Source organism: Aedes albopictus, chromosome 1, assembly GCF_035046485.1.
Source record: "Aedes albopictus strain Foshan chromosome 1, AalbF5, whole genome shotgun sequence".
NCBI classification, from domain to species: domain Eukaryota; kingdom Metazoa; phylum Arthropoda; class Insecta; order Diptera; family Culicidae; genus Aedes; species Aedes albopictus.
In genome coordinates, this window is record NC_085136.1 from 241,135,270 (window position 1) to 241,279,448 (window position 144,179).

The window sequence follows — 144,179 nt, forward strand, 5'->3', positions numbered from 1 at the left end:
CGTGGCATTTCGTATCCAGCCGCAAGACGTGAAAATGAGCAAGCCAACAACCAGAACACCTACTCTAGCATCGTAGTAGCAGGCAAAGATCAAGAAATCGCTAACCTTTCCTCTAAGGTGGACCAACTCCAACAGGAGATGGAGAGAAAAAACAAGCGAATTGAAATTCTTGAATCCAATCTTGAAAGCGGCACTCACTCCGAAAATAATCGCGGTATTGCCGAACTCCTAGAGAAAGTGGATCTTCTCACCAAAGAAATGCACAAAAAGGATGAACGAATCCAAGCACTAGAGGCGACCCTGAAAAACAGCTCCCGCATGGAAATGGTACGAAAGCACGGCACAATTGAAGACCTCGTAGCGAAAGTCACCAACCTCGAAGATCAGCTCAAACAGAAGGAAAAGGAAGTTAACGCTTTCAAAGCCCTCCTCCAAAATCCCTCACAATCGACCCTGAAAACCACTCAGAAGCCGTCTACAAGCGCTCAGACCAAAACCCAGAAGGAAACACGTTCGACAAAATCTAAAAATAAGAAAGATAATCAAGCAGTAAAGGAATGGCAGCCGACACCTATGTATGAAAGTGACTCAAGCCCTATCTCAGTATCCCCTGCCGAAAGAACTCCTAAGAGAGACCACTCCGTGACAGACTCCGACGACTCATCCGGACAACCTAAAACCAAGATAACAAACGCCAACGCCTCTACAGCTAGTGGAGACGACGGTATGTCGGAGTAAATCAAAAGCGCCATCCAGTACTCCCCTACATATCAGGTTCCAACTGATACTATCCAATCCACTACAAATCAATGGCCACGAAATCCACTTACAGCAGTCCTATCGTAGAAGAAAATACTGGACGCCTCACCTTTGCTACCGACCACACCACAGATCAAGACAACTACCGACCTGGAAACGCACGACAACCAACACCTTACCAAAGGCACCCCCGGATCCTCCGTGAGACAGTCAAGGCCCCGTCGGTGCGGAAGTTACACAACCACCGGAACTGGCGGACAACCCTTGGCATCCCACGGACCCGGGAAGAGGGACGCACAAGGGCAGAAATGCTCGTACCCCTAAGGACAACGTGGGATTCAAGCAAGGATTCAAGAAACCTGACACCGATGAGATCAAGACGTTCGAACCGAGACGCTCGGCACGGATACAACATGGTCCCACAGCGGTTCCTGTAGCAAGCAGCTCAGATACTCCTCGTTCTAGTACTTCGACGATCCCAGCAGTTGGCATCGACTTTGGGGAACGCTCCATCTTCGCTCTACAGTGGAACATGAACGGGTTCCACAATAACCTCAACGACCTTGAATATCTAATCAAAGACAACACACCAGTCGTCCTTGCCATTCAAGAGATGCATCGCAGCAACGTGAACAGCATGAACCGAACCCTAGGTGGACGATACTCTTGGGTCTACAAAAGCAACGCGAACATCTATCACTCTGTAGCTATCGGAATTCTGGAACCAATCGCCTTTTCAGTGATACAACTGGACACTGATCTACCCATCATTGCCGTCAGGATCGAATATCCGTTTCCAGTCTCAATTATAAGCATCTACCTCCCATGTCAAAAGATTCCAGACCTTAAAAACCGCCTGCTTTTGCATTGGAGCCCATACAGGGTGCCAAACTGATCCTTGGGGACATCAACGGTCATCACACTTCATGGGGAAACTCCAAAGTAGATTCCCGTGGAGCCACTATTATGGAAGTTGCAGAGATGATTGACCTAGTCCTGCTTAATGACGGATCCATTACATTTACCAAAGGAGAACGTAGGTCATCAGTTGATATCTCTTTGGCAAGCTCCTGCATCGTCAACAGGCTGCTCTGGAACATAAGCGAGGACCCACTAGGAAGCGACCATCATCCAATATCGATATGTCTTCACGAACAACCACCAGAAACATCACGGCGTCCCCGATGGATTTACAATGAAGCTGATTGGACAGCTTTTCAAACAACGATAAACGAATCTCTAACAACGTCCGAACAAGAAAACCTCTCTGAGTTTTTAAGCATAGTTCATCAAGCAGCCACAACGTCGATTCCAAAGACTAGCTCAAAGCCAGGTCGAAAAGCTCTACCCTGGTGGTCACCGGAGACAAAAAGAGCAACTAAGGCTAGAAGGAAAGCCCTAAGGGCGATGTTACGTCTCCCCGATGGGCATCCAGAGAAGCTAACCGCCAAGGATCTTTACAAATCGAAGCGAAACGAATGCCGTCAAATCATACGTGATGCCAAACGACTAAGCTTTGAAAACTTTCTGGACGGCATAAATTCCAACCAATCCTCGAGCGAGCTTTGGGGAAGAGTGAATGCTCTCAGTGAGAAGCGAAAAGCCAGGGGCATGGCAATCCATCACAACGGTGCCCTTACCAGAGATCCGCAGGTCATAGCTGATGTACTTGGCGAATATTTTGCCTCTCTTTCTGCCTTTGACAAATATGATGAAGCCTTCAAACGACGAAATGATGCATCCACACTTGGCAAAATGGTCATCTCGGAGGTCACACCACCGCATCCCATCAACGTACCTTTCCGTCCCATTGAATTGGAACATGCCTTAGCCAGCTGCAAAGGTAACTCCGCAGGAAACGATGAGATAGGTTATCCGATGTTGAAACATCTAACTCCCGCCGGCAAGGCATCCCTACTACGATTGCTGAACAAAGAATGGTCGAGAAATACGCTTCCTCAGGGGTGGAATCACAGTTTGGTCATTCCTATACCGAAACATGGTTCTGCGGTCTCCAAGCCTTCAGACTTTCGTCCAATATCGTTGACATGTTGTGTCAGCAAAGTGTTGGAGAAAATGGTTAACCGTCGTCTAATTCACTTTCTTGAGTCGAACGGCCATCTCGACCACCGGCAACACGCTTTTCGTCCCGGACACGGAACAGGCACATATTTTGCTACGCTAGGGCAAGTACTACACGACGCAAAAACACAGGAGCAGCACGTGGAAGTTGCCACGTTAGACTTGGCAAAAGCGTACAACAGAGCCTGGACACCAGGCGTCATCTACCAACTGTGTAAATGGGGTCTATCAGGACACGTTCTGCACTTCATCCGGAATTTCCTTCACAACCGGACATTCCAAGTTTGCATTGGAAACCACCGTTCTAGAAGCTTCAAAGAAGAAACAGGCATACCGCAAGGTTCGGTTATTGCCGTTACCATTTTCTTAATCGCCATGAACGGAGTTTTCATCAGCCTTCCGAAGGAGATTTACATATTTGTATATGCAGACGATATAGTACTAGTGGTAATCGGATCCACGGAAAAAGCTCTTAGACGGAAACTCCAAGCATCAGTGAACGCCGTCTCTAAATGGGCAAAGGAAGCCGGATTTGAGATATCAGCCGAAAAAAGCTCTATAACACATATATGTCCCCTCCGCCATCGTCCCATCCGTACTACAATAGTAGCTAACGGACAGCCTATACCATTGAAACAACGTACTCGAATACTCGGTGTCCATCTGGATCGCCGCCTATCCTTCCAAGAGCATTTCAAAGAGGTCAAACGGAACTGCCAAACTCATCTAAACCTTCTGCGCACCCTTTCCAAGAGACACCAGGGTAGTAATCGCGATGTTCATCTACGTGTAGCGAGTGCAATAATTGATAGTAGATTACTCTATGGCATTGAACTAACCTGTACATCAACCGATGCAATGACCGCTTCACTCGCTCCTGTGTACCATCAGTCGATCCGAATAAGCTCCGGTCTACTACCCTCTACACCCTCCTACTCCGCTTGTGCTGAAAGTGGTAAACTACCTTTTGGGCATCTCGTTACAGAGGCTGTCTGCAAAAGAGCCATCAGTTTCTTGGAAATGACAACAGCTAGCAACGACAGAGTCCTTCTTCTCGATGAGGCGAATCGACTCTTACAGAGACACACCAACGAAGTGCTCCCCCCGGTGGCCGAGGTTCATTGGAACGGAGCCAGAAGTTGGGATTCACAGCGTATCAATCTCGAGACATCTATAAAAAGCAGATTTCGGGCGGGAGATAACTCTCCTACTCTTAGCAGAACCGTAACAGAATTACTTCGCACCAAATACCACAACTCCGTTGCGTACTCCGCAGCGTTCAAATTTTTCGCGTATTGCGCGGAACATGGCGAACAGGTGGCCCCGAATGTTGCCACATCCATTATGTACACATCTGGGGTGGATTCGGGATTCGCTCGCCACAAGAACCTTTGTGCATCGAATTCAACGAGACCCCTCCAACACGTGCCGCAGCGTCCCATACTAAGCGCACCTTATTGGGCTTTCGTGGATTCCGAACGATACCAAGCGGTAAGTACCACACGCGTCGTGGATCCGACTTTCGCAGCTCTTCCTCTGTTGCCCTGTGAGCATATCCTTGCGTCTCATACTCCACAATCTGCGCTTCAACGTTCTTTGGAAGTTCTGGATCTGCTAGTAACCGACGTTCGAGACATTTGAGCCTCCGCTCCGCCATCGCGTAGCTATCAGGGAAATGGATATCGTCACTTTTCCATAATAGCCCGGTCTCGAATCGACCGGATTCCGTTCGCCGAGTAGTTTCCTGTAGTATACTGCCCCCACTCGCAAAACTGTCCCATATGAATAGGAAACCCAGCAAACATGGGACTGTTATGCGAGTGGCGGCAGTATACGCCTTGCTCGTTCGTCTTCGGGTGATTCTGGTGTCGATGCTACCGTTATGCCCAACTGTTCCAGTTCGAAATAGTTTTTTACTGCGTCGTGAAGGCGTTGATCAGCGGAACACTCACATACGTGCACCATTGCGCGATTATCGCCATGATTTCCTCTTTGTCCACCGTAGATTGTCCAGCCTAATTTCGTCTTTATCGCCACCGGCTCCTCATTGCGTCTCTCTCGTTTGTTCAACGGCAACTTCAACCGAGCGTTATCTGCGCCAACCAGAATCTGAGGATCTGCTTCCGTGTAACTTCCGATTGGTAGCCCAGATAGATGCGGAAATTGCTCTCTTAATTCCGTGTAGTTCAAACTTTGTCGAGGCAAACCTAGATTGTCAACAGTTTGCACTTGTGACAATACATGCTGAGTTTTCCCGCCCCTCCAGATATGCAGACCTGTACTCGTTTCGAAGCAGACTCTTTTCGTGTGACATTGCTAGTCCATTGTAGACAGAGTGAGCTTTCCTCTTTATCCAGGTCGAGCTCGTCCGCGATGCTGTTTTCCAGAAGCGTAACGTTTGAGCCGTCGTCGAGAAAGGCGAACGTCGCCACTGATTTTCCTCTATGCGACAGCGTCACGGGTAAAATCTTGAAAAAGGTTCCAGGCTGCTTGCTGCGATGAGCGGTGACGATCCCTGATGAGCTTGGTCCTTTATGCCCGGGGGTGGCCAATTTCGGTTTGCCGGGATGCAACACACGGTGTGTCTGGTAGAACAAATTTATTACAAAAAAAATGGGCATCGCTAATTTTTACGCCATGTGAAAGTTGACGCTACCAGCTTTCATTCAAGCCCAACATCGAAATATTTTATCGGGGGAACTTTTTCATACAAAAATTGGGTATGTTTGTTAAGTAGAAATAGGGATTAATTTGGAACCGTGCATTTTGTATGGGGAAAAACAGTATTCTGAAAAAGTTGTTCGGGATCCCTCGGTGGATTTTTTTGAGGGACCCTGCAAATGAAAGCTGAAAGCCTCTATTTTTGAATAGCGAAAAATTTGACGATGCCTATTTTTTTGTTATAAACTTTTCCCATACACACGCCGTGAACAGCTTATGGTGCATATCGTCACATCCGTCCATACCACACGGCTGCGTGGTTCTGCACGGCCATTTCCCATGGCACGTTCGGCACCGCTGACACATTTTTCGTTGCTCCACCAGGCTCCATCGTTCAGCAACCGACAAGGAACTGAACTTATTACAGTGCTTAATCCTGTGGTCGTCTCGTTGGCACATCAGGCATAACTTTGGCTGTTTCTGCGACGGTGTTGCTGATACACGATCTCTGATGTTTACTTCAGCGGAGTGTGAGTTGATATATCCACCTACGTCATCTTGAGAACCGGAATCGAATGGCATGGTGACTTGACAAGCAGCTGCCTTTATAGACGACACGAAATCACTGAATGCCTTCAACGTAATGTCCGGAATGCGTTGAGTATGCAATCCCCAACCCAGTCGAATGCTTGGAGGAAGCTTGCCGACTAGCTCCGACAGAAGCATGGGATAGGATAGGTGTGCTTGTAAGTTGGCGGCCTCTATGTAGGTCACGAGGTTTCGGACCTCGCGTCCAAACGTTACTAAAGTCACTCAAATTAATTTACTGATAGAATCTAAGTGCAGAAAGCACATAGATTACGAACGAGAGAGAAAAAAATCGTTCTAAGTGCAACTAATACAAATTAAAAGTTACGTTATTATATTTTATTCTTCCTATAATATATTTAGAGTGGGGCAACATAAAAAGCAACCCAGTCAACATAAAATCCAAACACAAACATAACAAACCGAATCGAACATGGCGCGCTCAGAAGACACACATTTGGTTGCGGAATATTGAAAAAAATAAACTCTTCCATACGTGGTGCTCCGTCGCCCGAGTCGCTTGTTGTTTTTGAAGGTAAATAGTGCACTTGTTATTCAATCTTTAAGAACCTTTTCAAACTACGTACATTCCTTTCGTATTTCCATAGAATTGCACTTCATTGTCGCCGCTCCTTCACCGTCACCAAGGACGAACGCGTGGACGATTTTGGGAGCTGCCAGATCCTAGACCGAATGCAGCTGCGAGAAGGATGTACTTTTTGATCGGCTAACAGTTTGGTATGGTCTAAATTGATCAATTTAGTGTTAAGTTTAACGAATAAAATCAGTTTGATCGTAGACTATGCGAAATTTGGATTTATTTACATTTTGAAGCTAATCCCACGTGTAAATTGTGTTATTATTCGTCATAATGAAAACTATGCACTGAACGATTGGAAATCAACAGCGATGCACATATATTCTATCATGATTGAATCGACAAAGACTCAATAGCGCTGCACTTATTTTCCAAGTGTAAAAGCTACTGGTCCCAATCTAAGTGCAGAATTTTTAAATTTAATGTGTTCTTTATTCTGAGTGATCTAGCTTGTTAGCGTTTGGAACTGTCAATTACATCTAAAGCAAAGTATTAATAAGGCAATCCATGACGACTTTTCGCGATGGGGGTGACAGCCAAAAATGTAAACACAGTGTTGTCGGATCTCAGAATAAAACCTAAACGCAAGAAACGCACTTTTATACAAATCACTTTTATTTCCCGTTCTCTAACAGCGAGTCTAACAGTACTCCATCTTCTAATCCTCTACCGTTCTCACTGTCCTCCGACGGCGACGCTGGCGGCGTTCACGTTGGATTCTCTCTGATAGGGGTGATCAGTGTTGCTGCTCTTTCGCAAAGGGCGAATCCGATCCTGACATCCCCCCTCTACTTTAAACGTCGAAAACTGCGTCAGTATGGTAATCCTTGAGGTATGCTGGTTTGCGCGACATCCGCATTGATCGGCTTGTGCTCTGGTCCGCTTGTGTTTCCTGCGGTCCCGCTTCCTCTGATTCATTCGTGATGTCCATGTCCCGGAGTGGCAGCATGGCTGATTGATCCTTGAATGGAGGGTTTTCTGTCGTATTCATCGATGCTGGTAGGATTTTCAGATGTGCAACATTTCTGTTTAATACTCGACCCGAAGAATTCGATTGAACCGTTGCATCTGACCCCACAAGCTTGATCACTGTGTATTCCTCAGGCGCGAAAGTTGTCGACAGTTTATTGTCTTTAACTGTTCGTTTAACTACCCAAGTAACCACTAAGCCGTAAAAATTGGCACCAAGTTGGTTCTAAATCCACATGAAGAGCAATATTAACAGAGCTTACCAGAACTACATCCCATAATAGATCTGCTTAAAAGCCAATTTTGGCGAAATATTCGGCTGATATACGGCCAGCTTCAATCTGCGTACCGAGTCTCTGGTGAAAGAGTTGTCAAAATTGGGTCAAGAAAAAAGAAAAAAAAAAGTTATTTACTTTATTTTTTTCTCCGGCTGTTTTCCATCGAAGTCTACTTTTCTTCGATTTTTACGGCCTGATCCAGATTCGATCGGATGTCCTCGGGGTTGTTAGTCTTAGTGGATGTCGTCACGTTTCCCATCTGCTCCATCGATGCACCAAGAGATCGGTTTGCTAAGCACCGTATTTAAGGAAAAGAAGGCAGCAAGTTGGGACAGCATTGATGTTCCGATCCGAATGTTCCGGATGATCCGATGTTCGGATCTGAAATCGGGCACTATGTGGCCGCATTGGAAATGTATAAAATGGTTTTATGGAGGGTGGAGAGATCTGCAGGAGATGCAGCTATAGGGAAGTTTGGGAGGTTGACGAGGTTCCGTAACAAGAGGAATAAAAATGGGTCCCATCGATTAGTTTTGGTGTTCGTCTGTAGGAAAAACGATTGAAACTCCACAGGTAAACATCCGACGAGACATCCGATGCATTTATATCATAATCGAGGAAGCAGCTATACATTTTCTGTTTCCATTTAATGCTTGAAGTGTCCGACGACAAGCTTCCACCGCCCTATCGATCGTACGAAATTTCCGAGGAGATTTTATTGTTTTGCTTCGGTTCAGTTTTGTTTTGCTTGAAATCAGCTTTGATTGATGTAAACGTCATGCACGCCAAGCCTTTTAACAGCACTGTCAGGCTTCTTATTCGGCTGATAGACACTGGGTTTACAAGCACTATAGCATAGCGTCATATACTAATATACGGCTCATTTCAGTGCTTACTTTTTATAATGCCTGAGAGTATTTGAAAATTTCCTACTGAGCCTATTGACACGAAAAAGCTGCTGTATAACCTTTAGACCGCTTACGCTAGTGCTTAGTGGTTACTTGGGTACAACAGTATCTCCTTCTCTTATTTCTGTTACCTTAGCGTGTCGCCTGCAGTTGGCATAATCCGCATACTTATCCTTTCTCGCTCTATCTCTATCCATTACTTCCTCCTCTTCCTTTGATGAAGCCTGCTCGCCAAAACATGGCAGCTTGTCTCTCAACAGACGCTTGAACATCAAAATAGAAGGAGCCACCCCAGTTGTGGCATGTGGAGTGGAATTGTACATAAGCAGAAACGACCTAAGATCCCACATCCAGTCTGCGCTCGACGATTGCTGGCTTATTTTCAGATGTTTCAAAATCGTCTTGTTCGCTCGCTCGACTTCGCCGTTTGCTTGCGGCCAATACGGTGTTGTTTTCCGTAGAATAATACCGTATTCATCACAATATGCTCGCATTTCCTCACTTACAAACTGAGGTCCATTATCAGACCTGATAGATTCAGGAATCCCAAACCTACTAAACGTTTCGTGAAGTGCCTGAACTGTACGCCTTGCCGTTATTTGCTTCATGACAATAGCCTCAGTAAATCTACTGAAGTAGTCCACCATCACAAAAAGCGTGTGTCCCGTGGGTAGCGGACCCATGAAGTCAACCGCTATGTCGGTCCATGGCTTATCAGGCATCGTTGTACTTCTCACTGGCTCCGGTGGACCCAAGGAAGATACTAGGATGCAGTCCTTACATTTCTTCACATTCATCTCAACCTGTTTGTCCATCGCTGGCCACCAGACCTTCGTGCGAAGACGACGCTTCATTGCGGCCATTCCCGGATGCGCTTCGTGTGCCACCGCCAGCACTCGTTCACGTAACTTCGTAGGAACTACCAGTCGATTGCCTCTTAACAGAACCCCTTCTGCACTGCAAAGCTCGTCCACATAAGGTTTGTACTCCTTGAACATGCAATCCATTATACCGGACCGAAGACATTCCATTATCTGCGTAAGTTCTTCATCTTTTGTCGTTTCTTCCTTGATTTCCTGCAACGTGATCGCTTTTGGAATAGACTGTGCTACAATGCTTTGAATGCACTTTTCTCCCTTTTCATCAAAAGGTTCTGGTGGTAATTCGCAAAGCCGCGAGAAGACGTCTGCTAGATTAGCAGATCCTGGAATATACTCAACATCGTATGTGTAGTTCTGCAGCTTGAGAACCCACCTCTCGATCCGAGCGCAAGGGCGAGACTTGGGGTTGAACAGGAATTTCAGCGCTTTGCAGTCGGTCAACAACGTGAATTTTATTCCAAGCAGATATAAGCGAAACTTTTCTACGCCCCAAACAAGCGACAAAGCTTCCCGCTCTGTTTGGAAGTACTTCTTTTCCAGCTCCGTGAGTGCTTTGCTGGCGTAAGCAATCACACGACTTCTTCCCTGTGAATCTTCCTGTAGGAGTACAGCACCCAACCCCGTTGGACTTGCATCTGTCATTAACTTGGTTCGATCCTTGGGGTTGAAGAATCCGAGATGATGTATTTTGAAAATATCCGACTTGATGGACTGGAATACGGAGCTTTCTGTCGTAGTCCATCTGAATTGTACCCCTGATCGAAGTAAATGTCTGAGTGGTTCAGTTTTAGACGCGAGGTTTGGAATGAACTTGCCAACATAACAAATCAATCCGAGGAAACTTCGAAGTTCTGAAACATTTTGCGGCTCCCGAAATTTCTGGATGACGGACAGTCTGCTCTCAGTTGGGCGAACTCCTGCGGATGAAAGCTGGTGACCCAGGAATTCCAGGCTTTCAACTCCATAGATGCACTTTTTTTCGTTAAGAAGAATATCGTATTCCGAAAAACGCTTCAGCAACGCTGCGAGTCTTCTATCATGCTCGGTCTTATTTGAGCCAAACACAATAGCGTCATCGAGGTATACAATAACTCCATCGAGACCAGCTGTTATAGTTTCCATTGTTTTCTGAAATAGCTCAGGTGCACAGCTGACCCCGAACATTAGACGTTTGTACCTACACATTTTAAGAGAAACAATTCAATAAGGTCTTATCTTTGGAAATTCAAGTTTATTCAACAAAACAAAAGAAAATCAATATGTTCTCATCTACCTGTAGAGACCATACTTGGTGATGAAAGTCGTTATGGGTCTTGATCTTTCGGACAACTCGACCTGATGGTACGCTTCCTTAATGTCCAGTTTCGAAAAGAGCACTGCGCCGGAGACCGATGACAAGAGCTCATCCACTAACGGTAAGGGATGAGTTTCACGGAGCACCGCTTGATTGGCCCGACGCATGTCAATGCACAGTCGGACTTCTCCAGAATCCTTGAGGACGGGTACTACTGGCGACACCCACGGTGACGGACCTGGAGCCCGCTCGATAATATCTAGCTCAAGAAGTGATCGCAACTTCTCTTCGATCTTTTCTTCCATCGCAATCGGTGGTCGTCTATACGCTTGTTGTACTGGTTGCACTTCTTGGTTGATAGGTATTTCAACCTTCACTCCCCGAATCTTCGGAAAGGGAATACGGCGCTTGGTTTCGATCGCTTCAATGTCGTATCCAACCTTGAGAACCTGCAGATCCTTGGCGGTGCGATCACCCAACAAGCAGCGTTGACCGTTTTCGACGACATAAAACTTTGCTTCGACTTTGTTGTTTACTGCCTTAATCTCTGCTTGGAACATTCCCGCCATCTTCAATGGTTCTCCGGCTCCATACGCGATCAGCGACCTGTCAATTTTAGTTGTGGCATTCATCACCTTTACTCCAGCCTCCTTCATTTGGTCCCAGACATTCCTTGTTATAATGTTGGCATCCGCGCCAGAATCAATCGTCATCGGTATGTCAACTCCTCCAACCTTGAACGTGAAAACGTTCCGACCCATCGCGTAGAATACGAAATCTGTGCTTTGACCTTCCTCGGTTTCTTCCTGAATCGCCCGGATACGTTTGACCTTTGGTTCTGAAATACTGTCGATGGGCCGGCGTTTGAATCCCTGCCTTGTACCATAACATCTCTTCGCCCAGTGTCCTTGTTTCCCACAAGCCGCGCATTTTGTTTCTTTCGCCGGGCAATCGTTGCTTCCCTGCACGTGTCCACGGCGTCCACATCCGTAGCAAGTGAAGCGATTATTCGGCTGTTGACCAAGCTGTGTACGATTCTGGTTTCCTGGAGAAATGTATGCCCTACGTTTCTGGAAAGGACGAAACGGTGGTTTTGCAACAGCGTTCACTTCGAATTCCGGCCTGCTTTGGATGTTGGGTTTCGACAATTTTTTCGATTGGTCCTGCGATTCGGCCAAACTTGTACCCAACGCGATAATCTCTTCAAGTGACCGGTCTTTCTGCAGAAGTCTTGTTCTTAACTCCTGTGACTTGCAGCCTTGTGTGATGCGGTCGGCAATCAACTCATCTGTTACACATGCGTCGTAATTGCATCTAGCAATCTGCTTCCGCAACCGCAAAACAAAATCCGCAAATCTTTCTTCCGGTTGTTGAACAATCTGATGGAAGATATGCCGCTCATACGTCTTACGGCGAAATGGCTCAAAATAGTCATCCAGGCATTTGATGGCCACATCATAGTACGGTGGGTCGACAGCCACATGAGGTACTTGATTTGTCCCAGGCAAATGCCGTAGCAGTTCTTGAAGGGCCGGACCACCAAGGTAGGCCAACTGGGCCCGTTTGTCCCGCTGTGCCTCGATATTATGTGCCAGGAAAAAACACTCCAAGTCACTTTTCCACGTTTCCCACAAAGCTGGAAGACTGCTAGCTTCCGCTGTAACGTCAAATGGTTTAATACGACTATATGACGACATCCTGTGAAACAAATTTGATTTATCCAAAAGAATGTTTGCTTAATAACTTTTTTCTATACCTTGTGAGTTTATTTTATCCCAATGTTTTCTTTTCGCTCTGTTTCTCTTTTTCTTTTCTCTTCGTACTTACATTTCTTTCACGGCTGACCTAACCTCTCGTACTGCTGCGGGTCTCCGCCCTGCCAATCGGCACGCGTCTTTTTTTCCACTTGCCGCCGATTTCCCAACCCGATTTTACTGCCCGCAAATTCACTTTCACAATCGTCACTGCACTTGTTATTTGATCCTCGTCGCCAAGTTTGTCGGATCTCAGAATAAAACCTAAACGCAAGAAACGCACTTTTATACAAATCACTTTTATTTCCCGTTCTCTAACAGCGAGTCTAACAGTACTCCATCTTCTAATCCTCTACCGTTCTCACTGTCCTCCGACGGCGACGCTGGCGGCGTTCACGTTGGATTCTCTCTGATAGGGGTGATCAGTGTTGCTGCTCTTTCGCAAAGGGCGAATCCGATCCTGACAAGTGTGAGTACAACTTAACAAAGTTTCGTCAAGTGTCGTCAGTGCTTAACAAATTCCTTTGTGCTCAACTGTCACCCCGATCATCGAGTGTCAAAAATACATGGTAAACAAAAAAAATCAGCTGATCGCATCTGTCTCATGGATTGCCTTATGACGAATTATTCTAATAGGATAATTCTAGACCAACATTTGAAAATAGCGGAAGAACCAAAATGTAAACAAATCACTTTTCAGCATAATTTGATAGAACAACTCAAAAACATATGATATTTTCTGACATTCAGCTCAAAAACAAGTTTCCACTTCTAGAGAACAATAATTTAAACAAAGGCGGATTTTCACCAATGATCTTGTGCCTTTGAAAAAAAATGGACAAAAATACTCAAAATTGTTAACACTGCTGTATAAACAGTCGAAAACAGCATCTCGTCATTCATATTCGATTCATCAAATTTACAAATAGAATATTTATATAATAATATATAATTATATAATAAATTTAATCATTAGAATCTAGTAATAAGCGGGGGAGTTAGCTTACCTACAGTGTCGGATGAAGCAGTAGTTTTGTTCGACACTTCTCATCTTGTAATTTTTATACTCCTGTATACACGTATGTGGCAACCTTAATCCCACCTAATGCATCTGACAGGAGCCAACATCTACAGTAGACGTTCGCTCGGTGCAAACGGTTTAACTGCAATGCTTTTTAACTGCAAGTCCGGTAAGTGCAACAAATTTGCAGTTATCGCACCGCTATCCGTCAAAATGGTGCACCAAGTTAGCCCAAACGAACAGTCGAATGAATTTTGCATTCATTTTACGTAAATTGATGGGTTGTTGATGGATGTCTGACGTTGCAGTTATCGAATTTTGTTCGCTAAGTGAAACGTAAACATGTTGCAGTTATCGAACGTCTACTGTATCGTGTATCCACAATGAAATTCTTTGTGGATACACAAATGTTTACATACAAGATGTTGGATTCTTAAAAATGGCGGCCTCGCACCCTGGTGCCTGTATATTAATGATCGTGATGTGACACCTGGTGCTGAAAGGGCACTGATTACACAGCGTAACAAAAATTAGCTTTTGGTCTGTCTCAAGAGCAAACTTATGTGTCTCTGACAGATTTTGGGCCGCTGAATCCGAATCCGGGCTCAGATTTGCTCCAACACGTCACAATTTCGAGCTATACCTCAATTTATAGAACAAAATATGCGATTTTGGGCTTTTCTGACTGCAAGTTATTAAGCATGGAAATATTTTTTAAAGCAAACAAAAGGTTAGTTAACATCTAAATTAACGACTCATGAAAAATATTTCGTTTTACCAAATTGAATTTGATAAAACTATTTATGTTAGGTACGATATTTCCCATACAAGTCACCCTGCAAAAGTTGCATGCAAGTTTTCATACTAACATAAAATGCTTAAATCTATCAAATTTGATTAGGTAAAACGAAATATATCGCATGAGTCGTTAATTTAAATGTTAATTGACCAATTAACCTTTTGATTGCTTAAAAAAAATATTTCCATGCTTAATGGCTTGCAGTTAAAAACCCCCAAAATCACATATTTTGCCCTATAAATTGAAGTATAGCTCTTAATTGTGACGTGTTGGAGCAAATCTGAGCCCGGATTTGGATTCAGCGGCCCAAAATCCTTCGGAGACACATAAGTTTGCTCTTGAGACAACCCAATTTGTCCGCATTGTGTGTCTCAGAAGATTACTCCAAACTTGACTCCAAATAATATTCCGTTAAAGTATCACAAAAGAGTATAGTTGATAATTTTAATTATTGACGGTATGGAGCTAATCTCTGAGCTGTGGATACTCGGTCAAGTTCCTTGTCAAGCGTTGTAGTAAACTACCCAAGTAACCACTAAGCACTGGCGTAAGCGGTCTAAAGGTCATACAGCAGCTTTTTCGTGTCAATAGGCTCAGTAGGAAATTTTCAAATGCTCTCAGGCATTATAAATAGTAAGCACTGGAATAAGCCGTATATTAGTATATGACGCTATGCTATAGTGCTTGTAAACCCAGTGTCTATCAGCCGAAAAAGAAGCCTGACACTGCTGTTAATAGGCTTGGCGTGCATGACGTTTATATCAATCAAAGCTGATTTCAAGCAAAACGAAACTGAACCGAAGCAAGACAATAAAATCTCCTCGGAAATTTCGTACGATCGATAGGGCGGTGGAAGCTTGTCGTCGGACACTTCAAGCATCAAATTGAAACAGAATATGTATAGCTGCTTCCTCGATTATGATATAAATGCATCGGATGTTTACCTGTGGAGTTTCAATCGTTTTTCCTACAGACGAACACCAAAACTAATCGATGGGCCCCATTTTGATTCCTCTTGTTACGGAACCTCGTCAACCTCCCAAACTTCCCTAGCTGAATCTCCTGCAGATCTCTCTCCACCCTCTATAAAATCATTTATTACATTTCCATTGCGGCCACATTGTGCCCGATTTCAGATCCGAACATCGGATCATCCGGAACATGCGGATCGGAACATCAATGCTGTACCAACTTGTTGCCTTCTTTTCCTTAAATACGGTGCTGAGCAAACCGATCTCTTGGTGCATCGATGGAGCAGATGTGAAACGTGACAACATCCACTTAAGGACTAACAATCCCGATGACGTCAGATCGAATCTGGATTAGGCCGTAAAAATCGAAGAAAAGTAGACTTCGGTGGAAAAAAATAAAAAAAGTAAATAACTTTTTTTTTTCTTTTTTCTTGACCCATTTTTGACAATTCTTTCACCAGAGACTCGATACGCAGATTGAAGCTGGCCGTATATCAGCCGAATATTTCGCCAAAATTGGCTTTTAAGCAGATCTATTATAGGATGTAGTTCTAATGAGCTCTGTTAACATTGCTCTTCATGTGGATATAGAACCAACTTGGTGCCAATTTTTACGGCTTAGTGGTTACTTGGGAGAAAAAATAGACACTTTTCAAGTATTTTTCACTTGAGTTACAAAAATAACACCCCTCTAATTTTTTGATATGTTTTATAACAACATTTCTTCTTTTGAATGCGGGCAAAAGATATTTTATATTTTCCCCAGCCCGTCATATGTAACACCTTTTTGAAAAACTATGATTTTTTAAGAAAAACGCCTGTAACTTTTGAACCAAAAGATATAACGACCATCTCAGCGCACGAAACGACGCGTCTTCAAATGCTCTACAAGTGTTTCTTGGGCGACTTTGATGAAAAATCGAAACTGAAAAAGTTAACGCCAGAAAACCGGTTTTTCTGGCCGGTTTCTTCCCCCCCCCCCTGAGCTTATTCAGAAAAATACCTCTAGATCGGTCAATTTTAAAGCTACATAAAAAATGTCTTCAGCAAACTTGCTCAAAATTGAAAGATCTACAACTTCCCCGAAAAATGTATACAGTTATTCTTGTAAATAAAAAAGTATCGTTACCAATCTCTTTGATAACACTAGTTTACAGCATTTTTGAACTCGGTAAGCTGATGATCGTTTTTGGCGTAGAATCATGCCCTGAGTTCGAAAACGCGAAGGAAAAAAATTACAGTAGAGCCCCGAGCAGAAGAGAATAACAACAGCATAACAAAATGCGTTATTTTGGCAAAATAACTGCATAATGGAATTAGTAATTTTCATGTTATTAACATAACATATTGAATTATAAACTTGTCTGTCATAAGCGGCAAAATAACAAGTCACATAACAAAAATTTGTTCCTGAAAAATCAATTTAATAACATGTTTTGTTAGTGGCAATAACAACTTAATAACAGTGAATTTGAGAAATATTTCATTAACAAATTTTGATATTAAAGAGTTATTGATAACATCCCGAAAGCAAAATTAGGGTAAAAACTAACTTTTTTTACTCATTTTTGGGTAATTATTTTAAGTGTGTTATTCTATTTTTAGAAAATAATAGGTCACATAAAAAAAATTTCGAATTCATTATAAAACTTACAAACATGGACGGGAATTGAACCTCCAATCCTGCTATCATAAATTTTCAGTCGCCTTTACCAATGAGGCTAACACAGCACTTGCAGTGAGGGACGATAGAAGCTTTACTGGTTCTACGTATTGCCAGTTTCCCCATTCCCCCATTTCATGTTTGCCAGTCGCAGGACAAAAATAGACAGAGATTTGAATGCAAGATCAAACAATGAACCTCTCTCTCTTACCAACAGCGCTATCGCGGTGCGCAGACATGTGCACTGTAACACTAATAACAGTGGTGGCGTTCGCATGGCCCGTCATCGGCATCGGCTGATAGAACTTATGTGCGACGCTTTTGGTTTTCAATCGTTTAGAATATGAGTTACAATGGAATGAATAATAAACGCATTTCCACGTGGAATTGGCTTTAAAATGTAAATAAATGCAAAATTTGAAAATTTGTCAATGAAGTTTATTGTATTTCATGAAAAAAAGTACCAGATACTAAACACTAGAGCTATTGTAAACGGAAAGGCTGAGGTGATCCCGTCGTGGACTCCACCGTTCCCGAGACCGTTCCTTCAGCACTTGGGAGAACCACCGGATGCTGGTGTCGGCACAACGACTGTTTCGGCTGTGGAAGTTCGTCATTTTTGTCGCTAGAAACTCTATCGATTCCGATGCTGCAATAGGATTTAACTGAATGTTAACACTTAACATGTTATAAAGAAAGAATTATGTACTTACCTTCGAAAATATTCATTGTGCCGACTGACTGATTTATTCCAAACATTCGTCTCCTGTGCGCGCCATTGGGGTTTCTTGTTGTTTGGCTTGCTTTTAAGTTTTATGTACGACCGGTTACTTATTATGCTGTTACACTTGGATCATATTCTAGTAATAATATAAATCATATGTCTTACTTATAGATTTTATTACTGGCACATAAACGGATGATTCTCTCTCTCGCCAGCGATCTATGTGGTTAGCGCACATAGAATTTATCATTCGATTAATTTGAGTGTAGGTACCATATTTGCTATCTCCACTCTCACTAACATTCATTACTTCGTAATACATAGTCTGTTCGGTACTTTTTGACGTTATAATTAGAGGTTAGAATAGCAGTACTGTTAAAATGACATATAAATTCAACTAAGTTTACTCAATTTTGAGATAAAAAAACTCATTTGCAGATGTATCACTTTTTGAAGCTAAAATTTTACTTAACCTATAAGAATTGGGAATCGTAGAAAAGTGATAGGAATTTGGCACCGTATCGGGACTGGGATATTGAAAGAAGGAAACTAATACAAAGATAAACATATCAATAGCTATGATTTACCCAAAACTCAAATTATAGCAATGAATAAAATAAAAAATACGGAAGAGTCTGATGAAATTTCTAGAAGTTGCAATGCTTTTAATTTTTACTTCATAATATGAAACAGCAGACAATAAAATAAAGAAGGTAAACTATGTAATGGTTATATCTGCGATAAATTTTCTCCGATTTTGACAATATTGATCTCATTTAATCCAGATTTATTTTTTCCATCAAAAACAAATCCGACTGAACCGATCTGGTCATCGTGAGTTAAGAAAAAACCCGAATTGCCATACACGTGGAATTTTTCATAGACCAGCTGCAATTGGCTTCTTTAGTGGTGTTGAGATAATTCCATGTTCACAATCTACATGCCATACTGAGCCGAAATCCAAATTTTCATGAACTTTGGTGCCCGGGAACCTATTTAAAAATCGATTGGAGCGATTTGTCGAATCAACCCTCGTCGCATTTCGTACTGGGCGGAGCTGTCAAGCAGTTGCCCAGCTGTCAAAAGGTGATTTCAAAAAATCTTTTTGTAATCAAATTTAGGTATCAAAATAAAGTTTTAAATATCTGAAAAAAATCATACTGGCTTAAAAAAAGGTGCTCTTTCGAATAAAATAAAAAAATCAATATATTAATTTAAAAACCCAATTGGTGATTGGTACAAATTAAGTACCTTACCAAGAAAAAAAATGTTAAATTTAAATTTATACGTTCAATATGTAGTCCGTCCAAAGTCTTACACCGTACATCAAACCGTTTTTAATTAGATTTTGTTTTAGATTTTATAGAGGCATTTCAAAATCTTCTCCTGTGTGGTAGGGATAGGATTTTTCAAAACACCATCGTTCTTCTTCTTCTTAATGCACCATCAAATCACCAATAGCATATCTGCCCAGCCTAGGCCCAAAGTATTGACTTCAAAGTAATCATTACGAAGCATAAATGTCAATTTCTTGATTTTGCTTTGGCTGACCAAGCCAAGGTTGACCGTAGCATTTTCATAATTCAAATCTCAATTTGTTCATCGAGCACATGTTCTGTTGTGCTGCACGTGGATGTCAAAGCGTTTTCAACAGTGTAATTACGAAGCATGTTTCACGAGAGACCATATCTTTTCAATACGCTAACTCCAACAACGCCGATATTAGAATAGAGGAGCTTAGAAGCAAAGGGGTGTAAGTTACAAAAACCCACTTTCGAGTAAATGAGCTTTGAAGTTTTTCACCAGTTTTTCATCCCATTCAAAATGTATGGAGTTTCAATATCAACCCAATTTTCTCTGATTTACTGTAATTTTTCTAATCATCATAAAAATAATCTTTATAAAGTTCCTGTGAACTTGAAATCTGAAGATTTTTTGATATGTTCAGCTCAAACTCGACAAAATGGTCTCTTACACCTCTTTGCATCTGGGCCCCTCAATAGCATAAGGATATGTTCCAGAAAATTTGGACTTTTGGGAAGACCGCGTAACCCAATCGTTCTATTCGCATAACCAATCAATAAAAAAAAAATTCTTATTCAAACGAGTCGAAGTTCACTTAAATCGGTTCAAAGTTGAAAATATATGAGTACTTTTCAGTTTTGAGGGTAGCCGGATACGCTTCCGGCATTCTACGCAATGAAAAACAAGCAAAACTGCAGCACCTCAACAGCAATTGAATTTTTTTTTCAATTACATAGAATAAAGCTGTTTCCTTATAAGCATTTTCTGATCTTTTACCTGCTATTCATCGACCTTTTGCTCTACAAGCAATGAAAAAAACGAATACTTAATCAAATTTCTCATTTTTTGTAATATATGAAAAAAATATATTTTTTTCATATTCTGATATAATTATGTTATTTTTGCAACTGATTATTTTGTTCAGTTGCAAAAATAACAAAGTTACAACAGAGTTTGTTCTGATTTATTTGTATCAAAACTAGTTACATAACATTAAAATATATTTTGTTATAATTTAGTTTGAAAAAGTTTGAAACAGTCCATGTCATAACAAAATTATAACATAATTTGTTTGTTATATCACATTAAGATATAATTATGATATATTCTTGTTATGTTCATCTAGTCGGGTATGGCCTCCACTTTAGCATCCTATTCTACATCATATATGACTTCGTGATGGCTGAGAATTTTATATATTTAGACCAACATGTGAGAATGAGAACTTCAGTTTCTCTCTTCTCTAATAGGTGTATTTTCAACTATTCATGTACCTATCTTTCAAATAGGTAGATCTGACTTCATCCTCTGGAACGACAGGGAAAACATGTGAAATACAAAATATTTCTGAAAAATCCCATTCAAAACCATCTACAATTTTGGATTCAGCTGTCTGTATTAGCTTTGTTCAAACAAGTTTACTCCATAAGTTTGACATTTTTACATGTGAATTTCAAACATGTCAAAGGCGGAATCTGGAACGTCCTTCAATATCGTCTGCTATGTTCTCGTTTAGATGTATGCAGGGTACTGCGCCACTTGGGCAGTGGCTGGTATTTTGGGTACTTTTCAGCTACAACTCAGTCAATTTCAGAAATTTAGCAAAACCTCGCGCCGCCCAGCAGGGACTTTGTTTTGTACACATTACAGCACCTCCATGTCACGTAATATACCACACCTCTTCAAATGTGATACCGTAAGCGTACCATACTTTGCGCACCTAGGGCCTAACTTTGCGCACTTTTCAAAAAATCGTTAAACAGTTTTTCTGGTGCATTATGCAAACTTTTTCCCACGGAATACTAGCTAGTGATATGGGGCATGCACTTTGTCTCAGTTTGGATGTAATGATAAATGGAAGAGGAAGACAAATTGATGAGTGAATATGCAGTTGCTTTCCCTCAAATGCTGTAAATAACGTTGTAGAATGACGTAGGTTTTGTTTCAAAATTTGTTTTAGTTTAGATAGCAATACCATAAAGTATTTGTGCACTCTCAATAATACAATAATAACCAAACTTGTTCCACAACAGAATGTAATATTGAAATGTTATTTAAGGGCTGCATACCAATTGCTTGATCATAACAAAATAAGATTGTCCAACAAAACATGTTATGGAAACGTAATGCCTTGATAATTCAATAATAACAAAACAAGATATATAAACAGGTTTTGTGATTTCGTAGTTATTAATTTGATATTCCCCTCTGATCGGGGCGGAAATTTTTTCGACTTTCCATACAAGGCTGATGATTTGAAATCGATTTTGGTTCTATTTTTAAGCGATGTCGCTCACTTCACACATCTCATTCTCCGTAATCAATGATCCAATTTAGCTGAATTTTTTACTGTATCTCGTCTACATATGATATGTCAAATAAACGTTGAGAAAGAATTTTTAAATTGTTTTTTTTCTTATTGAAAAAAATACATTTCTTCAGGAAGTTTTGGAAATTTTGCAAAAAGTTAAGGAGATCGTCCCCAAATCTCGCCAATATCTTGAATTTCATCAATCTGACGCAAAACCTGCATTCAGATGATCGAATGGTATTATATTCAGCTTTTATTTTATGGAAAAAGATTTAAAATTGGTTGAACAAAACGCAAGATATTTGAATTTTAGTAAATTCCATATTTTAAAAAGTTGTAAGACTCGATTTTGAGCCAAAACTCAAAAACTGTTCTACTTTAAATTTTTTGAAGCACGGTTTCGAAATCAGCGCTAAATTATGCTTAAAAAATTTTGGTCGTTGACAGAAGTTCACGACTTGCGTTTTATTTTGTAAACTAGTGTAATATGAACCACTATTATTTTCGTGCACATTTTAATGAGGGCCTTATTAAATATTAGGGACAACTTTGTAGAAGACCATATTTGCCTAAAAACTCATTTGAAGGCGTTGAATGCATCTTTCCTCGTAAATCTGATTTGTGGACCTCTGTGCAATGGCGTCTTCGATGCCGATTGTACAGGAAAGAACTATCAAGAAACAACATCTGTTTGACACTAATGAAAAGTCGATCGCGTCAAACAAGATGTTTGAGAATTTGTATTTTTGGACAAATATTTGATCCTGTGTACTGGCCCAGTACTACTGGGATCTTCATAAATCTGAGAAAAAGGGATCTCAGTATTTACACCTCTTTAATAACTGGACACTACTCCTTCAGATACCATTTAAAAAGATAGGCGTGCTTCAACTAAGCAAGACAGTATCGTGGTATTCGTACTATCGTGCAATTATCTTTGATTTAATTTCATACTGATTACTGTTCTGCAACAATTTTCTTCACAACGTATCATTGTACCAAAACCACCAAATCTGTCTGTCCCAAATTTAAGGCGGTGGTGGACAATCGGCCAGAATGGAGTTCTTTTATGCAGGCTCATTGCTCTATCGTGGGTCTACAACACTGAAAGTAACCATGATGATGAAAGTAAGTTTTCCAAAGTCGAGAATTAAGAAAACGAAAAAGTATAGTGAATAGTTGATATTTGATTTTCAATATTGTACAGTTATGTTCATTTAACATGAGTTGTATTTATAATTAAACTTATTTTATTGGGACTTCAGTTCTTTTCGTGTTCGTGAAATAAAACTTTTAAATGTCAATTTATTGATTTTCTCTTCGTATACATATAGGGCGCAATTCATTGTTTGTTTATTATCAACATTCATAATATCGTCTTCAAATTTGCTTAGTTCAGCAAATAAATTGATTATTAAGCAACTCGAGTCGACCAATTCTCCCATAAGCTTAAGCACTAGTCACATGGTCGAATCGGTTTACATAATATACTCCTAAATTTCATCTACATTGAGTATAAATGGCAGCATGACCTAAAACTATAGAAACAAAAATCTACTAATTCAGTACTATGATTTTAAATAACAAAAAAAAAATCGAAAATAACCTCAATTATGCAATTGATGTCTACCCTAGCCAAGCAATGCGAAAAATGGCGCTACTACTCGGGGCAAGTTATGGCGGGAATGAATTCATTGTTGCTAAATTGTCTTTAATACACAGCTCTTACGGTGCTTATTCTGTCACACAACACCCCCACTTAGACGGCACACTTTACCGGAATGTTTGGATGATTCTTTCGGAACTGCTCGCATTTGGGTGTCACAAAAGTTCGGAAGCTATCATAGCCGCCGGGTAGGCCCTTATGTTGCGGCGGGCGGTGATGTTGAGCGGTCGGACTGGCAGACCGTTTCCGATGGTTGTGGCGCAATCCGACCGTGTATTTGGTATCGAATTCCAGATTCGAAAATTCGTAGGACGTTTTTTGCTGGAATAAACAAGCATTTGTTACATATAAATATTAAGTTTGAAGATTTCACTAGATTTTCATTAAGATATGAAGGGATAATGGAGAATTTCCATAGAGATGGTTGTATGTCCTCATGTCGTGTCTACAGAAATGTCGAATAGGGGAAAGAGGGGCATAACGCCCCGGCTAAGCATATGTGGTCATAAACCTCAAATGATGCTTATTTTAAGGTCGTATTCTGCCTTGGAGAGCAGTTTGCTCATATTGTTTATCGTATGTATTGTGATTCGTAGCAACAATTTCCTGTAGAGCATAGAATTATGCCATTGGAGGAATTTTCAAAGCAATCTTGAAAAAAAAAAATCCAGACGAACTTTTGCAGAACATTCTTTGTCGAGCGTTCGTGCGAGACAGTCGAAATTTCTCGGTCGTCCGGTTTGTCTTCGATACTTTCCAGTTCGGTGGCTATTTTTCGGCGTGCTAGTGTTTCAAGTGTTCACATTTCAGTGATTATCCCTAGTGGGACGAGTGCGGTTGGCTAGGCCACAATTTTTACCGCAAAAGTTTGTTTAATTCGAGTGAAATTCTCGTTTTCATCGTAACACGTGGCGCATTGTCCGATTATCGTGCGCAGCACCCCCCGCACACCGCGCCGCTCGCGCGGCCGTGATCGGCTTTTTCCAGTGAGTACCCAAGCTCATCGTCGTCGACAGCAGCAGCCCACCGAGAGAAGAGCAGAGAGCGTTCCGCCGCACACCAACGTCGGCGCTCAGCAGCAGCTCGCCTCCTCCCAGTGCGGGCGATCCGATCGCTTGGACCTGTCGCACAGTGGGATCATTCTGAAAAAAGACGATCAAAACCTCTAAGAGCCGTTAGATGACATTTTAGCATATAGGTGTCTTTGAAAGATATGTTCAGAAAAATCTTCTCTATTTTTATGCATATTCACTGTATGGTAAAACTGTAGGGTGAACCCGATCAAAAAAATATTTTTTCATAATATTTTTTTTTGAGGGTAGATGTCTTCAGCAAAGTTGTACAACAAGTAATTTCAAGTAACTTTGCTGAAGACACCATATAGCTTGGACTTAATTTTTAGGGAGAAAATATGAAAGTTTTAAAAAACAACCTCAAAATCAGTTTTTTGAACTTTTCCATGATTGTATCGTAAAATTTCAACGTGATATGTTCTACAAGTTTGTAGGTACTACTGGAATACATTATCTTGCCGAAGACACCAACTCTGTAAAATTGAAAATTGCTCCAGTAAAGCAATTTTTTTGAAAATTTTTCACTATTTTCACTATTGAATATTTTTTGAATAGGCACTTTTTGGCAGCCGTGCTATCAAAATTTCACTGGCTCATCATGTCCGGAATAGACCAAAAGTTACTTAACAATCGGGTCTGATAAGGCACTTTGATTTCTGATGCTATGTTAATAGTCATTTTTCAAAGGAAATATTCAAAAATTTCATACAAATCATTTAATACAAACTGAAAACTCACGAAAACTTTTCGGCATTAATATTTGTTAATCAAAATAGTATTCTTGTTGAAATAGTCTACATTTCTAACACTGTGGTTGACTTTACATTGAATACCCGACAAAAAATTTCGCTTTTTAAATGTTTAGATGAGTTAAAAACTCACTATTGAATATTTTTTGAGTGGGCACTTTTTGGCAGCCGTGCTGTCAAAATTTCTATGGTTCATTATGTCCAGAATAGACCAAAATTGACTTAACAATCGGGCCTGTTAAGGCACTTTGATATCTGAAGCTATTTTAATAGTAATTTTCAAAGAAAATATTCACAAATCTCATACAACCTTTCGATATTATTTTTAGCTCATCTGAGTAGTAATTCTGAATAAAAAAAACAAGTTAAATAAATGTAAACTATTTCAACTGTTAGTGTCATTTATTTTGAACTACAAATTTTGAAAGAGGGAAAAGCCTTTTTGAGTGATTTCCTCATCAATGAAATCTTTCTTAAAAAGGCACAAAACCTTTTTATCTTTTCAATAAATCGTTATAATATAAACTTAAAACTAAAGGCTCCTCCGGAAAAGTATCCATAATCGAGCCGTGATCGTGATGCGGATTTGTCAAGGGATGAACCAAGGTAATATGTCTACGACGAAGGAATTTTGAAAATCATGAACAGGAATCGACCTAACGGACGCAGTTTTTGAAGAACGCAAAAATAAATTTTAAAGAGTATCAAACAGCATAACCAATTTCAATAAAGTATCTGTGAAGAATTTTCATCATGGCGTAAGATTTACAACCTAGAATATCTCTAGCAGATACTGGCTGTTTCAATGTGATATAATGTTTCACTCGTTTTATTATTATTTTTCTATTTTCAACACAAAACTTGTAGAGGCATTCATTATATTTTCGCCTTTTTAGTTTTTTAACCGAAGTTATAATGTTAACATAGCAAATGAACAGAAATGTTATCATTGTTTGAGTTAATTGATTAATGTTTGTATTTTAACATAAACAAATGCATTGGGAATTACAATAAAAAAATAGATAAAAAACACAGTTTTTAAACAGTGCTAAAAACTCATCTAAAAATTTAAAAAGCGATATTTTTTGTCGTGTATTCAATGTAAAGTCAACCACAGTGTTAGGAATGTAGACTTTTTCAACAAGAATACTATTTGGATTAACAAATATTAATGTCGAAAAGTTTTCGTGAGTTTTCAGTTTATATTCAATGATTTGTATGAAATTTTTGAATATTTCCTTTGAAAAATGACTATTAAAATAGCATCAGAAATCAAAGTGCCTTATCAGACCCGATTGTTAAGTCATTTTTGGTCTATTCTGGACATAATAGAGCATTGAAATTTTGATAGCACGGCTGCCAAAAAGTGCCTATTCCAAAAATATTCAATAGTGAAAATAGTGAAAAATTTTCAAAAAAATTGGTTTACTGGAGCAATTTTTAATTTTACAGAGTTGGTGTCTTTGGCAAGATAGTGTATTTCAATAGTATCTACAAACTACGGCTCTTAGAGGTTTTGATCGTCTTTTTTCAGAATGATCCCACTGTGTGTCGTCGTCGAGCCTGTGGCTAAACAGAGTGCACAAAGATAAGTACATAAAGTTACCCCTCGTTGTTCCCCCCTCTCCACTGACTCTTTGATTAGATTTAATTTGGTATATAAGCAGTTTTTTTCCTCGATTTTCCTGTAGCGTTAATTTTGTCCCTTGATTTTTTTTTTGATTATTTCGCCCCCGTGATAAGTGTTAGTTTAAGATTTTTGAGTGCCCCGTGGTGGTAGTTAGCTGCCACAATGGGCGATGATGATGATGGCGGGGGTACATCGTACCGCATCAACGAAGCTTTGTTATTGGCATCGGATTGCTCGAGGAAACAAGGCGATATAAATGCTAACCCCTTTGATTCCCTTCACCCTGGTGCTTCTCCAATGGACACCAACAGTAAATCTGTTTCGACGTCCCCCCGCCTCAAGGCCTACCCTCCCGACTTTGGCGGGCCATATGTTGTTTTCTTCCGACCCAAAGGCAAACGTTTGAACACCGTTCAAATCAGCAAGGATCTGACTAAGCGGTATTCTTCCGTTGTCTCCATTGACATGGTCGGTACAGCTAAGCTTCGGGTGACAGTAGGCGACAGAAAACACGCTAATGAGATTGTGGCCTGCGAGTTGTTTACTCTTGAGTATTTTGTCTACCTTCCGAGCGCGTCGATTGAGATTTCGGGGAAGGTCGCCGACGCATCTTTGACCTGCGAAACGATCATGCAAGGCTGTGGTCGTTTCCATAACCCTTCTCTACCTCCTGTCCAGATACTGGATTGCCGGCAACTGCATTCGGTATCCCAGGAGGGCGAGAAGAAGGTTTACACACCATCTGAAGAATTTTGCGTGACCTTCTCCGGATCTGCATTACCAGATCTGCTGGTGATTGGCAAACTTCGGCTACCTGTGAGGCTGTATGTACCGAAGGTAATGAATTGCATCAATTGCAAGCAGCTGGGCCACACCGCCTAGTACTGCAGCAATAAACCTCGCTGTGCAACATGCGGCGAGAGACATGTGGACGGTGCGTGTAAAACACCGCCCAAGTGTGTTTATTGTGGTAGCGACCGTCCACATGATCTGATTGCTTGCCCAAGGTACATACAGCAGAAAAAACATCAAAAACGGTCGTTGCAGCAGCGATCACGGCGAAGCTACGCCGAAATGCTGAAAAAAGCTGCCCCGGTTGTTGAATCCCGTAACATCTACTCCTCTTTATCTCTCGATGATCAGGGCTCTGACTCTGAGGTCGGGGACGGGGTTCCCTTTGTTTTCAAGGGTGAAACGAGGAAACGGATGAGGCTCCAGAGACCCACCAAAAAACCTCGGAATCTGCCTAGCAGTGACCCCCAACCCACCGTGACAAATTCTAGGAGTGTTAAGAAAGGCGCCAAACGTTCACCTCCTGGATTCAAAATCCAAGATGAACGCAACTTTCCTTCGCTCCCGGGAACATCAAAAATCCCAGATGTCCCAATTTTTTCGACTTCTCAGCCAGAGGGACAGCATTCGGAGAACCAGGAACAACCCCTTGGTGCTCCGATGTTTACGCTTTCTGGCATCGTAGACATCATCCTAAACTTCTTTAATGCTTCCGACTCCGTGAAGAGCATTGTCAAAACACTTCTTCCTTGTGTGTCCCCTCTTTTGAAGCAGTTGGCTTCTAAAATGCCCCTCCTTGCGACATTCGTATCTTTCGATGGCTAATTTAACCACCGAGGTCGAAGATATGATTTCTGTGCTACACTGGAACTGTCGTAGTATCGTACCAAAATTAGACGCTTTCAAATTTTTAATTAACAATTTACAATGCGATGTTTTTGCGCTATCCGAAACATGGCTGACAACCGATGTAACCTTACCTTTTTCCGATTTCAACATCATCCGTTTTGATCGGGCCGACTCATACGGAGGGGTGCTTTTAGGGATCAAAAAGCAGCACTCATTTTACAGAGTCGATTTCCATCCGATGACGGGCATCGAAGCCGTCGCATGTGAGGTGACTATCCGAGGTAAAACCCTCAGTGTTGCCTCCATATATCTTCCACCGAGAACTGCGATATCTCGCAGGGATCTCGCCCACATCTGCTCGGTTATGCCTGAGCCACGGCTGCTTATGGGAGATTTCAACTCCCATGGTACAGGCTGGGGGGAACTGTACGATGACAGCCGTTCAACTTTGATATATGACCTCTGCGACGACTTCAACATGACAATTTTGAACACCGGAGAAGTTACGCGAGTGGCGCCTCCAGCTAAAGATGGCAGTCCTAGAGACAGCCGATTAGACCTCTCAATCTGTTCGAGCTCACTATCGCTGGAGTGCTCATGGAGGGTTATCTAGGATCCCCATGGTAGTGATCACCTTCCGATCGCTGTTTCTATTTCCAATGGTTCACGGCAACCTCCATCTATCGACATTTCCTACGACCTCACGAAACACATTGACTGGGGGAAGTACGCGGAAGCAATTATCGACGGTGAGCAATCGGTAGAAGTCCTTCCACCGCGGGAAGAGTATCAGTTTCTATCAGAACTGATCATCAGTAGCGCGCTTCAGGCACAACGTCGGCCAGTGCCAGGTCCATCGGCTCGCAGGAAACCCCCCAATCCGTGGTGGGATAGCGAGTGTACAGAAATCTATCGCGAAAAATCCGCTGCGTTCAAAGAGTTTCGGAAACGCGGTTCGGTCGAAAACTTCAAGCGGTACGTTTCCCTTGAAAGCAAGTTCAAAAACTTGATCAAGGCGAAGAAAAGCGGTTACTGGCGTCGGTTCGTCGAGGGTTTATCGCGCGAGACATCAATGAGAACTTATTGGAACGTCGGGAGAAGAATGCGTAACGCGTCGTCGGTAAACGAGGATCGAGAAAGCTCTCCTCGGTGGATTCTCAAATTCGCAAAAAAAGTTTGTCCACATTCCGTACCCGTGGAGCGAATAATTCGTGATGTTTCCGAGGATAGGGACGACATGGATAGGCCGTTTTCGATGGTTGAATTCTCACTTGCTCTTCTTTCATGTAACAATTCCGCTCCAGGAATGGATCGAATTAAGTTCAACTTGCTTAAAAACCTCCCCGACGTCGCAAAGAGGCGCTTGTTGAACTTGTTCAATCAGTTCCTGGATAACAACATCATTCCGGATGATTGGAGGCAAGTGAGAGTGATAGCTATTCAAAAACCCGGGAAACCCGCGTCGGATCATAATTCGTACCGTCCAATCGCGATGTTGTCTTGTCTACGGAAGTTGTTAGAGAAGATGATTCTCTTTCGACTGGACAAATGGGTTGAATCGAATGGCATGTTGTCTGATACACAATTTGGTTTCCGCAGAGGCAAAGGAACGAACGACTGTCTTGCGTTGCTTACTTCAGAAATTCAGCTTGCCTTTGCTCAAAAGCAGCAAATGGGCTCAGTGTTTTTGGATATTAAGGGAGCTTTTGATTCAGTTTGTGTCGATGTTCTCTCCGACAAACTACACGAAAGTGGCCTTTCACCAATTTTGAACAACTTTTTGTATAATTTGCTGTTTGAGAAGCAGATGAGTTTCGCTCATGGCGACTTGACAGTTTCACGAATTAGCTACATGGGTCTCCCCCAGGGTTCACGTCTAAGCCCCCTTCTTTACAATTTTTATGTTAGAGACATAGATGATTGTCTCATGGAAAATTGCACGTTAAGACAGCTTGCGGATGACTGTGTTGTTTCTATAACGGGATCAATAGCAGTCGATCTGCAAGGACCACTACAGGATACTTTGGACAATTTGTCTACTTGGGCTCTTAAGCTGGGTATCGAGTTCTCTCCAGAGAAAACTGAGATGGTTGTCTTTTCTAAAAAAACACAAACCGGCAAAGTTTCCGCTCCATCTGATGGGTAAGACAATCACTCATAGCATGTCTTCTCAATATCTCGGCGTCTGGTTCGACTCCAAATGCACCTGGGGGAAGCACATTGTGTATCTGATACAGAAATGCCAAAAGCGAATCAACTTTATGCGAACTATTACCGGAACATGGTGGGGAGCACATCCGGAAGATCTGATCAGGCTGTACCAAACAACCATTCCGTCGGTTTTAGAATACGGTAGCTTCTGTTTTCAATCCGCGGCGAAAACACACTTGCTGAAGCTTCAACGGGTTCAGTACCGTTGTCTTCGGATCGCGTTAGGTTGCATGAACTCAACTCACACTATGAGTTTAGAGGTACTCGCTGGTGTACAGCCTCTGACAGACCGCTTTGCGGAGTTATCGTTCCGGTTCCTCATCCGATGCGAGGTTGTGAATCCATTGGTCATAGAAAATTTCGAAAAGCTGCTCGAACAGAACCCTCAAACTCGTTTTATGAGTGTGTACTACTGGTACATGACGCTGGAGGTAAGCCCATCTCCGGTTAACACCAATCGTGACAACTTCTCAAACTTCGACAGCTCCTCAGTGGATTTTGATCTCTCTATGAAGGATGAGATCACCGGTATTCCGGAATCTTTTCGTTCCGTAGGTATTCCACAGATCTTTGCAAGTAAGTTCGGGCATGTTAGCGGGGACAGACAGTTCTTCACAGACGGTTCGAAAACCGATGACCAAAGTGGTTTCGGTGTCTACAACGAATTTCATAGCGCCACCTACATGCTTCAAAAGCCATGTTCGGTATACATTGCTGAGCTAGCGGCTATATACTACACCTTAGAGTACATTCGCACTCTTCCACCTGAGCACTACTTCATTTTTACCGACAGTCTAAGCTCTCTGGAGGCTGTTCGGTCAATGAAACCGATGAAGCACTCAGCGTACTTCCTGAATGGAATACGCCAAGTCTTGAGTGCTTTGTCCAAACGCTCATACATCATCACCATAGCTTGGGTCCCTTCACATTGCTCAATTCCGGGCAATGAGAAAGCGGACTCTCTGGCTAAGGTGGGCGCTAGCGGAGGCGATATTTACGAGCGTCAAATCGCCTTCAACGAATTTTTTGCATTGGCCCGTCAGGAGACCTTGATCAGCTGGCAACACAAATGGAGAGATGGGTAGATGGTTGCACACCATCATTCCACAGGTGTCGAAGAAGCCATGGTTCAAAGGGTTGGATTTGAGCCGCGATTTCATTCGTGTAATGTGTCGGCTGATGTCCAACCACTATTTGTTGAATGCACATACCTTCCGTATTGGGCTCTCAGAAAGCAATCTCTGTGTCTGTGTCGTAGCTTACCAGGATATCGAACATGTCGTGTGGGCAGGGTTGCCACTATTTTTTGAAACTTATCTGGCAAGTCAGTAATAAAAAATCTGGCAAAATCTGGCGCTAGTCGCAACTTTGAAAATCTTAAATAATTTTTTTTTACTGAATTCACAATTTGAATAATAAACAATGTTGTTTTTCAATAATTAAATGTTCACTTTATTAGTCCTCTCGAAAACATTTGATGACAGCATGGGATGTTGTCTAAAACAATTCCATTTGAAGTATGATAAAACATACGTATATGTAAGTTACAAAAAATTCAAAAAAAAAAAAGACACTACACCGTCTTCAGCCAGAGGCTGCACAGACTGAACATTACACATACACGAGACAACGGACAACACACATAACACCCAGTGGCCCAATGGAGAATTTTCCGTTTGACGAAAAGTTTTCCCCGACTGGAGCGGGAATCGAACCCGCACTCCGAGGCTTACGAAACGCCTAGCCGACTGACGTCGCTAACCGCACGGCCACGAAGCCCACTTTTTATAACGCACAATAAAAAGCGTTAGTATTGTGTTCAACGTACAAGATGTTCACAGTTATTGACAAAGAATTGTGCTAACTTGACCATTACCGCATTGAATATTCAAAACAAAAATGACATTGTCGATTCTCCTCTTCACCTACTCAGTTATTTCTTAGTCAATGAATGCAAATTCGATCGAGATTATCCAATCCAATTTTAACCCCAAAAACACTACAAAGTAATCAAATTGAACAAAAGCTGCGTAACACATCTTGAAATGTATATTGTACAAGTATTCATTGAGCTTTATTCAGCTGAAAAACAGCTATCAGGCAACCGATTTTGATACTTTGAATGTGCAAGAAAGTTAATGACAAAGAAGCATGGTGAATTTCAACGCACCTGCTCTAGATTTTGGCGCAATTATTGTGATGAAAAATGCATATATGCATATATGGTAATTTTGAGCTGACTAAAATTTTCTTGTCGAAAATATAAACTTTAACACCAAAAAAAATTTCGTTGATCAATAATCTGTTTTGAAAATAAAAATCTGGCAAAACCGGTGGTTTCTCTTTTTGTCTTTTTGCCTCCTGAAAATCTGGCAGTGCCAGATAAATCTGGCATAATGGCAACCCTGCGTGTGGGGATGCAATGAGTATCGTGAGGTCAGATCTGAGCTGCATGAAATTCTCCGGGTCCGAGGAAAACAGCAGAAACCCGTTAGAGAAGTGTTGGCAGGACTTGATTTGGAATACATGAACCTGATTTACCAGTTTTTGAAACGTGTTGATGTCAGAGTTTGATGTAGTACGTTCCTTGTTTTCGTTGTCCGCCCTTTGGTTTTGTTGTTCGCCCCTGTCTGTCGTTACCCCCTTCCGTTTGTCCTCTTCTTGTCGTTGTCTACCGATAAAGTCCTCTCTTTTTTGTTCCATTTCAGATAAGGACATTTTGCCCCATCAATGTTTTTAGTATAAGTTAGCAAATAATTTAGTTTAAGACCCCTAAATTCCTCCTTCCCAATTTTATTTTATTTTTTTTTTATCCCTAACCTCGAAACAGCCGCGAGTACTTCGGCTCCCCAAACTAACATAGCATTAAGGCAGTAAATATTGTAAAATGTAAAATATATTGTAAAAAAAAACAACAAATGATTTCGGCTCAGTTATGCCCATGAGGCGCCCGAGCCTTCCAAAAAACGAATAAGTAAAAAAAAAAAACTTTTGCAGAAGTCCTTGGAGGAGCTGCTAGATGAATTTTCGAAGCATTCATGGAGAAATTCCCAACAGTACTTCAGGAGAAACTTTCAAACGAGTTTCTGAAGAGTTCTCCTCAAACTCCTAAAGAAATTTCTCTAAAAGAACTTCTGGAGATAATATTGAAGGAAAACTTAGAGGACTTCGTCAAGGAACTAATGAAGGAATATATGAAAGAACTCGATGGAAACTTGCTGTAAGAACTTCCGGAAGAAATCCTTAGAATATTCTGGAAGAACTTCTAGAAATACTCCCGATGAAACTTGAGAAGAAATTCCTAAATAAATTTCCGAAGAATTCTCGTTGCTATAAAATTTACCCAATTGGTGCCAACAAAGAACAGTAACGACATATACAATTACAAAGCACGTGACGTGAAGATTCTTACAATCATTCTCAAATGAACTCCTGGAGGAATTCCGGAAGGACTTTCTAGAGAATTTCTCAAAGAAACATTAAGAAGAATAAACTCCTAGGAAAATTTTAGAACAAAAAAAAAACTCAGAAAAATTCTCGAATGAATTTCGAAAGAAATTCCCAAAAGAACTGCGAGCTAATTACTAATTACTAAAAAGCATTGCTGATGGAATCCATGACGCAATTTATAGTTCTTTTGTGGACAAATTTCCAAAGGAACTCCAGAATTCTCAAAGTAACTTCTGGAAAAATGTTAAAAGAACTCTTGCAGGACTTCATCAAAGAACTCATTGAGTTATTGGCGAAGAAACTCCTGAAGGAATACCCGCATTGGCGTAGCTAGGGGAGTTCCAAGGGTGCCTGGCACCCCCTAGAACAAATTTGACACCCCCTTGATTTTTTTTCTTGACAGACACCTAAAATTTAAAACTCAGCACAATAATTCTAATATTTATTAATGACACATTTCAACAAAACTTAAGCACACTCAGAATTACTTGTATACTTGTTGTACGTTTTGGCGTTTAGGATACTGGTAAGAACAATCAACAGACTTCTCCATGGATTTCTCCAGAATTACCACTATCTATTCATACAGGGATTTCTCTAGGCTTCCGTATGGATTCCAACCGATTTTTCTTTCAATCAAGCTTGCTATTTGATGAAAACATTCGCGAAATGATGCGATTTGTTTCGACAACGAATACGTTTTCACCCATCCTCGCTTTATTCAATCAACCTCCCATACGAGTAGCACACAAACGGAGTCAACACTGATCAGCATAGTTGACTCTTCCTTTTCGCCGTTGAGCCGTTGCGTTCTAGCCAAGCATCTCTTTTCATCGCTTTCGATGCTTTTCGACAGCTTATCGCGAAGCATCGTTGGCTGGAAGCTTTATTAGTATGGTATCGGTACATGCGAATGTTGCTTCTGTGTGCGTGTCGAGCGTTCATGCCGTAGCTTCGCAAACCAACCTATTCGGTATGGTTCGGCTGTTTGGGCGAGCGTGTGACGGCCCAGTCAGATGTGTGCAAAATCGTTTGTGATTTACATCATGTTCGTTTTGCCACCTCTTTGCTGCTGGTCATCGCTGATCAGTGCACAGTTCAATCGCACGCGATAAATATACAGTTGATGAGTTGTGATGAGCACTAGTGAGGTGATCATTTGCATCATTGCTTTCAATAAACTTCCCTTAGGATTCTCCAGGCAGTCCTTATGGTTGTACATACTAGAAATTTCTGGAGATTGGTCCAGCAATTTCTCCTAGGATTTCTATGGAAATTCTTACTTTGATACTTCTCGGAATTCTTCTAGAGATTCCTCTAAAAAATTTTATTGGGGTTCCTTCAGGTATTCCTGGCGGGATTATTCAAGACAATCTTCCCCGGATCCTTTAAGAAGTTTCTCCGGTGATTCTTTCAGGTATTTCTTCAGAGGTTTTATTCAGAGATTCTTACTGAAATTTCTCATGGAATTCCTCCAGGAGCTTATATTGGCCTTCCTCCAGGAATTGTGGCTAGGATTCCTCAAGCAACTCCTGCTGCGATTCTTGCAGCAATTTCTCTGAGAACTCCTCCAAAACTTCTCACTGTGGTACCTTCAGTTATTCTACTAGGGAAGATTCAGAAATTCTTCCGGAAAATCTCCCTAGGATTTTTCTAAAAATACCATCGGTGATTCTTCCAAAGATTTCTTCAAGGATTTATCCAAGATTTCCTCCGGAGTTTCATCCAGAAATTCCACAGCCGATTTCTCCAAGAACTTCTCTTGACCTTCCTCCATGAATTTCGGCTGGAATTCTTCAAGCAATCCCCATTAGGACTCCTTCAGAAATACTTCTAGGGAATTCTCCTGGCATACTTACTTGCTGCAATATTTTCGGGAAATCCTCCTGAGATTCCTCCAGAAATTCCTCCTGCGATTCCATAAGGGATTCCTCCAGTATACTTCTATCGATTCTTGCAACGAGAACTGTAGGTATTCGTCAAGGCATTTGTTAGAGGAACTACTTTTAGGATACCCCCGGCTTTTCTGATTCTAGGATTTCTCTAGAAATTTCTTCTATAAAACCTCCCGGAATTCTAAGAATTCCTCCAGATAACTGTGGAACTTTAGAAATTATACTACGGATTCTTCTAGAGCATTCTCCTGCGTTTTCTGCTGGGATTTTTCCAGGCAAACTCTGGAATTCTAGCAGAAATTTCTTTGATTGTTCTACCACGGATTTCTCCAAGGACTCATCCAGGAATTCCTTCAGAGATTTTACCCAAAGATTCCTCCAGAAACTCCTTTTGGCCTTCCTCCAAGGATACCTCAAACAAATTTTCCTGCGGTTCTTTCAGCAATTTCTCCAGAAATTCTTACTAGAATAGGTACGTCTAGAAATTCTTCTAGTGATTACTATACGAGTTCATCCTAGCATTGCGGCTGGTATTCTTCCCGGAAATCTTCATGAGATTCCTTCAGAAGCTCCTCCGGCAATTCATTCAGGGCCTTCGTTATAAATTCTTCCAAAATACCTTTATCGGTTCTTCCAGGGACTTCTTTAGGTATTCCAAGGATTTTTTTATTCTCCTAGGCATTTCCTGAATAGTTTCCTCCAGAAATTCCTCCTAGGATTTATGCTGAGATTTCTACAATGATACATCCCAGAATCCTTCTAATAATACCTTCTGAGATTTTTCCTGTGATTTCTTCTGAAGCTCTCCGGCGATTCTTCCAGGAATGTTTATTCAAATTATTTTATCCATAGATTCTCTCATAAGCTTCTCATGCAGTTCCTCCAGGAATTTTAGCTGGATTTCTCAAACTATTCCTGCTGTGGTTCTTCCAGCAATTCCTCCGAGGACTCCTCCATAAATTCTTACTGAAATTCCTCCCGGAATTCTTCTTGGGAGTCTTCTAAGAATTTCTCCAAGGATTCTCCAAAAACTTGCTGGGATTATTCAAGGCAATCTTCAAAGGAGCCTTGCCTTCAGTGTTTTATCCTGCAAATCCTAAAGGAAGTTTTTCCTGAGATTTCTCCAAATATTTATCATTGGATTCCTCCAGGAACCCCTCTTGACTTTGATCCAGGAACTCCTCCTGTGATTCCATAAGCGATTCTTGCTGCCTCTAATGTTTCAGCAATGCCTCCTAGGTCTTCTCCAGAAAATCTTATCCCTCTAGGGATTTCTTCTGGCATTATTGCTGGGATCCTTCTAGGCAATTTTCCTTGGATACTTTCAGAAATGCTTTTGATTCTTCCAGGGATTTTTCTCAAGACTCATCCAGGAGATCCTCTAGAGTTTTTATTCATGGATTATTCTAGAAATTTATCATGATATTACTCCTGGAGCTCCCCTTGGCCAAATTCCAGCCGAAGAAATCCCAATATAAATCTCTTCTAGAGGATACCCCAAACGAATTAATTTCGGGAATAGCTGGAATTTCCAGAGTAATCGTAGAAGGTATTACTAGAAAAATCTCTAGTGATTAATTAATGTAATTAATTAGAAGGCACAGAATATTGCTAATTGTCAAATTGAGAGATGGGTGGGATTCGAACCCACGACTCCTTGTTCGCTAGACCGCAGTATGGCCATTTCTTTGCGAGTTCCTTCAGCATGTTTTTTTTTTAATTTCTGCGGTAGTTTGATTGGAATTTAATTTATTTTATTTCTTTGGATTTTTTATAATTTCAATGGCTATTCTTCTAAAATTATTTTAGCAATTTTTTCAGTTTTTTTTCTAATTTCTACTAAAGAGCTACTGGAGAATTCTTGAAGCAATACTTGAAGAAATTTTCGATGGAGGAACAACGGAATTAATTTTCCAGCTGAAGTGAATCTAAAGTGTTGTTTTGACGATATTCGGAAAGAAATTTGTCGAACAATTTACACAAGAACCCACGAAAAAACCAAGGTTTAACTAAGAAATTCAAGAAATAACCACGTATTGTGGAAAATCCCTTAGGTTTTTTAACGGGTAGGCACATGAATTTCTGGAGAAATTCACTAAGGAACTCCTGAAGGAATTACCGAAAGATTCTCGAAAGAACTCCCAAGCAATTCCTGAAGAAATTTCTATTAAAACTTCTGGAGTAATTCTCGAAGGGGTTCCTATAGAAAATCTTCCTTAGAGAATTCTCAAAGATGCTCCTGAATAATTTCCTGTGCGAGCTCCTGAAACGTGCTGATTGGTTGGCGCCTTTTTCACTCTTTAAACAACATTATGCCAGCAGATAATAACCCAAGGAACAGAAGTTGCTGAACAACAGTTTCCTAAGCTAAAGTTTGCTTAAGAGTGGTTTGTTTCACTTTTATACAGCAAAAATGTCGGTTGGGAATAAGAAGAAACCTTTCCCCCAATGAACCACGAACCAGATTTACGAGGAAAGATGCATTCAGCGCTTTTTTGAACAACAATTGAACAACAATTGAAAAGGCCGCATCAACATTTTGTAAACAAACATGTTTCTTTCGACTTGAGGCCTTCTGAACTCCACCCACACACCTCTTCACCACTAACAGAAAGCGCAAACATCAAACTTTCTGATAGTGGTGGTGAGATGCGTGGGTGGATGCCAGAAGGCCTCAAGTCGACTGAAACGTGTTTATTTACGCAATGTTGATGCGGCCTTTTCAATTGTTGGTCGTGAAATATAGTATTCTACAAAGTGGAAAGCAAGGACAACTTTTGTACAATGTATTTAGTTATTCTTGCAAATAAAAAAGTTTGGTTTCCTATTTCTTCGAAAATATGGATCACCCTAATTATCATGCACATTGTAAAGAGGGTCTTATTATTAGGGACAAATTTGTAGAAGACCATATGTATTTGTCTAAAAAAATCATTTGAAGACGCAGCATACATCTTTCCTCGTAAATCGGGTTGTTAGACCACTGTGCAGCGGTCTAACAAGACTGATAACGCTACTTGTTGCTTGCTCACTCAAAAAAACGTTGAGTTACACTTTCAGCTCGTTTAACTCAACGAATCTCTAGATTTGTGCTCGCAAAAGCTTGATGCAAGATGCATTATTAAGAGAAAGAGAACACAAGCGATCTTCACCTCAAGTAAAATTTCTCCAGGAATTGTTTTGAAAAGCTCTTTGGGAAACTATTGTGGTTTTCCTTCGGGAATTCTTTTGGAAAATTCTCCAGAAATTCATATGGCAATCCGTCTGAGTGAATTTAAGGGATTTTCTCCAATAGTTACTATTTGAATTCCTTGGAGGTTGGAAATTCTGTCGGGAGTTCTTGCAGAAATTTCTCCAGGAGTTACTTTGAAAACATCTCCCAAATACCAGTTGGCAATCCGTTATTTCTGATGTTCCATCGGAAACTTTCCAAGTTTTGCTTTGGGATTCTCCAAGAGTTCTTTCGAGTATTCTTTTTGGAGATTCTTGGAGACTTTTTCAAGGATTTTTTCAAATTTCGGCGGGAGTTCTGTGGATAAATTTCTCAAAAGCCATCGAATATTTTCCACGATTTATTTTCCGAGAATTCCTCCAAGTGTTCTTCCGGAAATTTCTTCAGGAATTTCTTCGAGAATACTCCAAGAGTATTTTCGAAAATACTCCCAGGATTACACTCTGTAATCCTTTCCGACAGTTCCTTCGAGAACACTTTGGGTAATTTCTACTGTTACGATATTATAAGATGTTTTTATCCGAAGGTTTCTTTGTAGATTCTCAAAAATGATTCTTCTCAAATTTCGAGAATTCCTTCCGGAATGCGGGAATTCCTTCAAGGTTATCTTTGTGAATTCGATCAAGAGTTCTTTGAAAAAGAATAAGTTCGTTTGGGGCTTCTCCAGAAGTTCGTTCTGAAATTTGTTTAAGAATTTCTTCTGGAATTTGGGAACTTCCCCGGTTACGTTGAATTGATTATTTTTAGAAAATACAAATCCGGTACATATTATACCATTGATGAGAATTCTTCAAAAAAAAATATTCGTTTCATCAGAAGTACTTCCAGAAGTTTTTCCAAAGTCACTTAAGGGTATCTTGAAGTGACGGGCTTGGTGGTCTAGTGGCTACAGCTTCTGATTCGTATGCAGAAGGTCATGGGTTCAATCCCTGGCCCGTCCCTTTCGTCCTACTTTGTATCTTTCTTTCTAGTGAAAACTCTCTCTCTCTCTTCTCTACATATACAGCTCATGTATATTCATATGTTCATAGCCATCGCTAGAACCAGAAACGAATTGAAAAAGTCGTTTCCCTTCCTTCCAATTTCTACTGCACAGTGTCTAATAAAGCCTGCAAGTTATGCAACCAAAGCGAACTGTGCCATTTGACCTTCATATTCACCACACAATCTATCAGCTTACGATACGAACACTATCCATGGATCGCATCACCGACCCAACGGTGACTCTCAGAACTCCCATCCTTACTAACAAACACCCCAGTCCGTGTGGGTTGTGGGGACGTAGAGGTGCTCTCGATCTCTAGTAGCAACAACCAGTACACTCTAACATTCCTTTGCCTTCGCAGCTGACTATAAGGACTTGACCGGCGTCGTTATTGATCAAAAATGCATAAGCTGCTAAATTGCACTTTGAGAATAAGTGGAATGTCCCAGCCTCTTATTCAGTTGAATCTTTGTGCTATTAGGACCTGTTCAGAAAAATCACGGAGGAGCAACCATTGACATGTATAGTCAGAATTGATCGTTGATCGAGTAACTTAAGGGTATCTTGCAGTTATTTCAGTATTTTTTCGAAGAATTCCTTCATGAGGTCCTTGACGAAGTCCTGCTGGGTTCCTACAATATTCTATCCAAAAGTTCTTTTGAAGGATTTTCTTCACGAGTTACATGAGAATTTTCTAGGAGTTATTTTGAGAATTTCTGTAGAAATATTTGATTTGTCTTTATTAAAGAGACTTTCAGCCCTTGGCCAATCTGTAGAAATATTTCATCAGCACTCATCATCTAGCTAGAGGGACTATAACTCGGACTAGGAGCAATTAGTACAGGACCTGGCGTCCAGTTGAGAAGAATGGTGCATTCGGCGTAGTTTCATTGCTCCATTGAATTGTAGCCCTCCAAGTCTTCATATGAGTAAAATCCACAAAAATATATTATGTATAGATAATTTTCGTTGGGAAGCAAATAAACGGTGTGTGACGCAGACACATGGAACATAAGTTGTACTTAGAAGCGAATATTGTGGAACGTATAAAATATGTTTTCTTCGAATTTCGACTGTTGATGATTATGTGGAGAGGTACAATGGCGTTCAGTATTTGGCGTTTCAGTCCTCCCAACGTATAAAATATGGTAGGCTTCATTGGGCTGGTCATGAAATGCACATGACAGAAAAAAAATTGCTAAAGCAACGTTCAGCAAGACAGCAGGTAGAGGTCGACGACTTCGTGCATGGCCGCAAAAACGCTGTCAGCACTCGGTGGAAGAAGATCTGGGAACCCTAAAAGTTCGGGCACACTGGAGAAACATCACTCATGGCCGGGGAAGATGGTGATCTACAATTTATTCGCTCGGCGCTGGAGTTAAGCTAAGCTGTTACCATAGAGGCATCAATGTATAGGACACGGTCTACCGTGATGTTACAACGTTTTGACAGAAAATCCACTATAACTCGTAAATTCCTTGTAAAATTTCCAATAAGTTTAATCTGTTATACTGTTAGTTTTCATCGGAAAAGTATGTTTAAAAATGAGAATTACATCGTTGTAACGTCACGCTACTCATTCCCATATTTAACATACTTTCCCAATGAAAACTAACTGTTAAACAGATCATACTCATTGGAAATTTTACAAGGAATCCGAATATGTAAAAATATTTGAGGGTTTACGGTCGAATTTACGAGTTATAGTGGAAAATCTGACTGAAAAGGCGTCAAAACGTTGTAACGTCACGGTAGAATTAGTTTTGCATGTGCCGGCAGTTTTGCCTTCTATGTTTGTTCTGCTTAAAATGTCTTTGTATGTCATTTTACATTTTGTTTTCTAAACATTTTGCCTGTTTTTATCCTGTCGTTTGTTCTGTATTTTTAGTTTGCCATTTATTTTTTAAGCCCTGTATGTCTAAATTGGGTTTTATATGACATATAAGACATATGCTTTGCATATGTCTGTATCACATTAGGAAATCAACTTACCTTCACCACCACATCGTGCGAGTTGGGGCCCATCGGTTTCGATAGACACTCTCGCGTACCTCGACACAGGTGCAACCGATAGCGTCCACTAGCGTTTCGGTCCGGCCACGTTAGTCTCACAGTGAGGCCAGTTTTGCGAGCGACAAATCTGTGACTAATGCCGAACGCATTGGCGCCAGATTTTGTGCGACGTTGATAGCTGAAAGAACAGGTATAGGTTCAAACTATTGATATCGAAATCTCCAATTCAAAGCAATTACCTGGCATCATTCATCAGCATGTTATCCATGCTGGCTGACTGATTGGTACTTGCGGGATCTACCGTTGTGTTCATCAACTCGCTACAGGCTGCCGACTTCAGCCGTCTCTTGCCGTGAACGCTCACCGCGTGAATTTGAAGATAATAAATACTGTTCGGTTGCAGTCCTCTAATCTCGTAATGCCGGGTTGGCTGCAATTAAAAAAAAACTGTTCTCTGCGATCCGTATATACTTCGGTAAATACTCACCGCCGAAACGGTAGCCATTTCCTTAAACAAGGATGAGTTTCCGGCCCGTGCCGCCCCTCCGGTAGAATTCAAGTACAAACTCCAGCTGATCTTGTATTTCTCAACTGGAAGATCCGATCGCGGTAGCCCCCACATTATTTTCCTACTGTACAGCCCATTGGCGCCCGGCACCAGTGGTCCCAAGGTGAGATTCTTTGGAGGTTGCGGAGGATTCGGTTCTGCGAAACAATACGGGAATAATTAGAAACTTTCCTAGATCTTACCAGAAAAAAAACACTCACTTCTACTCAGTTGAAACTCCTTGGAGATAGCGGAATATCCGCGGGTACCCTTCTCGTTGACGGCGGCCACTCGTACCTGGTACCATCGGCCGGGCTTTAGCTTCAGTTCCCCAACGAACCTCTTCAAGTTGCCCATCCGCTTGATCTCGTAGACCATGGTCGCTTTGTGGTTCTGCCAGTCGTTTTCCATTTTTCGTTCGGCAAAGTTTATGCCGATGTGATGTCGTGATTCCACCACGTAGTACGTGGCGCTTGAGTCTTCCTCCTCCATGGCCAGCTCCCACTGGATTTCGGCCATACGGATGCTACGGCCGGCTTCGCGAAGAATTACGTGCACCGGAACTGGTGGTAGTCCTTGCACTTTGTTCAAACCGATTGGGTTTTGGCAGCTCATACCGCAGGAGTGGGGACAACATTTCTCTACCCCAGGGCAGTGATAGTCCGTACTCTGGCATGTATCGAGACAGATCGCTTCAAGTCGGTTCTGTGGGTCCCTTGGGCAATCGCCGTACTTCTTGTAGGATGAATTCTCCAGGTAGTCCCGGATGCAGGTGCTTTCGCACTGTGAAGTATTGAGTTTATTAGATAAGCACTGTAGGTATTGGTCACAATCATTACGGCAGTTTGATGGATTTCAACAGACATATCAATTTAGTTAATGGTGGTCGAGATGCTTCCACAACTTATCTATTTCGTTTTTTTATGTATCAAGTTCAAGTTCCCGTTCAAAATATTTATGTATATATAAAAAACAATTCGCAAGTTTTTTTATTTTTTTTTTCTATCTTTCTTGAATGAAAATTGTATGAACATAACAGACACGAATCAAATCAGACGTTCTATTCACAAGTTCTGCGTAGCTCCACCGTGTAGCTGCCAGCTTAGAATAGTTCTACGGAGTACCTGTTCTGGTGGTAAGAGTCCACCAAACAGGGTAACCTCAATTCAAGGTGATAAGCGGCTCGTGCCGAGGAACTAATGATCGAGGGGGAGCAAAAGGTGCTCGATCGTTAACAGAGTTTGTAGTGCACCTGGGTCCTTCTCTCCTCTCAGTAATTCTTTCCAACCCGCGTTAATGCAGAGTTCTGGCGTGGTGAACCTTTTTTCGTACTAGTCGTGTGAATCCCAAATGATCTTAAATAAAGTTCAAAAACAATTTGTTGGAGTAGTGGTGAGGTTTATCCCTTCGCAGAAGTGGATTAGTTAGATCTCCGTCAAGGAAAGCAGAGACAATAAGAGGTAGCTGTGCGCGTATTGCCAGCGTAGGAAACCACATTTCCTCCCTGGTAATCGTGTCAGTGGAGGTTATGGACGAAGCGTGGTTGATGAGGGCCATCACCAAGAACAGTAATGAACTTTCTACCATAAAGTTGCTGCGCTTTGCTTTGTGTCCTCGAAGTCGAACATCAGCAAGAACCTTAAGCAGGCCTTGTTGAGACTTCGTAGGTCATCGGTGACGACCAAGCAGAACCTTGATAATCTCATGGCAACAGCGACATGAGCCTGTGAAGCTGAAGGTGTTGAAATCTACTCCGACGGAGGCCTTCACATTCGTGGGCAGCACGAAGAGTATGCCAGACACAATTGCTTAAGACAAGCAGTCACAGAAGCGTGCGTGGCAGCCGTCAGGTGAGGAGCTACCAGGCGGCACACACAAGACCAGGACTCCTGGTCCAGGAGGTTGTTAAACCCGAGAGGGAAGGACAGTTTCGGATCGAAGAAAGCGGGGGGTTACAAGCTTTGTAGATCCTCAGCTTCCACAGGATAAGGCGAGTCAGGGGGCGGACGCTTCAGGTTGAGGGCCCACGAAGAACACGAAGAAAAAGAAGAGGAAATAGACAGAAGAACATGAGCGCAGGGACACCACGTTAGGGGCTGTCCATTAATTACGTAAGGGTTTTCGGGGGGAGGGGGGGTTTGAGAAATCTTACGTGCCATACAAAAATATTTGGGTTCTCATACAAAAAATCTTACAAGGGGGGGTGGGGGTGTCGAAAAATCATGAAAATCCCCTTACGTAATAAATGGACAGCCCCTTATGGAAAAGTAAGACGGCAGGTGCCAATTGTAAAAAGGGTGAGGTCCTTGATGAGGAGGCTCTCACCGCGGAAGCGACTCTATAGGTATAAACAACCTGGATGATATTACGGACGCGGAACAGCTTGTAACGGCAGTGCGGCAATAGTTTGACACGCAGATGGCCAGTGACACCCGTTTGACTAAACAAATCTGTTAAGATAGGGAAACTTAAAGTGGACTGTTCGGTATGCCAACGGACGGGGTTTGTTTGCCATCTGGTGGTGTTTGTGTGGTCTTTTTCTGGTCGGCCTCGGTCGGAATTTCGATGGGTCGAGTTGAAGTTTTGGCATTTTGGCATGGTTTGTTGTCGGTTTTGGGGGAAGTGTGAAGTGAAGTGAACAAAAGTTAGCTGGGATTTTTGAACCGCCGCTGCTCCTCCGGGATGAGTCTTCGGGAGCGGCGGTGGGTGGGTGGTGGAAACCCTCCAATACACATTGTGACATGTGACACCAGAGACAAACAGACGTGACAGGTGACGAAATTTTTCAAAAATCGAACACAAATTCGTGACTTTGGTGTCTTCGGCAAAGAAGTTCGGCGGGTGGGGGACTGACAGGGGACGGGTTTCTTGATTGGAAATTCCACCACCAGGCGGCGCTAGGAGGCAAAACATGCTCACGAGCCATCGCATCGTAGGTCCGCGAACAGCAAGCACCCGACTAGAGACCCAAGGTGTCCGGCCTTTTATAGGCCGAAGGCCTTTAGGCCGAATGGTTACTAGGCCGAATTGTCATCAGGATGAATTGCAATTCAGCAGGAAACCGGAAACGGATCTGTGGTTTTTATCTTTTCTAATGTCGCATCACTCGCTTATAGTGAATCCCAAATCAACCCATTCCAAATATCCAACTCCTTGACACCTATGGGGGCGCCGGTGAGTCGCTGGCCTTTCATAAAGTAGGTGTCATATCATCACATCCTTTCCTATCCTCGTAACGGAGAAGATGGGCGTGGCCGGCAATGGATGTTTTCATGTCTTTTTCTCCAACTTCTAATTGGATAGCTATTCCTTCCCAAATAGCATTCCATAAGCAATTAGAATAGGAGCATTAAGGTTTTAACATGACAACTTTCAGTATGCAATCTACGAATTACTCCGTTACCACGCAACGCAACGCAACGCAATGCCGTTTCAACGGCTATCACCCACATCGCCTTGAAACTTTAGATGAGGTGGCGCGTGGTGTTGGAGAATGGCTTGTGCAGACGGTAACAAGGGTTCGAAGCCGGCTTCGTATGTCATACCGGTACCCTGCGGTCGAAATCGACCCTTACAGCGATTAAGTGGCAATGGTAGCGTTGCTGTCACGACGTCGCACGGTGGTGGGTCTCTATGCAAAGGTCAGTCAAAACATGGAGAGCATGTAAAAAGTAATCAATGGTCCACTGCACGAATTTGTGCTGGCCTGCTTACTCTCACAGAAAATTTGACGTTTGAGCGGTGCCGACACCTCTCAAACGTCAAATTTCGTGTGAGAGTAAGCAGGCCAGTATAAATTCGTGCAGTGGACCATAATGGATTCCTGCACGAATTTATACTGGCCTGCTTACTCTCACACGAAATTCGACACCGCTCAAACGTCAAATTTTCTGTGGGTGTAAGCAGATCAGCATAAATTCGTACAGTGGACCATAACACAGATAAACTGCCGATCGGGAAAATTTTCTCGACTCCCTGGGCATAGAGTATCATTGTACTTGCCTCACAATATGCAAATCTCGCGCTCAGTATCATACGGGCGTATCTACAATAATCGATTTCTCTTCATCGATTTTCTCTTTGGCAAATAACTTGGCCTGCAAATCATTTTTGATTGTTTTTGTTGTTTTAGATGCTAGTCCTAGTTGTCCTTCACCGGAATATACCGAGAGATCATCCGAATATTGGTCGTATTTTCCGGAATAATGCGAAGAGAAAATCGACGAAGAGAAATCGATCATTGTAGATACGCCTGTATGATACTAAACGCGAGAAATTCAAGCAATGGCAAGCAAAGGAAGCCCTTCAATTAATAACTGCGGAAGTGCTCAAAGAACACTAAGTTGAAGCGAGGCAGGCCAAGTCCCAGTGCGGACGTAGAGCCATAAAGAAGAAGAAGAAAGACAGTGGTAGTCAGCTAGGTAGTCAGCAGACGTCGAACAGGAACAACAATTATGTGAGCGGCGTGAACGGGAGATTTGCGAACTACAGAATATTTGAACTAACCATTAAAAAGAGAAACGGTATGAATGGAGTAGAGTAAGACGTCTGATTGTCTGTGATAAAACTTTTAAAACAAAAATGCTTGCAAGTAGGATTTGGCCCGGTATATGAAGATGATTCTATAACATTTACCAGAAAACCATTTACCCGAAAGACATTTACCCGAAAACCATAAACCAGAATGTAACATATACCCGAATGCCAAATACCCGAATACGACATTTACCCGAATGCGACATTTACCCGAATGTGACATTTACCCGAATGCGACATTTACCCGAATGCGACAGTTACCCGAATAGTGTTGTACTCCGCACAAATCATGGTTTTGTAAATAAAGTTCATTTATTTTGTTCAATGTAATAATTCTACTTATAATTTTTGTATTGCGGCTCAAACAAGCAATTTGAATGTCAAGTTCCTCAACAACACATTTTATTAAATTTTCTGCGCGATAGGAATTCACAGGGCAAATGCCTGAATAAAACTAATCACTGCAGCTTACTATTGTTTTTGTTAACGCTGTTAGCATTCTCTCTAGAGATTTACCCTTCTTTGATTTGTAAGCTGTTCTTTCGACAGACAAGCAAAGAACAGTTTATGATTTATAAAAGGGGAAATCTCTGTTTATAGGTAGAATGGTCATAAGACCGAATAGATTAGAGAACAGCCCTAGGAAAATCAACATATTGTTAGAAAAATGAATCGTTGATAGAAAAGTTTGATGTTTATTCACCAAACAGAACATCTTGTTTTTTAAAGAAGGAAACAAAGTTAGATTACATAGATTTGGAATCCATCAGTCAATCCTAAGAGTGTTTTTTAAAAGAACATCCTATTATCGAAAAAAGGACAAAACTCATATACATTAAGTAGTTCAAACGCCAATAAAATATGCAACAGTAAAACTCGAAAGAATAGCCTTTGAAGAGAAGAAGGAAAAATCTCCGAAGGATTGGTAATAGGTAATATTCGAATGTTCAAATATGCTACAGCTTTCAATTTATTCCAAACTGCTTGGTGATAATTAAGCATTCATCCTCATGACTTTCGCCTAAATGATTTTTGGCCGAACGTTTGTCTGGACGTTTTGTCATCAAAAAGCCAGCTAGTTAACAAGGTCTGGAGCAAGAATCCGGAATCAAATGAGTTATGATGAAAACAAACTTTGTGGGGGTATGGTTATTTGTCTATTTGAAAGAACAGTCAACATTTGAAATAAGAGAACATTTCAGATTAAACTACTAATGGCTTCAATAATAACTTCGAAAGAACAGCCATAGCTTGAATAAAGGGGTATTCACAAATAAAAACTTCAAAACCTATATTCCAACAGCATTTTACTGCTACAAATAACAGCCAATGATAAAAGGAAGGGAAAATAATTATTAAAAGATGATTTGGGGTCAGCGTTAACAGCAAATGATCAAGTAACTTATAAAAGAACACCTTAGTTTCAAAAAGGGCCGGTGAGATAAAACTCAGCTCTCCATGATCCATATTTGAATAGATGTGTACATCGTCTTCGTCCATCCGATATGTACACTAAATATCAGGCAAAATGTTTGAATCTGCAGCTTTTTCTTTCGTCACAGTTTTCTTGAATGCATTGCATTTGCTTCTTACGTTTCCCCAAACTTTTCTTGTTCATGAAACACAACTTTGTTACAGATTATCCCAAGGATTACCCTTTTCTAATTGATAAAGTTTCATCTACTTCTAATAAATTAAATAATCCTTTGATTAAAATTGTATTTTGACCGCCAGTTATTTTTTAATTTATTTATTTATTTATTTATTTATTTATTTATTTATTTATTTATTTATTTATTTATTTATTTATTTATTGTCGTCAATCAAACGTAGACCAATTTCAATACATTTCATGCTTAATATCTATTTAGGGGCTGTCCATAAACCACGTGGTCATGAGGGGGGGGGGGGTTCGGCCAATGACCATTTTGTATGGACGAATAAAATTTTTTGTATGGACTAATGACCACGCGGCGGGGGGGGGGTTTGAGAAGTCCCAAAAAAATGACCACGTGGTTTATGGACGGCCCCTTATACATATTTTATATTTATAATTGTTATTAGCTCAGTTTTTTATCATTAAAGGCCACATCTTTCTGCTATTTTATTTAGCTTCTACGATTTCGAATGTTTTGAAAATGTTTCTTCAACTGCGTTCTAGTCATATTTAGGTCAATCATTTCACAATGCCGATTATAAGTGTACATCATTTGATTTAACGGTCCATATTTTGCATAATCAGCATGATGACGTTCCGCTGTAAACAAATTTCTCTTATGTAGATGCCGGCTGGGAGCATAAAAAATTCAATTTGGACGATAATTCAGGTGAATCAATACGCTGTGAGACAATATCAGTAACAAACGAAACCATAGCGTAATCACGTCGTTCTTTCAATGTCTGAATGTTGATCAGCAAACAACGTGCTTCGTATGAAGGTAGAGGAAATACTGTCCATCCTAACTTACGTAGTGCGTACAATAGAAACTGCTTCTGAATTGACTCTATGCGTTCTTCATGTTTTTTTCATGTAAGGAGACCAAACAACGCTGCAATACTCTGATATTGATCTCACATACGCAATGTATAATGTTTTTATAGTGTATGGATCCTGAAAGTTAGTCCTCCACCAGAGTGCTTGATGAACACTCAGCCTGATGATTATTAGGTCTAAGGAAAGCCGGCTGAATGACACCGGGCCTTAAGGCGAAACTGGATCCATTTCCTCACTTTTTAGTTTTTGATTTTTTTTTTTTATAACATAACGAAGCAATATTTTCAAAATCGGTTTTCGTACACATGTAGAGTATAGATCAAGGTATCTCCTGAATTTTTCCCTGGTGGAAAATGTTTTTCGTTTTTGCAAAAACCATTTTTAAACAAAATATCACAAAAAAAAAGGTTTCTGCAAAAACTAAAAACATTTTCCACCAGGGAAAAATTCTGGAGATACCTTGATCTACACTCTACATGTGCACGAAAACCGATTTTGAAAATATTGCTTCGTTATTTTATTAAAAATTTAAAACCAAAATAATGAGGAAATGCTTCCAGTTTCGCCTTAATGTATTTATTATTGACAAAATCATATGGGGATCAAGTCCACCTTTTTTCATTTTTCGGTTAAATGTCGCATTCGGGTAAATGTCGTATTCGGGTAAATGTCGTATTCGGGCAAGTGTTGTATTCGGGTAAATGTCGCATTCGAATGAATGTCACATTCGGGTATTTGTCGAATTCGGGTAAATGACGTTCGGGTAAATGTCGTTCGAGTAAATGTGTTTCGGGTGAATGGTTTTCGGGTAAATGTTATAGAATCATGTAGATGGGTGGGTGTATGTTACTAGGTATGGATTGTAGCAGCATCTTAAAACTCAATTTATGCTTTTCAGAATCGATAAAGGCAGAAAAATGCGCATTGAATTCAATGTAAGAGGTGCTAGGTTTTCCCATAATCGTCCAAACACCTTAAGGCCGCACGGGACGACGTGTAATTTTTCCTATCTTCCCTCTCTTTCTAACAATTTGACTCGCGATTTTGAAGAAGCAAATATCAATTTCCACTGCACTGACGTAGCTGAAACTTTAGTCGATTGTGCACCACAAGTGAGCAAATGAACGATCAAATTTCTAGTCAATAATATGAAGTAGAAGTTGAGATTTGCATCTTACTAGCAACAGAGCAATGGCGGACGATTCAACCACCGTCCCGTCCGGCCTTAAACAATATATTCCATCAAACTGCCACACAAAACGCATAAAATAAGCCAAAACCAAGGACAAAAACCATCATTTCACGCTAAAACATCAATCACTGGACATCAATCAATTCAGAGAGAGATAGACTGAGTGTGTGTGAGGAAAAAGTACCATCATTTTGTCGTTTGTGTTCGTACATTTGGAACGACACCGAGCTATCAGCAGGTTGTCAGTGTGCCGCCGATTGGCCACCGGCGGTCCCAATCCTCCTGTTCCTCCTCCTCCTCCTACACCGGTTTCTCCGCTGTTCAACAGGGACAAAACATCACCAATCATGTACTGGATTATGATCAATTTCAGCACTCCAATCGTGTAGTACGACATCTGAAAAAGGGGAGAAGGGAGAATAAAATGCATTACTCATTAATCATATAAGTAAAAAGAGGTACAAGTGCTTAGTACAACATAATGCTAAAAGAGGGACGCAAAAATGACAGCGTAATGACAGTCGCCTACGAAAAAGGATGATTGGAAGGGGCGCCACAACTGTTCGACATGTGAATACAAATGTATGCAAACCGATACTTTTAAGCCGCTCTGATTAGCCGTCTTACAGTAGCCTGTACTAATGGGGTCAAGTCAAGGCTTGTGTACGGTGCACTATTGAAGACGAACAAGAACCAGCTAAAAGTGCTCGATCATGTTACGATTTTTCTGTCATAAAGATTGATTGAGGAACTGGTTTACACGGTTGAACTGGGTTTTGAAATTACCAAGAACGGTGAAGTTTACAAATTGAAACGTTTTATATGCAAAAAATAGACTAACATATGTACTTAGTTTTATGAAACTACAAAGCTATGCTTCAAATACTTCCACATAAACCAAAAGAGCAAGAAACCTTAAATAACCTAATAAGAACTCACATTTGAGCAACTTTTAAGCTCCGTGCTCACAAATCGGTTGCGGCAACTACAATGTAGCAAAAGGGTACCAGTTCCCATCAATCTTTCACTCTTATTTTAAGCGCACAATAAAATATGTGCTGACTTGTATAATTGAGTCAGTCAGGTTGTGCTACCGTTCGTTAATGTTCGTTCATGGACCAGACGGACCAGCAGGGGCAGACTACCGGTATTACTCATGCTTACAGGAGAATCGAAGGAATTTTCGCTGTGGGCATTTTGCCGTATTTCAAAACGTCGCGTCGTTGTCTTTCGGAAAAGGAAGAACAATGTGAGTCGTTTCGTGATAAATCTTCTGCCGCGGAAGAATGTCAAGCTGGAGAGTGTTCATATAAAATTTACATCATGGTCAGGTCATATAGAAGATGTATGTAAATACTTGATTTTGTATGATTGAACGAAGCGAATTTTCTGAAAACTGCGTTGATGAAATTTGAAGTCATTAGGGTAATTCGTCAATTGTTGAACGGTTAGTACTGGCATTTTTGTTTTCGTTTGTTTTTCCGTGCATAATTCCACTTTAGTTGAAAAATATCCAGTGATCGTCTAGATCTACTTATTCCTTATACTGCCCATTGGATTTGTATTCGATTAAATTCCATTTTCTAAGAGAAAATAGAACATTTGTATGGGAAGTCTGTAACCCAAATGTTGAACGCTTCCTTAAGCTTGCTCATCCTAATGTTGGACGGTTCTCGCTAATTGTTGAACGGTTGAAGCTTTGTTCGTAATTGATTACGTAGAACTCGACATAAACCTATCATTCACCTGTTTTTATTTTGGGCACCAAACCCAACATAGACTCAACAGTTATCCGATGTGTGTCCAACAGTGGTCCAACATTTGATAAAATTTGATCCGACATTGACCCGACATTCAATATTTTTTCACTCTGGCGGATTCGCTGCCCATTGGAAGAGAGCTCTAGTGGACTGAAAATCGTTTTAAACAGAACCAAATGCAAAAAATGGCTGAAAATGACAGAAGAAAAGAACGCCTTCGAAAGCCCCTGAAATACCCCTGGAAACCCATAGGACCCAGTCAACTTCCTAGAATACCCCTGGAACGACCCTGAAATACTTTGAAAACCCGTGGATCGCTCCTGAAAAAGGTGAAGTGAAAAAAAATCTGGCGGTCATGCAAACATCGTAGGTTATGCTAGTGTTCAACAATTGGATCTTAGCTGCATATTGATAGTGTGATAAGAAAAATATTTTTTTCAAATGAAATTACAATGAAAATGTGATTTTAAACAATGTTAAACTGTTAAGGACATTCTTCCAGTTATTGTAACTATGGTGTGACTTTGATATTTGTGGTCGATTTGCCAGCAAAGCTTATTTCGTAACAGCAATTTCCTAAAATTAATCTTAAGAATTGTGCAGTTTTCGTGTCATCAGCGGTACAAAATTTTCAATCGATATTTTTGACGTAAAATATGTATAATTTTATAACTTTATTAGAGCAATATCATGACACACATGTGTACGCATGTAGATCATACGTTTACGTTGATGGAAAACTACTTAAATAAAATTTTTAATAACATTTTCAAAAACTGTTCAACATTTGGGTAGTGTTCAACAATTGGCGAATTACCCTACTATGGTGAAAATTTGTTCTTGTAGTTGCCAGCTTAGAATATATACGGACCGGCTGTTCTGGGGGTGAAAGTCCACCGAACAGAAAATCCCAATCCAAGGTGTCAGGCGACCCACCTGCTGAAGGATTAATGGTTGAGGGAGTTTAACCTTCGTCGTGCATTAGGGTCATTGTGACCCAAAACGCGATTTCAAACATTAATATCTCTTTTGTTAGTTGACTTATCGTAATGAAACTTCTTAACTTTTAATATTTTGCAGAAATGAGTCTTTGAAAAAAAATCTTAAGGTGAAACCAAAAAGGCACCACAAAAAAAGTTACGAACAATGCATTGGGGTCATTATGACCCAGAAATTCAAACTCTTATAAAATTATGATTTTTTCACCAATTCAAATGACCAAAGCCTTATTTGATACATAATTTCGTCAAGAATGTGTTGATATGTAGAAATGGTGGTTCCGGGAACATTGGCCACCGGGAATCTGATACACAGGGCATCATGTCGAACATGTGGGATAGCACTACATTTTGCCAGTAGTTGTTCAATATCTCCCGTTCTGGACCACTTAGAAGGATACTGTCTTCGGCAAAGTTGCTCAGAAGATTAAGGGCTTTCACATAGGAAACAATTTAGTTCGAACATCACTCACTGCGTGGCGCTAGTGTTCTTATGAGCATCCAGTTTAGTCTGAACGTCGTATATCTCGTGTTCTGGATCACCTAGAAGGATACTGTCTTCGGCAAAGTTGCTCAGAAGACTAAAAGTGTAAATGCTTTTAGTTCGAAAATTACTCACTGCGTCTTGCTAGTGTTGTTAGGAGCTTCCAGTTCAGTCTAAACGTCGTATATCTCGCGCTCTTGACCACTTAGAAGGATACTGTCTTCGGAAAAGTTACTCAGAAGACTCAGAGTTTTGATGATGTGATGCTACACACCAAGACGCTTTCAGCCAAATTTTGCTGAGCTGAAAGATTAATCTTTTTTTGCTGAACTTTCCGCAAAATTTGCTGAGTTGTAACGTTGATGATGATCAGTAGATTTGACTGAACAAATAGGCAAACCTTGCTGAATTTTCGCAAATATTTTGCTAAAACTTTCAACTCGGTAAATTTGAGTAAACATTATTTGGGGTGTATTGTTCTTAGAAGCTGAATGCTTGATATAATCGTTGTGTTTCCATGTTACTATGTTTGTAAAACCTTCCTAGAAGAGAAGAAGCTTTCACATTGAAAGTTTATTTAAAAATTCGCTCACAACGTGGTACTTGTGTTCTTTGGATTGGAGGTGTCAGTTTGATCTCGGTGTCAAGTAGTTTATTCGGAAATTTCTTTTTTTTTCAGTTATATCTTCGGATATCTGTGCAGCCATTTCTTAAGGATTTTTTTTTGAAAATCGGTTCTAAAATTAGTTTGAATGTTCCTTCGGGGATTTCTTTGAGATTTTTTAAACCTGCTATATTATGATCTTGTACCGACTTTTCGAACCCTCTAAGCAAAATACCCTCTACGAATGAGTGATGTCAAAGGATAAGCAAAATATGACGGAATTAAAAGGTACGAAACTGATTACACTCATTCGTAGCCTGCTAAATTATTTTTGGAATTTTTTTGCCAATTCTTTTGGAAACTGTTTTAGCGACAATTGAACTCGCAATTTCTTTGGTGAAAGTTTTCAAGATTTTTTTAGGAACTTATGTAACAAATGCTTCGGCAATGGCTTTGTGGACTTGTTTAGAAATTTCTTCTACGGAAAATTCTTCGGGAATCCCATCTGAAAGTTCTTTTTGTTTTTTTTTTACAATTTATTTGGAAAACTCCAACTTAGTAATGGCTGTATAAATTCACTCATTCGATAAAACAGAATACTTCGGTGAAGTTGTTGCAAATTGAATCCTCTATTAGGGAAAAATGGGAATATTTGTATTTAGGCCTTCATTGATAACCTAGAACATCCTGAACACCATGAAATATAAGTTTTTTTTAGGTTTTCTTTGGAATTTTGTTCGATAAATCTTTTGGAAATTCTCATCAGTAATATTGGAAATTATTATATTTGAAAATACCTACAGCATAACTGTGGGGTTCGTGATCGTACTGTTAGTAACGCCAGCCTTCTAGGCATATTGTTAGCCACGGATTGTGGGTTCGATTCCCATTCCGGTCGGGAGAAAAATTTCGCCAAACGGAAAATTCTTCATTGAATCACTGGATGTCTTACAGTCTTACATGCTATCCGTTGTCTAGTGTAAGTCATATTCAGACTGTGGTCTTTGGTTGAAGACGGTGTGCAAATTTATCAGGCAACTCTTACGGGATCTCCTTTATCAATTTCTTTGGAAGTTTTTTTTATCACTTTATTCGGGGATTTTCTGCCGTAGGCAGGTTCATCCCGGCTTTCTTTGGAAGTTTCATCCGCAATCCCTTTGGAAATTTAGCTGATTATTACTTTTGTAATTATTTCGACAGCTCTTTGCAAAATTGAATTTTTAAAAATTTCTTCAGTATTTTTTTAACATTGGAAACTCATTTAGAAAATCCTTACAGAATTTTGTTTGTTATTACTTTGGAAATTCAATAATAAGAATTACGAATTGAAAAAAAATACAATGGTATGGCTGGAGAAAATCTCATCGGAATTGGCTTCTTTAACGGTGTTGAGATAATTCGATATTCTGAATCTGCATGTCAAACTAAGCCGAAATCCAAATTTTCATGAATTTTGGAGTCCGGGAACCTATTTAAAAATCAATTTGAAGTTTGCATGGGAGCGATTTGTCGAATCACCCCTCGTCGCAGTTTGTACTGGGCGGAGCTGTCAAACAGTTGCCCAGCTGTCAAAAGGTGATTTCAAAAAATCTCTTTGAAATTGATTTCAGGTACCAAAACAGAGTTCTAAAAATCTGAAAAAAATCATAGTGACTCAGAAAAAGGTGCTCTTCCGTATAAAACCAAAAAATCAACAAATTTTTCAAAATTTAAAAACCCAATTACATAAAGAACTTTCAAAAATTAAGGTGTTTTCAAGAAGTTCATCAAAAATCAAGAAGTTCTCAAAAAATTTCAGAATTTTTCAAAAAGCAATTTCCAAATACGTTTGAATGTTGAAATAGCTGAAGGCACCCTCAAAAAAAATACCGAATGACTTTCCAAAGGAATTGCTACTGAAATTTCACAAGGGAATCCTAAAGTAAATTCCGTAATATAAGATATTTCCAAAAAGAATACCAAATAAACTGTCAAAGGCACTTCCGAAAGCATTGCAAAAGAAGTTTCCAAAAAAATCTTGAAGTAATTTCCTATCAATTGCCTGGAAAATTTCAATAGGAGATTCCGATAGAGATTTCTTGAAAACCTCGTATACAAATTGAAAAGCTTTTATTCTTCTGAGCAAATCTTCTGAAACTTGTATTTTTTTTAAATGATTCAGAACATGAAATGTAGGACGCTTAGACCAAACTCGTAGCTTATTACAGAACTATACCAATATAGTCATTGAATCTCTAACTAAAATGTTTTCTTGAAGAAAGTCGTCTTAGCAACGTTGCTGAAACGGTATTCTTTCAAGTGGTCCAAAATGCGGGATACATGACGACTAGACTATATTGGAAACTATTAAGACCACATAGTGAGAAAATTTCAACCTGAATTGTTTTTCAGATGACATTGACAGCTCTAAGTCTTCTGAAAAATTTTGTCAAAGAGAGTGTCCTTCGAAGTGGTTCAAAACGCGAGAAATACTACCGTTTGATCAAACTGGACATCCTTTTTTGCGACAACAGTTGTCATTTTTAGCGATCTAGATCGTGATATATGCAACGCCCTGAATCAAAGCTCATTACAGCACTAGGGCCAAGTAGTGAATAAATATGGAACTACTAAATTGCTTTCTACTAGAAAACTATTATTCTTCCGAGCAACTTTGTTAAAGTGAGGTTTTCTCTGAGTGGTCCTAAATACGAGATTTACAACGTTTAAACTAAACTGGTAGACCCCAAGTACAATAGTATCACTTAGTGAGTGATTCTCGAACTAAATTGAATCTTAAAACTTATTATTTTTCTGAGCATTTTTGCCGAAGACCGTATCCTTCAATGCGGTCCAGAACATGATATATACTAAGTTTAAACCAAAAAATTCCACATAATGAGAGGACCTCGAACTAAAATGATTTCAATGTGAGAGTTTTAAGCCTTATGAGCAAAAACTTATCCTTCAAAGTGGTCCAGATTGCGAGATATATGACGTTTAGACCAAACTGGATGCCCCAAGAACACTAGCGTCACGTAGTGAGTAGCTTGACTAATTTGTTTCCTATGTGAAAAAGCAACTTTGTCAAAGACAGTATCCTTCTAAGTGGGTGAAGTCAGGAAATCTAGTTTGTTTTCCATGTGAAAGCTTTCAGTCTTCTGAGTAACTTTGCCGAAGACAGTATCCACCTAAGTGGTTTAGAACAATTAGAGCAAACTATAAGCTTCCAAAAGTACTAGTTTCACGTAGTAAGTAATTTTCGAACTTAACTATTCTCGATGTGAAAGCCTTCAAGCTTATGTGCAACCATGCCGTATCCTTGCAAGTGGTCTAAAACGCGAGATTCCCCAAGTAACAATTTCATTGCTGATTGGTTTTGTTTGATTTTATTAGGGTTTTATTACAGCTATAATTAAAATTTGCAGTTTTATGACTGCTTTTATGAAAACCATTGATAGAATGTTTTATAGTATACTTGTAGATATCCATAAAGAAAGATTTTAAGAGTAAACAAAACTTTCCGATTTGTAAACCTTCTGGCAATCATAATTACCACAATAAAACTGTTAAAACTCTCAACAGATGGCGATCCGTTCGATTAGTAACGACATCTGTTGGTGGAAGAGCAGAACTACCACTTGCTTTCGTTTATTTTCGCTGATTATGGTTGTCGCCATATTAAAGAATTAGCTAACGTGAATGAAAAATAGTTAATTTTGCTCAAATTAGCAATGAATTGATAGTTTGCCACCATTTTCATAATCTGCTCACATAAATAAATTCTCTCTGCTGAGTTTTCTTGTGATTCGAGATAGTTTTACTGAATAAACAAATTGATTCATTTCATTCCAAGATGATAATATTCACTATTTTTGAAGCGCATTAATTTTATGATTCTGCAACCCCAATATTCACGGTAAAATTGAATGCGCATAAGCCTACCAACACAATAACAACTAAAATATTACTTTGAAATGACCGCTTCTACTTACGAATGATGTATCGTCCTGAACTTTGCGTGCCATCGAAGAAGCTTCTCTTCATCTTGAGCTGTCATAGTTTTTGTTGAAAAAAAACAACAACAATCGAGAATGGGAAATTTTCCACTAGATTTTAAAACGGTTTTATTGCTACTATTAATGCGGTTTGCAAAACCTCTCCGAGAATGGTCCACTTAGCCGGAAGATGCTCTTAAAGAGGTTATCAAGAGGTTTTGATGTATAAATCAGTTTTATTGCAAGTTTTATAAAATTGGACATGAAGATCTCTTGTAGATCCGAACAAAACTTAAAATGTTACTTGGGTCACGACGTTGAGACTAAACTGGAAGCATCTAGCAATACGAGGGCCAGGTAGTGAGTGATTCTCAAACTAGATTGTTTTTGTGCGAAAGTTTTGAATTCTATGTGCAAATTTGACTTAGACAGTACATTTATAATTGGTCCAGAACGCGAGATATACGACGTTAGGACTAAACTGAAAGCTCCAAAGAACATCAGCGCCACATAGTGAGTGCTTCTTGAACTAAATTGTTTCCTATGTGAAAGCTATTAGTCTTCTGGGTAACTTAGCCAAAGACGGTATCCTTCTAAGTGATCCTGAGCACGAGATATACGGCGTTCAGACAGAAGTGGAAGCTCCTAACAACACTAGCGCCATGCCGTGAGTGATTCTCGTACTAAATTGTTTCCTATGTGAAAGTTCTCAGGCGTCTGAGCAACTTTGCCGAAGACAGTATCGTTCTAAGTGGTTCAGAACGCGAGATATACGACGTTCAGACTGAACTGGAAGCTCATAAGAACACTAGCGCCAGCAGTGAGTGATTTTCGAACTAAATTGCTTCCTATGTGAAGGCTCTTAGTCTTGTGATCAACTTTGCCGAAGACACTATCCTTCTAGGTGGTCCAGAACCTTGTCCAGAACACGAGATATACGACGTTCAGACTGAAGTGGAAGCTCCTAAGAACACTAGCGCCACGCCGTGAGTGATTCTCGAACTAAATTGTTTTCTATGTGAAAGCTAATAGTCTTCTGAGTAACTTTGCCAAAGACAGTATCCTTCTAAGTGGTCTTGAGCACGAGATATGCGACGTTCAGACTGAAGTGGAAGCTCCTAAGAACACCAGCGCCATGCAGTGAGTGATTCTCGAACTAAATTGTTTTGCATGCGAAAGATTTTAGTCTTCTGAGTGACTTTGCCGAAAACAATATCCTTCTAAGTGGTAACACGAGATACACGACGTTCAGATTGAACTGGAAGCTCCTAAGAACACTAGCGCAGCGCCACGCAGTGAGTGATTCTCGAACTAAATTGTTTCCTATGTGAAAGCTCTTAGTCTTCTGAGCAACTTTGCCGAAGACAGTATCTTTCTAAGTGGTCCAGAACGGAAGATATCCAACAACTACTGGCAAAATGTAGTGCTATCCCACATGTTCGACATGATGCCCTGTGTAGCAGATTTCCGGTGGGCAATGTTCCCGGAACCACTATTTCAACATATCAACATATTCTTGACGAAGTTATCTATCGAATAAGACTTTGGTCATTGGAATTGGTGAAAAAATCATCATTCTATAAGAGTTTGATTTTCTGAATCATAATTACCCCAATGCATTATTCGTAACTTTTTTTTAATGCCCGAAGAAGGTTAAAAGATGCTCGATCATTAACGGAGCCCGTATGATAACGTGAGCAGATCACCTTTTCGTGTTGCGTTACGGTGAAAGATGAACCAATTGAACTTTAGTCCTAACTGCTTTCAACTATGGCACAGTATATTTTAGTGATTCATGGAAAAACTTTGGCCCTTATTACATTTCACACCTTGTTAAAAGTGAAAGATCTAGGTTAGGTTCTGGCCGAGAATGGTCTTGATGCAATTATTACTGGATTAATATTCGGTATCATTTCTTGATTTTTGCGTTCAGAGATCCGATTTTGGCTGGCAAAGCGGCGCGTACAAACGTAACGTTTCAATCAGAAACCTACTTTGCAATTAAGCTGAAAATGGCTACTGCAACAAAACCGAATACTTTATAACATCTCAATACCTAGTGATAAAGTAATACGACATGCACTATACAAAGGAAACGGCACGGCCTACCAGAATAGATCAAATATCGGGCGCAGTGGTTATGCCCCGAGCAGAGAAAAAAGTTGTATAAACTATGGTTACCTATACCTAATAATGTCAGAAATACAGTAAACACAGTGGATTCAGTTTACTAAAAAAGGCTACTATCGCAACTGTAGACCTGAAGTTCAGAACTCCCTTGTCGAGCTCGTATGAAGTTGATCATCAATGTTAACTTCTTTTCCTGATCCGCCTAGATAGCTGTGTAGTAGCGGTAGCGGTTGTCTCAATTAATTATCAATAACACTACGGACCACCTGTTCAGGTGGTAAGAGTCCACTAAACAGGTGACCCCTAATTCACGGTGTGATGCGGCTATATGCGTACGTGTCTAGGAATCAATGGCTAGGGGGTCTAATAAAATCCTAACCGCTAACGGAGCCTGTAGAGTGCCATGGCGCCCTCCACAGTATGTTGCCCTTATTGCGCTAACCTGAGCAATGGTGCAGTGGACCTTGTGTTTCTCCGAGACAATCAGCTACCCTTCTTTAGTCTCAAACTTTAGAATTAATAAGAGCGGGATTATGAAGATGTTGTTAATTAGCTTAAGTCGTCGCCTATATGGTTTCGCATTATGCGATTTACACAGTGTATTCTGTGTATCCTCGCCTTTGGCGTTTTACAATCGATACCGATCTGGTTTTGTTGCTGCTGTTCTTTGATGTGCTGTTATTGCGAAGAGTTTAATCATACCTAGTTTGGGTAGTGGCTACGGTTATCTTCAGCATAAAAGAACAGCAACGATCAATCTTTGCAGACTTATGCAAAATGATACAGCCCAAGCGGCCTTAGTCCAAGAACCTTACTTTCGTAAGGGGAATTTCTATCTAGGAAACCTTGTGAACCCGGTGTTTGCTACTTTCAGTAAACATGAAATGGCGAACTGTGTCATGCCTCGAGCCTGTGTGCTTGCCAACAACGCAATCGTTGCTACACTCATCTCTGAACTAACCACCAGAGATGTATGTGCTATCACAATTGATGTATCTGTTGGAAACCTCAACAGGAAATACGTCTATTGCTCGGTTTATTTACCGCATGATGAACCATCCCCTATGGATGCTTTCAAACAAGTCATCGCATACTGCACTTCAAAAGGCCTTCCACTATTTGTTGGCAGTGATGCTAATGCTCACCATATCATTTGAGGCAGCAAAGACATTAACTTGAGAGGCTCCAGTTTGATGGAGCACTTAAGTAGTACAGATTTTGGATTACTTAACATAGGCAACCGCCCAACCTTCATGGTATCTGCTAGAGAGGATGTGTAAGATATATCGCTTTGCTCTAGTAGAATTAGTCACGAGCTGACCAATTGGCATGTGTCAGATGAAGAATCTTCATCTGACCATCGCTACATCTTTTTTGAACATGTGAATGTTACTTCGCAAACTTTCAGGAATCCCCGGTCAACCAACTGGGATCTCTTTACTGATTTAGTTGCGGTCATATTTCATGAATACTCACCATACATTGACACTTCAAGTGATGTAGATGATGCCGTTGATACTACAACGACCTTCATCATGGAAGCTTTTGAAGAAGCATGCCCTCTACGGTTTGTGAAGATCACAATAGGAACCCCTTGGTGGAACTCTGATATGGCAAAACTCAGGAAACAATGTAGAAAGAACTGGAACAGACGACGTTCGGCTGGTTCGGAGGCTTTCAGGTCGGCTCGCAAGGCCCACAGGAAAGCTCTCCGGTCTGCTGAACGATCCGGCTGGAAAAACCTTTGTACAAATGTTTCCAGTTGGAGGGAAGTCAGTCGGTTAAACAAAATCCTTGCGAAATCTAAGAATTTTCGAGTGAACGAACTTCGTTTGCCAAATGGCAATCTGACTTCCTCTGATGAGGAAATTCTGGAATGCTTATTCAGCACACACTTCCCTGAATGTGTGAATATTACATCTTCGGATGAACCTGATGTTTTTCCTTGTAGTTATGATTCACTGGCTTCGGCTCGGAGTATTGTAACTGTAGAATCGTTGAGTGGGCACTTAATAGCTTTGCTCCTTTCAAATCTCCTGGGGCATATGAGATTTATCCTATTTTTCTTCAGAAGGGATTTGATCAATTCAAAATTGTTTTGAAAAAAATACTTGTTTGCAGTTTTGCTACAGGGTATATTCCCAAATCTTGGCGTCGTATGAAGAAGCTAAGAGTTTCAGGTTTACAAGTTTAACCTCTTTTCTTCTGAAATGCTTAGAACGCATTGTCGATCATCACATCCGCGATGTTCATCTGGCCAACGTGCCTCTTCATGTGAACCAACATGCCTACCAATCTGGTAAGACCACTGTGACTCTTTTACACAAGGTTGTTTGCGATATCGAGAAAGCATTCGCTCAAAAGCAATTCTGCTTGGGTGTTTTCTTAGATATCGAGGGTGCCTTTGACAGGCACGTTGTCGATGTCATATTGGAAGCTGCACGGAGTCATGGTATATCTCCAATGATTTCCAATTGGATTCATCAAATGCTCAAAAACCGATATCTTCCCGAGTAGATGAAAAAATTTGATGAAAAGCATATTCAGCTATGATTGATTGAATTACTGAAAAGCAAAAACTGATATTGGTTTGATTGATATAAGAGGTAAAAGAACAGAAATAATAGCAAAATTTAATATGGTGAACTACTCAATAATAGCTCGTTAAGATATTACAAGATCAAAACAATAGCAGCCAAGATTCATCACTTTTTTCTAGAAAAAAATAAATAAAAAATGTCAGCATCCAGCATCGAATCTACGATCTTGGGATTCACAGGCGGCGATGCTTACCACACAACTGTGGCTCGCTGCTGTAAATAACATGGTAATAAGAGCTTGCGGTTCTTCGTTTCCACAGCTCAGAAAGGGGCACATGGCATGTCACTAACATTGAGCTATCTCTATGGGTGTATGTGTTCCATTTCGTGCAGAAGAGCTAAACTTGTTCTTATGTAGAAATTTTCAGCTATTTCGACTAAAACAAAAACTGTTATCATATCACTTTGAGCTATTCGTGTGATATTCATTAGATTTTTGAATAACTCATCAAAATCACATCGAGCTATGACAGCAAAAAGTGTTCGATTTGAGATATGATTTAGCTATTCTCGTCTACCCGGGTTTTCTCGACATTGCGTCTAGCAGGAATTAGGAAATTGAGTGTTTGTGGATGCCCCCAAGGGGGAGTCTTATCACAACTTTTGTGGAATATCGTAGCAGATACGCTACGGAGGCAACTCAATAATAGCGGTTTTCTACTTATGGTTTTGCTGACGACTACCTAACATTGTTAGTCGGTGTGGAGTTTGTACGTCCAATGTACTTGACAGCTTGACTAATAACAACCTTCCCGTACACATCGCCAACTCAGCAATATGCTAAACTACCACATCTCCTTTTCTTCAACGGAAAATGTTTAGTTAGTAATTTTTTCAACATTGCTAGCCATGTTTTCATTATCTTAAATCCACTATTTAGATCATCTACGATCTTCTAAAAGATTCAATGTATTACCGTTGAAGAGGGATACTTAGAAATGCAATACCTGCGCCTACGATTTAGGCTAACTTCTTCATGGCATAACTCATGGTTAATTTCAAATCTCAGACAACTTTTATTACAGAGTTCCCAGTTCACGGGCTTCGACGTTACCTTAACGCGCCTTCTAAGGCGACCATTGAACTTCCCCCGGACCTAGCAGATCGAAACTGCTGTAACGGCGACTCCCTTCAATCTTTGTGTCTGGCCCGATCAGATACTATCCGTCGGGTTCAAACAAAAAGGTGAACATACTTTCGCTGAACGCAACGGATCGAATCCGTCACTCCAGCAGCTCCCTTTGATGGCGAGCTTTTTACAACTACCGGACCCGGCAGCTCGAAACTGCCGCTTCGGTTGCTCCCATCTATGGTGAGCAGACAGCCTGACCCGGCGAATCGTATTCGTCGCTAAGGCAAGCCCCCTTCTAAGGCGGACTTTTTCAAACAGCCTGACCCGATGGATCGAACCCATCGCTAAGGCAACTTCCCATCAAAGGCGAAGTTGTTTTTGTACCTGAACAGCCTGACCCAACAGATCGAATCTGTCGCTAAGGCAGTCCCCTTTCAAGGTGGACTTTTCGAACAGCCTGACCCGGTGGATCGAATCCACTGCTAAGGCGACAACCTGACCCGACGGATCGTATCCGCCGCTAAGGTACACTGAGCCAACTCTCTTGATCATCGTTATATGTCAGTCCTATATTTCTGCACTATTGGAATATCATATGAATCTAAACTTGGGTTGAAAATGGGAAGTGAGAGTTATATGCCACGCATGTGGTATGACTCTCAGATCGCCATTATACTGTTATATGTCTTGCATTTTGCTTCTATCATGTGGGCTGGGTGCGCCAATGTATATGCAACTCCAATAATATCCTTCACATTTTGAAAAAAAAAAAAGTCTGCTTAGGCTGGTGCGGGAATCGAACTCACAACGCCTAAATGATCGACGCCGCTAGCCGCACGACCACGAAGCCCAATTAGAGGAGTTGTGAATTTCTGCTAAACGTATTCTACATTATCTGCCAATGTTGCTTTTCAACGCGGCCAAAGTTATATGCACAGCTAATGTATCGATTGTGTTATTGTGCGTTGCAAGAAAAACACAATTATGGCGATTACTTTCCAAGGCCTCCAATGATGGACAAAATTTATTCGCCATACAAATGCCACGTGCAGTCGCAGCAGTCATCATACCACCCGCCCATGTGGCGACCTTTTTTCAAGAATTATCAAAGAGCGCTGTGATAGAAAATTTGAAAACAGGTATGTTTTCTTAGACGACTGTCTCGCGCGTATCTCTGACTGCGGGTAAAAGTAGTCGCGAAAGTAGATTTTATTTTGATTCGTATAATATATGCATATAACTCCGATATGCGCAAATGTCATTGAGTTTTATGAGAAGGCTTTTCAATCGGAACTGTTTATGATATGATACGTATAACGATTCATTTGATGTGAACGTGTCAGACTACGGGTACCATGTATGTGCAGTGTCTGATAAAATAGGCTCTTAGAATTATTTCGGTGTAGCTCCCTCTTAGGTGAGCGTTTATTTAGCCGAGCCTAACGGTTCAAATCAGTTGTTTCGGCAGGTTTCGGCGGTTTTGATGGACATTTCAATAGGTCATCCGTTCAATTTGCACCGTAGAGCTTGCTTCACAACGACAGTCTTGCTAGGAGAGTTCCATCAGTGGTTTTTCGACTTCTGGCTCAGCGTGTACGATTAGTTCCGTTTTGCGGCAATGATTTGGTAAAACTGCAGCTCTTCGCAGAAACGATTTTTTTGAAGGATTTTTTTCACAATTGCCAGTGACGGCGGAGGTACTTCTTCAGAGGACCAGGAGGCTGTGTTGCCGAGCTTCAATGATGATGCCTTTTCCATTGCACGCTGGTTCTTTCGTCGCCAATGTGGAGTTTGTACGTCCAATGTACTTGACAGCTTGACTAATAATAACCTTCCCGTACACATCGCCTACTCAGCAATATGCTAAACTACCACAGTCGGTATGTGCATCAGCACCCTTTTCGACCTGATGTTGAACGCCCTTCAGGTAGTTGAGGGTTGGTGTCGCCAATATGGCCTTTCGGTAAATCCGAGTAAAACATCTATTGTTCTTTTCACGGAAAAGCGAAACCGTAATGGTGTTCGAACTTTACGTCTCTTTGATTCTGAAATCAATGTGACTGAACAGGTAAAGTACGTTGGAGTCATTCTTGATTCCAAGCTTTCCTGGACACCTCACATTGAGTTCAGAATCAAGAAAGCTTGTATGGCCTTCGGGCAATGCCGGCGAACCTTTGGTACAACTTGGGGTCTAAAACCCAAGTATATCAAATGGATCTACACAACTGTGGTTCGGCCAATATTGGCCTATGGATGTCTTGTGTGGTGGCAAAAGGGCGAAATGAGAACGGTCCAATCAAAGTTAGGCCATCTTCAAAGGATGTGCTTAATGGCGATGTCTGGAGCGTTCTCTTCAGCTCCTACGGCAGCGCTCGAAGTTGTCTTTAACGTTGCCCCACTACACATTCATCTCAAACAAGAAGCACTTTCTTGCACTTACCGCCTATGGGAAACTCCTGTGAACCGCAGTTCAACACACACCTCGTTGTTTCCACTTTTGATGAATTGGGACAAAGTTGTCCTTGCTCCAAGTGATCTTACAATTGCCTGTAATTTTCCATATATGACATTTTCCACGAAATTCCCTTCCCGGGAAGAGTGGACATCTGGATATCTGGAAAGAAGTATTTCAGACGGCATCGTATGCTACACTGATGGCTCCCTTCTCAAATGTCGAGCAGGTGCTGGTGTTTATTCTCGTGAGCTAAGGCTGTACCAGTTTTACTCACTTGGTAGACACTGCACCGTTTTCAGGCCGAAATCCTTGCTCTTATGTGCGTAGTGCAATCAGCACTTCAGCAGCACGTAATGGGCAAAGTAATATACTTCTATTCAGACAGTCAGGCTGCTATTAAAGCACTTGCTTCAGCCAACTCTAGGTCGAAGATAGTTATCGCTGGTCGAACTCAAATCGAGGAGCTAAATTGAGCAAACGTTGTTCACCTTGTATAGGTACCTGGCCATTCTTCCATCGCTGGAAATGAATTGGCTGATGAGCTAGCTCGCACTGGAACATCACATGACTTCATTGGCCCTGAGCCTGCTATTTCAGTATCGAAGTGTTGGGTATAGCTTCAGATTGACACCTGGGCTGCCACTCAGCACAAACAATACTGGAAAAATTTTGAGTCATGTCGTCAAACAAAACTGTATTGTACTGAGCCATCTCTAGGGGTTGCGAAGTATCTAATAAATCTGTCTAAGCAGAATTGCAGCGTGCCGGTCAAAGCGTTGACTGGCCGGCCACTGCCGACTCAGTTATCACATGGCGAATATTCAGCACGCTGATTCATTTGTATGTGATAGCTGTGAATCCGATTATGGAACTTCGTATCATTTGATATGTAACTATCCAGTTTTTGCGCAATTGCGTTCCCGAGTACTCGGTAAACACTTATTAAGCGAAACTGATTTCAGAAACCTGAATCTTCAGTACGTTCTGTTGTTCTTGACTCGCTGTGTTAAAAATCTATAGGCTCTCTTTACGCTTTATGCGTTATCACAGTGCCCTTTTCAGGGCGCTGTTTGAACCCATCATGGTACGCTTATGCGATATTACAGTGTCTTTTTCAGGATGCTATGTGATCCCATTGTGGTTGGCTTATGCGTGTATGACAAACCTATTCCCTAACCTGTCCTTTTCCCTGTCCCATCCTTTCCCTCAGGTAAATGATGAATAGGCTCGTGTTCATGGCGTTCCGGTTTGACTCCGCAGCCATGGGTAATCCTTGCGCTGATGGTGGGTACACAATCATCACCATCATCATCAATAGGCTCGTGTTCATGGCGATGGCACAAATTTGCCAAATGGAAGAGAACGTGCCTCTCGAGCCGACCTACTGATATCTGATTTATCTGTCGCAAATTTTTTATACCCGATTCAGGTATATAGATGGACAAAGATAGAAATCGAAAGATAAAGAACCTGCAGTTCTTCCAAATGCCCTCTAGGACTATCAAGTAATTTCTACAGGAACTCCTCTAATGATGTATTCAGAGAATTCTTTAGATAGTCCTGCAATAATTCCTATATGACTTACTCCGCAAATTAATTCATGAATAAATCTACGGAGGGCACAAATTTCCCAAATGGAAGAGAAAGTGCCCCTGGAGCCAACCTACTGATGAATAAATCCAGCGATTTTCCTAGGTAGTTTTTCAAGTATTTCTCCTAGGATTCCTCAAGGGATCCTTCTAAGAATTTGTCAAAATGTTTCTCTATTAATGCCTTCAGTTATTACTCATATTGCCGTGGGCTGAAAATCTCGTAAATAAAGAAAAATAATAATAATTACTCATATAGGAATTCCTCTAGAGATTTCATTATGATTTTTCTGTTAGAATTCCCAGTTGGGCAGCCTTTATGGATTTCCCGGGGGTCCCTCTTGAGATTTCTCCAGGGTTACCTCTTGATATTCCTATACGAAAATCTCTTGGTATTGCTTCCGAAATTCCTTTAGAAAATCTTGGAGTTCATGCTAGAATTTAACAACCCATTTCTGCTGTGATTTCTCTTAAACTGCTCCAGATATTTCCCCAGTACTTTTTTTAGGAATTCCTCCATGGATTTCTCAAGGAGATTTCTTCAAAGGTTGCAATAGGGATTCTTTCAATGATTTTTTTTTCAAAAAATGCTCCAGGAATGCCTCTAGGGAGATTGCAGTAAGGATTATTTCAGAAATTACTTAAGGGAATTATCCGGAGCTCCTGTAAAGGTTTTTGCAGAAACTACTTACACAATTAGAAAAAATCACCGACTTCAATAATGTTTTACCGAAATCTCAACCGTTAATTTTGTTTTACAGGTAAAATTCGGTAAAGGTAGCAATTTTTACCGGAATTCGTTAGAGTTTGACAGATAAACGATAAAATTTTGCCGAAATTTGGTAATTTTTAGAAGAATTTCGTTAAAAACCCCATTACCAAACACTCAGTGGTTGAGATTTCGGTAAAAATTACCGAACGCGATTCGCTGTGTACGGGATTCCTTCGAGAATATCTTGACGGTTACGTTCCGTAATTCTCCCAAAAAATTCTTCAAAGATTTCTCCAGAGATATTTAGAGATTGTGCTCTGGAAATATAGTTGAAAGGCAGCGTAAACGTAGCCAATTCGGGCAGTATGAATCTATACTTGTCAATCAAGGTTCAATTTCATTCGTTGACAGTCAAAGTTAGATGTTATGATTAGCGCAGCTTAAACCAGTGCCAACTGTTTTCTGTAGACTACAATTGCTATAAACTAGAAGAAGGCTGTGTTCCAGCAGGGATGTTATGACATGAAGAAAAAGAAATAAAATATTTAAAAATTCTGCTGTAAAAAGCACTGAATGTAAACTTTACCAAATACCTTTTTTGTCTGTGCCCTTAACCCATTCGATTTTTTGACCACAAAAAGTTCGTTCAATGTCCCGATTTTGTCAGGTACCCGATTTTGTCAGCCCAAAATGCTACCAGGGGCTGACAAAATCGGGTCCTTACTGTACTTATTAACAATAAGTATACAAAGTCATGCAATGCAATGGCAGCCGAAGAAGGCCCTTCAATTAATAACCGTGGAAGTGCTCAAGGAACATTAAGTTGAAGCGAGGCAAGCCCAGTCCCAGTGGGGACGTAGAGCCATAAAGAAGAAGAAGAAAATGAGAGTGGATATATAACCTATTTTCAATTAGCTTCCAACTGCTTTTTGCCGAACTTGGCTAACAAATCTCGATTAAAAGTTGCTAAGTAAATTAACTGACTGGGGGCACTTTCGTAAAACATAAAAAAAGTGAATTGATGATATCTTCGACATCTAAAGTTCAATTTCAATCCATTTTGGCTTTTGAACGAGATCTAGGGTTTTTGAAATCGGGCGCATATTGGCGGAGATATGGGCCTAAAAATGACATGCTTTTGAGGAGGTGACCCCAAGCTTTTGACCGGGAGTTTATATCGAAATCAGTTGACCAGGAATTCTCAGGAACGTATTTCTCATTTACACAGGAATCTTTTTACAAATTGGCAAGAACGCCTGGAAGCGACCTAATAATATGCTCAATTTCTGAAAATGAAGCTTCCAAGGCTCTAGGCAAGGAATTTGCTATAGATCTTTACAGAAATCTAGTAAAAGTCTTGTGAAACGTCTATCAAAAACCAAACTAGAAATCATACAGAAGTCATTGAACCGAGGTTCTCATTATGAAACCTGGAAAACTGATCAGAGTTTCACTCAGTATTCATAAATATCTTGTAAGAAAATTTCCAGAAATACCCTGAGCAATGAAATATTCCAAGTCGAATAACTGTGTCGCTTTACTATGCTCCGATAAGTAATGAAATAATCAATGTGGAAAATTTTATTAACGACGAGTGTATGTACTCCCTGTGTATGTACTATGAAAAATACTTTCAGTTTTTGTTGACAAATTTTTTAACAATAATTAACATGTGCACCGCAAAGCAACTTATTTTCAAAAAGTGCACCGCGAGCCAAAAGGTTTAAAAACCCCTGCATTGGATCATCAATATAGCCTCTAGTATGTAGCACAGTGGACAGTTTCCGTATAAAAATTGTCACGTTTATTCAAGACTATGTTAGTGTCCTGGGTTATGATAAACTCATAAACTGTAAGTTTCTTCATACACTTTGTCCTTTGTTTGAATAGTAAAGACTATTTATACTGAATTTTAGAGTTAAAAAAGCTGCTCAAAATATTATTCTTTGTTTCTGAAAAACGTACTTTAGATTTTTACACTGCTCAAAATATAGCACGATACGCTCGCTAGCGATGCAGTTGTGTAATTATAAAGCCCAAATCATGAGATTGTGATTGGTATTCTATTTAATTTTGCAAAAACTTGCAATAGATTTCATAATATTCATACGTTGAAGGTTTTGATCTAGAGGATTTGACTGGCGTTTGATCCAGATCGGACCACTGTGCAGCGGCACACTCAGATAACGACCTCGTGTTTTTTCATACCTACGCATTCAATGTTGTATCCTCTATTGTTCAATTTCAAAGCTGGCCTTGTCCTTGAAATTGAACAATAGAAGATTCAAAATCGAGGTTTTCAATAGCGTAGGTATAACGCTGCTCATGATAGCAAAAAAAAGAGCACTCACCATGTGCACAATGGAAATGAGTTCCAGCTACGAATAATAGACTAACTGTTTCAACCAGAGCCACGTGCTACAGTGTTGGTCAATATATTGGTTAATTTTTCGATTTTCAAATAGAACAGGTGACTTTGTTGAACTTTATACGACGTTTTCATGTACTAATTCGGCGGAGACTGAATTTCAAAAATAATATTAGAGTGTAGAAAAACATTTATAATGGAGAAGAATATACATACTTGAATATTTTGAGCAAATTAGTCAAACAAAAGTAGTTGCAGTCCCTGTAAAGTTTTACATAAGTCGCCACAATAGCGAAAACACCTTTTTGTAGTGCATAGATTTAGTCACGTGATACACAAACAGTAAAATAAATACTTATGTTCTTGCAATAATAACCTAATCTTTTGCTCTTTCACAATAAAATTTACGCTACGCAACCAAAAACAAGAAAACACTGTAACCACGCCGCAATCATGATTACACTAATCACCGCAGTACACGCGTCAACAATATTGGATTAGAGTCAAAACAAATTTGATAAAAATGCACTTATTACGCGTTCAACTTTTGACCTACCTTGAACATGAAGCGAATCTTTCATCCAACGAATGAAATCAATCAGGTAAACGGTAGTCCTTACTTTGTTCAAAAGTGTGTCTGCTTAATGCGGACCTGCCGCACAGATTACAGCGGACGACGCATCTTATCCGAAGCTTGACGCTTATCGTACCGATAAAACCCCAACCTCCATCGCATCCAATCGCCGGTCGGCGTCTATCAACACTACCCTAAATGCTTCTGATTCTTCTTCACCCGGCACGGCACACGCTCGCAGTATTAAATACCTGTGATTGCCGGTTTTGCTCGTCGTTTATTACTTTTGAATTTGTATCCTCACTCCAGCGCCAGGGCCCGGGTCCGTGGCGACGACAAGAAGCCAACCGCGAAACTCAATGCCGGAGAGTCCTGCCCGCACAAACCGAAACCCCAACAGCAGCGGACCCCAAAAACCGGCCTTCCTTCGTATTCGTTTTGATAGTTATCGTCGTTGTCGTCACATCGGCCCCCAAAATGCAAATCCCATAAATCAACCGAACGACACACGTTTTCACTTTATTTGCACCAAATTCTTCGTTAATTGCATTTCCGTGCTGCCGTTGCTAGGGCTGGTGGATGCTGGATATAGGTAGTCTGCTTCTTCGTTGTCACACTCGACCGTATGAGGTCATCACCGAAGGCTTCTTACTTCTCGAAATGGAAAAAAAAAATCACTTTCCAAAAAATTGCACGTTCGACAACACGGTTCAATTTCACGCACGTGAAGCTTTCCCAAAACTCAATTTTAGCTTTCCCGATACGCGACCACGCTGCTAGTCCACCACGGACAGCATGCTAAAGCCCACGTTCACTCCAAGAAACACGTCCGCACCGATTCCTGTCTACACTGCAACTGAACCACCGCCACTTCTTCGCCACTTTCGATGCACTTTTTAGGGCGACGAAACGAATCAACCGCACTCTAATTAGTCGGCAGCAGCTCACATGGGGGGAGCAAAACACAGAACTCCCCGACTTTGAACTCCCCGTTTGCACACCGTCCCCAAGTCGGGCCCTATGGAGGCTACGAAACACTTTGCAAAAGCTGTATGAGCCGAACGCCACCGGAGTCACCGACGGAATGAGACCGGACTGACCAGCACACGAAAGGATAAGCTCCATGCCATCATCGCGCGGAAAACGGCTCCCCAACCGATCTACAGTATAGGTAGGCAGGTCGGTCGGTAGTAGAGGGTCTTGCCCGGGATTTCCCGGGACAAAAATCCCGGGATATCCCGGGATCTGAAAAATCCCGAATCCCGGGATATTTTTCAAAAATTCCCGGGATTTCCCGAAAATAAAAAAAAATGGCAATGCTAAAACAAATCTTCACTTTGAAATCTTCTCTTTTTCAATGTTTCCTTTTTTTCATCCAATTCTACGCTATCTGTCAGGTATAGTTTATTTCTACTTAAATCAAGTTTAGTTGAAAGTCCAACTAATTAAGCCAAAGATATTCTGGCTGAATTTATGTCATTCATTTCTCTTTTTTTACTTATTTGTTTATTCACAAGGCTCGGGCGCCACATGGGCATAACTGAGCCAGAATCTTTTGTTTTTACATTTTACAATTTATTACTGCCTTTCCATTTTTCATTTATGTGGCGTTACATTACAATTATAATCAAACTGAATCAACAGACAGTATATCGGAATGTGAAATAAAATGATTTATTTTAAGCTAGATTGCCCTGGTAGTATTGTTGGAATGTTTTGGCAATGTTCAACATTTTTACAATATGTGAAATATGTAAACTGTTGCAAATATTTTTAGATGTTTCTGGAGTTATCCCTTAAGAATACTGTGTTGTTATATACCTAATATTCAACAGCCCTGATCATAAAATTCTCACACAGAATTCATTTACGTCTCAGGGTAAATAATAAGGGATTACTCTAGAAATATCATCAAGTTCTGTCAAAAAATTCCTTCAGATAAGTATGGCAGAAGTTAACCTATAGCCCAAGTTAACCTATTGCGGAAGAAGATGAACTTTATTTGAAAATTTTCAAATACCTTTGAATGTCTCCAACTGCCCTCACACAATCAAATGTCTATGAAATATGCACACTTAATTTAGGATGCCGAATCTCGGTTTACGAATGCCGAGATTTGCACAGCCGAGTAGTCAGTTTAATATTTTGATGAGATCTCAGCTTATAAATGCCGAGAATCAGCATAACACACCCTGTTGCTAAGCAACCTACCATCTTGTTAGCTGAGTCTCGGTTAAAATTCAAAAACCGAGATTTGCACAGCCGAGCTCGTGAAATAAAACTAAGTGTGTGTATTTTCTTTGGAATATAATGGTTATTAGTTGATCAAATTTAATTAAAAGTGCTTAAGAAATCGTTCCATTAACTTTTTCATCGTTTTTTAGAAAATTTAGATTTTTCCCGGGATCCCGGGAAATCCCGGGATTTGGAAAATAAAAATCCCGAATCCCGGGATTTTTTTCAGTCCGGGAAACAAGACCCTCTAGTCGGTAGGTAGGCGGTTGCACTTGCGTTGTCTCTCGGCGTTTCTTTCGCTATTCAGCACAGCGCAGCCCCGAGTTCTTCGTTGCGTTCTCTCTCACCGTTAATTTGAAGTTGTTTCGCCCTCGTATCGTCGAAATACTGTGTGGTGTGCACGCCGTGGCCGAGTCAAATGTGATCTCGGGGAGCCACCGACCGCGCGCGGTGCGTGATTTATTCGAGAGAATAAATCAAAACAAATTGCTCCAAATATCTTCTGCGTAAGCACGCAGTGCAACGCAGGAGAAAAATGTGCAATCCGCTGCACTCACTGCTGGTTGGACTTCGCGCGATGCGCTTTGGGGTGCAACGCAAGAAGGATCTCAGTAACGATGACGATGACGACACTTTAACTTAACTTTAACTTAACTTTAACTTAACTTTAACTTAACTTTAACTTAACTTTAACTTAACTTTAACTTAACTTTAACTTAACTTTAACTTAACTTTAACTTAACTTTAACTTAACTTTAACTTAACTTTAACTTAACTTTAACTTAACTTTAACTTAACTTTAACTTAACTTTAACTTAACTTTAACTTAACTTTAACTTAACTTTAACTTAACTTTAACTTAACTTTAACTTAACTTTAACTTAACTTTAACTTAACTTTAACTTAACTTTAACTTAACTTTAACTTAACTTTAACTTAACTTTAACTTAACTTTAACTTAACTTTAACTTAACTTTAACTTAACTTTAACTTAACTTTAACTTAACTTTAACTTAACTTTAACTTAACTTTAACTTAACTTTAACTTAACTTTAACTTAACTTTAACTTAACTTTAACTTAACTTTAACTTAACTTTAACTTAACTTTAACTTAACTTTAACTTAACTTTAACTTAACTTTAACTTAACTTTAACTTAACTTTAACTTAACTTTAACTTAACTTTAACTTAACTTTAACTCAACTTTAACTTAACTTTAACTTAACTTTAACTTAACTTTAACTTAACTTTAACTTAACTTTAACTTAACTTTAACTTAACTTTAACTTAACTTTAACTTAACTTTAACTTAACTTTAACTTAACTTTAACTTAACTTTAACTTAACTTTAACTTAACTTTAACTTAACTTTAACTTAACTTTAACTTAACTTTAACTTAACTTTAACTTAACTTTAACTTAACTTTAACTTAACTTTAACTTAACTTTAACTTAACTTTAACTTAACTTTAACTTAACTTTAACTTAACTTTAACTTAACTTTAACTTAACTTTAACTTAACTTTAACTTAACTTTAACTTAACTTTAACTTAACTTTAACTTAACTTTAACTTAACTTTAACTTAACTTTAACTTAACTTTAACTTAACTTTAACTTAACTTTAACTTAACTTTAACTTAACTTTAACTTAACTTTAACTTAACTTTAACTTAACTTTAACTTAACTTTAACTTAACTTTAACTTAACTTTAACTTAACTTTAACTTAACTTTAACTTAACTTTAACTTAACTTTAACTTAACTTTAACTTAACTTTAACTTAACTTTAACTTAACTTTAACTTAACTTTAACTTAACTTTAACTTAACTTTAACTTAACTTTAACTTAACTTTAACTTAACTTTAACTTAACTTTAACTTAACTTTAACTTAACTTTAACTTAACTTTAACTTAACTTTAACTTAACTTTAACTTAACTTTAACTTAACTTTAACTTAACTTTAACTTAACTTTAACTTAACTTTAACTTAACTTTAACTTAACTTTAACTTAACTTTCAAACCGTCGATTGGAAAGTTCAGCGCCCACTAGCCGACGACTCAACGGGTCCTCTGCTGTACAAAGGAGTCATTGTTGTGTGTCTCCAGTTCCGCACTTTCCGAAGGGTCCGCAAATCAACCTCTACTTGATGGACCCATTTTAGCCGGGTTGCTATCTGACATCCTGATGACGTGACCCAGGCCCACCGTAGCCTCCGATTTTCGCGGTGTGGATGATGGATGCTGCTCTCAGTGATTGATGCAGTTCGTAGTTCATTCTCCTTCTCCAAGTCCAGTCTTTCGTCTGCACTCCGCCGTAGATGGTACGCAACACCTTCCATTCAAATACTCCAAGGGCGTGTTGGTCCTCTGCATGCTTGCAGCCCAAAGAGGACTACCGGTCTAATCAGCGTTTTGTAGATAGTTTACTTGGCACGGTAAAGGTTGGGTATGCTGCGCAATTCAGATCCCATTGTGATCCACTAACCTCTGCCCAGCAACTCCTATCCCTACCTCCTCGTGGACCGTGGTACCGGCCGGAAACTATGAGCAACCTTAGCGAAGATCGGGTAACCAACCCCGGTTGGAACTTTGGTCGTAGGCTGACAGCGAAGGGGGGGGGGGGGGGGGGTGTGTTTACTTCGGCAACCTGAGCGTCTGTTCTCCAGGAGAAGCGGCTCACAACAGCGCCTGATCCCCATGTTAGGGGCGGCTGATCAACGTCCGAGTGCCAGGGAAGGATTCTAAGCTCAACTGCACACTATGTCCTCCGGAAAGTAGGGGACGAGCCAGCCGTAAAAAAAACATTGTAACGGAAAATCAGCAACAGAATAATACGAACTGAGACCAACGGCAACGATCCCAGCGAGCAAAAAGAACTTGCGAACTCGGTTCGTGGAACTGCCGATCTCTCAACTTCATTGGGAGCACCCGCATAATCGCCGATCTACTCAAGAACCACGTGTTAGGCATCGTAGCACTGCAGGAGGTGTATTGGACATCCATGGTGCGAACGTTTAGAAGTAATCATACCATCTACCAGAGTTGCGACAACACACGTGAACTGGGAATAGCTTTTATCGTCATGAGCGATATGCGGAAGCGCGTGATCGGTTGGTGGTCAATCGACAAAAGAATGTGCAGGTTGAGGATCAAGGGCCGAACTTCAGCATAATCAACGTGCACAGCCCTCATACCTGAAACTCTGATGATGACAAAGACGCATTTAAAGCGCAGCTCGAACTCAAGTGCGACCGCTGTCAAGATCATCATAGGAGACCTAAGCGCTCAGGTAGGCCAGGAGGAGGAATTCAGACCGACGGATAGAAAGTTCAGTGCCTACCAACTGACGAACGAAAACGGCCTACGACTCATCGATTTCGTGGGGTTAACAAGACGTGGTGGCAGTCATGTCGTCATGCCGTTAAGTCGGACCTCAGCAAGGCGTTCCGGAAAGCCAGGAAGCGTAGGCTTGAAAATGGCGGTATGGCGCAACACCCCCCCCTCTAGTCGGTCAACATTCCTCTTCACTTTGAGCGCGTTCGACCATGCGACGGCGCCATACAGTAGTATGGACACTGCTACTGACGCGAGCAGCTTTCACTTACTCGAGATAACTGCCGAACTGTTTGACATCATCCTAGATAATGCCGTAACCGCTAAGCTCGCCCTCTTACAAGCATACTCGACATGACTACTGAAGTTGAACTTGTCGTCGACCATGACTCCAAGAAGCTACAGTGAGCGACAAGACTCGACCGAGCACCCGCCCATGGTGACCACTGCCTGTTGTTCAGACTTGCGGTTGTTCACCACCACCACCTCCGTCTTGTGGTGCGCGAGTGTCAGTTGTCTCGACCTCATCCAGCCTTCCACTATGTCAATCGCATGCGCTGCCGTCAATTCCACCTCTTCGACTGACTCACCGTATACCACCAGGGTAATATCGTCAGCAAAGCCAACCAACTTTACTCCCGATGGTAGTGCTAGCTAGAAATCCTCTACATAGAGATGAGCGGAAGTTATACATGTCGATTCGGCAACGCTGTTTGTTTTGTTTACAACAGCTTCCAACACTTGCCACAAAGCTAGATGTTCAAACTTTTTGCGTGACTTTGTTGTGGTGCAATTTGTTTTGTTTACGTGTGCTAATTATATTCAAACTTTTTTTTCCAAATTTTGAAAAAGATAACAGCGCAATCGAAGAAATCTGAAATGCATTGCTAAGAATAGCGCGAATCAAATCGGCAGAAGTGAATGAAGCAGCAGCAATGAAAGTTTTTTTTAGCAGAGCAGCGGCAAAAGTTTTTCATGAGCATAAGCTCTTAAAAGCAAAATTAGTTTTATATTATCTTCTTACTAAATTTACATATGCCATCAAATTCTCGATAATAAAAATAAATATTTGTAATATGTTTATTGTCGATTGCGATACCGTTCAAACAACGCCTTCCTACAAACAATAAACATGTTCATTTGGCTCACACTTTGACAGTTCTCTCTGCTCGATTGGCTCACAATGGCCGCCTCCGCACATCTCTATAATGTAGGATTACTAGTGCTAGCCTCAATACGCCGTCATATGCCGCGTTCCACAGTACCGGGCCCAAGATGGATCCTTGCGGTACCCCCGCGTTGACATTGTACTGTTTTTGGCCTTCCTCGGTGTCGTAAATCAGCACCCTGTTCTGGAAGTAGCTTCCCAGAATACGCCTTAGGCTAGCCGGGACACCTAAGCGAGTTATGGCGCTCTCTATGGCGGCCCAGCTTACACTATTGAAGGCATTTCTAACGTCTAACGTGACGATCGCGCAGAACCGTATGCCTCTTCTCTTTTTCTGCAGCGCAACTTCGGCCAATCCAGTCACTGACCTAATGGCATCCACTGTCGATCTACCTTTGCGAAACCCAAACTGGCTGCCGTCCTCTCGGTATAGACCAATAACCTAGACAGAATGATCCGCTCTAGGAGTTTCCCGGCCGTGTCTAATAGGAAAATTGGTCTATATGCCGACGGGTCGCCTGGTGGCTTCCCGTGCCTGGGCAATAGAACCAATTTTTGCCCCTTCCACCTCTCCGGAAACTCGCCTCCATCCAGGCATCTCCGCATAGAGAATCTGACCATGTCAGGGCTAGTTTCGATGGCTGCTTTGATAGCCACCGTCGGAATGCCATCCGGGCCCGGGGCCTTGTTCAGCTTAAGTGATTTCGCAATTGTGGCTTACTCATCATTCGTCACTGGGGGAACCTCACTCGGACCGGGATGGTCTTGCAGTGTGGGTGCCCATGGTCTTACCTCGTGGCGCGGGAACAACGTTTCCACAATCCTCTGCAGCATCACGGGAGAGCGTTCCGGTGGTGCAGATGTGCCTTTCGTTTTGCACATGACTACCCGGTAGGCTTCTCCCCAGGGGGTTGATCATTGAATCACGCCCGCTTACGCGCCTTGATCTCTTCGTTCAGTGCCAATTTTGCCGCCTTGTATGCCACCTCTTGCTCCGCTCTCAACTCATCGGTCTGTGCTCTTTGCATCCTTCTCCTTGCCCTGTGGCAAGATGCGCGGAGCTCCGCGATTTCTTGACACCACCAGTATACCGGTCTTCGTCCATTCCTGGGTATGGATCGTCTCGGCATTGCCGCATCACACGCTCGTCTCAGGGTACCAACTAGATAGATAGACAGGTAATCGGTGTTCTGCTCCATAAGCAGTAGCTCCGCAAATGCCGGCTTATCGAAACTTGAGGTTAGCCATCCTCGGTGAATGTCGGTTATCCTCGACTGCTGCAGTCTACCGCCATGATCGATACTGTATAGAATCGCCAGGTGATCACTATACGTGTACCCGTTATCAACTCTCCAGTCTGAGCTAGGGTTAAGACCCGGGCTCCCGAAGGTCCCATCAATGATGGACTCCACAACGTTTCTGCTGTTTGTGCTTGCACTGCCGACATTCGCAACCTCAACGTTTAATCCCGCCATAGCCTCGAGTAGAGCCCAACCTCTCTCGTTCGTAGAGCGACTGCCAAACTCGACCGCCCACGCATTAAAGTTCCCACCGATGACCAAGGGACTCAGTCCTACTAGTGCGCTTGCCAGTGAGTCTGGCATGGACGAGAACTGGTCTATCGGCCACCTGGGTGCGGCATACATAGCAACTGCAGTAGTAGACCCTGTCGCTCTTTGCAATCGCGAAGCCCTCACACGTCGTGGAGATTATCTCCTGGACCGGGTACCGACCGGTCGTACAGATCGCCGCTTTCTTGGCCTTACCCGCTACCCAGTTCCCGTTATTGTGAAGGATGCGGTATGGGTCCGAAAGAAACGCGATGTCTATACTCGACTCCGAGGCGGATTGCCACAACAGCTGCTGCGCGGCTTCCCGGGTAGAAAGGAATTACAGAACATTTGCAAGTTTTACCATTAAAAAAGAATGACTGTTAGTTCTCAACTAGTTCTCAGTATATTTCTATAGGCTCGCGCCGAACCCGCTCATAATCTAGTACCGCAAAATGGACTAGACAACTGTAGTGCTAGAAACTAATAGAGTTAGGTTTGAATAAGCTTGTAGTAGTAGCCATGAAAGCTTCCTGCTTGAATAGTTTTAATTTAATAAATTAGTCTAAGTTGAACTCCCGAAGAAATAAAGTGTCCTTAAATAGTTCCAATATATATTTGCGAGTCAATAAAGTGATCTTCAAAGTGCCAAACGTTTCCTATTGCGAAGAAGAAATCCTCCTAGTGACAGTTAGCTGCAACACAGCGAGCTTTGTGGAGCGTAAAATAGTGCTTACCCGATAACACCGCCCTCGCACGGTGTAAGGCTATCCAACAGCCAGTGTCCGATTTTCACTCCGAAGCAATTTCCCCGGAAATCACGAACCTGCCCCAACAATGACTGAATGGTAAAATTTGCCATTGGTTTGTTTGAAATAAGTGACAAAAGGGCAAAAATAATAACTGACATTGTTCGATAAAATAACTACAGAATGTCAAATTTTGACATTACAATGGCAAACCAAGAACAAAAAAAATAAGGTTGAGAATTGCAAAATATGCCATTATTGAGTTATTGAAAATAGAACTATATCAAAATTAGTTATTCGATTGTCAACCAAAAGAAGGGTATATTAAGTTTTTTTATCCAATAACAAAATGAAGGCTTATATGTTTTTGGATGGAAAGTAATTACAAACAAATATCAAAAGTTACCATTAGAATTACCAAAATTCAAATTTTGTCATTATGTTGTTCTTGATAAGTGCCAAACTGTGAGTTCATCAAACTCGTAAGAGGTCAACAATATCTCACCAATTACAAAATTGGTTATGATAGCAAAATAAGACATTCAGTAGTTATTCTTCTAAACTTTATAAATGACACGCGAATGGCATATTTTGATATGATATCATATTGTGCTATTGGCATGTTGTTTCAAGCTCTTCTTGGAGAACTCATGAATGGCAAAATTAGTTATGACAATAAAATTTATTATTCTTTTGTTTTTGGTTTGCCATTCACCTCTACCCGGGTTCACAGTCACACTGGGCCAGATCACGAATTTAGGAGGAAAAAAATATTTTGACCATGAAGACAAATATACTATATTAACAATATAGGTCACTCTTACGATTTTTTGGCGACTCCTTTTTAGTGAATGTGTCGCCACCAAGCGGCAGAAGAGGTACTACTTCACACTCAATGCATGCGCCATCCAAATGACGTTTATTCTGTCAAGCTGTCATTGCATGGTGGGGATGCCCATTTATTCCTAAATAATCGATTAAACAATAATCGATTTTTTTTTTCAACCACTCAAATTAGAAAAATAAAATATTTATTAGCTCAACATTTTCTGGTGTGCTAAACCAACTTTATCAGAATCTGAACCTCCTCTTACTATTCTGTTCGCATTTCCACATGTATTTTTAGAGCACTCTCTACCGAATTTATAATAAACTAGCTGTCCCCGGCAAACTTTGTCTTGCACACTGTGTTTTTTTGATCTTGAATTTGCGGAGAAATTAGGATCAGAATCAAATTGAAAATGGACGGAATTTCCGTCACGGAAACGACAATTCTCGTCATTTTCTACCAATTACAAGCTAATTTGATAAGACAAATCAAGAATTTAGGCTTGTTGAACAGGTAGATTTAAGGTTAAGAATCGCCACTGAATAAACGGGTGCTGCCTTTATAGCTTAAAGTGCCCAACATAGGACCCTCTACCTAATTGGTCTCACACCCCAACTTTAACTTATTAAAGCCGAATACTTGAAGTACGACTTGACATGAACTGAAGCACATTGTAAAATGAAAAGAAAACACGAATGAACTAATCCCAGAATCACTTTCTTGAATTTTGTCGTTCTTATTATCGTGTATAAAGTTTTATAAAATCTAGCTTGACCTCTACATAGAATTTCTGTGTTCGATGTCACGAAAAGTTTTGATAATAAAACCCACATTCCCATGAAGTCTACGGGTGACTTCCAAATTATATACGTTTCTTTACAAAGATACGTCCAGAAACGACGAGAAAATGCTTTGTTAACGAAAACATGTTCACTTTTTTAACACCAACCTAAAATGGATTATTGAATTAAAAGTAATTGTCCTGGCCAACACTGTAGACACGTTTTTATATGTAGTTCTATGAAAAAAATTATCTGAAAAAAAGTTCAAAGTTGTCAGGGTTTTCTCGTATACTTCTCTGGCCGATTTTTTTTATTCTTATTTTTATCATACTTAAGCACTTTGAGTGTAGGCATCGTTGTGAAAGATATAATAACCACCCAAGTAATAGAACTAGCTGAATAACAGTTTCTTAACCCTCGAGCAGTCGCGTCTTTGATTACCTGCAGCGACGCCGCACTCACGCTGTGTACCACATGCGTGCATTTTTCATGGTGCGTGTACTCAGTACACGACGCGACCACTCCCGGGTTAAGCTAAAGTTTGCTTAGGAGAAGTTTGTTCCACTCTTGTACAACAAAAATGTTTGTTGGGCATTTAACGCGTTATCAAGCTCCACGAGTCTGAAAACCACATATCCGATCCAAATTGCGACATGCAAATATAATTTCTCACGTTTAGTACCTTCCATAGCCCGTAGGGTCTAGCTGCAACGATCGATTTTCCAAACTACCAAGAAATTTGATCAATAGTTGAATGATCTCTTGGTAAAGTCCTGGTATGACTAGGAAAAGTACAGTATTTTGAACAACAACAATAGGGTATTTAAATACTGTCAAAATTACGACTCCATCAAGGCGCAGCATTGGTAAAGTTAACTTTTTTCACTGTTCCATAGAAATACAAACGAGCCATTTCTGTACAGAAAAGTAAATTCTCTTCCAGATGCGTCTACAACACATTATACGATCAAATAGAGGAGCTTTAATCCGATGAATGTCAGCATGGGCATCAAGAATGATGATATTAAAAGCCACTGTCAAAAGAAAATAACAACCACCAGGGAAAAATATAAGTTAACTTTGTGGATGGAAAATTAAAATTATGATGTTAAACGATTTCGGTGACGTTACAATGAGGGAGCATTCAAATTCTTCTATAGATGTATTCCTAGATGTCATCTAATGGAATTTTGTTTTGTTGGCGTATATTTTAAATCGATTATATATTAATCGATTATTTGGGAACAAAAAACTTCAACACCCCTAAGATCTTTTTCAAGAAATGTCGCATTGCAGGGTAAACTAAAATTGATCAAAATACATTTATTGACTTTTTCTGACAACAGGTGGTGCTGAAATCATTCGCTAACGGTGTCTCCATGTCGTATGTAAAAACATGAAGTGACCTATATTGTTAATATAGTATATTTGATGAAGATGATGTTTTAGAGGTTAGGTGTCTTCGGCGGTTCTACCCCATTACCCCGAATGCCATTACCCCGAACGCCATTACCCCGAACGCCACTACCCCGAAAGCCATTACCCCGAATAGGCCATTACCCCGAAAGCCGTTACCCCGAATGGGCCATTACCCCGAACGCCACTACCCCGAATGGGCCACTACCCCGAATGGGCCACTACCCCGAATGGGCCACTACCCCGAACGCCATTACCCCGAAAGCATATTTTTAGATGGGTTATTCTGATGATGGGTATTTTATTTTTTTATTAATTTAATAACATTACTGACAGCTTGATTACCAGAAGATATCATTGTAAAGAATAACCTTAAAACAAAATAATGGAGTAATACGTATTAGAGATGATCTTGTATGAGATAGAGCTGTCAGCAAAGGTCCTTCAAATACTGGCTATCGATATTGGCTCATTAGGCCGAAAAGACATTTGGCCAAAGTATCACTAATAAGTCTAATGATCATTAGACGAGATCAAATAATACAAATTGCAAAATAGGCCCGGAAAGAACATTTTATTGTTAGAAAAAGAAAAAAATCTTTTAAGGAGGAATAGACGATTTGATAATAAAACTCTATAACAGTGTAACTTAAAAAAAACATTCCTTAAATGTGAAAAAAAATGATTGATAGGTTGGCCGCCAATAAGGTCTGCAAGGATATAACAAGAAAGAACAGCATATAAATTAAAGAAGGGCAAATCTCCTATTAGACCATTCATAAACTACGTAGACCGAATTTTGGTCACCTCGGTCCTCTCCCCCTCCTCATCGTAGAATTTTAAAAGACAATTACACCGTCTTCGGCCAAAGGCCGCACAGACTGTACATGTACAATACTGTACTGTACTATAAACAATAGACAACACGTATAACACTCAGTGACTCAGTGGAGTATTTTCTGTTTTGACGAAAAGTTTTCCTCGACCGAAGCGGGAATCGATCCCACACTCCGAGGCATGCGAGATACCTAATCGACTAACGCCGCTAACCGCTCGGCCACGAAGTTCACGATTTGTTCATACAAAAATTTGAAAATTTGTATAGAGCTTAGAATTTGGATAGACCCTCTCTTACTTACATAGTTTATGCACGGCCCCTATACATAAATCTGCACAGGGAAACATGGCTACCAAACAACTCTGTAACAATATAAGTCGAAAGAACAGCCCAACTTTAAAAGAAGGAAAAACACCAGATAGAATTAATAGAGATATGTCACCAATCAGCCCGGTAACGACGTAACTAGAAAGAACAGCCTATAAATTGAAGAAGGGAAAATCTCATATACAGTAAGCAGCTTTCACTCCCAGTAAACTATATAAGTGCAGCTAGAAGAACAGCCTTTCATGAAAAGAAAAGCTACAGTTTTGTCGCCAGAAAAAAAAAATAGGTAATTTGGTCCAACGATGCTGGATCTACCTTGCTAAGTGAACTGAACTGAATATCTGAAATTCAGTTCAGTACTACAAACTTGAAAAAAATATTCAGAAAACAATTTTAGGGCTTGATGTTTTGTAAACTGATCATCAAAATCAAAAGAAAATCAAAAGAAATCTAGTTGCCAGTTTGGTCGCAAGTCAATTCTGAAAAATTTTACTTGAAAGAATTGCCTATAATTCAAAGAAGATCAAATCCGCTATGGAGTTAGTTGTTCATCTGCAAATAAACTACATAACACTCAAACTCGAAAGAACAGCTTTTGATGAAAAGAAGGAAACATTTCTATAAAGAAATTAACAGTTTGGCTACCAAACAACTCTGCAATAGTACACGGTTGGCAACTGCAAACTCAAAAGAACAGCCTATTTAAAAAAAAAAGGCAAATATTTGAAGAAGTGTAGTTTGATAACCAGCACAATCGTTTGCCACCAGTTTACAATCGTGCTTGACGCCAACAAACTTTTAAAAGAAGGGAAAATGTCAGTTTGAAATACTTGTAGTTTTTATAGCCATAGCTATAAGTTCAAAAGAGCAGGCTAAAAGCTAAAAGTTCAAAAGAGTGTAATTTACATTCACCTTGTGGAGAGTTGCCTCCGCAGCTCCCTCACGATTTCGGTATGCGTGTGCGACCCATGCTCTATTCGGCAAAGTTTTTAAAGAAATCACAAGGTAAAAGTCGTCCATACATTGTTTCTTGATTGCACGCTTCTGAGTTGAGAAAACTGCAAGTGAGTGTAACTCTTTCCAAGTGAGTGTTCCCATCCTTGAGAGCAGCTAGTTTAAAATATGGAAAATTCGTCTTTACTTGTCTTCTTAATTTCATTGCGTTGGCTGCTTTCGTTTTCACGAACCTTACTTTAGCATGAAGCACAACATACGGAAACCTAAGGGAAACGGAACCTATTTTAAACAATGTGCTCCCATTGTCATGCTTTCTAAAACGAAGTAAATAAGAGCTATTTGATTTGTGTTTTATTTTTATATTTTTATTTACTCGTTTCAAAAAGAAAACGGAAAAAAATCGGTACCTAAATCGTCTGTTTAAGAATAGAATTAACATAGGGGCATAACATGGAGAAGAGTATTCATACCTACACTAGTAACTGATTACCCTTTTCTAACTTATAACCATCTTCATCAACTTCTAATCGGTCACCACTTTTTTGGTGATCTCCTGAACGATTCGGGGTAATGGCCCTTTCGGGGTAGTGGCTTTCGGGGTAATGGCTTTCGGGGAAATGGCTTTCGGGGTAATGACCCATTCGGGGTAATGGCTTTCGGGGTAGTGGCCTATTCGGGGTAATGGCATTCGGGGTAGTGGCGTTCGGGGTAATGGCGTTCGGGGTAATGGGGTGGAGCCGTCTTCGGCAATATTGTTACTACTAATATGGGCTATAATTTGATGTATTTTAATATTAGGGTGGTCCCGCAAAATATCAAAATAATTTTTTCAACTTTTTCAGTTTTCAAGTTAGCCTAAAGCAATGTTCTAGAAACTTTTTCTACAATTTATTTGGAGAAACTTTGCCGAAGACATCAACTTTGTAGGTCTTTTGTATATTGCGCTAGAGCAGTTTTTAAAAGTTATGGTAGGGTGGACCCAAAAAATCGATTTTTTTTCGAATAACTTTTTTGTTTCAAACTCTACGCACTTTGTGTCTTCTACAAAGTTTTAGATCTGAGATCTGATTAATACGGTTATTTTCAGGTAAAAATTTTGAAAATCCATCAATGCGTTGATGAGATATGGTAATTTTTATACAAAAAAGACGAAATTTTGGAATGCCGTTCTCTTTGAATGGGGGAAAAACGGGGATACAAATACTGCAGGATTTGAAAGATGTAATACTAAGGCTCAACCTGTGCCGAAGACACCTAACCTCTAAAACATCATCTTCATGGTCAAAATATTTTTTTCCTCCTAAATTCGTGATCTGGCCAAGTGTGAGTGATTCAAGTTCAACTGTGTGACTTGCATCATTTTCGGCCGCTCTGTCCTCTTATGCTTGGGCACTTAAGCGTCACCCGTCGCAGTGTGTGGCGGCGAAGGATTATCCACGAGCTCGCTGCACTCCATCGCAGACCCAACATCCTGAAAGTGGCTACAGCCGGCTAAATACGGTGGGTAGGACATGTTGCGAGAAGGCCGGAGAACAACCCTGCAAAGCTGGTGTTTGCTATTCATACGTTTGGCGCACGAAGGTGGGAAGTACAGAGAGCATGATAAGCGGTCCAGGAAAAACGTAATCTGGGTGTTGGAAAACAGGCTGCCAAACGAGTTATTATGGCGAGTATTATTCCGCTAGTGCGAATTTGATGTTGAACTAAGTTAATTCAATGAATTGTTTTCTTTGCTTTGCTTCTAAAACAAAGGCAAGAGTGTTTTTTTTTTTTTGCTTGAGTATAGAGACTTATTATCACTTTTCAGCCACCAGTATTGCAGCCTACAATCCAAACAGTTTTCGTACCAATCTGTGATACTCACATGGAGCAAGTTGCGACCTACCCTCTGCCAATGCAAATAACCCAGCAAATCTTCTCGGATGACGCCTTCGGCCAAAAGTCCCAACCCGTTTGCATCGCAATCGATAACCTATATTCCATTAATTGCCGCATCGTCAATTTTCCCTCTTTTGATGATCGCACAAAATAAACACTCCGGATCAGAGTTATTTGCGCCTCTTGCATTCGTCAATATCGTCGTCATGCCGTGCCTCCACACCTCAGCGCTGCTTGCTGCCCACGACTACAGAAGGCCTTCGAAAACGGCGACGAGTGACGACGACGACGACGGTTGCTGCAATGCATATAAGCAAGACCGCACACACGTCGAGGCCATCCAGGGACCAGGGTTGATGTTTATGAAAAATCAGAAAGCGCCACAAGCGACAATCAGGGACAGGAGGACTATACTCCACGACGACGACGACAACGGCCAACAACATCAGCAGCAGCAACAGAAACGGAGATTGCATTTCAATCATAAAATCGTCCTCATCATCATTATCGTTTCGTTTGGTCGTTCGCCGATTTGCCGCGCGGTCCTCCTAGGGATCGGGAATGGCCGTCATTGTCGTCGCCGAAATCGCTTTCGCTTGCTTGCTTGCGCTGACCGAGTTCCGATAATGTCGAAATATAAATACGGAACCCTTAATTCATTCTGCGGGGCGGTTCAATATTATTCGCATGTGCCACCGATTGGGGACGGTTTGGATAATATTATTGGAGTGAGTCATTCCTATATGTAAGAAGCCGGAGGCCCTGATGGTCAGTGGCGGCAATGATAAATGAATGATACAATGTGTTTGGATATTATCTTCCGATTGTTTTGCAAATTGGAAATCCAATATTGATGACCAAGATTTTCGAAATATTATGGAATTATGATGGTCAGATAGATTTGGGGGCCCTATATATGAAGCTCGAGTAGTGAGCATGACCCTGCTGGATGTCTGGGTTCGATTCGCTGTACAGGATTCTTTTCGAAATGGAAACATTAATGCCACACGATATACCTTGATATCCTACCTACGAAGTAACTTTACTGCAACGCCGAGCGTATAGTAGACTACCATCTTCGTCTGTCTCGAACGATGTTCCTCCAGTTGTCCTGAACGTGTAGGGTTCAGCTGCGTAGCCATGCAGCAACGAACATCGATGACTCGCTTTGGGGAGTTCACCGAAGTAGCATGCTTGCACAGAACAGATGTGTATCTTCGAACAAATTTGAAGTTTCGAAAGTGAAATCGTGAAATTGTCGCTTGGAGAACTAGATTGGGATGCTGTAACTTTGGTTTGCGTTGATGGATTCTGCTCAATTTTTGACACGGACCTATTTACTAATATGCTGAATTTTACGCATACGAAGTACAACATGTTTTCGTTCACAGGTTTGGGCGTGGCAAGGCGTTCAAAATGTGCAAAAGTGATCGGGCAGCGGCACGCGTGTAAATCAAAGGGGTACCGCTGTCCGATCACTTTTGCACATTTTGAACGCCTTGCCACGCCCAAACCTGTGAACGAAAACATGTTGTACTTCGTATACCTACGTCAAATTCATGATATTAGTAGTTCCATTGAGCTCAATCCATCAACGCAAACCATAGTTACATCAACTCAAACTATCGTGGCGCTAATATCGACTCTGATCACTACCTGGTGATGGTTAAACTGTGCCCAAAACTCTCCGCTATCAACAATGTACATTACCGGCGGCCGCCCCGGTACGATCTAGAGCGACTGAAGCAACCGGATGTCGCCACCGCATACGCGCAGAATCTCGAGGCAGCGTTGCCGGACGAGGGTGTGCTCGATGTGGCCCCTCTAGAGGACTGCTGGAGTACAGTCAAAGCAGCCATCAACAACGCAGCCAGCCGAGAACACTATCGGGTACGTAGAACGGAGTCGACGAAACGATTGGTTCGACGAGGAGTGCAGAGCGGTTCTGGAGGAGAAGGATGCAGCGCGGGCGGTAATGCTGCAGCATGGAACCCGACAGAATGTGGAGCGATACAGACAGAAGCGGAAGCAGCAGACCCGTCTCTTTCGGGAGAAAAAGCGCCGCCTGGAAGAAGCGGAGTGCGAGGAAATGAAACTGCTGTGCCGTTCACAGGAAACACGTAAGTTCTACCAGAAGCTCAACGCATCCCGCAAAGGCTACGTGCCACAAGCCGAAATCTGCAGGGATAAGGACGGGAGCCTCCTGACGGACAAACGTGAGGTGATCGAAAGGTGGAAGCAGCACTTCGACGAGCACCTGAATGGCGAAGAGAATGTAGGCACGGAGGACCAAGGCAGCGGAGAAAATGACTACGTTGGTGCAGCAGAGGACGGGAACGAACCAACTCCCACGCTGAGGGAAGTTAAGGATGCCATCCACCAGCTCAAAAATAACAAAGCGGCTGATAAGGACGGTGTCGCAGCAGAACTCATCAAGATGGGCCCGGAAAAGTTGGCCACCTGTCTGCACCAGTTAGTAGTCAAGATCTGGGAAACCGAACAGCTACCGGAGGAGTGGAAGGAAGGGATAATCTGTCCCATCCACAAGAAAGGCGACAAGTTAATGTCTGAGAACTTTCGAGCGATCACCATTTTAAACGCCGCCTACAAAGTGCTATCCCAGATCATCTTCCGTCGTCTCTCACCTAAAGTAAATGAGTTCGTGGGAAGTTACCAAGCCGGTTTCATCGACGGCCGGTCGACAACGGACCAGATCTTCACCGTACGGCAAATCCTCCAGAAATGCCGTGAATACCAGGTCCCAACGCATCACCTGTTCATCGACTTCAAAGCGGCATACGACAGTATCGACCACACAGAGCTATGGAAAATTATGGACGAGAATAGCTTTCCCGGGAAGCTGACTAGACTGATAAGAGCAACGATGAACGGTGTGCAGAACAGCATAAGGATTTCGGGTGAACTATCCAGTTCATTCGAATCTCGACGGGGACTACGACAAGGTGATGGACATTCCTGCCTACAATACAACATCGCCCTGGAAGGTATTATGCGACGAGCCGGGCTCAACAGCCGGGGTACGATCTTTACGAAATTCAGCCAATTTGTCTGTTTTGCGGATGACATGGATATTATTGCTAGAACATTTTGAACGGTGGCAGAACTGTACACCCGCCTGAAACGTGAAGCAGCAAAGGTCGGACTGGTAGTGAATGCGGCTAAGACAAAGTACATGCTGGTAGGTGGGACTGAGCGAGACAGGACAAGCCTTGGCAGCAATGTTACGATAGACGGGGATACTTTCGAGGTGGTAGAAGAATTCGTCTACCTCGGTTCCTTGCTAACGGCTGACAATAACGTGAGCCGTGAAATACGAAGGCGCATCATCAGTGGAAGTCGTGCCTACTATGGGCTCCAGAAGAAACTGCGGTCAAAAAAGATTCACCCCCGCACCAAATGTACCATGTACAAGACGTTAATAAGACCGGTGGTTCTCTACGGACACGAGGCATGGACGATGCTCAAGGAGGACCTGCAAGCACTCGGAGTTTTCGAACGACGGGTGCTAAGGACGATCTTCGGCGGCGTACAGGAGAACGCTGTGTAGCGGAGAAGGATGAACCACGAGCTCGCTGCAGTTTACGGTGAATATATGACGAAGCCACAGGCAAAATTTTCAAAAGCACAAATCTGAAGAACCATTGGACGGTTTGCTCTGAAAAGTTGATCGATTGGTCATCACCAGCAGGTAACCAATCGATCAACTATTCAGCGCGAACCGACACGTGGTTCTTCAGATTTGTGCTCTTGAAAATTCGGGCTGTGGCTTTGTCATATCTTCACCTTACGGCGAACTCAGCATCCAGAAAGTAGCCAAAGCTGGAAGGATACGGTGGGCAGGGCATGTTGCAAGAATGCCGGACAACAACCCTGCAAAGTTGGTGTTTGCTAACCATCCGGTTGGTACAAGAAGGCGTGGAGCGCAGAGAGCACGATGGGAGGACCAGGTGGAGCGTGACTCTGGCGAGTGTTGGGCGTGACCGACGTTGGAGAGCTGCAGCTGCAAATCGAGTATTATGGAGGCAAATTGTTGATTCAGTATTAGGGTAAAAGCTCCCTTAGTGGAGGTAGTACCAATAGTGGTGGTAGTGCCAATTTAGCACTATTTCGAACAAAAAGCTTGCAAATGACATTTTTGTAATTACGTTGTGAAAGTATTCATTTTTCCGTCTGTGTAAGGGTAACGAAACGGCCTACTTTTGCATACTTGAACAATAGTGCCGAAAAGTACTACTTTTCAGCACTCTTAAGTGTGCCGAAAAGTAGTACTTTTCGGCACCTTTGCTTGAATGGCCAATTTTACACAATTTTGCACCGTTTTCCATCGTTAATAAAGTGAATCCGCCGGAAGTCTATCAATTTCATGTCCAGGCACGTGTTGCAGGTCACTTTCGGTATTATTTCATCGAAAACATCTCTCCCTTGAAGGAAAAGTGCCAGACTGAACTGGACGGAAACTTGAAAATTTGTGACAGTCAGTTGGTCTACTGAACTGACTACTTGATCGGAAAATTAGCTTATGCACGTGGACGTCTACTTACTGTTTTCTCGGAATGCGCGCGTGTAGCTAGAAACTATTGTACTAGATGGATGTTTTCCGTAATTACAAAAAATGTTGTATGCAACTCGTTGCAAAACTCGATTTTTTCAGCACTCGGTGTATTTATCCAACTCGGCAAGCCTCGTTGGATAAATGTACACCTCGTGCTGAAAAAATCATCATTTTGCAACTTGTTGCATAAATAACTATTTTAATAGATGCATCATAACTAGATAATTACATTAATTCAGTTTTGTGTTCAGGATTTGCCGAAAAACCTATTTTAAACAATTATTTTCCTTAAATTTTTTGCTCCTTTGCACCTATAGTGGTGGTAGTGTTCCTATAGTGGTGGGTCCCATAAGAATTCAATGGGATGCGCCACTATAGGAACCAATGTTAAATTTTACCTCCATAATAGGAACCGTGTACCTATAGTTGGTGCAAGTGATTTATTAGCAAAAACTGAAATAAACAATGGTTTTTACATTTTTCCTAGCAAATTTAAGTGGAAAACTACCGATTAACGTTTTCAGACTTTTTATTTTGTGGTATTATCAATTTTATTCAATTATTTTTGTGCAAGGAGCTACTAATAGCACCACTATTGGTACATTTACCCTATCATGAATTTGATGATAACTAAATAAATGAAATATATTCTCGTATATCTCGTGATCGCGATTTTCAGCAAAGATGTTAGGTATGTCAAAGCCTATCTAGTGATAAACAATTTAGTACAGGTGGCGCTAGACACCATTCCAAAATGCTCCCAATCAATAGGATGAAACGTACCTAGCAAGCGGAAAAGACGCTCAAAACAAACGGGGTAAATCGCACTTCTGTAGATGTGTAGACATACATATCCTGCGGCTCAAAAGGGGTCGTTCAAATATTACGTAACAATAGTAGGAAAGAGGGGGGTCAATGCAGTGTTATTCTTTATACAAAATTTCAAAATTTTCCATACCAAAGCTGTTACGAGGAGTAGAGAGGCGTTCTAAAATTTTCAAATTCAGCGTTACGTATTATTTGAATGAACCCAAAGAGACATGACAGACAAAGAGATGTAACACTGCCAAAATTAACATCTCATATATCGCAAGATCCTGACTTACTAGTAGAGTTGGTGTCTTCGGCAAAGTTGTTTGCTTGGGCAATGGCTTACAGATGATGGATCGTTTTATTTGATACTTTACCACAAGGTGGCGCTGGTGAGCATACAAATATCATATCTCATATATCTCAGGATCCTTATTACTTAGAAACAAGGTGTCTTTGGAGTTGTTTGGTAGGTTAAACATTTGCAGTTAATGAGCCATTTGATTCGGAACTCTGCCATTGGGTGGCGCTAATGAGCATGTACAGTTGATATTTGTCATACATCGGGATGCTTATTATTTATAGAGATTTTTTTACAGTAAATTTATAGTGTACCAATAGATTATGACGTCGCACAACCCAGACATCAGGTATCAGGTATCAGAAGGCCGGCTCCAGAGGCACGTTATCCTCCATTTGGGACATTTGTGCCATCGCCAAAATAACAGCCTATTTCATCATCTACCTGAGGGAAAAGGAAGGAAAAAGGATTTGGATGGGGATAGGGACAGGTAGGGAAATAGGAAAAATACCCTGGAAGAGGGTACTAACGCACAAGCGTACCACAATGGGTTCAAACAGCGCCCTGAAAAGGGCACTGTAATAACGCATAAAGCGAAAGAGAGCCTATAGCTCTTTACCACAGCGGGTTAAGAACAACAGAATATCCTGAAGATTCAGGTTTCTGAAGTCAGTTTCACTTAATAAGTGTTTACCGAATACTCGGAAACGCAGTTGCGCGAAAACTGGACAGTTACATATCAAATGATACGAAGTTCCATAATCGGATTCACAGCTATCACAGGCAAATGAATCAGCTTGCTGAATATTCGCCATGTGATAGCTGAGTCGGCAGTGGCCAGTCAATGCTTTGACCAGCATGCTGCAATTCTGCTTAGACAGATTAGTTAGATACTTCGCCACCCGTAGAGATGGCTCAGCACTATACAATTTGGTTTGACGACATGACTCCAAACTATTCCAATATTGTCTGTGTTGAGTGACAGCCCAGGTGTGAATCTGAAGCTTAATCCAACACTTCGATATCGGAATAGCTGGCTCAGGGCCAATGAAGTCATGTGATGCTCCAGAGCGAGCTAACTCATCAGCCAATTCATTTCCAGCGATGGAAGAATGACCAGGTACCCATAGAAGGTGAACAGCGTTTGCTGAATTCAGCTCCTCGATTTGAGTTCGACAAGCGATAACTATCTTCGACCTGGAGTTGGCCGAAGCAAGTGCTTTAATAGCAGCCTGGCTATCTGAACAGAAGTATATTACTTTGCCCATTACGTGCTGCTGAAGTGCTGATTGCACTCCGCACATAAGAGCAAAGATTTCGGCCTGAAAAACGGTACAGTGTCTACCAAGTGAATAAGACTGATACAGCCTTAGCTCACGAGAATAAACACCAGCACCTGCTCGACCTTCGAGAAGGGAGCCATCAGTGTAACATACGATGCCGTCTGAAATACTTCTTTCCAGATAACCAGATGTCCACTCTTCCCGGGAAGGGAATTTCGTGGAAAATGTCCTATATGGAAAATTACAAGCAATTGTAAGATCACTTGGAGCAAGGACAATTTTGTCCCAATTCACCAAAAGTGGAAACAACGAGGTGTGTGTTGAACTGCGGTTCACAGGAGTTTCCTCTAGTAGACCGAGTACCCGTAACCGGTAAGTGCAAGAAAGGGCTTCTTGTTTGAGATGAATGTGTAGTGGGGCAACGTCAAAGAGAACTTCTAGCGCTGCCGTAGGAGTTGAAGAGAACGCTCCAGACATCGCCATTAAGCACATCCTTTGGAGATGGCCTAATTTTGATTGGACCGTTCTCACTTCACCCTTTTGCCACCACACAAGACATCCATAAGCCAATATTGGCCGAACCACAGTTGTGTAAATCCATTTGATATACTTGGGTTTTAGACCCCAAGTTGTACCAAAAGTACGCCGGCATTGCCCGAAGGCCATACAAGCTTTCTTGATTCTGAACTCAATGTGAGGTGTCCAGGAAAGCTTGGAATCAAGAATGACTCCAACGTACTTTACCTGTTCAGTCACATCGATTTCAGAATCAAAGAGACGCAAAGGTCGAACGCCATTACGGTTTCGCCTTTCCGTGAAAAGAACAATAGATGTTTTACTCGGATTAACCGAAAGGCCATATTGGCGACACCAACCCTCAACTACCTGAAGGGCGTTTTGCATCAGGTCGAAAAGGGTGCTGATGCACATACCAACTAACAATGTTAGGTAGTCGTCGGCAAAACCATAAGTAGGAAAACCGCTATTATTGAGTTGCCTCAATAGCGTATCTGCTACGAGATTCCACAAAAGCGGTGATAAGACTCCCCCTTGGGGGCATCCACAAACACTCAATTTCCTAATCCCTGCTAGACGCAATGTCGAGAAGAGATATCGGTTTTTGAGCATTTGGTGAATCCAATTGGAAATCATTGGAGATATACCATGACTCCGTGCGGCTTCCAATATGGCATCGAAAGGCACGTTGTCAAAGGCACCCTCGATATCTAAGAAAACACCCAAACAAGATTGCTTTTGAGCGAATGCTTTCTCGATATCGTAAACAACCTTGTGTAAAAGAGTCACAGTGGACTTACCAGATTGGTAGGCATGTTGGTTCACATGAAGAGGCACGTTGGCCAGATGAACATCACGGATATGATGATCCACAATGCGTTCTAAGCATTTCAGAAGAAAAGAGGTCAAACTGATAGGTCTGAAACTCTTTGCTTCTTCATACGACGCACGACCCACTTTCGGAATAAACTTTACAGTAATATCCCTCCAGGATTTGGGAATATACCCTGTAGCAAAACTGCAAACAAGTAATTTTTTCAAAACATGTTTGAAATAATCAAATCCCTTCTGAAGCAAAATAGGATAAATCCCATCTGCCCCAGGAGATTTGAAAGGAGCAAAGCTATTAAGAGCCCACTCAATCGATTCTATAGTTACAATACTCCGAGCCGAAGCTAAAGAATCATAACTACAAGAAAAGACATCAGGATCATCCGAAGATGTAATATCCACACATCCAGGGAAGTGTGTGCTGAATAAGCATTCCAGAACTTCCTCATCAGAGGAAGTCAGATCGCCATTTGGCAAACGAAGTTCGTTCACCCGGAAATCCTTAGATTTCGCAAGGATTTTGTTTAACCGACTGACTTCACTCAAGCTGGAAACATTTGTACAAAGGTTTTTCCAGCCGGATCGTTCAGCAGACCGGAGAGCTTTCCTGTAGGCCTTGCGAGCCGACCTGAAAGCCTCCGAACCAGCCGAACGTCGTCTGTTCCAACTCTTTCTACATTGTTTCCTGAGTTTCGCCAGATCAGAGTTCCACCAAGGGGTTCCTCTTGTGATCATCACAGACCGTAGAGGGCATGCTTCTTCAAAAGCTTCCATGATGAAGGTCGTTGTAGTATCAACGGCATCATCTAAATCACTTGGAGTGTCAATGGATGGTGAATATCCATGAAATTTGGCTGCAACCAAATCAGTATAAAGATCCCAGTTTGTTGACCGAGGATTCCTGAAACGCAATGTTTGCGAAGTAACATTTAAATGTTCAAAAAAGATATAGCGATGGTCAGATAAAGATTCTTCATCTGACACATGCCAATTGGTCAGCTCGTGACTAATTCTGCTAGAGCAAAGCGTTATATCTAACACTTCCTCTCTAGCAGATACCATGAAGGTTGGGCGGTTGCCTATGTTAAGTAATGCAAGATCTGTACTACTTAAGTACTCCATCAAACTGGAGCCTCTCAAGTTAATGTCTGAGCTGCCCCAGATGATATGGTGAGCATTAGCATCACTGCCAACAATTAGCGGAAGGCTTTTTGAAGTGCAGTATGCGATGACTTGTTTGAAAGCATCCGTAGGGGATGGTTCATCATGTGGTAAATACACAGAACAATAGACGTATTTCCTGTTGAGGTTTCCAACAGATACATCAATTGTGATAGCACATACATCTCTGGTGGTTAGTTCAGAGATGAGTGTAGCAACTATTGCGTTGTTGACAAGCACACAGGCTCGAGGCATGACACGCGAGTTTGCCATTTCATGTTTACTGAAAGTGGCAAACACCGGGTTCACAAGGTTTCCTAGATAGAAATTTCCCTTACGAAAGTAAGGTTCTTGTACCAAGGCCATTTGGGCTGTACCATTTTGCATAAGTCTGCAAAGATTGATCGTTGCTGTTCTTTTATGCTGAAGATTGATCTGAGCTATCCTAACCGTAGCCACTACCCAAACTAGGTAAGATTAAACTCTTCGCAACAGCAGCACAACAAAGAACAGCAACAATAAAACCAAATCGGTATCGATTGTAAAACGCCAAAGGCGAGGATACACAGAATACACTGTGTAAATCGCATAATGCGAAACCATATAGGTGAAAATTTAAACTAATTAACAACATCTTCATAATCCCGCCCTTATTTAGCCTCAAGTGAGACTAAAGAAGGGCAGCTGATTGTCTCGGAGAAACACAAGGTCCACTGCACCATTGCTCCGGTTAGCGCAGTAAGGGCTACATACTGTGGAGGGCGCCCTGGTACTCCACAGGCTCCGTTAGCGGTTAGGTTTTTATTAGACCCCCCTAGCCATTCATTCCTAGGCACGGTAAGCATAAAGCCGCATCACACCATGAATTAGGGGTCACCTGTTGGTGGATTCTTACCACCGGAACAGGCGGTCCGTAGTGTTATTCTTAGCCAATTGAGACAATCGCTACCGACACTACACAGCTATCTAGGCTGATCGAGAAAAGAAGTTAATATTGATGATCAACTTCATACGGACTCGAACAGCCGACATTTCATAGTGGTGGGTCCCATAAGAATTCAATGGGATGCGCCACTATAGGAACCAATGTTAAATTTTACCTCCATAATAGGAACCGTGTACCTATAGTTGGTGCAAGTGATTTATTAGCAAAAACTGAAATAAACAATGGTTTTTACATTTTTCCTAGCAAATTTAAGTGGAAAACTACCGATTAACGTTTTCAGACTTTTTATTTTGTGGTATTATCAATTTTATTCAATTATTTTTGTGCAAGGAGCTACTAATAGCACCACTATTGGTACATTTACCCTATCATGAATTTGATGATAACTAAATAAATGAAATATATTCTCGTATATCTCGTGATCGCGATTTTCAGCAAAGATGTTAGGTATGTCAAAGCCTATCTAGTGATAAACAATTTAGTACAGGTGGCGCTAGACACCATTCCAAAATGCTCCCAATCAATAGGATGAAACGTACCTAGCAAGCGGAAAAGACGCTCAAAACAAACGGGGTAAATCGCACTTCTGTAGATGTGTAGACATACATATCCTGCGGCTCAAAAGGGGTCGTTCAAATATTACGTAACAATAGTAGGAAAGAGGGGGGTCAATGCAGTGTTATTCTTTATACAAAATTTCAAAATTTTCCATACCAAAGCTGTTACGAGGAGTAGAGAGGCGTTCTAAAATTTTCAAATTCAGCGTTACGTATTATTTGAATGAACCCAAAGAGACATGACAGACAAAGAGATGTAACACTGCCAAAATTAACATCTCATATATCGCAAGATCCTGACTTACTAGTAGAGTTGGTGTCTTCGGCAAAGTTGTTTGCTTGGGCAATGGCTTACAGATGATGGATCGTTTTATTTGATACTTTACCACAAGGTGGCGCTGGTGAGCATACAAATATCATATCTCATATATCTCAGGATCCTGATTACTTAGAAACAAGGTGTCTTTGGAGTTGTTTGGTAGGTTAAACATTTGCAGTTAATGAGCCATTTGATTCGGAACTCTGCCATTGGGTGGCGCTAATGAGCATGTACAGTTGATATTTGTCATACATCGGGATGCTTATTATTTATAGAGATTTTTTTACAGTAAATTTATAGTGTACCAATAGATTATGACGTCGCACAACCCAGACATAGTGGTGCTAGTTAGCATTTAAATTTTATATCTTAGAGGAATCCCGGAAGCGATTCCAGGGGAAATTTTGCATCATAGGAGGAATTCCAGGAGGAATACTGCGAGGAACTCCGAGGGATCCTTTTATGATTTTTTAGTTGAATCGTTGGTGGAGTCCCTAAAACAATTTCTGGAGGAATTCCTAAAAACATCCGGAGGATAAGTGGATTTACTAAAACCCTGGATGAATCTTGGCAAGAGTCACTGCACGGAGAAATATAATTAGTAAACACAAACAAATTTCAGTTTAATTTAACCGGATTTTTATGTTGAATTGGGCACAAACAAATTATTGGATTGATTTTACTACCTTGGGCTGTTGTTTCTAACCAATATTTTGGGTTGTTTATCTGGCAATACAGCCGTTAAATTCTACAAACATCCGTTTGAAAATACCATTCCGTCGGTTGTTTCATTTTGACAGTCGAAAAAACAAACGTATTGTTTGTTGTTTTCAACTGCCACTTACAGTTTGTTATGAATAAACTTTGGTTTGATTTAACTCGTCATGCCCGTTTAGAACAATTCAAATAATAAGTTGAAATTACAAACCAGTCCATTCACCCCACCCCCCTCTTCACCACTCCCCCTTCCCCCTTTGTTGTTATGTAAACAAACGAATTTCTCCTTATCTCACTAAGCGCTTCTACAATTGGGGGTAATCTGAAGTAGCCTATACACGGAGCAAATCTGCGGCGTCCCGCCAGAAATGTTTTGAGTGCCGAAGAATGGTGGACTTTGTGATGATGAAGCATAAAATGGAACAAACTAAAATAGGCTCCTAAAGTCCTATCGGGATTCTTGTTTTAAATCACAATATATGGTTCAAGAGTACATATTTACTCATTTTTTGACGTTTTTATTAATCGTAGTTGAAAATATATAATTTTTATTTTTTTAGCCTTTTGTCTCGTCCCTAGCTTATAACAAATACTTTGAGTGATTTTTTTCACCGTGTATGTCAGATAGGAACATTTTTGAAATCCCAGTGCGAAAAATGTCGAGCTCAGTCACACAAGGTTGACCTCAAATGTCAAAGTAGAACTATTTACCATTTTACTTATTTCGAATTTTCTCATTATTCCTTTGTTTTTCAAGTTCGAGGGAAGTACAATTCCGATTAGAATACCATGCTTGATCGTATTATTCAATATAAGCGAGATTTCGTCTTTAATTTGAGGACCCTATTGTTTGTTTTTGTTTGTTTGTTTGTTTTTCTCCAAATAATATATTAGTTTGAATCTAGTACCGAGTTTGTTGAATCAAACTAATATTTTGATTTATTTTCGGCATCGAAACAACCCGAACTTTAGTAAATGTAAACTGAAGTGTTAGTTTGATTGAAATAACAAATTTTGGGTTGAAATCAACCGGCTAAGTTTGTTGTTATGTGTGAGTTTCTGAAAGTAAAAACAACCAACTCGCCTGTTTGTTTCAAACGACATTTTCTGGTTTACTGCAACAAAATTTCATTTCAAAATAACTAATTATTTAGTTTGAAATTCAACAGACGTGTTAGTTGTTTCAAACTACACCAATTCTTCTCCGTGTGTATTAAATTTTGAAAAAAAAACAGGAGGAGTTCCTTCAGAAATTCCGAAAGTAATTCCCGAAGGTATCCTTATGAGAATCCCTGGAGTAATCATCGATGGAATGATTGGTGACAATTTTTCAGAACCCCTGATGTAATTATTGGAACATCATGAAGACAACCTGAGAGAATCCCTGAGAAATACCCGAATCCCTAAAGGAATGTGTAGAAAAATACCTGAAGTCACCTTGGAAGGAATCAAGTGAGGTGTTTTCGAACATGTTTTTTTTTTTTTCAGATGAGCCGGCTCTCAATAATTTGTGCGATTTTGTCAAAGATGCTGACTTTATATGTTTTCACTGGGCCAAAATTATCAGTAGCAGGAGCGCTATCTAGTGAGATGATTTCAAATCATAGATTACTGAAATTGAAAAATTACATTCATACAAATAAATCTGCCGAATTCATCAACTTAGAATATTTTCTCTCGATCGAGATATCAAGTACCTAACAAATGTATATTACGTTTTTGAACTGTGATTCGAAAGTCTTATCCATATGTAATCTTTGAAGAAGCTATACTTTCGCCACCTGGTGAGTCAGTTCTGAAGTAAATTATCCATCAAGTAAGAAGTATTGGTATTGTTTGTCATTATATTGTATCAAGACATTCACCTCAAAACAAGTTTACTTTTTTGAGGATGCTGAGCGAATATGTATCTATTAGCGCCAGCTTGCAGGAAAACATGAGCATAATTTTTATTATCAAATTGATTTTGATGTATTAACCACTTTTGCCGAAGACATGAACATTCTATGCATTTAGAATATCAAGATATTCAAGCTTTCAATCCGTAATTTGAATACACACTAGCGCCATCTACTGGACTAAGTTCGATTCAATTAATTTATCATAAGATTGCCCTTGGTCTGCAGAACAATTTTGTCGAAGACAGCATTATTCTAGGAAGTTATGATCAAAAGATTCAATCATTTGTGCCGTGGGGTCCAATGGACCCCAGGGGTACAAAATCGCCCGGTTCAACTTTGACATCGAGAATAATCCATAGTACGCCATGAAACTATTGGTATTTTTGTACAAATAACTCATCGCGGTGTAGTTTGAAGGTACTGTAAAAATAGGGCCGATTTGTCAACCCAAACTTATTTGCGACAACTTCAAAGTGACTCTGGGGTCCAATGGACCCCAGGCATCCATTTGAGGATTAAGGCCATAACCGAAACGGCCGAAATAGCGTTCCAGAGAAAGCGAAGGGGGATCCGCTACTGCGCGATCGTAACGTTTGATATGAAGAATGCGTTCAGATGGGCCGCTATTGAATGTGCCATTCACCACTTAGGAGTCCCGGTCCCGGATAGCTTATGCCAGATACTGGTTAGCTACTTCCAGAAAAGGAGCTAATATTCCGACCATTCGCTACAATCGGCTGAAGACTCGATCTCCAGAAGCGAAGGAACCCTCGGTTTATTTAGGCGGCAAAGGCCTAAAACCTAGAACCGTGGCCCGAGAAAGAGTCCTCAAATCAACAGTAGCTATGGTCAACCGCTTGTAGTTACAGCACCGTGACATCACCGTGACATCCCCATTCCGTTCATTTGTTATGCGTGGTGTGAACGAAATTGGTGTGAACATTGCTCAAACATTTGGAGTGCTCTGCAGCTCCGAGCTTCAAACCGGAAGTCCTTCGAAAATTCGAGAATGTATGAACAAAAATCAACGAAAAGGGGGGAGTCTGAGATGGCCAAAAATGATTCTGCGTAGTTTATGGGCAGCGCCTAATGAAAAGAGTTGATATCGTCACGATAGATTCTGACGTCAACAATGATTTATTCCCATAGTGGAATACAAAATTTAAGCAAAAAATCTCTTAACGTGAGATTAAGATGTTGTCCTTACATCGCTGAAATTGTATACATGCGACGTGAATTATCAATCCGATGCACCGCACCTAGAACTCAATTCCACCGAAAGGAAAGGTAAAAGGTAAATCAAAGATCGCTATTTTATATTCATCGCGTTGCACTTGATTGTCGGAAATGTTAGCAAAGCACCCCTGAATCACCTGACTCACAACCAAACGGCCAATAAAAGTAACCGACGATCCACACACACACATGGTATTATTATTATTATTATTCAAGTCCCCATTCCAGCACAGAAAAAGAAACAGGGGTGGCGCGCGTTCATACAAAAACAATGAATAATTCCGAGAATCAGGAAAAGTTCAAGTCTATATTTGAAATCCAGCACGCATTGGGTTTATTCCAAATGGCGTTAGATCCGTACCTTCTAGCCTGGTCAGTGCCGGCTTCACTTGAGTACTATACAGAACCGAGTCAGGTTGGTTTGGCAAAAATGCAGGGGACACACTACCTACTTATTCACTTTCTAGTCAATTTCCCCGTACTGATTTAGTGCAGCAAGCTGCTGTTCATACCGATTGGCTACTAGGTATTCTGCTGCAGCTAACAAAATAGCCTGTAAGGCGACAGGCAATGTGTGGTTATTCCTGGAAATCGGCTCCCCATAAACAGTGACGATTTATATCGCAGCAACAGCAGTTGGGGTGATTCAACCATTCCAAGCCCGTCATCGTCGTGTAGGCTCTTTGGTTGGCGCATTGCGTGCATGGGTGGGTGGGGGCGAGCTGCCGGCGACATCGAGCCCCAAACTGTGAAAAGGTGGTAGGCGTTGAACAGCTGTTTTGCGATTCAACGAAGGTTTCACCAGAAATAACTGTAACTTTTCATTTTTGTTGGCATTTCGTCCCAGCTAGTACAGCGACTCTTCTTTCAAGATGAGATGTAAAAGTTGTTTAATATTGACCCTTGTAGGAAGACTTGTAGTAATGCCCCGTTCATTCGAATCTCTATGGGAACTACAATATCAAGCTATCAAGAACTGACTCTTCCGTGCAACGTGATTTGACCTGCTGAAGGCTCAGACCCTATCAGCTAGCTAGCACCAGAAGGAGTTGCTGACAGTCAGGCGTCCAGCTGCCCCGGCCCTTGCCGGGACCTTTTCCCAACCGCAGGCTTAGATTAGGTCGTCAGTAGACCGACGCTACGGGTCTGACGAAACACCCAAGCCACCTCCCCCCTGGATCTGAAAACGGCCTTATTGCGACTTCGTCATTCGATGGACGATGCCAAGCGATACTCGCGAAGAATGCAGCAGCGGCGGTACCTGTGGAGAAAAAGGATACGAAGTCTACTCAGATGGAGGCCTTCGCTTGCGCAGGTAATCCAAAAGGTGTGGCGGATTTCCCAAGTAACCAAAAGCTCCGCTTCCAATGACAAAATGCACTTTCAAGTTCCGCGAAGTTCAGATAAAGTTCCAAATGGAATTTTCTGGCTGCTTAAGAGGCTAATGATGAGCCTTGCTGGAACTTCGGTCACAAGTTCCGGCAAGGCTCATTGTCAGAAAGTTCCACTCGGAACTTTATCTGAATTTTGCGGAACTTTAAAGCTGCTTAAGATGCTACTCGAAACTTTGTCGGAACTTTCAAGTTCATAGAAGTTCAGTTCAGTAGCATTGTGTTCCAATGAAGATTAGATTTATTTCTTTTACATTTCTACCACAGTACTACAGTTGCGATTGAGTGAATAGCAGGTAAAGTCTGACTTGAATCGATTTTCTGTCGGCAACTAGTTTTGCACATTTGTACAGTATTGAAGTTAGCTTGACTTTGTCAAGTGTCTTCAGCAGCGCAGCGGTAAGTCGGCAGTCCATCACGCAGGAGGATCTAGTTCAAATCTACATAGCAGCGATGTGTGTGATAATCTGATAATTATCGAAAGCAAGGTCAGACATGTCACATATACCACCAACAAGGTTGTGATTCTGAAAAATACATTTTTGACTCTGTGTGATTTTTGACAAAGTTCTTTCAGAAGCTGCTTAGAAGGTTATCCAGCGTGCTTATGTGAACTTTCAAGTTCCAAAATTACTTAAAAATGAAGCTGCTTAGAAGGCTAATGAGCAACCTCGAACAAGCTGTTTAGCTTATAAAGTACCCTTTTATCTGAACTTCTGGTTACTTGGGTAGCGTCTGCAAAACCTGCTATCTGCTTCGACAATTCCTGTCTCTTGTACACCAAGCCGTGCTGCGTCGTCCCTCTCAAAAATCGTAGTATTCTTTTGACATGCGTCCAGTGTTCATGGGAAGAGTTACACTGAAATTGGCTAAAGTACGACACAGCAGCACTTATATCAGGACGAGTGGTTACCATCAAGTATGTGAGGCAACCTATTAACTCACGGTAGGGCTTCTCAAGCTTTTCGTCTTTCGAAACCTTCGGCAGTTGCAAGTTGCTGGCCATGGGCGTTGAGGCCGGCTTGTAGGCTTCTATGCCGAATCGCTTCAGGATCGCTTCGGTGTAGCTGGGCTGACTTCATAACTCCGTTCTTGATATCTCGATCGATTCGTATGCCCAAAAACATTTAAGCTTCTCCCAAATCCTCCATGCGAAACTCTCGTTGCAGCAATCGCTTAACCGTTTCAACTTCCTTTAGATTATTTGACATGATGAGAGCATCATCGACGTACAACACTAGATAGACGGGACCGAACTTCCCTTTTTTTTTTTTTTTAATTAATTTGTGGGCACACCACCCACTATTTATTAGGCAATTTAGGTAAATACAAACCATCTTTTAGCCGACATATCAATTTTGAAAGAAAAAAAAAACAATCTAAAGTACTAATACAAATACACTACGGAAACACGTAATATTATAACCTAATTTTTGCACGGATTACAAAATTATTGACTATTTGCATAACTTGAACATCCATCATCCCAATAATATCTCTTATAGGTGATTGTAGAGGTCTTCCGATTCGCAACATTTCATCCTGCATAAGCGTTCTGGGATCCGTATATTTTCTGCAGTGCCAGAGGACGTGATCAAAATGTTCGTAGTCTTCTCCGCATTCACAAACGTTGGATTGGGTGATTTTAATTCTGAAAAGATGCGCATTCAAGGTATAATGGTTAGATATGATTCTGGACATGTTTTTGATGAATTTTCGATCGGAATTCATTTCTGAAAACCAGGGTTTACGTTTTACGTTAGGAAGAATACTGTAGCAAAATCTACCGAGATTGCTATGATTCCATTGGTTTTGCCAAATTTGCATTGTAGTATCCTTTATGACGGTGTGAAAATCCTGTGGTTCTATTGGTCGATGAAATTGTTCCCCTTGTGTAGTACCTTCTTTTGCAAGGGTGTCTGCATACTCATTTCCGTGTATTCCGGAATGAGAAGGAACCCAAATAAATGAAATTTTAAAACTTTGTTCTTGGAGTTGGGAAATACATTTTCTAATTTTCAGTACCATGGAGCTAGTCTTGGAGGACAAACTCATTTTTAAAATGGCTTCTAAAGAGCTCAAACTGTCTGAGCAAATTAAGAATGCTCCAGGTAGTAAGTGACCAATATATTCCAATACATACCATATTGCCGTTAATTCAGCCATATACACTGAACACGGTTCGGCTAAACTAAAACTTGCTTGATGACTAATGCTATAAACCCCGAACCCCGCAAGTCCGTCTAATAAAGATCCGTCTGTAAAAAATACGTTATGATCTTCAAAAGCAGATGATCTTTCTTTGAAAATGGCTCGCAACATTCTTGGTTCAATATACGGCATGTCTCTCGTCACCGACAGTAGAGACTTGTCAACTATTATTTCAGGAAATGCAGATGAAGGATCTATGTCGAAATAATTGATATGGTCTTCAGGTGCCGAAGGAATTGTTAAACAGATTCGGTATGATTTAAAGTAACTGGATTGAGGATTTAATTCGAAAAGTTTATCTATGTTGTCGATAATTGGCGAAGATGATATATGTTTGGCTACTAAGTATCTTGAATTCAACTGAAGAAACCGAACTTCAATTGGAGGAACTCCTGCTAGCACTTCAACTGACATAGTGTGAGTTGATGTCATTAATCCTAAGCATATCCGTAGACTCTTATATTGAATCCTCTCTAATTTTAAAAAATGTGTTTTTGCAGTTTGATGGAACACAAAGCAACCATATTCCATTACTGACAATATAGTTGTTTTGTACAGTTTACTCATATCATTTGGATGTGCGCCCCACCACGTACTCGATATTGTTCGAAGAAAATTTACGCGTTTTTGGCATTTCTTAACAAGATATTCTATGTGCAACTTCCAAGTACATTTCTGATCATACCAAATTCCGAGATATTTAGAGCTGGTTGCTTGGCATATGCTTTCTAAACCTAGTCGTAGTTGTACATTTGAAGGGAAAACTTTTTTTGAAAATACTACTATTTCTGACTTACTAGGCGAAAATGTAAATCCTAGGTTATTGGCCCATTCCATAAGATTATTTAACGTAGATTGTAAATACTGTTTTGCTAGAGCTGAGTTTTCAATAAATGTCCAAATGCAACTATCATCTGCATATTGAACTAAAACACACTCATTGTGAATGCATTTATCAATATATACATATACATATCAATATATACATATACATATTGTAAAGTAACGGACTTAAAACAGATCCCTGTGTTAACCCAATAAAACTACAACGGATTTGTGCTATCTTATTGGTCTGTTCAAAATGTAATTCCTTGTAAGAAAGCAACGAATATAGAAAGCTTGCTAGTTTAGTTGGAACTCCTAGGTCGTTCATCTTTTTACAGAGTATATCAATTAATACTGAGTCATAGGCACCCTTTATGTCCAAAAATACGGTTGCAAGCTCCTGTTTTAAGGTATAGGCTACTTGGATATCGGTTGCCAATAGCACTTGACAATCTCTTGTACTTCTGGATTGCCTAAATCCATATTGTGTAGGAGATAAGATGTTATTCTTTTCGGCCCACGATTCTAAACGAAATTGAATCATTTTCTCTAAAGTTTTTCGATAACACGATAGTAATCCAATGGGACGGTATGATTCTGCATAGCCTGGATTTTTGCCAGGTTTTTGAATTGCAATAATTTTAACTGCTGACCATGATCTGGGAATTGCATTATTCTGAATAATCCAATTGAAGCAATTTAGTAAAATAAGTTTAGCCTGTTCTGGTAATTTTTTAATTAAAAGGAATTTCACATTGTCTAATCCTGGCGATGAATTATTACAAGCTGATAGGGCATGTTCTAGTTCAGTAATAGTATAGTCCTGAGTTAAATCTGCGAAAGAATCCGAATTCTCACTTCTAAAGTTCGGTTTATCACCAGGAACGAATGAAGGGCATATCAATTGAGCAAAATCTTGAATCCATTCAGAATCATATCTATCCAGGTTACAAGGTGGGGGCACATAGTTGCGCATTTTACGTGCTGTGCTCCACAAAGAACTAAGCGCAGTTTGTCCATCTAGTGATTCCACATACGATTTCCAAAAATTTCTCTTCTTTGCTTTAAGAAGGCGCTTACTTTTTGCTTCTATTTTACGATAATTCAGATAATGTTCAGTTAAACCAGATTTCCTAAACATTTTAAATGCTTCAGATCTTTGATTGACAATTTCGGTGCAATCTGAATCCCACCATATTGTGGGAGTCTTAGATCGGCGAGGATTTTTCGGAACGGGCTTAGTTTGAGCATTAATTGCTGCTTCGTAGATAGTCGAAGTCAACAAAGGATATAGATCGTCCGGCTGAATATCGTCGAAGTTTTCGATAGCATTCAATATCGATGATGAGTAATCATCCCAATTTATGTGTCGGCAGAGATCAAATGATACAGTTGTATGATCAAATTCGTAGGTACCAAAAGTGATATGGACAGGAAGGTGATCACTGTTTGCTGGATCGTTCATGACCGTCCAGGATGAATTTAACGCAAGGGATGAAGAGCACAAAGAAAGATCGACTCGGCTACATTTTTGAGGAGGACAAGCTATACGCGTAATTTCTCCAGTATTCAAAACAGAAAGTTGAAATTCATCTAACGCTTCGTAAATGAGGTTTGCTCTAGCATCATCTACTGCCTCTCCCCATTCAGTGCCGTGTGAATTAAAATCCCCTAATATGAATGCTGGTTGAGGAATTTGGCGTATTACGTTACGTAAAATGTAGTTATTCAATTTTGCTGATGGTGCTATGTAAACGGAAGCAACTGTAACTCTACGTCCATCGATTTTGATGGAACATGCGACTATTTCAATTGGGGAACAACTATCGATCCTTACACGTTCGAACGAGTAATTATTCTTTATACCAATCAATACTCCTCCGGCTCTAGTATCACGATCCAGACGAACAATATTAAACGAGGGAATGCTGAAGAATAAACTATCTACAAGAAATGTTTCCGAGAGTACAAAGCAATCAGCTTCTACTTGATTGATAAAATTACGAAGATTTCCTATTTTTGGCAAAATGCTTCTGCAGTTCCATTGTAAAATGGAAAACCTACCCTTGTGATTTGAATTAGCCATCGATAGACAAAAACAAACCAAGGAGGGGCAACGACGTTATGAGCTTCGAAAGAATGGTCTTGAAAATGGGAGTCAATTTCAACAAAAAGTCGACCCAGAAATTACTTAGATTAAACGCTTCTGCTAAGAGGTGAATCAGCTGAGGAATATCGAATTTATCCGTGCTTTGCTTCGACTGTGAAGTTTCTGGTTCTCGGGGGTTTCTTTCTGATGCTGGGAGTGGAGGAAAATCGTCTTTCTTGAATCCAGGTATGTCTTGCGACGACCTTGTAGGTTTCGAAGATTGACCATGAGAGAGCGAACACTTGTCGTTCTCCTGTTTTGCACGTTTCGGGTTTTGAACAGATCGCAGTTTTTTCCTCTTTGGAGGAACGTACCTGCTATGATGTGCTTCTACCGCTTCGTCATCAAAATCTGACAGGTCACTCAACGAACTGTAGGTGTTTTCATGCTCAAAGCTTTGCGAAACAGGAGCTTTTACCATGGCTGCGTAACTCAGTTTGGACTTCTGTACAACTCTCGCCTTGGCTAGCTTCATTTGTTTCTTGTACATGGGACACTCGTTCTTGTACACGTGAGAACCCTTGCAATACAGACAAGCTGGTTGCTCAATTGTGCATTCGCCTTCTGTGTGGCGTTTACCACACGTATCACAACAAGCCTTGTTCGAACAATAGATCTGCGTGTGACCAAACTTTTTACATTTGGCACAAAGCATGACCTTCGGGGTGTACACGCGAACACGTATGAGAGCCTGACCTATTTCGACGTAATCTGGAAGAATTGTTCCTTCAAAAGTGACACGTATGTCGTTACTGGGAATGTAGGTTTTCGTACTGCCCTCGACCTGAACTTCGGCCAATTGTTGGCATTCAAGAATAGACACCTGAGGAACACGCGGATCATCGAATTTTCCGAACCCTTCATTTGTAAGGCAGTTCAGGTCCATTTCAGCTTGATTAATTACCCCATCAATCTCAACTTTTTCGCTGGGAATGTAGACGCGATAGAGCCGGCTAAGAAGCTCGTTATACACAACATTGTTGGCTTCTGACCGATCGGAGAAAATGATGCGAACCTTTGTGAACCCGAGCTGTTTGACTTCCTTTACTGACCGATAATGTTTATGGACCTCTGCGGAAACGAGTAGAACTTTGACAGGCTTATCTTTCTGGCGAACGAACACTTCGAACGGACCCTTGCAGGACTCCGGGTAGCATCTGTGCCGAAGAGGCATTTGGTTAGGAAACGACTGAGAGGCATTGGCGGTTGATGATGGCGGCGTGGGGGACGTGGCTTTGGATGATGACGATGGCGGCAGTGGTGGTGGATGGGCGCGGGCTGATTGCAGTTGTTGAGACTGGACTAGAGGGGCCGATTGAGTGGACGACGAGAGCGCTGGCGGCGGAGAAGAATCAAGCAAAGACAACTATGTTTGTAGAATCGGCTGAAGCTGCTGTGCGGAACTATGAGGATCGGGTGGTTTAACTTTAGCCGGGGGTTCTTCACTGTGGTCGCTGTCTTGGTCCATGGCTTGCAATGGAAGCAACGCTCCCAAGCAGGTCAGACCCTTTGGTGGTCTCGAAACTATATGCACTCGATTAGAAAGAATAAACGAAAAAAGTACTTATCTGCAAACTGAAAAGCAAAACCGAAAGAGAGATAGCGCAATAAATGAGATCCCTGAGATCACGGTACTATTATACACTTCTGTACTGAAACGCAGCTGGATATAAAACACAACCGTACTCGTCAATAGCTGAGAAGCAACTGACCGAACTTCCCTTGGCGAACATACAAGCAGCTATCTTCCATGCAGCGCCGGAGTCCAATCTTCTTGACGAACTCGTCGAATCTATCGTTCCAGGTCTTGGAAGACTGTTTCAGCCCACAGATTGATTTGCGAAGCTTGCACACTTTCTCTCCCTCCTCAAATCCTTCGGACTGACGCATGTATATATCTTCAGTGAGGATCCCGTTGAGCAATGTCGCCTTCACGTCCATTTGGTGGACAACGAAGCCATAGTGATTCGCTAAGGCCAGCATCATCCGCACGGTCGACATCTTAATCACAGGTGCGTACGCTTCATGGAAATCGTAGCCATAACGCTGGGTAAACCCTTTTGCGACAAGCCTAGCCTTCCGTTTGTGAACGGAACCGTCAGGGTTAGATTTCAGGCGGAATACCCACTTACAGTCCACTGGCTTACGACCTTCGGGAAGGTCGACCAGCTCCCAAGTCTCGTTGTCGACTAAGGATTTCAACTCCTCATCGATGGCTACCTTCTATTCAGGCCAATCTTCACGCTTTCGGAGCTCGATTGTCGCCGGTAGGTTGTCAACGTAATCTTCTGCATTGAGAGCGAAAGCTACACAAAAATAGTCTAGTAGGTGGATTACGCTTCCGTTCGCTTCGGCGGATTTCCAAAGGATCCCTCTCCGCCGGGGTGTTCTCTTCTTCGCAGTCATCGAATACCTCATCTTCGCTAACTTCAAGCATCTCGATCGGACGATCAACATCGTCCGGTTCCGCAACAGCCTCCAGATTGTCATCGTGCGAAACAGTTTCATTCAACGCTAAAGACGACAACTGCATCGATCCAGCTAGCTCAACAGCTTCATGATCGATCTCCCCAGCAGATTCCTCTTCCGCATTCAACAGCTTAACAGATTCATTAACAGCAACGTCCCGGACAATGAATTTTTCTTCCCGTCCCTCAACCGGTAGCCATTCACCCCGTACCCGACGAACAAACATGGCCTACTGCGCGATTCCAGCTTGTTCCGCTTTTCTTTCGGTATGAAACTGAAAGCTCGACTGCCGAAAATCCGGAACTTGGAGACATCGGGCTTGTTGCCGTACCACATCTCATACGGCGTCTTTCCGCTTGGCAATACTGCTGTTGGACTCCGCACAGAAAAAAATATTCATGTAAAATTCAGCGAGAAATCATGCACATAAAGGGAATGCTAGAGTTAGTGCATATTTACATGAGATATCGTGTAAAATTACGTTACAATCGTGTAAATTTCCGCTAATAGTCACGTAACCGGTTGGAGTCCATGATGGTTTACACGATGGTCATGTAATTTTACATTATATCTTATGTAAAAGTGCACTAATTCTAGCATTCCCTTTATGTGCATGATTTCTCGCTGAATTTTAATTACATATTTTTTTCTGTGCGGTTGATGATGAATAGGGAAGTGGAACCATCTCGGCAGGGGTCCTATTTTGGGCACTTTTCTGCTATAACTCAGCAAATTTCAAACCAATAGATACAATTTTTGGAACACGATGAGATACGTACAGTATCTGGCCGTGTACAAAATTTCAAGTCAATTGGTTTGGAATTGACTGAGTTATAACGAAGATTGCCCAAAATACCGGCCGCTGCCCAAGTAGTTCGCTACCCTACAGCTGTCAAAACCGCCTCGCACCACCGCCTGTCACATCTGAGGCGCAAAATTCCGCTCTCGAAATGGGACTTGAAATGAACCTCATCTTTTGTGTGCAAAATGTACACCGCCGAGAAATGGGTATAATCATCAGTGAAAGAAACATAGTATCGCTTACCGTTCCACGCAGCGGGCTTCATACCTCCACACACGTCGCTGTGAATCAGCTCCAGCGGACGTGCACTCCTGGGCAAGGACGTCTCGACGAACGGCCGCCGCGTCCGCTTTCCCTTCAAGCAGGGTCCACACAGCATGCCTTCCGGAACTTCACTTTTCTTCAGCACTAAGCCTTCCACCTTGTTTTCATTCACTAGCTTCATCAGTCCACTTTTTCCGGTGTGGCCGTATCGCCGATGCCACAACTCTTCGTCACTCATCGTCTCTTCACTGAGCAGGGCACTCGGCCTCTTCACCTTGCACACGGCCGCGTCCAGTTCGTATAGGTAGTCCGTTCGTTTGGCCATACAAACGACCTCGCCATCTCGGTTTATCACAGCACTGTTCCCATCGAACACACCCTTCATTCCCTGCAGGTCCACCCGTTTTATCGAGAACAAGTTGAATCGCAGTCCAGGAACGTATCACACATAATGCACTACACACTTTTGTTGGATCTTGTCGATGTTTGCCGTCATGTCCACAGTTCCGCTGTATTTACACTCGAGCACTTGTCCGGACGCAGGTGAGCAGCTGGCGGTGCCCGCAAGGCCAGGCGAAAGGAGGGCCTGAAAAGGCTGACCCGTCCCGGAAGAATGGGAACAAGGGGTTGTGACCGTTGATAGGCCCTCAGCAGCCACAGAGTAGGGCGAACCAAGTGGAGAAAAACCCCCAACCCCCAATCTGTACCGGGAAATCCGTGAACAACAGGCATCCAACGGGTGGTCCAAGGTGCCCGGCCTTCAAGAAAGCCGCAGTGAACAAATCACAGTGCATGTAACGCAGCTGAACCTGAACCACTGAGACGCGGCTCAGCAACTACTTTGTCAGGCGGTTTTTGAGTGGAGGACGGATATCGCCATCATAGCGGACCCACACCGAGTACCCGCCGGCAACGGCAATTGGGTTGCGGAAGGGTCCAGCAAAATGGCGGCGATATGGATGACGGGTAAATACCCCATCCAGGAGTTGATATCTACTACCTATAAGGGCTTCGTGATCACCAAAGTGAACGGGGTCTTCTTCTGTAGCTGTTATGCACCTCTGCGGTGGTCGATCTAGCAGTTTACGCAGATGGACTGGACTGTATATCCACCGTGCCTACAGTTAGAAGGCCGGTGGTAATCTAATAGCACGTCAATGCCTGGGCCGTGGAATAGGGAAGCTGCTTCACAAATCAGCGAGGCAGATCCTGCTGGAGGAACAGGCTATGCTAGATGTCGATCTGTCTAATGTCGGTAGTGCAAGTAATCTTAATCGGTACGGAGCGGAGTCGATTATCGATGTTACTTTTTGTGGTCCTGATCAAGTATTTCGAACTGGAGGATAGAGGATATATTTTATCATTTTTAGGTGTATTTTTCATTAGAAACTGTTACCACTACATGGTAGATCTCTTTTGTGCCGGTCACTGTACGTGACACAACAAATTATGTGCGTGTGACCGCGATTTCATGCAATGCGTGACCACATGCTGGTCGCAGGTGGTGAAGACTCGACTCCGGACAATCTTGTCCAAAGGATAACTACAGCTACACTTACACAAGGAATCAATCAAATAGCTACTTGGGACGAAGAACAGGCATCTTCAGTTTGTGAGTATTGATGGTCTTCTATTTTTGGACCAGAATGGTGCCTAGCTGCTACATCAGATTACAGATCAATGTGAAGATGGGGGGAAGTGATGATTGCAATCGCTTGTAGCCAACAGACCGTGGAGCCCACTACATCTGCACAAGTAACCTATTCGAGGGGTAAAAGTCCATCAAACTAGCAAGCCCAGGCGGCTCGTAGTGAGGGATGAATGGTTGAGGGGGTTGAGAAACAGATCGACCTACCAACAAAGAAAAAAAAAACAAATCGACCTTAAGGACAGACTTGTTAGAATCCCAAAATGGCCGTCACTTTGGTCGACTTCGGCACCTACTCACGAACCTTCAAATTCAAAAAAAAATTGCCTGTTAGTCGGAAACCGGACCGCTATCCACTACTTTTGCTTACAATTCAAAATTACAGTTTTAGTTTGTTCTATTCGTGTGTTCGGTTATAATCGTGTCAGTGTGGTCAGTTTGTGTCATGTTTACATTCGTTCTGTTTTGGTTATTTGATTTTTTTTTTTACGTTCATGTTAGAGTGGAGTAGACCAGCGTAGACTACGTTCAGATTGTCTGTGAATTGTAAGCAAAAGTAGTGGATAGCGGCCCGGTTACCGACTAACAGGCAATATCTTTTTGAATTTGAAGGTTGTTCGGAACAGAAAAAAAAACGGACAAATTGTAAGTAGACAGTGACATTAAGGTATTCCTTAATTGACAATAACCTTTTATAATTAAAAAAACAACAAATGACGGTTAAAAGTTTTAAAAAACTACTACTGGACGAAAAAGCAACAATTTTATTCGGTATACACGGTAAAAACTCTGCACGCTCAATTCAAGGGAAAAATCCATTACTTATTCAACATATCAATCAACATGATCAGAAATGCTTTATCCTTTGAATTCACAACGCTGTCAATGTTGACCCAAGAACCAAAACAAACCCACTGGAGAAGTCAACTGAAAATCACTTTGATTTGCACTAATGTACAAAGCTACACGATCTGATGTGAAAAGTTCTTGATTTGGAAATGACTGCTTTAGACATGAAAGCAAATCTAGTTGTCAGTGTTTCGCTTCGATTCACACCTTTCTAACAGTTATGAAGTAGAGTAGTGATAAGGCTAGAGATCGTTACGGTCAAGGTCCGAGTATCAAATCTGGGTTTGGGACGAACAGGGACAACTATTTTTTTTTATTTTCGTTTTCAAATCAAAACATTGTCAACAGCGTATTGAAGCGATGTTCCATTGAAATTGAAGAGGCATTGGATGTTACATTCAAAATGATATTCAAATGATACCGAATTGATAGGCAAGTAGTGCGAATTCAAGTATGCCAATCCCCTCATATCAGCGTGCAGATTTTTTATCGTGTATGTGTTGAGTCCGGAGTAATTCGCGAATAGGGCGTAACTGATAAAGCAAAAACATTGCGAAAACAACAACCGAATTTTGCTGATACAATTTCAATTCCTATTCAGGAGTAATTCAGAGTAATTTAACATGAACAAGCTTAAATGGTACAATTCTGACACATTTTCTTCATTTTCTAATAAAACAGTACAAATTTGTTAATTTTTAAACTAAAAATTGCATTTATTTTATCACGCCCGAATTGATGCCCGGTAATGCTAAATACGCCCAATACTATGCGCCTTGAATCGATATCAATTTCAGAATCGCCTTCTACTATTCGCCTTGTTTTTTATTTTGACAGGATTTCACCGTTTACTTTCGCCGTGTTTATGTTTTGATTTCAGTTTCGCTTTTCACTATCGCCGTGTTTACGTTGTGATTTCAGTTTCGCCTTTTACTTTCGTAAACAAAAACACCAGGAGTGGAAGGCGTAATTCTTGTTTTGTTTCGTGCGACACAGAATGGGATTACGCCTTCTACTCAACCCGTGATTTTCAATAGTTAGAAAAGTGATATCAAGGAAAGTTTGTGAGTATTTAGTAGGAAAATCTAGCATCTTTTCACTATTATAATCACTTAAATTGTGTACATTTAGTCAGTTACGGCCTTTTCGCGAATTTCTCCGGAAGTGTAGTCCAATGTGTTAAAACCAATGAAAATGACTATAATAAATTACAGATTCCCTGAGAAAGATCCACAAAGGATCGACACGTTGGAAGAAGAAAACATATAGTTGTTTTTGACCCCGAAAAGACTTAAACGCCAAAAACTATTCAAATACCTTAAATAAAAATTCTAAGAAACTATAACAAAAAATATATAAATTTTATTTCTTGCAAATAAACATTGACTAAATGCAGTGGGGCGCCAATATGGGTGCTTGCCAAGGGCGGCATGAGGCCACGCTACAACTCTGACGTACAAGTGAACACATTTGAAGCATTTGAAAAATAAATTAAAAACACACAAAGCTAAAATATCCGATAATTTTAGATAGAGCTACGATGAGCAAAGATTCATATTTTCGAACCAATTGCTTTCTGAACTGCTGAAAGAATGTCTGAACTGCGCACTTGACTGCTATTGAAAGCACCATTTCATGTTTGCAAAACTCGTGACGATTCTTGAAACCATAACATTTTATCACAGACAAGCAAGCATATGTACGTTTCACTAAGAACAAATTGCGATTAAAAGCATGGTCACAAAAACATAATCGAACAGCATTAATCCAGCTGTTTTTTTCCAAACACAGAAAAAAATGTTTAATTTTAAACGACATGTAAATTATAAACGTTGTGAACTTACACGAGTTGAAATACAAATTTGATTTAAAATTGAGTTCATTTCAATGCACAAGGAAAAAATGTGTGATTTTGAATCCTTATTCACACATTTTTACAGCATGATGTATTTTTCCAGCGATCTTGGAATATTGTAGCGTAACGCATTCGATTTTCTATCAATTAAACTCTAGATTTAAACGATCGTGTAAAAATACAATGGCATTATTAGGAAAACAACAAGCATGGCCGACGCAGTCCAGTGAGGTTTGCTAAATTTATTTTGTTGTTAGTTTTTGCAGATTTAAACGTACGGAAAGTGTGCAGAAACCCACTCTATAGAGCCAAATCAAATCTATAGCTCATTTCGATGTGCCTACAGGTGAGCAATCTTTGAATTTTGTAGAATTGTGGTTGATGACCTGCTGAATATATTTTCCAGACCTCCCGCATCTTACCCGTCGGAAGCAGTGGATACAGCGGCGAAAAGTGATCGAAGCTATAGAGGTGTCCTAGTCTAATTTATAAAACTAATTGAAATTAATAATGGATAACTCATAGGCATGTTACCCTGCGCAATCATAGCAAGAAGATCAATAAAATTACCATACGTGGCTCCGAACTGTTTTGTGTTTATTTTCCCACAGCTAGCAGAAAATCTTCAATCAGCGGGAACGAGAGGAAAACGGAACAAAACAAAAAAGATCTCAGGCTATGCTGAGTGTATTATTCATCGACGTGTAAATTTACACGTCTGGCTATCTACTCTGGTCGTGTAAATTTGAAATGTGATTTAATTTTGCGTTTATTTTGATGCTCCAAATATGTGCATCGAAATCAATGCAAATTTACACGATTTTTTTAAAGCTTAAGCGTTAACTTCAAACGAAACCAAAAATGATGCGAGCGCCGTTAGGGATCCTACTGCGAACTTCAATGTATTTGAACTGTTTGAACTAACCATAAAAAAGTGAGACGTCTGCCTATCTGTGAGTTTATGTTTGTAATTATCGGTTTCGAATAGTGTCATGTACGAGATAAATATATGTCATTATGCAGCCCCGCGGCAAAGAATAAACATAAACAATTGTGAATACATCAACGACAACGGCGAAATGAGGAAATCACAGCCTGAACGTTGGTTTTTATAGATCTTCCAAGTTCTTGGAACAAGTCCACACAGAAAAAAATAATTAAAATTAACTATAGTGTAAATTGAAAAATCGGTTAAAGCTGCTAAGCGAAATTCTATTTCAACTGTAAACCTCTGTTGAATATCATGTACATGCGTTGTTTCTTAACATTGAGCCATATGTATTGCTTAAATAAACTAGTCCATTAAATTTCACCCAGCTTTATCATTAGTTTACATGACATCGTGTAATTTTCATTGATGTAGCTATGACAACTCCAGCCGGCTTGTTTACAGTCAGCCAAATTGCCCTTGCGCAAGTCGTGAAATTTTTCGTACAAATTTGCAGATTTAACCAGTGTAAAGTGACAGGTGGACAGTGTTTACTTTAAGTAAACTATCGGTAAGATAATGAAATTGTATTACTTGAACAAAAAAGCAGTGCGATGTAACTTTTCTCCAATTGATTCCATTTCAGATTCCCGGCGCCGCTCACGGATAGCTATCCAAGACGAAATATCAGCCATAGAAAAAGATCTGAGATACGTTTGATAACTAAAATGAGTGTTCCGCTAAAACCAGCAATAAAATGTGCAATACATTCAGTTTATAAAAATGAATTTCAGTGTCAAATAAAGATTAACGTTTTTGCCGAAAAGTGTGTTTTCTTTGTTGTTTCCTAGACACTCGGCCGAAGATAACATCATTTCAATTATGTGGTGAATATGAGTGGTGAATATGCCGACCAGTGAGGAGAAAGCAAACCATTCCGCGATGCATGAAATTTACACGTATATGAGGAATCAGTAATGATAAATTCAGCTCACGCGTAAATTTATGCTTATTCTCGCATTCCCCTTATGTGCATCATTTCTAGCGGAAATTCACACGTTTTGTTTTATCTGTGCACGTTGGTACTACGGGGCGTTGGGTCAATCTAGCTGCCTAGCTGCCTATAGCAATTTTCAAGTTCTTTCTACGGTTGCTGTTAATCATTGATAAGTTTTGTATGCACAAAGGACCACAAGGGCGGATGGGGGTCCAAGATGGCCAAAATTAGTCTACGTGGTTTACAAACGGCCTTCTATGTTTTGCGTTGCAATTAATATGCTTCTTGCAATCATATCCTTATGATTCAAAAGAAATCGATCATCCTGTTCAGTGCCGTCTTCGCTTCCCACTTTATCGATACTTCAAGGTGACAAGTTCTTTGTACCTTTTAGAACAAGGTAATTCAACACCCTAAGCGGAACGTTGTGCTTTCATCTTTACGTTAGACATCCCAACACTACTGTAGTACACTCAGGCAAATAAACATAAGATATTCATAAAAATGCATTATGAAAATTCGCCATAAATTTTTCCTAAGAATTTCTTAATTGCTCATTATGAAACATGTGGAAATGAACCAAGATCAATTTGAGGAATCCATAGTACTGCGCTATGAAACCATAATCGACGTTAAGGAAGTTCATAAAAATACCTAATGAAATTATGTATGGCGCTTTAAGAATAGTATAACGAGCATAATGGAAATGATAAGGTAAATAAAGAAATTTGTGGAGCTCTATATGAGATTCGATTGTCGGCATAATGAAGTAGTCCTCGTGTTTATTTATCGTATGAGCGATTGCGTTGATGAAAATTAACTCCATTCAAGCCGTCATTTGTTTTATTGCTATTAATTCAAAGAAAATTCTTTCGCTCCAAAGTCAAACTTGCTGGGAATTTGGCGGACGAAAAATCCTTTCACAGGTTTGATTTCTGGAACTGCTTTTTACGAGTTTTAGGAGGCAAGTGGTAAACTTTCGAAGTGGTAAGTAGCTAGTTTCTTATTTTTGGAAACTGGAACAGTTCATGTAGTGCGTTATGAATTTCAAACTCGTTGTTTAGAAAAATCTTAGACAAAGGTAATAAAAATTTACAAAACAATTATGGAATGCATGAGGACCTTATGAAAGCCAATTATTTACATTTTTTGCTGCTTCATAAGGCTGGCCTTTTGTAATTCTCGTGTTCAGTTGCCTGAGTGTAGTACTTAGCAGCAGCCAGCCAGTGGCCAGACACAATGCCATTTTGCTCATCTAAGCAAACGTGCAAATCGGAGGTCAAGGAACTGACCAAACGCAGCGCAACTGCACCCTTTTTTTGTATGCGATATTTGATACGTCAGAGTGGTGCAAAGGACTTTTTTTTGTAAATGCGATGAAAACAGGTAAGCGGCAGACTTCTGATATGCCTACATTGTATGCGAGATGATATTCAACTGAACGTGTGCCAAAGTCTGTCTACCCAAAAATAGATTTAGACTTTAATAACTAGTAGGTAAAAAGTGGTATAGTTTTTGGTGGCTTTGACGAATACAAACATCTCAATCCAAAAGAATCTTTACATGTAGGTACGCCAGAATTCGCATGCGGAGCACCAAGCAAAGTGTACAACAAAATCTTATTTTTTCGTTCTTCGTTCTAAGCATCTAATCTACCATTGAATTCGGTGATGCTACTCCGGTCTACCGGAGTTCGGTGCTCTTCCAAATTAGGCAACGCAAAGATATCAAAAGACTATAATAATGGTATGGTATTAGACATGGCCTGAGAACGTGCAGGGATTGATTTGGTCTGGTTGCATATCCATCTTCCTTTATGCTGCAGAGATGCACCAAAAATCGCATAGCAACCATGTGATGTGAGTCTTGTCTGCTGTTGTTGTTGCCATAGAAACGTGATAGGCCGATAATGACGCGCAAGGCACCACCACCGTACATATACAGAGAACCCGATCGCCACTCGAAGGGAAGAAAAAGCTGTTGTCCACGGATTGCAACCGCGAGAACATAAACGCGCACAAGAAACTATAAACGATCGGCTTCGAATTCGGTGCGAGAAGAGAAGCTATGGCCGAAATTCGGCATGAGAAATCACACACATGAAAGATAACAACAGCAACAACAATAACGACAACGTAAACAAAAAAGCGCAGAAATCTCGGCTGATAGCATCAGTAGCAGGCGAGCGGCGGCGCTGCGGCAGCTCAAAAATGCGTTCGGTTGCTGGCGCGTTGTTAGCGAAGGACTGTATCGTTAATGATTGCTTGGAATTTACCACCTTCAACGAGTTTTGTTTATTGCTTTAGTTTTATACTTTGAAAAAGAAGTATTATACGAATCAAAATAAAATCTACTTTCGCGACTACTTTTACCCGCAGTCAGAGATACGCGCGAAACAGTCGCCTAAGAAAACAGATCTGTTTTCAAATTTTCCATCATAGCGCTCTTTGATAATTCTTGAAAAAAGGTCGCCACATGGCTGGGTGATATGATGACTACTGCGACTGCACGTGGCATTTGCACTGCGATTAAATTTTGTCCATCATTGAAGGCCTTGGAAAGTAGTCGCCATAATTGTGTTTTTCTTGCAACGCACAATACATACTGGGATCTTAGCTGTCGTGCACATTTGAACGTTCACGTAAGTTTCAACTGTTGAATGATCCATATTTTTTTTATGGAAGTCACATATACATTATGAAGTGCCCTGAAAATACATTTAAATCTTTAAACTATCCTTATGGGGTTTTAATCTAATTCCCGTCTATGTAAGCATCGACCAATAATGATCGAATGCATGTCCTTGCACCTCTCCCAATGCCTCGAGGCCAATTTGGTATCAATTACTCATTTATAAATTAACTTCCATATCATGTAGAGATATATGTTAAAATAATAACAATTTTCTTAAAAAAATAGGATTGAATGATTCATCCGGTCAGACTAAGGCCTGAGTGGCCTCTGCTGTACAAAATAGCCGTCTCCGCCATTCTACTCGGTCCATGACCTTGTGTCTCCAGTTCCGCACTCTGCGAAGGGTCCGCAGTTCGTCCTCCACCTGATCGACCCATCTAGCTCGCTGCGCTCCACGTCTTCTTGTACCGGTTGGATGACTCTCGAGAACAATTTTAGTCATCCTGATGACGTGACCTGCCCACCGTAGCCACCCGATTTTCGCGGTTTGGATAATGGTTGGTTCTCTCAGCATCTGATGCAGCTCGTGGTTCATTCGCCTTCTCCAAGTCCCGTCTCCCATCTGCACTCCGCCGTAGATGGTACGCAACACCTTCCGTTCAAAAACTCCAAGGGCGTCCTCTGCACGTAGGGTCCATGTTTCGTGCCCATAGACGACTACCGGTCTAATCAGAGTTTTGTAAATAGTTAACTTCGTGTTACGGCGAACTTTATTCGATCGTAGAGTTCTGCGGAGTCCAAAGTAAGCACGATTTCCTCTGAATTTATCTGCTGGTGTTGTTGTCGGCGGTCACCAGTGAGCCTAAGTACACGAATTCTTTAACCGCCTCGATTTCATCACCGGCGATAGAAATTCGGAGTGGCGGGCGCGGTGATTCCCCCGTGGAGCCCTTTGCCATCATGTACTTTGTCTTCGACCAATGAATGACTAATCCGATTCGCCTGGCTTCACTCTTCAGTCAGATGTACGTTTCCGTCATCGTCTCAAATTTACGAGCAATAATATCAATATCATCAGCGAATCCAAGCAGCTGAACGGACTTCGTGAAAATCGTCCCACTCGTGATTATCTCCGCTCTCCGAAGCACACCCTCTAAATCAATGTTGAACAGCAAACACGAAAGACTATCACCTTGCCGTAATCCTCTGCGAGATTCGAAGGGACTCGAGAGTGCCCCTGATACTCGAACTACCCACATTACTCGATCCATCGTCGCCTTGATCAATCGTATCAGTTTATCCGGAATCCGTATTCGTGCATAATCTGCCAGAGCTGTTCCCGATCGATTGTATCATACGCCGATTTGAAATCGATGAACAAGACACTTAGTGATGTGTGGGCACGTTGTATTCGCGGCATTTCTGCAAAACCTGGCGGATGGCGAACATCTGGTCCGTTGTAGCGCGCTCACCCATGAATCCAGCCTGATATTGCCCCACGAGCTCTCTTGCAATAGACGTGATAGACGGCGGCATAAAATTTGAGAGTATCTTGTAGGCAGCGGTCAGTAGTGTGATCGCGCGATAGTTCCCGCAATCCAACTTGTCGCCCTTTTTGTAGATGGAACACACGATACCTTCCATCCATTCCTCCGGTAATACTTCCTCCTCCCATATCTTAATAATGACCTAGTGTAGTGCTCTCACCAGCGCTTCTCCACCGCATTTTAGGAGCTCACTTGGTAGTTGATCTGCTCCAGCGGATTTGTTGTTTTTCAACCGGCCAACCTCCTCCTCAATCTTTTGGAGGTCAGGGGTCGGAAGTCTTTCGTCCTGTGCACATACTCCTAGATCTGTTACCACGTCACCTTCGGTACTTGCAACGTCGCCATTGAGGTGCCCATCGTAATGCTGCCGCCACCTCTCGACCACCTCACGCTCGCTCGTGAGAATATACCCGTGATTATCTCAGGTACACAGGCCCGGATTAAGGATTGTGGGGGCCCGGGGCCCGAGCGGATGTGGAGGCCCCTCGGAGAGATGACCAAAAATGTTTTTCCTTATTTTCGAACAGTACTTGAGCAATATGCAAAATAAAGCTGATGTTAGCAACCAAAAAAGGTTTTTGTGGGGCCCATAAAATGTGGGGGCCCGGGGCCCGGCCCCCCCGTTAGATCCGGCCCTGCAGGTACATGTCGGCTTGTGGCACAAAGCCTCTGCGCGAGCGGTTCAGCTTCTCGTACAATTTTCGTGTGCCCTTAGTGCGGTACAGCTCTTTCATCGCTTCGCGAATTCGTTCTTCCTGCAGGCGCTTCTTCATCCAGACGACTGAGTTCTGCCTGTTCCGCGCCTGTCTATAGCGTGCCTCATTTGCTCTCGTACGGTGTTGCAACATTCTCGCCCATGCCACATTCTTCTCGTTTTTCAACTGTTCACATTCGCCGTCGTACCAGTCGTTTCTGTGATTCGGAGTCGCGAAGCCTAGAGCTGCAGCCGAGGTACTACCTATGGCGGATCGGATGTCCCTCCAGCCATTTTCAAGTGTTACTGCGCCAAGCTGCTCTTCCATTAGTAGGGCAATGGCTAGCTGCTGCGCGTAGTCTTGAGCCACTTCTACGTTACGCAGCTGCTCGATGTTCGACTTCGACTCGTGGTAGGGTATTGGTTCCCTTATTAAGCATGTGGCTCCCATTTTCTTCCTACGAAAAACAAGGGATTGGAGCGCTGTTTGTTTTGCTTCTTATTTTTGTATTTTTTGTTAGAAGTGAGCACCCATGTAAACACAAAGAACGGAATCAATCGGTGCCGTAATCGCTTGTTTTCGAATAGGATGAATATGGGAGCGTGAGATTACTGATGGCACACATACCCTAATAACCGTTAAAAGTTTTGAGATAAGGCTGAATGGCTGTCCCTGGAATTCAGTTTCCGTCTAGTCCACGTCTGTTTTGGGCACAACCTGAATTCAATTCCCGGAAAACCTTCTACGGTACATAGGATGGTTAAAAATTACGATTTGACCGTAGGTGTTTATTCGAAAAGTCGGTCAAATTCTTCGCAATCCAAATCAAATCATGTATTCAAAGTACGACTGAGCTGAACGTTTTAAATTGAAATTGATGTACGTTTAAATTGAAATTGATGTAGCTTTAACATTACAACCAAAATATTTCAATTTATATTTTTGCCCAAACTGTGGTTGTGAAATACGATATTTCGTATGCAGAAAAACCACGCCAACATTTGCTTGCATCCTCCCTAGACGAAGCCATCTTGTTGTTTATATTTTTCCAACGAGGAAAAGAGTGATTTACTTAAGTAATTGAACAGCTTTTGCTGCATTTTGCAGCAGTGGAATCCAACTTTGAAGTGCCATAGAGTTTTTGTGGGGTGTGAATCGAAGGTTTGTTCAACAAGTGAATCTGGCAAAGGGAAAATTGAACAGTGATGAAGGACAATTCGGCTAGCTGCTGCTTTGGTGCGGTTGCCTTTGTCGTCCGCAAAACGAAAAAAAATGTCAATTCGTAAGTGGAGTGAAATGGAAACGTGAAATTTAGTGTAATGTTTCGGTTTTCTACATAGGTTATAGCCTATACTTATACATCTTTTTGCTTCCACTCAATGAAGCATTGGCAAAGGTAAGTCGGAATATCTGTAATCGTAATGATTGGCTATTTTCCCTCTGATGTGATGGGAGTTAGAGCATATGACAAAGTAAATGTTAACCCTACTGATCAATTACAACAAACATGATTAGATAAACCCGCGGATAAGCCACTGGGACCACGTACACTGAAACACACGTTTAGCCATTGGCTGGGGTTTAGGCCATCCCTATTTTTGCAAAAGTTGGAAATGTTTAAGGGGCTGTCCATAAACCACGTGGTCATTTTTTGGGACTTTCCAAAACCCCCCCCCCCCCCCCCCGCGTGGTCATTAGTCCATACAAAAAATTTTATTTGTCCATACAAAATGGTCATTGGCCGAAACCACCCCCCCCCCCCCCCCCAATGACCACGTGGTTTATGGACCGCCCCTAAAGTTCAATATTGCAAAACGATCGTTCTAGCTAAAAAACCATCATGCCAAAATTTGAAGTCCGTATCTCAAGGCTAAGTGGTCCCCCACGGGGCCTAAAGTTCTCACAAATTGTATGGGGTCAAAAAAAATCGTAAAATTTTTTCGACGAAAAAAATACCCTATTCTACTAGAATCGGTGATTTTAGGACCCTAAAGGACCAAAAATGTGCTAAGAATTGCAATATCTCTTTTCGTTTTTGAGTTATCGGACAAAATATGGCAGGTTTCCCAGGGGATCTTAAAAAAATGGTCACATTTTTGGCCCTTTAGGGTCCTAAAATCACGAATTCTAGTAGAATAGGGTATTTTCTTCGTTGAAAAAAATTTCATGATTTTTTCGACCCCATACAATTTTTGCGAACTTTAGGCCCCGTGGGGGACCACATAGCCTTGAGATACGGACTTCAAATTTTGGCATGATGGTTTTTTAGCTAAAACGATCGTTTTGCAATATTGAACTTTTAACATTTCCAACTTTTGCAAAAATAGGGACGGCCTACTGGGGGTGCATAAATTGAATAGGGCATAAAAAGAGAAAATCTAGTTCGCAAGAACAGGGCTTGCTTCTGGGCATTTGATATGGATCCAAGAGGATTCCCAGAAAGCCCAAAAAAGGATTGCGAAGGGCTTCAGGGAATTTCATACGTTGCCAAATACTTACAAGGCCTTTATCAGGGATAAATGTTTGAACATATTCAGCTATTCCTCCCGTCAATACTACATTGATTTCTTCTTGGATTCCTGCCAGAATACGTTTTGTTATATTCTTCCCAAGAATTCTGAAGGGTTTGATCCCAAGATTTCTACTAGTATTTCTTTCAGGATTCTTTCTGGGATCCCTTCCAAGGATTCTCAAGGAAATCGTCCTGGGATTTCTTCCGGGATTCCACCCGGAATTCCATCATTGATTTCTCACGGGAATGTTTCATGGATTACCCTGGCATTCTTACAAGGGATCCCTTTTGCGATTTCTCTCGGGCTTCCTTACGGGATTCTTTCCGGGTTTCCTCCATTGATCTTTCTCGTTTTTTAAGGATTTCTCCTGGGATTCTTTCAGCGATTCATCCACGATATATTTTTCTGCAATTCCGTTTGAAACTCCTCCTGGGATTCTTTCATTGATTCCTCCCGGGATTCCTTCAGAAATATTTTCCAGCATTCCATCAGGGATTCCTCTATCCTTCCTTCATTGATTCCTCATGGGATTCCATTAACCCTCTAATACCCAATCCCGCCTTTAGACGGGGTATAGTTTGAGCATTTTTGTAATTTTTGTTTCGTGGAAAATCAAAATTTTTATATTTTTGGCTGATATTCAGGACTGTTTTGTATATCTCAAAATGGTTTTTGGTGTATTTTAAAACATATTTATATTTTTGAAAAATCATTGAAAAATTGATGTTTTAGTCACCTTCTAGGAGTCATTGTTTATTTTGTATTGAATCGCTACAATTAACATATTTTAAATTTTTCCCAAATCATTCTATCCTAGTTTTATAGTTTAAGGGGATCGAATACACTCTAAAATTATTTTCCTTAAAATTACACGGAAAATAAAATTTTCTACGAAAAAAAATAAAAATAAAAATATTTCAACAATAATCATAAAATCTTAAAATGTTTTCATCTCAAAAAATCCGTACCCCAAATAGGCTTCCAGGAAAAATATAAAACTGTGGGGATGTTTAAAAATAAAAATTAGAAAAATCAAAAACTGAAATTCACGAAATCGAGAATTAAAAAGAATCATCTTCCAAAACATGTTTAAATAGATTTTAGATGACGAAAAATGATATTTAGATCAAAATCAAAAATTTGGGTATTAGAGGGTTAATATTTTCATTTCGACATACCGTTCGGGTTCTCTTACGGAGTATTTCTGAGATTCAAGCAGGAATTTCTAAAGGATTCTTCTTGGAGTTTCTCTCACGAATCTTCCGGGACTCCTTCAAAGTATTTCTTCCAGTATTTCTTCATTGATAACTTCCGAAATTTCTTGATTGATTTTCCAGTTTTCCTTAAGAGGCTCCATCCGGGATTTAATCAAGGAGTCTTCCCGATATTCATTCAGGGATTTCTTCCGAGATTGCTTCTGGCAATTCTTTATTGATTTCTTCCGGGGTTCTTACAGGTATGCCTCACGAGAATTATTTGGGTAGTCCTTTGGGGTTTCCCTGAGTTTTTTCAAGTAATTTATCACGAGATTCCTTCCGGGATTCCTCGGGTGATTTTTCTCGGGAATCCCACATTAATTTCTCTTGACATTCCTTCAATGATTTTTTTAAGTGATTTTTCTTGGGAGTCCTCCAGATTTTTTTCAGATATTTCTTCTGGGATTCTTTGAGGTTATATTAGGTTAGGATATATTCAAATGAACTTCTTTAGAGTGTTTCAAGAAAGATTCTGTTACGGATTCCCATACTTTAGGAATTCCTCCCAGGATTCTTTCATTGAGTCCTCCCTGGATACCTCCATTGTTTCTATCTGGTTCCCTTTAGGGATTCATCTCGAGGTTCTTTCAGGGTGGCAAATTTCGTTCGTTTGAAACAAAAATATTCATGTTTATTAGATAAACGCAAGCACAGCTTTTCAATCCGACGTTTGATCATTTATTGCTTTATTTGTTTAACTAAGCAATATTTTGAAACGACGTATCTATTTTTTTACAACTTTGCTGATAGATACACCGTTTTGATATATGAGTGAAACCAAACGACGTATCTAGCCAAAATCCAAAGTAACAGATACACCAAACTGGCACCATACAAGAGCGACGTATCTGGCATGATGTATCTGTAACCAACCCGATGTATGTGTATTTTTGTCAAAATTCATTATGAAAATGATATGGAATGAGTAGGTTTTGTTTCTTACCTAGTGCATGCTATATACATGGTGATGTAAAGCACGAAAAACTTATGAAAAGTATTTTTATAAAAAACTATTTTAGTGAAATGTTCATCAACATTGACCATGAATTTACTCAGGTCAGCGAAAAAGTTAGATACGTTCTTTTGAAAAATTATGCTTGAACTGATAAAATTTCTGAAACTAAAATTTTAAAACTAACTTTCATTATATATTGATTTCTACAATACCTATTGAGGAGCCCCCCGTTCCACTTTCGAGAACATAAACAAAATTCACATGTTCCGAGTGTGTAGTAGAATTTCGTCCGGGTGCCAGTTCGCGCGCGTTTGCTTCGGTGGTTCGTTTTTTTTCCTTTTCTATTTTGTATTGTCGGGCCGCCACCAAACCGGACTTCGCACAATCAAGTCGCGACGCGACCCAACTCGCGACGTTTTTGAATCATGTTAAAAGTAGTGCGCATCCTTCCCGTTGTTGTCAGCAACACAGCGCACTAGATGCGAAACAGATGCGACACTTGTGGTCCAAGGAAATGGCAATTTTTGATTGAATGTCTGTCCTGATTCCAACCGGATAGACAATATTCCGAAGTGAGCATTTCGACGGCGGTGAGTGTGCGGTGAACGCGTCGTGGTCGTGGATCGAGTCGGTTCCGAATTTTTTTGCTTCCCGTCGGGCTAGTTCCCAATACACTTTTAGTTGATAATAAATATTTTCTTTCATTTTTTGCATTTACACAAAAGAGTGAAAAGTGTGAGTTCGGGCTCTCCGGTCCAAAAAAAATTCGTGCGCCGACAAGTGAGTCGCGTTCAGTGTATTTCTGTGTGGAATAGATCAAAGGTTTCTGCTCCCTAGTGGAGTGGAGACGTGCGATAGAATTTTCATTTTGGCTAGTTTTTGCGTCGAAAAGTGGTCGGTTGTTAACGGCGGTTTGTGTATATTGATCCATTGTCAAATCATGTCACCAACCATAGGTGACTCCCGGACTGACAATGTACCTTACCCTACTAACAAAAAAATCCTTCCTGAGACAAACGTGGAGATGCAGCGATTCGCGGTCTTTATAACAACGTTTCACGGAGACAAATTTCGTTCGTTTGAAATAAAAATATTCATGTTTATTCGGTAAACTGATAAAATATTTAAAATTAAAATATTATTTTTAAAACTAACTCAATTACCTATTGATTTCTGCAATACCCATTGAAGAGCCCCCCGTTCCGCCGTCGAGAACATAAACAAAACTCTCAAGTTCTAGCTGCAGCACCAAACAAGATTTCCTCCTGCAAAAAAAGTCAAGTTCCACCAAAAGTTTTCACGAAATCCCATTGATTTCGGGAGCGTATGTTATCTACATGATGTTGGCATTGAAAGTGCCACGCGGCTGATGGGTTTTCCTAGAGAAGGAAATGACTTTGTAAATTTAATTGGAAAACCAATATTTCCGTAGGGCGGACCTGCCACGAAAAAAACAAATAGTTTTACATTTGTTTCTAACATAACCTGTCAGAAGATGCATTTTTGTTTCAAAAATGGCTTGAATTTGCTTCAAATGTGACGTTCGATTTGCTCCAAACAGTTTTATTTTTGTGGCCTGAACAAATTGACAATTTATTTGAATTTACGTCAAATATTTTTGATGCAACCATATTTTTTTCTGCGTGATTCAAGGACTTCACTGGAATTTCCTTGGGAATTCCTTCTGGCTTTATTTTTCCAGAGATTCAAGCAGGATTTTTTCCGCGATTATTTTAATAATTTATTCAGGAATCCTGTTGGGTTTTCTTCATGGATTCCTTTCGGAATCCCTTTCTAGATTTCTCCTGAAATTTCCCCAGGATTACCTCTTTGTGAGATTTTTTCAGGGATCTCTTAAGGATTCTTAAATGGGTTCAATTTGTAAAATTGATTTTTAAATTGCTTCGAATTCGTAAGAACAAACGTTGCTAAGCGGTTCAATGTTACATTAAGCTTATCAAAATATCAAACAATGCAGTAACAAATTTTGAAAACGACGTATAATCAATGCTACACCAGTCATTTTCAAAATTTGTTACTGAATACTTGTAGAAGATTGTTTCCTGTGATTGTACGTACACACTAAGAGTCAGATGTTCCAGCTCAGTAATTTTTTCACTGAGTTCAGTATTTTTTCCATCTTTTTACTGAGTTTTCAACAGCAGATTTATTTCGGTACACTCGGTAATCGTATTTACCGTTCCCCAGTAACGATATTTACCGTGCTTCAGTAACTTTTGACAGTTTGTGAGCTGAGCTCGGTAACTCATTTACAGAATATCCGCAAAATAAATAACCGAGCGTACCGAGTTAAATCTGCTGTTGAGAACTCAGTAAAAAGATGGGGAAAATACCGAGCTGATCTTAGTGTGTACAGTGCAATGAAAGCACAGCCCTAAACTAGCGATACAGTCCTTAGCTGCGATTTGCGAAGGCGAAGCAACGACAGAATGGGATGCAAAAACGAGGTGAATAGCCCGATTTTAGAGCCCCGCCCTTTCACCTGACCGTCCCACAACCCTTGCTTGTGGACGTGTTTCCCCCGCATGCGGATCCTTTGTGGCCGTGCGAAACCCACAAATAAGTCATTATAAATTCTAAAATGCAGTTTCGATCTCCCTCCCCTCGGCGCACCCGAGTTTCTCTTGTTTTGCTCCACCACGCCCGGTCCGCCCCGGCCGGTGCATGCATGCATGCACCGGCCGAGGGATCTTCTTGGGAATCTTCCTTTTTATCTTTTGGTGGATGGGTTTGATTTGGTTTACTTATATTCAGTGTTTTATATTACAAAGGCGTAACAAGTGATCGATTTCTCTTTTTCTGGTGTATAATGATGATTTAGTTTCGTTAATATTTTGACTTCATATAACATCTGTGTGATTGATCTTCTTTGACTCTAATACAAAAAAAATAAATTGATTGACTCTGGACAAGTAGTTTGGAAGATTCTGGAGTCATTGTACGCATTGTACAAAGTAGCAAATACATAGTTGAGGTGCCCTGGACACCAATTTAGTGCTAAATCCACAATATTGGTCTCATTGGTCTTCTGACAAACGTAGGGTGTGACCGATGCTGGATAGTGGAAGCCACAAACCTTGTATTACGGCGTAACATGAATTTGTTTCAAGATTCTATTTTTTTTATCTAGTTCGTTTATTTTTGGGCTCAATCGCGTGTAACGCTTTACGGAGCCGAAATTCATTTTTGGTATCTATTTACACACAGTTGATAGCTTTCTTAACCGAGGTTAGTATTGGGAGGAGGCCAGGGTACTCGTGGCGGCTCGAGGTTAGCGGGTCACATGATTTCAAGGATAGGCATGGTGTGGATAGGGTTTCAAGGTTCACTGCAGCTCATCCGGGAGGTATCTTGGCATTTTCGTCGCCTTTAATGTTGACATCACGCGTTTCGTCACGGGTATCTGTCACGGATTTTCGTCAACCGGATGGCCAGGAGCAAAACACAAAAAGGACAAAACAGAAAAAAAACTGGAGAAAAAATACGTGGAAAGATAAGATCTTTATACAACACATGCGAAGGAAATCATAAATGGACCGCATATAGATAAGTTCGCGGGTCCCCAACACATCTCTCACAAGAACAAAGGGTTGTCTACCTCGGGACTCAAGGCTATCCAAAAGTAGTGCTCAGGAGGCGTCATTATCCGGGCACTGCCAAACTACGTGGTCGATGTCATCATAACCGGAACCGCACTTAGTACAAACATTGCTCAACGCGAGGTTAATCCTGTGTAAATGCGCATCTAGCGAGTAATGGTTGGGCATAAGCCTTGACATCACGCGAATGAAATTTCGATTTACATCCAAACCATACCACCACACTCGCAAGGAAACATTAGGAAATAAAATGTAACTACCGTCCCAGCTGGCCATCTCGCAAATCATTTTGCCAACTTTGAAGAGAACTCTGGCGAACAAAATGGAAAAATTCATCGTGTGAAATTCTTCTATTATAGATCTCACCTTCCTGTGCGCCCACCTTTGCGAGAGAGTCCACCTTCTCATTGCCATAAATTGAGCAATGCGAGGGGACCCATACAAAGGTAATCTTGTATGATCTTTCGACCAGTGCACCCATCTGCTCCCTTATTTTTGTAAGAAAGTAAGATGCATGTTTTACAGGTTTCATCGACCGGAGTGCCTCAATCGAACTAAGCTATCCGAGAAGATGAAGAAATGGTCTACGGGCATGTTGGAAATCATCCCCAAAGCGAAGTTGATTGCTGCCAGCTCAGCAACATAAACCGAACAAGGTTCCTGGAGTTTGCGGAAGGCGGTGAAATTTTCATTGAAGACACCGAAACCAGTGGATCCATTTATGCGAGACCCATCAGTGAAGAATCTCTTACAGGAATTGACATTTTGGTATTTTTCGTTAAAAATGCGAGGGATAGATATACATCACAACACAACTAATTGAATTTTTTGCGGAGCAAACTCGATCCCCAAATCTTTTGCTAAGATTGACAGATTATTTAGAGAATTTTGCAATGGTCTTTGCAACATTTCTGCATGTGGGCCTTTTAGAGAAACCACAGCATCATCTGCAAGTTGTCTTAGCGTGCATTGTCCTTCCAAGCAACTATCAATGTCTTTCACGTAAAAATTATAAAGCAAGGGACTTAAACATAAGCCTTGGGGTAGGCCCATGTACTATTTCTGGAAGTTGTCAGTTGTCCGAGATTGAAGCTCATATGTTTTTCAGACAGCAAATTATACAAGAAATTATTTAAAATTCCTGGAAGTCCACTATTGTGCAGTTTTTCTGACAATATGCCTATGGAAACTGAATCAAAGGCGTCCTTAATATCCAAGAAGACTGCTTCCAAGATTCTAATCTTTAAAAAAAATTGCCGCGTCAACTATACAAGATACAATTTCATGATGATAAGTTTCCACTTCTTAAGTACATACCGTGAAAAAATAGGGCTAGTAATTGTGAGGTATATATTTGGCTGCACGAAGCTGTGGTCACAGACAAACAGACGTAACACTTCGAACATTTTTCGATTCACATCATAGTCACGGCAACATGTTCGCCCAATGTTAAAAGGACTGAGTTTGGCCGACCATCAACTAGATGGCGGTAGTGGGCAAACGTCAAACTCGAGCAAAAACGATGCGAGCGTCACAGATGGTCAGTTGGCCAACTATCGAATTTTTAAATAGACCGTTAAATTGATGTACGATGGGAATCATCAGAGTGTTACGTCTGTTTGTCTGTGCTATGGTTAGTAGATTAATCACAACAGGCGATCTAGTGCGTTTATCTGTGCTATGAACTGTCAAGCTAACAACGTTGGCATCAGTGAGTGTATAGGGCGCTGTCCATAAACTACGTAGACTTTTTTTCGGCTTCCTCAGACCAACCCCCTCCCCCCTCGTAGACTTTTGTTCATACAAAATTTTCGAAATTTGTATGAAGCGTAGACTTTGGCCAGACCCCCCGTCCCCCCCCTACAAGTCTACGTAGTTTATGGACAGGCCCTAGCAACCACCACTGCCCATGACCAGGGTGGCCAGACCTACCGATTTATCGGTAGTCCTACCGATTTTCGACATGCCTACCGATTCACAGACGCGAGCCCTGAAACTACCGATTTTTCAAATTTCCTACCGAAAACTACCGATTATCCAGCTTGTTAATCAACAATGTTAAAATATCTTAATATAAAGTTTTGGAACCAAAGATGGCTGGCATGCATCTTTGAAAACAGATCCAAAAACTTTAAGAATAAAAGAACTGCCAGTTTTTTGCCAAGAATTTCTGTAAAAATGTCTCCATAAATTCCTCATGGGATTCCTCAAACATTTACTGTTACTTCAGGTTTCCAAGAGGAATAATTCCTGCTAGGAATCCTTTTAGGATTGCTTTAAAGATTCTTAAAAATATTCCTTCAGGAATTTGTTTAGAGTTTTCAACAGCGATGCCTCTAGAATTGTATCTAGAGTTTCGTCCAGAGATTCCTCTAGGGATTGCTCCACGCATTTTTCCAAGAATTGCTCCAAATTGCTCCTCCTGTGATATCTTTAAGGTTTCTTCCAGATTTTTTTTTCAGAAGTCTTATCTAGGGATTCCTCAAAGTATCCCTTATGGAATTCTTCCAGAAATTTATCTTGGAATTCGTCTAGTATTAACTACTGAGATTGCTTAATCGATTTCTATTACTGAAATTCTTCTTGGGATTTTGTTTAGAGAATTTCTCAGGCATACCTACATGGATTCCTATAGAGATTTCTCCAAAAATTTCTGCAGATAATGGTCTAGAAATATTTCTGAAAAATGCACCAGGAAAATTCCTCCGGGAAAAACGGTTGTAGCAACCCCTGAAGGAATCTAAACGAAACTCTGGATACATTTCTAGAGGAATCCCTGAAGTAATATCGGCAAGAATCTCTAGAGAAATCCTTAGATGAATTCCTGGAAGCAAGGGCGTAGCCAGGGGGGGCCGTGCCCCCCCCCCCTGACCGAGCAACTATATTCTAACTTAACCGAAAAACTTAGATGATCAGAGCTGTTTTTGACTAGTAAAAATAAAATTCTCCTGCATCCTCGTATTTTTTTAATGTATGCAGGAATTCCTTCGGAAATTCTTGGAGGAATATCTTCGAAAATTCCTGAGGGTATTCCTTCGGAAATATCTGGAGGAATTCCTTTGGAAATTCCTGAAGGAATTCCATCAAAAAATCGTGGAGGAATCCCTTCGGAAATTCCTGAAGAAATTCCTTCGGAAATTCCTGAAGGGTTCCTTCGGAAATTCCTGGAGCAATCCCTTCGGAAATTCCTGGAGGAATTCCTTCGGAAACTCCTTGGGCAGTTCCTTGGGAAAATCTTGGATGAATACCTTCGGAGATTCCTGGAGGAATTCTTTCAGAAATCCAGAGAGAAATTTGTGAGGAAATCCTTAGGTGAATTCCTTACGAAATTCCTGGACAAAATAATTCCAAACTTCCTGGAGGAATGCTTTTGGAAATTCCTGGAGGAATTCCTTCGGAAATTGCTGGACGAATGTCATTGAAAATTCCTGGAGGCATTCCTTCGGAAAGTCGTGGAGGAATTTTTTCGGAAATACTTTTTGGTTTTTTTTTTTGGAAATTCTTGCAGGAATTCCTTCGGAAATTCCTAGCGGAATTCCTGGAGGAATTCCTTCGGAAATTCCAATTCCTGGAAGAATTCTTTCAGAAATTTCGCGAGGAATTCCTTCGGAAATTGCTGGACGAATTCCTTTTGAATTCCAGGAGGAATTCCTATTAGGAATACCTGGAGGAAAATCTTTGGAAAATTCCGGGAGGAATTCCTTCGGAAATTGCTGGAGGAATTCCTTCAGAAATTCATAGAGGATTTTTTTCGGAAATTCTTTTTAGATTTTTTGAAATTCCTGTAGGAATACCGTCGGAAATTCCTAGCAGAATTCCTTCGGAAAACCCTGAAGGAATTCTTTCAGAAATTCCGGAAGGGATTTCTTCGGAAATTTTATTAGGAATTCCTTCCAAAAATTCCTGGAGGAATTCTGTCAAAAATTTCGGGAGGAATTCCTTCGGAAATTGCTGGACGAATTCCTTTGGAGATTCCCGGAGGAATTCATTCGCAAATTCCAGTAGAAATTCCTTTAGGAATTCCTGGAGGAATTCTTTCGGAAATTCCTGAAGGAATTCCATCGGAAATTGCTGGACGAATTCCATTGGACATTCCTGGAGGAATTCCTTCCAAAATTCTTGGAGGAATCCCTTCGCAAAATCCTGGAAGAATTCCTTCGGAAATTCCTGAAGGACTTCGTTCGGAAATTACTGGAGGAATTCCATCGAAAATTCCTTGGCGAGGTCCTTCGAAAAATCTTGGATGAATACTTTAGGAAATTTCTGGAGGAATTCTTTCAGAAATTCCGGGAGGAATTCCTTCGGAAATTGCTGGACGAATTCCTTTGGAGATTCCTGGAGGAATTCATTCGGAAATTCCAGAAGGAATTTCTTTAGGAATTCCTGGAGGAATTCTTTCGGAAATTCCGGGAGGAATTGCTTCGGAAATTCCTGTAGCAATTCCTTCAAAAAATTCTGGAGGAATTCCTTACAAAATCCCTGAAGGAATTCCTTCCAAAATTCTTGGAGGAATCCCTTCGCAAATTCCTGGAAGAATTCCTTCGGAAATTCCTGAAAGAATTCTTTCGGAAATTCCTTCGGAAATTTCTGGAGGAATTCCTTCGGAAATTCCTTGGGGAGTTCCCTCGAAAAATCTTGGATGAATACCTCCGGAAATTTCTGGAGGAATTCTTTCAGAAATCTATAGAGAAATTTCTGAGAAAATCCTTGGATGAATTCCTTAGGACATTTCTGGAAAAAAAAATCATTCTAAACTTCTTAGAGGAATGCTTTTTATGATTCCTGGAGGAGAATTCCTTCGGAAATTACTAGACGAATTTCTTTGGAAATTCCAGGAGGAATTCCTTCGGAAATTACTGGAATAATTTCTTCGGAAATTACTGGAAGAATTCCTTCGGAAATTCATGGAGGTATTCCTTCGGAAATTCCTGGAGAATTTTTTTTCGGAAAGTCTTTTTGGATTTGATTTTTGGAAATTCCAAGAGGAATTCCTGCAGGAATTCTTTCGGAAATTCTTAGGGGAATTTCTTCGGAAATTCCTGGAGAAATCCCTCCAGAATCTCTTGGATGCATTCCTTCTGAAATTCGTGGAGCAATTATTTCGGAAATTCCTGGAGGAATTCCTTCGGAAATTCTTGGAGGAATTTCTTTAAAAATTCCCGGAGGAATTCCATTGGAAATTCTTGGAGGAATTCTTTATAAAATTCCTTCGGAAATTCCTGGAGAAACGCTTTTGGAAATTTCTGAAGGATTGTTTTTTGAAATTCCAGGAAGAATTCCTTCAGAAATTCCAGGAGAAATTCTGTTGGAAATTCCTGGAGAAATTACTTTGGAAATTTCCAAAGGAATTTCTCCATGAATTTCCGATGTAATTCCACCAGGAATTTTGCGAAGGAATTCCTTCAGGATCTTCCGAATGAATTCCTTCATGTATTTCCGAGCGAATTCCTCCAGGAATTTCCGTGGCAATTCCTCCAGGAATTTTCAAGTTAATTCCTCTTGGAATTTTCAAAGGATTTCCTCCTGGAATTCCCGAAGGAATTCCTTCATGAATGTCCGAAGAAATCCCTCCAGATTTTTCGAAGGAATTCCTCCATGAACTGCCGAACAAATTCCTCCAGGAATTTTGCCAAGGAATTTCTAAAGGATTTTCCGAAGGAATGCCTCCACGAATTTCCGAAGTAATTCCCCCAGAAATTTTCCGACGGAATTCCTCTACGAAATTCCTACGGAATTCCTCCAAGAATTTCCGAAGAAATTCTTGTAGGAATTTTCAAAGGAATTCCTCTTAGAATTTTCAAAGGATGTCCTCCTGGAATTTCCGAAGGAATTCCTCCATGAATTTCCGAATGAATTCCTCCAGGAATTTTGCGAAGGAATTTTTAAAGAATTTTCCGAAGGAATCCCTACATGAATTTCCAAAGGAATTCCTCCAGAAATTTTCCGACGGAATCCCTCCACGAATTTCCGAACAAATTCCTCGAGGAATTTGCGGAGGAATTCCTCTAGGAAATACCGAAGGAATTCCTCCATGAATTTCCGAAGGAATTCCACCAGGAATTTTGCGAAGGAAATCCTAAAGCATTTTCCGAAGGAGTTCCTCCATGAATTTCCGAAGGAATTGCTCCAGAAATTTTCCGAAAGAATTCATTCACGAATTTCTGAAGAAATTCCTCCACGAATTTTAAAAGGAATTCCTCCAAGAATTTCCTGAAAAATTCCTCCATGAATTTCCGGATGAATTTCTTCAGAAATTTCCGGAGGAAATCCTCCAGGAATTTCCGAAGGAGATCCTCCAGGAATTTTCAAAGAAATTCCTTCTGCAATTTCCGAAGGAATTCCTCCTGGAATTTCTGAAGGAATTCCTTCATAAATTTCCGAAGGAATTCCTTCAGGAATTTCCGAAGGAATTTCCGAAGGAAATCTTCCAGCACTTTCCGAAGGAATTCCTCCTGGAATTTCCGAGGGAATTTCTGCAGTTATTTCCGGTGGAATTCCTCCAGGGATTTTCAAAGCAATTTCACCTGGAATTTTCAAAGGATTTCCTGCCGGAATTTCCGAAGGAATTCTTTCATGAATGTCCGAAGGAATTCCACCAGGAATTTTCGAAAGAATTTCTCCAGGAATTCCTTCACGAGTTTCCGAAGGAGTTCCTCCATGAATTTCCGAAGGAATTGCTCCAGAAATTTTCCGAAAGAATTCATTCACGAATTTCTGAAGAAATTCCTCCACGAATTTTAAAAGGAATTCCTCCAGGAATTTCCTGAGAAATTCCTCCACGAATTTCCGAACAAATCCCTCGAGGAATTTCCGGAGGAATTCCTCTAGGAAATACCGAAGGAATTCCTCCATGAATTTCCGAAGGAATTCCACCAGGAATTTTGCGAAGGAAATCCTAAAGCATTTTCCGAAGGAGTTCCTCCATGAATTTCCGAAGTAATTGCTCCAGAAATTTTCCGAAAGAATTCATTCACGAATTTCTGAAGAAATTCCTTCACGAATTTTAAAAGGAATTCCTCCAGGAATTTCCTGAGAAATTCCTCGACGAATTTCCGAACAAATTCCTCGAGGAATTTCCGGAGGAATTCCTCTAGGAAATACCGAAGGAATTCCTCCATGAATTTCCGAAGGAATTCCACCAGGAATTTTGCGAAGGAAATCCTAAAGCATTTTCCGAAGGAGTTCCTCCATGAATTTCCGAAGGAATTGCTCCAGAAATTTTCCGAAAGAATTCATTCACGAATTTCTGAAGAAATTCCTCCACGAATTTTAAAAGGAATTCCTCCAGGAATTTCCTGAGAAATTCCTCCATGAATTTCCGGATGAATTTCTTCAGAAATTTCCGGAGGAAATCCTCCAGGAATTTCCGAAGGAGATCCTCCAGGAATTTTCAAAGAAATTCCTTCTGCAATTTCCGAAGGAATTCCTCCTGGAATTTCTGAAGGAATTCCTTCATAAATTTCCGAAGGAATTCCTTCAGGAATTTCCGAAGGAAATCTTCCAGCAATTTCCGAAGGAATTCCTCCTGGAATTTCCGAGGGAATTTCTGCAGTTATTTCCGGTGGAATTCCTCCAGGGATTTTCAAAGCAATTTCACCTGGAATTTTCAAAGGATTTCCTGCCGGAATTTCCGAAGGAATTCTTTCATGAATGTCCGAAGGAATTCCACCAGGAATTTTCGAAAGAATTTCTCCAGGAGTTCCTTCACGAGTTTCCGAAGGAGTTGCTCCATAAATTTCAGAAGGCATTCCTCCAAGACTTTTGCGAAGAAATCGCTCAAGGATTTTCTAAAGGAATTCCTCCATGAATTTCCGAAGGAATTCCTCCAGAAATTTCAGGAAAGAATTTCTCCAGGTATTTCCGAAGGAATTACTCCAGGAATTTCCGAAGAAATTCCTCCAGGAATTCCCGAAGGAAATCCTCTACGAATTCTCGAAGGAATTTCTCCAAGAATTTCCGGGGGAATTCCTCCAGGATTTTCCCGAAGAATTCCTCCATGAGTTTCCGGAGGAGTTTGTCCAGGAATTTCCGTAGGAATTCCTCCAGGAATTTTCAAAGAAATTCCTCCTGGAATTTTCAAAGGATTTTCTTCTGAATTTCCGAAGGAATTCCTCTACGAATTTCCAAAGAAATCCCTCCCGGAATTTCCAAAAAAATTTCTTATGGATTTGCCTTGAAGTACCTCCAAAAATTTCCGAATGAATTCCTCCAAAAATTTTTGACGGTTGTCCTCAAAAACTTGTCAAGGATCCTTCGGTGGAATTCCTTGAGGAATTTCGTAAAGATTTATAAAAAAAACCTTAAAAATTCCTCAACGAACTTATCAAACAATTTCTCACGAAATTTCCAAAAGTATTCCATAAGACATTTCAGACATATGTTAAAAAAAATCCATACGAACTCCTTTAACAATTTCCGAATTTTCCTTATCAAGGCATTTTTAAAGGAATTCTTCAAAGTATTGCCGAATGAGCTCCTCTAGGAAATAAAAAATCACAAAAAGCATTTCTTCAGATATTTCCGAAATATTTTTTCAAGGAAGTTTTGAAGGATTTTTAAAGAAATTCCTTATGGAATTTCAGAAGGGATATCTCATGAGACTTTTAGTGGATTTTCTTCAATATTTTCGAAAGAATTGTTTCAGGAATTTGGGAAGGAATTCTCACAGGAATTTCCTGATGAATTCCTCCAAGATTTTTTGAAGGTATTCCTCAAGGAATTTTCGGAAGAATTCCTCACGAAAACTCCTTCGGTTCCTCAAGGAATATGCTAAATCTATTTTAAAGAAATTCCTCAAGGAATTCCCGTAGAATCTTTTAAAGGAAATCGTAGAAGAACTCTCGAAGGAATGTCTTATGGAATTTCCCAAGAAGCTTTAGAAATAAAGGGATTCCTCAAGAAATTTCTGAAGAATTTGTCAAGGAATTTCCGGTGGAATTCCTCATGGATTTTTGAAATAAATTCCTGAAATTATTCTTTAATTGATTCTTTTGAAAATTTCCGAATGCATTCCTCTAGCAACTTCCAAAGATATTCCTTCAGGAATTTCAGAAGAAATTTTCAAAGATTTTTTTCCGGTAATTTCGAAGGAATTCATTAAAGGATTTTTCGAAGAAATTTCTCCAAAAATTTCTAAGGGTATTCCTCAAGGAAAGGAATCTTAGTTTGATTGGAATTTTTGAAAGAATTCCCGGAGAAATTCTTAAAGTATTTTCTGGAGCTTCTCAAACGGATTTCTGGTGGAATTAAGAATGATATTTGTAAAGAATTACTGGGGAAATTCTCAAAAGAATGCATGGTGAAATTCGTAATAAAACTTCTGGAGGAATTATTGAAGAAATTTCTGAATGTATTCCCAACGGAATTACTGCAAGTTTTCCGAAGGTAATTTCTGCTGGAATATCTACATTAAAATAACCTGGAAAAGTATTAAAGAAATTTCTGGAGAAACTGCTGGATAAAATCAATTTCATGGTGGCATTTGTTAAGAAATTCCTGAAGCAATATCTTGAGGAATTCCTCAGGATTATAATCATATATGATTCTTCCATTGAACCATTCCTGTTAATCACCCATATTTCATACTTCACTCTTATTTTTTTTAAATGATGAAGTATTTGAACTTCTTTTTACTGCAAAGTGGTTTTCAGTGTAAGGGTGCTCGCCCCCCCTGGCCGAAAAGCTAGCTACGCCCTTGCCTGGAAGAATTCCTCAAAGAATCAGAATTTACTGGAGGAATCTTAATATTCAAGGACGCGCGTCCTGAAGGGTTAAAAAAGGAATCCCATTAGAAATTTATGAAGAAAACTTCACAGAAATTCCTGGTGTTAACTTATCAAAAGTTCCTGAAGGAATTTCAAAAGACATTCCTTGAGAAACACCAAAAATAATTTCATAAGAATTTCCGTAAGAAATACCTCGATAAAATTGTTGGATGAATTCCTGGAGTTATCCATGGAAATAATCTCTGGAAATATGATGGTAGAATACAATGATGATGACCTGTATTATTTCAGTACTTAGTATCTCGCTTAGTATCATGTAAGTTCAATATTTTCCACGATTTTCGAATTTCATGCTCTGTGGGTATCTTTATTCTTAAATATTAATCAGGTTGATTATGTTTCAACTAAATATGTCTGGCTTTGTTGAGAATTCCAATACAAGCCAATTTTTCAAGCCTACCGATAACTACCGATTTTTATTCAGTAAATCTACCGATTTCGAAGAAAACCATCTGGCCACCCTGCCCATGACAACCAACTGCATTCGCCCTCGTCACTTGCGAACCGACGTCAGCCTGGGTAAGTTGTGCGTGCTGCATGTGTCGGCTGATTCCTTCCCGGATAAAATTTAAAAATCCTAAAAATCCTAAACTCCACAGTAATGGTCAAGTCAAATAGAAGAAAAACGCGGTGCATCAATGATCTCAACAGCGAGTTGTCAAAACACAACATCTTGGCAAGACAAAGTTTGCCGGGACAACTACCTAGTACTTAATAAAATTACAATAATAAGAACCTCGTCACAAAAACATAAATGCCCAATGCTCATCATACTGTGTTTGGTTAGGTTATAGGTATACAGCGTCAATATTGGACAAGAAAAGAACTCAAGAAACAACATCTGTTAGACACTAACGAACATTCGATCGAATCAAACAAGATGTTTGAGAAATGGTTTCTTTTTGGACAAATATTTGTGTACAGCGTCCGTTCGCTCGTTGCAAACCGGCTCGTTGCAACGCTTTCACAGCGCAACATTTTTTTGTCTCAAGAGCAAACTTATGTGTCTCCGAAGGATTTTGGGCCGCTGAATCCGAATCCGGGCTCAGATTTGCTCTAACACGTCACAATTTTGAGCCATACCTCAATTTATAGGGCAAAATATGCGATTTTGGGCTTTTTTGACTGCAAGCCATTAAGCTTGG

The 144,179-nt window shown here is 40.8% G+C and overlaps 1 protein-coding gene across 1 annotated transcript; it reads right to left on the bottom strand.

The window, feature by feature from the left end:
- Window positions 1-22,948: 22,948 nt before the first annotated feature.
- On the bottom strand, window positions 22,949-73,491 carry LOC109425318 (anosmin-1). Its single transcript, XM_029860091.2, has 7 exons — window positions 72,405-73,491; window positions 51,284-51,496; window positions 43,099-43,660; window positions 42,818-43,035; window positions 42,570-42,760; window positions 42,310-42,508; window positions 22,949-23,772 (listed from the first exon to the last, which is right to left on the bottom strand). The coding sequence occupies exons 1-7, from the start codon at window positions 72,411-72,413 to the stop codon at window positions 23,545-23,547; spliced, it is 1,620 nt and encodes a 539-aa protein (XP_029715951.2). The 5' UTR covers window positions 72,414-73,491; the 3' UTR covers window positions 22,949-23,544.
- Window positions 73,492-144,179: the final 70,688 nt, after the last annotated feature.

Coding starts and splice junctions, on each gene's coding strand:
- LOC109425318 (XM_029860091.2), bottom strand. Junction 43,661..51,283: donor ACACAAACGACAAAATGATG/GTACTTTTTCCT, acceptor AATACTTCACAG/TGCGAAAGCACCTGCATCCG. Junction 23,773..42,309: donor CGCACGATGTGGTGGTGAAG/GTAAGTTGATTT, acceptor TGTTTATTCCAG/CAAAAAACGTCCTACGAATT.